Genomic DNA, 121896 nt, shown 5'->3' with positions numbered 1-121896 from the left:
CAATCGGAAGGCAGGAGGAGCCAAGAGCACTAGAAGCGCTGGCAGGGGACCCGGAAGAGGAGGATCAGGGCTGCTCTGTGCAAAACCATTACACAGGACAGGTAAGCATGAACAGGTTTGTTTTTTTGTTAAAAAAGAACCTTTACAATCACTTTAAGACTTTTTAGTGCAATCTATAGACCATCGTACATTCATTATCACAAAGACACTTTTTTCTTAGGAAAAAAGAATTTTATTGCAAAAGCCTTTAAATAAAAAACACATTAAAACAAAATTTACAGACATGTATTACAAATACCCTAATGTGGAACTATGGTCAAAATAAAAAAAATACGTATGATGCAATCTATCACTAGCATTAATACAGCAGTTTTTTTCTTCTTCTTTTTAAAGCCCCTATTAAAAACATAGATGTATTACTGACTGATCCTGGCAATAGATCAGTTATTTTGGAGTTTTCCATTGGCCAAGATGCTCGGCAGCTTTAATGGATATTTTTTATTTTTTTTCCAAAAGAAAAGAAACAGTTGCTGTAACTGTCAGCTGATGTAAGGCTATAATATGTTTTTTTCTCTCGCTTAAAAGGAGAAGTACAGCCATAACTCGTTTGGCTGTACTTCTCCTGCGGATCACAGGAGCGCAGTCCGTTCTGCACACCTGTGACCCGTTATCAGCCGACAGTGAGCTGAGGCCCGCTGTCAGCTGATGTCACAGAGCTGTTTCAGGCTGGGGAAAGATGGCGACCATATGGTTGGGATCCGCCCAGGAGCCTGGACTGGCACCTGGCTCAGCCTCTCAGCAAGCCACTGAGAGCCTGAGCCAGCTGCTCCCACCCTTTCCACAGCGCAGCGCTCCAGTGAGCACGGGGGAGAGGGAGTGGGGCTGCAGTCACCAGCTCTCTGCTCAGGGACCACTGAGAACCAAGCGATCAGTGGTTCTCAGCCTTAGAGCCAGGGACAGCATCAGACGCTGTATCCACCTAGGTATGGTTCTAAGAAAAAAAATACTCATACTTAAAGTCCATTTTAAACTAAATGCATCTAAAACAATCCTGTCCACAGAGCAACAACACTGCTGTGTGATTTATTAGCTGAACAAAGAGCAGTGTCACCCTGTTCAAGGAAGTGTAAAAATAACATGACTACTGCCAGGATCAACAGGTAACAAAACTATGGTGCAGAAGAAAAAATAACTGCTGTGCTAATGTTACTGACAGATTGGATTATATATGTAATTTGTTTTTTTTTGTTTGTTTGTAAAAGACATTAAAAAGTTATTGAAAAAGGCATAAATCTCCAAAAACCTTCCCATTGCTACCCAAGACAATTTGATCATGGGGTTCTGTATAATGTACAAATTGCCAAAATTCGAGCCATTGGTGGCCCTTTTGCATCCATCTAGCTCTAAAAAAGTCAATTTTTTAAGGAGCTGGATGGCCAAAATAGTTGGCTAGCAGCACCTGCATCCAATCAGATGCAGTTACTGTTCAGGCATTTTGACAGCCATAGATGTTGGCTGTCAGAATTCCATAGCCAGCAGGGCAGATGCCTTCATCCATGCTGTTTAGTGTGTATGGAGGAACCTGTTTAATTTTTCATGTTCAGCTCCTGGGCTGACCAAGAGAAACCTATATACATATGGCTAGCCAAGTCTGAAATCCTGAGCATTGGCTCAGTGAGCCTTAATTTTGTTTATCTCTTGAACCTGAATGCAATTGAACACTCCCATTACTCAGAAAGCTGGCATAACTGTTGAACAACAAGATCAATGGTGCTCACCCACTTTCTTGGTGAGGACGAAAAGCCCCTTTTATTGAGACATAAACTCTAAAGTATTCTTGGAAAGCGAAGACCACAGAGACAAGAACAACTATAAGGGACAAGACACAACTATGGGGATCGAGTTACCTAGGGCCATCACACTACCACTTTCATTCTTCTTTTACCAGTTCAAGTGAACACTTGAATGGTTGGCAACATTCACTTTTATAAAATATGGTGGATAAAGGCATTAGGGTACAACCCCTCCATGACTGAGGCATTTTAGTCCCTGCAAGACCAGAGACAGTTTTTGGAGAAGAATTTAACTGAGGCCATCTTAGTATACAGTAGACATGAACATGCACACTTTACCAGTACACAATCCTGCAGATTAAAGTGCAATGCAAAACAGCCCACAAATTTCTACATTCTGGTGTGAAAATGTACTACAGATATAGGGTTGGGTCATCTTTAGCTGGTCTTGAAGCAAGTAAAGTGTCACCCCACCTTAAAATTATAGTCTTGAAGGAGTTTTTGATCTGATCCCACCAACCTTGGACTTATGAGTTGTCCTGTCCACCCTATATGCTTCTACTCATTCTTTTAAATAAAATACAACACAAAATAAATAGAACATGTAAAAGGGGGAGTGGGAACCATTGGCATTCACAGTAGGTAGCAGGAAACTCAAGTGTAGATATCAGGATTCCCCAAGATGAATAAAGGACTATTAGGTAGTTTTACAATAAAGCATCTAGAATGAGGGATGTGGACTAACCCCTCATGGGGGCAGTTCATTGCATCTAAAAGCCAACGCTTACTTTTAAAGCAGAACTACAGGCAAGCAATAAGTACACAAATTACATGGATCCTTCTAAAAATACTTTGCAATTATTTTCAGTCATGTGATCCACACACCGCTGCCACCCTGCACAGAGGGCAACACTATTATTTACAGTTACACCCGCTCATTGTTATACGAACAGTAATTAAAACACATTTTTTTAATGACTACATAACTGGACTGGGTGTCCTTTTCATCTTTGTCTTGAGTTCTGCTTTAAGAAGCCTTGGCATGTGAGATTCTCTAGACATATAAACATAAACAGTTGGAAGTAGCTGCATTCTTTCAACCACTTTGGTTACCTAGTTCCTGAGATTTGCACAGCTCCGAAAAGTATAATACATAATCAGCAAAGTAAGAAATTTAATCTAGCTTATTAAACATATAAACATTACAATTTAATGTAAAAAAATACATCTATGCACAACAAATATTTTTACTAGATATAAAATCAAAGAATGTTCTGAGATATGCATCTAAAATGCACAGAATTTGAACTTCAATTATATTGCCAAGAGGAGACAATTAAGGCTGGGTTCACACCATTGCGAATTGGATGCGGTAAAGCCGCATCCGTTTCGCAATAGCGGGAGATTTTGACCGGCTCTCTTTGGAGCCTGTTCACATATCTCCGCAGTGGGTCTCCATTAGTTCCCCAGTTATATCAGGGTCCCCATTAGAGTCCCCATCAGTGTCCTGCATTACATTATGGGTGGAGGGTTCAAGCATTTCTAAAGCCTCAAATTCTGTATATAGTTTTTATAGTAATAGTTTATTTGTAGATATCACTGTAAAAAGTAATTTCTTACAACATTATATTTTGGATCTGTATTCTATTCCTTTTACTGTCCTGTCTACCCTTTCCTGTTCTGTCTAACCTCATTCCTTTCCTATTCCGTCAATCCCTCATCCATTTTCTTTTCTGTCTCTCCCAATCCATGCCCTATATTGCCTGTCTCCTTTCCAGTTCTGAACCATCTATTCCCATTTTTATTCTTCTTTGTCCCTCTCAATTCTGTCCTTTCTTGCTTCTCCCTTTCCTATTTTATTTTGCCCACCCTATTCTACTCCCAAACCATCCCTCTTCTATTCCTATTCGATCCTAATTTGCTTCTTTGAGTTTCTGGTCTAATGTGCCCTTTTATATAGCTTATTGGGTCCATTATCATTCCATTCTATTAAAATTTCCATTTCCATTCCATCCTAATTTTCAGTGATAATGTATGTCACTATGCCCATGGTAACCCATTGGTCCTCATCTCCATCCAGTCTTGTTGTTTCTACCTTGTTAAGGGTCATTGCCATCCTTTCCCATATATCTTCATTTATGTTGTCCCTTTCTAGCCATCCCATCCCATTTTTATTCTATCCCATCTTTCCAAATTCACTACCTACTTTTATCAATTCCCTCATTATCTGCTCTGTCTCCTTTCTTAATCTTTCTGTCTCTGTTCCAGCTCATTCCTTATTATTTTTAGATGTGCAACAAAATGTTTTAAATGTCCCCAAAAGTATTTTGCTCTATCTATCCATTCTGGCCAACTGTCCACCTTTCCCGTGTATCCGTGGTTCTGTCTTGCATACAGCATCTTTATCATTAATGCCTATCTCTGGTTTTATCTTAAAGTTTACACATCTTTTCACATTGATCATATTTACTATGTGCTGTAGATCTATGCCTACTTTGCCAATCTGTCCTGCAATATTGTGCATTTTAGTGTTTTTCTATAGTATCTAGCTCTAATAAAAATAATGCATTATTCCCAAACTATAGTAGCATTACCAATTTAACAATATTAAATCCTCAGGACAGTAACGTACTGTAGATATAATTAAGTGTAACACCATACCAAACAAACACACACAGAAATCTGTACAAAATATAAAGAATAAGATCTATTAAAATGTATCGTCCAGGTATAATAATATCCAGATGGCAACATTCAAATGAAATGAATAGGACGCAGGAGCCCCTCATATATACAAGCTTCACACCCAGATTGTTCATACATGATCGTGTTCCATGCATGTGTTTTTTGATTAGGCCTGGTCCTTTTTTAGAAATAACTGTGCTGGTAAGTATGCAGAAGGATCTGCGTCGGACATCGGTATTCGGCCAGGCTATACATTCAAAATGTCTGTGCTGAGAGTACAACTTAAAATGGGTAACTAACAAGCTTAGACTTAAACTTTTTCCTGAAGTGGAACTTCTGACCTGTTAGGCTTTTTTGGTGTTCGTTTCATAAGGTCATAAAACCCTTTTTTTCCATTTTGAAGAAAACGGTAGATCATGAGGATTACTACGGCTACTACCGCAAGCGCTATTACAACGCCAAGAAGAGCTATCATAAGTGTAGTGTTACCTGTAGAAAAAATGCAAAAAAAAAGCAAATTAGTTTCACACTTCTTACATAAACTCACCTGAACGCATTTTTCATTTTCCATTATTGCTAAGTTTCTAATGAAAGTTTGTTACCATAATCTCATTATAGTTTTTAAGGGAATTACATGTAAAGCCAGGTGCCGGACTACAGAAGCATGGAGAAGGAGACTTGAAGGAGACTCTTTACAGTCAGTTTGCGTTCACTTTCTGCTGTTATGCTGAATGTTGTTGGACTAGGGGGGACTATAGCCAGAAAAGTCTATAGATTCTTATGCAGAACGCTGAGGATGATAGGAATTAAAGAAAAAGTTTACCTTTGGGAACATGTTACATGTTTCACCTGTTTTTAGGGTGGAACATGCAACATGTTCCCACTACTGCAGCCTCTCCTGGACCTCCCACCTCTAGTGACAGCGAGCCGGGGATCTTCTCCCCAAACTTGCTGTCACAGTTTAAGAAAAAAACACTGGCATGCGGGTCTCGCCCCCCCCAGCCACGTCATTCAAAGAGTTCTGTGAATGGGAGAACTACAAGTACTTACAATAGTGATACAAAAAGGAAACTGCGCTGGCCCAAAAATAAATATGTGTAAACAATATAACGAGTAGCAGCTAACACACAGACAAACCAAGTCACAACAGATATATATAAAATAAGTGCAGCGCTAAACCATAACCAAAAAGCATGTGAATACCAAAAAATAACACAAGTGAAACTGTGCGTAAAATAATAACTGGCAATAAGGTGAATCAACACATATAATATAGTAACTAATAATGAAGTGGATCAACACAGAAACCACTGAAGTAAGCATAAATGTCTATAATGTCATATGCTAAACTCTGTAACCAATGAAGTCAATGAATAGAGATGAAAGCAGTCTTCTCAGACAGTGGGAGTGCTTAAACACAGGATGTTGACTTCTGAAACTGAACTGCATGCCCCAGTTGAAGGCTTTTTAGTCGAAACGCGTAGGGCGTTTGCTTCCCATGTTGCCATTATTTTATCTAGTGATCACTTTTTTATCTTGTAAGGTTTTTTAACCAATAAAATCCTTTACTTTTTGACCTACGCCATGTGGAGCCCCTTTTTTTCTTTTTTTCTCCATGATTCCATCTATTGTTCGATTTCCTCTGACCTCTTGAACCCGCCTGGAGCTGGAGAGTGTGTGAGTGAGGGGACAGTCGCCATCTGTGACGATCCTGGCTATCGGTGACCGTGACCCAAGGGACAACCCTGCCTATCCGAGATCGGGACCGAAGGGATAACAACTTGTTGGATTCCACGGGAGGCTACCTCCACAGGCTCTGACAGACGTACTGCTATATGGCAGATATGTCCCACAACATCCGGTAAGAGTGTCCAACCTTAGATGTTTATGACGCATTACCTGTGGTTGCCGTACAGTTCAGTTTCAAGTCAACATCCTGTGTTTAAGCACTCCCACTGTCTGAGAAGACTGCTTTCATCTTTATTCATGGACTCTGGTTACAGAGTTTAGCATATGACATTATAGACATTTATGCTTACTTCAGTGGTTTCTGTGTTGATTCACTTCATTATTAGTTACTATAGTATATGTGTTGATTCACCTTATTGCCAGTTATTATACTACGCACAGTTTCACTTGTGTTATTTTTTGGTATTCACATGCTTTTTGGTTATGGTTTAGCGCTGCACTTATTTTATATATACAAGTACTTACAGCCTTTGCGGCTGACAGCTTGTAATTCTAATGCCACGTACACACGAGCGGACTTTACGGCAGACTTTGCCCAGCGGACTTTTCGACAGACTTTATGACGGACTTTCCGAATGAACAGACTTGCCTACACACAATCCACCAAAGTCCGTCGAATTCGTACGTGATGACGTACGACCGGACTAAAACAAGGAAGTTCATAGCCAGTAGCCAATAGCTGCCCTAGCGTGGCTTTTTGTCCGTCGAACTAGCATACAGACGAGCGGACTTTTCGACCGGACTCGAGTTCGATGGATAGATTTAAAACATGTTTCAAATCTAAGTCCGTCCAACTTTTGAGAAAACAAAGTCCGCTGGAGCCCACACACGATCGAATTGTCCGACGAAATCCCGTCCGCCGGGCAAAGTGTTCTCTAGGTAGTTCATGGTTTCTCCCTGTCATTGTGTAACTGCCTGCCAGTATGAGGTACGAGCAGACAGCTTACACTGACAGTCTGAAGGAGTCCTGCATGGCACCCCCCTCCCCCCACCCCTGTGACAGCAGGCCAGGGATCTTCTCCCTGCACCAGCTGTCACTATTTGAAAAAAATGCGGCATGTCCACAAGGCTGTGTCATTCATTTACAAAGTTCTGTGACTAAATGAACTACAAGTACTTACAGCCTTTGCGGCTGATAGCTTGTAGTTCTCAATGAACTACCAGGGTGCTGTTGAGCGCTCTAGGTAGTTCATTCATTCTTCCTGTCATTGTTTAACTGCTTGCCCATACAAGGTACAAGCAGAAAAGCTTACACTGACAGTCTGCAGGAGTCCTGCATTGCACCTAAGGTGCAATGCCTGTGTCCCTCCCCTACATGGCTTCTCGCAAACGGAACTTCTTATGGCTTTCTTTCAACAATGGCTTTCTTCTTGCCACTCTTCCATAAAGGCCAGATTTGTGGAGTGCACGACTAATAGTTGTCCTGTGGACAGATTCTCCCACATGAGCTGTGGATCTCTGAAGGTCCTCCAGAGTTACCATGGGCCTCTTGCCTGCTTCTTTGATTAATCCTCTCCTACCTGGTCTGTCAGTTTAGGTGGACGGCCATGTCTTGGAAGGATTGCAGTTGTGCCATACTCTTTCCATTTTCGGATGATGGATTGAACAGTGCTCCAAGAGATGTTCAAAGCTTAGGATATTTTTTTATAACCTAACCCTGCTTTAAACTTCTCCACAACTTTATCCCTGACCTGTCTGGTGTGTTCCTTGGCCTTCATGATTCTGTTTGTTCACTAAGGTCTCTTACAAATCTCTGAGGGCTTCACAGAACAGCTGTATTTATACTGAGATTAAATTACACACAGGTGGACTCTATTCACTAATTAGGTGACTTCTGAAGGCAATTGGCTCCACTAGATTTTAGTTAGGGGCTGAATACAAATGCACTCCACACTTTTCACATACCGGTATTTATTTGTAAAAAAAATTCCTTCCACTTCACAATTATGTGCCACTTTGTGTTGGTCTATCACTTAAGATCCCATTAACCACTTCAATACCAGGCACTTAGACACCTTCCCGCCCAGACCAATTTTCAGCTTTCAGTGCTGTCGCAATTTGAATGATGATTGCGCGGTCATGCTACACTGTACCCAAACAAATTTTTTATAATTTTGTTCCCACAAATAGAGCTTTCTTTTGGTGGTATTTGATCACCTCTGCGGTTTTTATTTTTTGCGCAACAAATAAAAAAAGACCGAAAATTTTGAAAAAAAACAAGTTTTTCTTTGTTTCTGTTAAAACTTTTTTGTAAATAAGTACGTTTTCTTCTTCAATGACGGGCACTGATATGGCTGCACTGACGGGCACTGATACGGCGGCACTGATGGGCACCGATGAGGTGGCACCAATGAGGTGGCACTCATGAGGTGGCACTGACGGGCACTGATGATGGGCACTGATAGGCGGCACTGATGGGCACTGATGGGCACTGATAGGTGGCACTGGTATGCGGCACTGATGGGCACTCATAGGTGGCACAGATGGGCACTTATAGGTGGCACTGATGGGCACTCATAGGTGGCATTGATGGGCACTCATAGGTGGCATTGATGGTTACTTATGGGTGGCACTGATAGTTGGCACAGATGGGCATGGATGGGCACTGATAGATGGGCACGGATGGGCACTGACAGGTGGCATGAATGGACACTGATGGGTGGCACTGATGGCACTGCTTGTTTGCAGTGATGCCCCTAAGGGTGGCATTGCTGGGCATCACTGCAACATAATGGTGCCAATCAGTGCCCATTTGTGGGCACTGATTGGCACAGATTTGGCACACTGGGCACAAGTGGATGGCCATGGGGTACATACCTGGCCATCCACATGTTGCCCCTTCCCTGGTGGTCCTAGTGGCGATCCCTGGTGGTCCAGTGTGGTGATCTGCGGGGGGGCTGCGCTGATAAACAATCAGCGCAGACCCCCCCTGCCAGGAGAGCCGCCGATCGGCTCTCCTCTACTCGCGTCTATCAGATGCGAGTGAGGAAGAGCCGATCAACTGCTCTTCCTATTGACAGCATGATCAGCCGTGATTGGACACGGCTGATCACGTGGTAAAGAGCCTCCGCCGGAGGCTCTTTACCAAGATCAGTGTAGCGGTGTGTCAGACTGACACACCGCTCCACAGATCGCCGCGATGCGCGCCCCCGGGGGCGCGCTGCGGCATGTTATCCTGCTGGACGTCATATGACGTCCAGTCAGGATAACAGAACCACTTCCCGGACGTCAATCCGCTATAGGGCGGGCGGGAAGTGGTTAAAATACATTTAACGTTTTTGGTTGTAACATGACAAAATGTGGAAAATTTCAAACTGTCAAAATACGTTTTTAAGGCATTGTACATAACAATGAACATTTTGAATTGCACAATTTTGTTCCCCTTTTTTTTGGGAGGGGGGGAGGTTTGGGTTTTTAATAATTGGCAAATTATGATTTTATTAGTTAGATACTGGGTTTTTGTATGTTCTAGCTTATAGGTGTTCAATAAAGTTATTTTTTTTTAACCGATTCAGCCCCGGAAGATTTGACCCCCTTTCTGACCAGAGCACTTTTTGCGATTTGTCACTGCGTTGCTTTAACTGACAAATGCGTGGTCGTGTGACATTACACCCAAACAAAATTGCCGTCCTTTATGTCCCACAAATAGAGCTTTGTTGGTATTTGATCACCTCTGCGGTTTTTATTTTTTGCGCTATAAACAGAAAAAGAGCAACAATTTTGAAAAAAAAGCAAAAAAAAAAAAAAAAATTCTTCATCGGTTTAGGCCAATATGTATTCCTCTATATATTTTTGTTAAAAAAAAATCACAATAAGTGTATCTTGCCTGGTTTGCGCAAAAGTTATAGCGTCTACAAAATAAGGGATATATTTATGGCCTTTTTATTATTATTTTATTTTTTACTACTAATGGCGGCGATCAGAAAAATATATATAAAAAACACATTTTTCCCTCAGTTTAGACAGATAAAAATCGCAATAAGCGTATATTGATTGGCTTGCGCAAAAGTTATAGCGTCTACAAAATATGGGATAGTTTTATGGCATTTTTATTATTATTTTTTTTTTTTATTATTAATGGCGGCCATCTGCAATTTTTATTGTGACTGCTACATTATGGCGGACACATCGGACACTTTTGACACTATTTTGGGACCATTGTCATTTATACAGCGATCAGTGCTATAAAAATGCACTGATTACTGTGTAAATGACACTGGCAAGAAAGGGGTTAAAAACTAGGGGGCGATCAAGGGGTTAAGTGTGTCCTAGGGAGTGATTCTAACTGTGGGGGGGGGCTGCTACTCACATGACAGCGATCACTGCTCCCGATGACAGGGAACAGTAGATCTCTGTCATTTCACTAGGCAGAACGGGGAAATGCCTTGTTTACAAAGGCATCACCCCGTTCTGACCTTCTGTAACATGATCGCCGGGAGACCGGTGGACATCGAGTCCGTGGGTCCCGCGTGCACGGTCACGCGCACGCCTGCTAGCCCCGCCAATTAAAGGGAATGTACAGGTACACTCATTTGCCCACCGCTGCCATTGTGCCGACGTATATCGGCGTGCAGCGGCCGGCAAGTGGTTAATTGTTATCTCTCTCTCTCTCTCTCACACAAGCTTATACCACAAGGAATATTTTACATTTCTATCTAGAAATGAAAAGGGCCACCTTTGGCTCTGGAAATATGAAAAGAGCTGCAGTAGTCTCACTTACTGTATATTGTGTTATTCATAATGTAGAACTTATTTGTAAAAAGTACCCCAGTATTTGATACAGATGGATTTGATAGGTACAATAATCCTCATAAAGAATTATGACATCAGTGTTTCTGCAATACAGTATCAGAGTTCACCAAAGGAAGGTCCTGCATGTAAAACATGTAACCACAGGACGTGTTTTTTTTTTTAAATCATGGGGGTTGGTTAGGAAGGATAGTAGATTTCCTTTTTTAAATGAAATTAATATCTCCTGGCATTACTTACTAGTACTTTTAACTTCTAAATCCCATGGTGTGGATGAATGACCATGTTCGTTCTTGACGTTACAGGTGTACGTTCCGGTATGGTAAGATGATGCTTCTTTGATGGTGATCGATCTGTTTTCTTGGGAGAATTCCACCTGAGCATGGGGTGGGATTTCCCAGCTGTATGTAGGAGAAGGCAGAGCATCTGAATCACAAGTCAAATTGACAGAATCTCCAGTACTAACTGATGATTGTGTTGAGATGTTCACTGTTGGGCACTCTGGGGGGTCTGAAAAACAAAAGATCCTCATGTATAATCTATGTTTATTGGGTTTTCAAGTTATGTACAAAGTTATACAATGTCAAATTTTGGAGGTCCTTACATAAGGAAAAGTGCTGTACAGTATTTTATATAAACAGTACATGACACCATATTACAGCCATTCTCAACCAGGGTTCTTGATTGACCATCCATCTGATGGTGCCCATATAGTTCCAGGCCAACACCAATTGGCAGAGGCAGCAGCATGACACTAATGATCTTTTTAGCTATCTGTGAGAGTAGCGTTCTGACGACCACTGTAAGGGGCACATTCTTCCCACCAATGTACCGTATATACTCGAGTATAAGTCGATCCGAGTATAAGTCGAGGCCCTAATTTACCACAAAAAAATGGGAAAAACTTATTGACCCGAGTATAAGACGAGGGTGAGAAATGCACAGCTACTGTAAGTGGAAAAGAGGGTCAGCAATGCCCATTTGCAGCCATAGGTCCCCCAAACTTCAAACTCGGTAGTTAAGGGTTCCTGGATGCCCCCTAGCTGCAGCCAAAATTTGGGGTCTCTGAACCCAAAGGGTCCCGAAATTACATCGCTGCAGGTGGACACAGTTGACCGAATTTGGGGCCCCGTATCTCAGGGCTAGGAACCCCAAATTTGGTGTGCAAACAAAATGAAACTAGTGCCATAAAATATCCAAAGCTGGCGTTTCTAGCACCAAGTGACCCCGAGATACAGGCCCCCAAAAAACAGTTCAGAAAATGTCAAGCACTTTTCTGCAGCAGAGAATGACATTTTCTAAACCGGCTTTGGGGCCCCGTATCTCAGGGCCACTTAGTACTAGGAACCCCAGCTTTGGATTTGTTATGGTACCAGTTCCACTGGGTTTGCACACCAAATGTGGGGTTCCTAGCACCAAGTGGCCCTGAAATATGGGGCCCCAATTCGGTTGAGAAAATGTCAAGCACTTTTCTGCAGCAGAGAATGACATTTTCCAAACCGATTTTGGGGCCCCGTATCTCGGGGCCACTTAGTGCTAGGAACCCCAGCTTTGGATATGTTGTGGTACCACTGGGTTTGCACACCAAATTTGGGGTTCCTAGCACAAAGTGGCCCTGAGATACTGGGCCCCAAAGTCGGTTCGGAAAATTAATTTTTTTGCTGCAGAAAAGTGCTTGACTCGAGTATAAGTCGAGGGGAGCACTTTCAGCACAAAAAAATGTGCTGAAAAACTCGACTTATACTCGAGTATATACGGTAATGGTAATTCTTCCCACTGAACCAATGTATTGGTTTTCCCGAGGGTACTCTTAGACTTTAAATTATTCTAAAGTGGTTGTAAACCCTTACATATACCCAGTGGAGGAACTATCCTCAGGATACACATAGCTGAAACAAATCCTCCTACATAATAAGTTGTATCTGTTTATCTGAAGTCTTCTCCTCTCTACATCCATTCAAAGTGCTGAAATATAAAGCTTGTCTGAGAGTTCAGAAAAAAGGGGGCGGAGAGCTGAAATTACACTAGGCAGCAGACAAAAGTGACACTCGATTTACTAAAACTGGAGTGTGCAAAATCTGGTGCAGCTGTGCATGGTTGTCAATCAACTTAAAACTTCAGTTTATTCAGTTAAGCTTTGACAATAAAACCTGGAAGCTGATTGGTTTCTACGTGAAATATATCTACGCCTTCACTGAAGCTGTCAGTAGGGCTGCAACTAACGATTATTTTCATAATCGATTAGTTGGACGATTGTTTGTTTTGATTAATCGATTAATCCGTTAATAACCTTAAAAAAAAAAAGTGTTGTGTATAATTTAGTTACAGACAGAAGAGATATACTGTATATAATATTAGAGGTTGAATCTGGTAAATATCTTCAGACTCAGATCAAATGTTTTTATTTAAAGAAAAAAAAAGTTAAAGACTGTTTTGCAGAATTTTAAGTAGAACTGAAATATATTTTATGCTGGCCATAGAAAAAACAATGTCTTCCTTAAAAAATTTTAAGAACGTTCGTTAGATTTTCTAATCATTTGTGGGGTCAAATCGACATTAGTTTTCAGCCACAGTAATGGGAACATTTTGAAATAGAAAGCTTCTTGGTCAAAGGAATTTTTAGACAGTGTACGTGGTTTTCGTTCAGAAATGACATTCATTTTAAAACAGAATGTTAAAAGCAAGTAAAAATTTCGAACAAGATTCTTTCATTCAGCGAATGTACAAAGATTTTTTGTATGAACATTCTCGTCTGAAAATTGATCCGTGTGGCCAGCATAAGGCTCAGTTCACACCTATGCTGTTTGCTTATGATACGTTTCTGCACTGCTTTTTGCTGTGTGTTTTTGATTTTTGCACACGTGATTTTGCTGCAAATTGCGTTTTTGCGTTTTTTAGGCTTTTTTTTTGGCCAACTTGTTGTTGGGCAGATTAAAAAACACAAATTGCTGCAAAAATGCACTACATGCTTTTCTGCAGCTTCTCCACTGAAGTATATTGAACCAGAAAAGCACTCTTTTGCGTTAAAAAAAGTCCTGGACCCTTTTCCAAATACACAGCAGCTGAAAAAAGCATAGATGTGAACGTGTCCCATAGGAAACCATGTTGAATGAACTGTAGTGTGTTTCTGCAAAAAGCACCAAAAAATGCATAGATGTGAACTGGGTCTAAGATGTTTAGTAACAGCAGCATGCTTTTATTTCTATCACCCGTCATAATGTACATTACTTATATCATATATATAATAATAATAACAATAAATACACCCAGAAGTAGGATATATGGGCATTATAAATAGGAGTCAGACATGAAGCTATATGAAAGGTGGAAGGGAGATATAAATCTTTTATATTAAAGTAGTACTAAAAGCTAAAACTTTATTTTTTTCATGGATATAATTATTTTAAATATAATACACAATATTGGTAAAAGTTTACTTTAAATGTATGGACAGTATACTGAGCTGTATGTGTGCTGCACTGTAATACCTGATATGTAAACAAATAATGCATTCTGCATGCAGGCCAACTAATCAACTGGCCGATTAATCGATTATGAAAATAGTAATCGATGAATTTCATAATCGATTAATCAATTAGTTGTTTTTGGCCCTAGCTGTCAGTAGTCCCACTTCTTCCTAGAGGTGCTAGCTTGGCTCACCAGCTGTACTGTGAACACAATCATCAAATGGAAAGGCTGCACATTCTTTAGGTTTATTAAATAATCACAGGGTAGTATACTCTGGTGAGAAGTGTGGAGTGCATGGCGGTGGCTGGTATGCACAGGAGAGGAGTGTGGAGTGTATGGAGGTGGGTAGTATGTGCAGTCAGTAGGGCAGTGGATGGTGCAGTAGTTTATTTTATTTTTATTTATTTATTTTTTACAAATTCATTTAAAAAAAAAAAAAATTTACAATTAAATTTTTTTTCTTTTTTTCACAATGCTTCTTTGAGGGGAAGGGGGTTGGGGTAGTGGGTTTTGTTGGTAGGGCAATGTACAGCATCAGTAGTTTATTGATTAAATTTTTTTAAATAAATAATTTTTTTCCACACACGATTTTTTTTTTTTGGGGGGGGGGGTTAGGGCCTTTTTTTTTTTTTTTTTTTTTTACTTATATCATCTTTCTTGCAATTTAATTTTAATTTTTTAAATTGGACAGAGCCAGTGATCAGTGACTCTGCTCATTCAGAAAAGGAAGGGGCCAGTAAATGACATCCTGACAGATCCCCCGCAGCAGCAGGAGAGGAGGACACAGGAGGGCCAAAGGAGGACACGGGGGGCCGGATGAGGACACAGGGGGGGCCAGATGAGGACACAGGGGGGCCTGAGGAGGATACAGGAGGGCCAAAGGAGGACACGTGGGGGCCGGATGAGGACACAGGAGGGCCTAAGGAGGACACAGGAGGGCCAGAGGAGCACACAGGGGGACAGTGGGGGATGATCGGTGTGGCGGTGGGGGCAGTTACAAGCACTGATCTCCCTGTATAGCTTTCAATGAAGCTGCTGAAAGCCACTGGGAGGAGAGGAGGAGAAGCAGCTGTCAGCTGCTTCATTGAAAGCCATACAGGGAGATCGGTGCTTGTAACTGCCGCACCGATCATCCCGACTGTCAACCAGGGAAGGATTATCCATGGGTGCAGTGTGGGTCAAAGTGGGCCCTCCTCACCTCGGGGTCTGTGTGGAGTGAACAGCCTGCACCCATGGATGATTCGCCACTGGTTCATACTCATGTCACCCGTATAACCAGCCTGAGCTATCCCGCCAGAAAGCTGTAAATGTACTTGGCCAATCATAATCATAAATAATCAAAAGGAGTGTGTATACATGCGGCTGCAGGGCGGGAAAAACCTGCCCACCTATGTTTGGCTAAGTACATTGACAGCTTCTTATTGGCGTAGCTTAGTTAGGTTTGGACTAGGATGTGAACATGCCTGAGCTCATCCCTAGTGCAGACTTGGCAGCCATTGCTAGTCCTGGGTTTCTTGGAAGCTATGGCAGCAATCGGCCTTAGAAAAAAATAAATAAAATAAGGAAAACAGTCAATCGACTGCCAATTCGAAATCTGTCATTAAATCATTATACTTATAAGGCAACTTCAGGTATGACCACAGTAACTTAAAGAATACAATCTTAAATTCATTGTTTGATAGCATATACATACATTGCACTGTAACTTCCACAGATTTATTCACGGTCCCTATAAAATTTGATGCTTGGCATGTATAGATTCCAGACATATTTCTTTCTGCAGAGAAGGTTGTTGTGGTTTGCAGAGGCAAGTTTGCAAGATCCAAGGTACACTTTTCTTCAGGAGTTGGGTTCCCTTCAGACCTACAGCCAAACATCCTTTCCTTTCCCTCTACCCAAACGATAGAGTCCGGACAGGAACTCTCACTGAACTCTGGTGGATCTGTGACAAGAGAAAACCAAGAAGACCCATTATATTTCAGCATGTCCATATACGTAGAACACTATATGGCCAAAAGAATGTGCACAACTGACCTCCACCCCTTATTTTCTTTCCAACTACAACAGCCAACACTCTTTGGTAGGCTTTCTATAAGATTTTGGAGTGTTCCTCTGGGAATTTTTGCCAGAATGGACATAAATTGTGAGATTAGGTACTGACGTTGGACAAAAAGACCTGGCTCACAAGCTTTCCGATTCATTTTATAGTTGTTCAACACAGTTGAAGTCAAGGCTCTGTGAAGGCCATTCAAGTTTTTCCACACAAAACCCATCAAACCACGTTTTTATGGAACTGGCTTTGTGCACAGGGCGCAATCTATGCAGCAGCAGAAAAGCGCCTAAGTGTCTAAAATGTGCTGTGATGTTAACAGTACCACTCACTGGAAACACCTGAACCCATAAATTTGTCCACATGGTTGGGGCCATGAAGTTGGTGTGATGGTTAGGTGTCCACAAACTTTTGGCCATATAGCATATGATAAAGTTTAATCTCAAGATCCAATAGTTTCTGTTGCATAATTCCATACAATATCATGTTTTCATTTTATACTGAACCATGATTTATACTTGTGACATTACAAAATCTGAGACAATCTGACAAGGACCCGACCCCCTGTTCATTTTAAATGGCCCCTCAATACACATCCACATTACACCTACGTTGCAAGGCACCACAGTCCACCACAACATGTGATGTGCATTGCGATGCTTTGAATTTTTTCATGCATTGAAATGTATTGTAGTCCATTCAACTTACATGGGCTCTCCAACGCAGAGTTGCAGCAGGATGCCTCTATGCACCAAAACATGCACTTTGTGGTGTGGTGCAATGTGGCTGTGATAGGAAGCTTTAAGGAATGTGCAATACTCAGGAGTCTGTTCAAGGTCCCTTGTTCTGTGCAGAAGCTTCTGCAAGCAGAATGAATGGGGCATAGAAATGCTTGGGATTATGCACTTCAACGATCTAGAGCAGTGCTCTTCAAACTGCCCATATGCAGCCCTTTGCTCCCCTTTATCTGGCTCTCGGAGTATTTTTCTTCCCAATGATACAAGACACTATTCCTCCCCCTGACACCAACAATGGGGCATAATTCCTGTTACTGACAACAACGGGGCATTATCTCTTCCATTGACACCAACGATGGAGCACTACTCCACCCTCTGACACCAATGATGAAGCACTATTCCTTCCACTGACACCAATGATGGGATACTATTCTTCCCTCTGATACCTATGATGGGTCACTATTTCCTCCCACTGAAACCAATGATGGGGCATTATTCCTCGCACAGATACCATTGATGGATCACGATTCCTCTCACTGATACCATTGATGGATCACTATTCCTCCCATTGTCACCAATGATGGGGCATTATTCCTCTCACTGATAACATTGATGGATAACTATTCCTCTCACCGATACCATTGATGGATCACTATTCCTCTCACTGGCACCAATAATGGGGCATTATTCCTCTCACTGATACCAATGATGGGCACTATTCCTCTCACTAATACCAATGATGGGGCACAATTCCTTTTCTCTGATACCAATCATGGGGCAGTATTTCTCCCCATGAACACCAATGATGCATTATTTACTCCCACTGACACCAGATCAATTACGACTCCCAATAGTCACAGTCCGGCCCCCCTAAAGTCTAAAGGACAGGAAACTGGCCCTTTGTTTAGAACGTTTGGAAATCCCTAGTCTAGAGCAGTTCCCTGTCTCTGGGGCAAGATGCGCTGGAGATTAGGGATCTTTATATACTCTCCAATCCCAAATGCAGCATACAAGAGCGACATCAAAGGTGTATACAGCAGCACACGTAGCAGTAATCTGGTTGAAGGAGATCAACAGTTTAATAGATAATGACCTAGAGGGAAACTATAGTGTTTTTTGCCATGATTTAGTTTTCCTAAACTAATATTTGATATTATATTTATTATGTCTAAAATGTCTATTTTACAAACAAACATTTACTACATGGTGCTCCTATACTTAGTTCATGTTGGGCTAGTTAATAAGAAAACCCAATACTAGCTCTGCACTTATAGCTGCTGCTAAAAATCTGATCCGGCCCATATGAGATGGAGGGGGGCTCTGTTTCTCCCCTTTGATCCATTTAACTCTATGTATATAACATGATATCCTGCTCTGCAGGTCTGTATTCCCAGACTTCACTTCCTTTGTCCCCTTTATTGATCAGCTGGTCCCTCCAAGGAAGCGTCAAAAAGAAATAATTCTCTTTAAAGGTCCAACCCTGTAAACAGTGAAATAGGGACAATATAGTAAAAAAAACTATTCAAGGAAACCTGCTGTGATAGAAATATGAAGGCTGCCATTGCCGATGTCTTCTGAAAATGCTTGTTTGCTGGCTGTCATTCTGATTAAATGGTTTCAAAAGGTTCCCGGAAACTGATTTGCAACAAGTATGTAGAATGAATGTTCTACAAGTTAATTTCTCACACAGTATTAAGGAGGGATTACAGGTGGTCCAGGTTGGATTCATGTAAATATATATGTATATATATATATATATATATATATATATATATATATATATATATATATATATATATATATATATATTTATATATATATATATATATATATATATATATATTTTATTTATTTTTTTGACAATTTGGACATATTCACTTGGGGGTGTACTCACTTTTGTTGCCAACGGTTTAGACATTAATGGCTGTGTGTTGAGTTATTTTGAGGGGACAGAAAATTTACACTGTTATACAAGCTGTACACTCACTACTTTACATTGTAGCAAAGTGTCATTTCTTCAGTGTTGTCACAAGAAAAGATAATAAAATATTTACAAAAATACTGTATACAGTATTACACTATTGGAGTTCTCTATTTGCATGGTCTATCTTCTGGTTACGATTGGTTTGCACATCCCACTGTGAGTTTGACCACATTGGAGGACCCATCCTACCACCAGAGCGTCCCTGAGGCTTCCTGGTTTATTATACCCTGCAGAGGTTGTTCTGCCTGCCTGTCTGTCTGATCATTCTAGCAATAGGTGGTCCCTACCATCTGGTAAGCGTCCCTGGTCACAGGGTGTGGGGAGCCACAGAAGGCTGGTGGTGGAATCCCTGTCTAATCAGTTTTGTTTTGGATTTCTACATACAGTATTTACCACGAAGATTAATTTCTTGCACAATTTTTGAACTGTCTTCTTTTTTCTCATCACTTGAAAAATACAAGGACATTATTTATGAACAGAGTGTTTAATGTCACATTAAGGATTTTAGAAGATATGTAAAGTCTCTTTTTTTTTTTTTTAAACAAGCATGTTATACTTGCCTCCTCTGTGCAGTTGGTTTTGCATAGAGTGGCCCCGATCCTCCTCTTCTGGGGTCCCTCAGCGGCACTCCTGGCTCCTCTTCTTCTCGAGTGCCACGTTGGAAAGCCGCTCTCCCTCAGGGCACTCGTGCGGACACGCTCCCGTGTCCTGCTGCTGTGTCTATTGGCACAGACAGCAGGACTCAGCCCCGCCCCCCCGCTTCCACGTCATTGGATTTGATTGACAGCAACAGGAGCCGATGGTTGCGCAACCATCGATCTATCCAATCAGGACCCAAGACACGGACTGAAGCTGGTGTGCTCGTCCCTGCTGCTGGAAAGACCGGGTTCAGGTAAGTAAAAGGGGGGCTCTGGAGGGATGCTGCATAACAGGAGGTTTTTCACCTTGAAAAACCTTGGGGGTTTACAACCCCTTTAAGTTTCTTTCTTTTTTCATTTTTGAGATTAGCGCAACTTTTAGTTTAATTTTAAATATATATATAGCATACCTGCGGGATCCCTTTAGAAGCTTGAAATCACTGTAGTAGAGACCGCTACTCAAGTGATCTCCATCAGCTTCCAATTCAAGTGCCAAGTGTTGCGACTTGAATACAGTGGTTTAGCTGCTTGTAAAAAACGCCATACCTGGAATTCTTCCTCAAAGCAGATCTTCATTCTCCCCCCCCCATTTATCTCACTCCCGCTTACCTTGTTTCCAGTCCTGCACAGTAAAGGTACTCACCCGTCCAGCGGATCCAGTGTTAGCCTGCTCAGATCCACTTCTCTTCTGCCCTCGATCAGTCCCATGCTACCATCTTCTTTGGTGAAGTCAACAGGAAGCTGCTGGCTCTTCCGGCTCTCTGATGACATGCCGCTAGGCCCTGCCCCCTCCTCTCTTCTCAACGAAAATGTAAGCCTCCTGGGATATGTGACTTATAGGGATGAGCTTCGAGTTCAAGTCGAACTCATGTTCGACTCGAACATCGGCTGTTCGCATGTTCGCCGAACAGCGAACAATTTGGGGTGTACGCGGCAAATTCGAATGCCGTGGAACACCCTTTAAAAGTCTATGGGAGAAATCAAAAGTGCTAATTTTAAAGGCTTATATGCAAGTTATTGTTATAAAAAGTGTTTGGGGACCTGGGTCTTGCCCCAGGGGACATGGATCAATGAAAAAAAAAGTTTTAAAAACGGACGTTTTTTCAGGAGCAGTGATTTTAATAATGCTTAAAGTCAAACAATAAAAGTGTAATATCCCTTTAAATTTCATATCTGGAGGGTGTCTATAGTATGCCTGTAAAGGGGCGCATGTTTCCCGTGTTTAGAACAGTCTGACAGCAAAATGACATTTCAAAGGAAAAAAAGTCATTTAAATCTACTCGTACTAAACGACAATACACATAAAAGTTCATTGATAAAAACGGCATGGGAATTCCCCACAGGGGTACCCCGAACCAAAATTTAAAAAAAAAAGACGTGGGGGGCCCCCTAACTTCCATACCAGGCCCTTCAGGTCTGGTATGGATTTTAAGGGGAACCCCACCCCAAAATTTTTTTAAAAATCGGCGTGGGGTCCCCCTAAAGATCCATACCAGACCCTTATCCGAGCACGCAACCTGGCAGGCCACAGGAAAAGAGGGGGGGACGAGAGAGCGCCCCCCCGAACCGTACCAGGCCACATGCCCCCCAAAACACCTTGTCCCCATGTTGATGAGGACAAGGGCCTCATCCCCACAACCCTGGCCGGTGGTTGTGGGGGTCTGCGGGCGGGGGGCTTATCGGAATCTGGAAGCCCCCTTTAACAAGGGGACCCCCAGATCCCGGCCCCCCCTGTGTGAAATGGTAAGGGGATACAAAAGTACCCCTACCATTTCACTAAAAAAGTGTCAAAAACGTTAAAAATGACAAGAGTTTTTGACAATTCCTTTATTTAAATGCTTCCTCTTTCTTCTATCTTCCTTCATCTTCATCTTCTTCTTCTTCTGGTTCTTCTGGCTCTTCTGGTTCTTCCTCCGGTGTTCTCGTCCAGCATCTCCTCCGCAGCGTTTTCTATCTTCTTCACCTCGGGCCGCTCCGCACCCATGGCATGGGGGGAGGCTCCCGCTCTTCTCTTCATCTTCTTCTCTTCTTCATCTTCTTCTTATGGGCACACTTATGCCGTATGGCATGAATATTGAACTAGATGTAAACTGCTTTATAAATGACCACTAATCCTCCAATATCTATAAAATAAGTATTTACTTCTTGGAACTTTACTGTCTGGTGTGAAGAGCCTCTTAGAGTTACGTGTTTAATTAACAGTTTTTATCGTGAATGAATATTGCTTGTCCCACCACCTAGTTGCTGTCCTTGTTGTTTAATTAATAGTTTTGATTGTGAGTGTTTTTAGCATGATCAACAAACAAAGCCCGATTAAGAGGCCCTTGTCCGATATAGTTACAGCATCATGAATAGTTCAGTTTTAGGAATTTTAAGGCCTCATGCACACGGACATTTTTACAGCTGCTTTTTTTAGCTTTTTTTCAGCTTAAAAAGGCCTGTCTGTGTTAGTCTATGGCTTCATGCCCACCTAGGCATTTTTGAGCTGCAAATGGCATAGGCGTTTTTAAGCTGTAAAAAAAAAACCAGGACCAGTGGATTCTGAGAGACGTTTTTCAGCTGTTAAAATGCTCTAATGCTGATAAACGCTCAAAAACGTAATCTGCCAACGTTTTTTAACGTTTTTGATCCATTGAAAAAAAAAATTTTGAAAAAAAAAAAAAAAAACGCTAAAAAACGCTAACACGGAAAAACGCTCAAAAAACGCTAAAAAGTGCTATTGCAAAAACGTTGAAAAAAGTAAAAAAAAAATCACTGCAAAGATACTGGCGTTTTCATAATGTTATTTTAACAGCCTGTGTGCATGAGGCCTAATGGTAGCCGTTTTAAAGATGTTTCGGATTATATTATATCTACAGTGGTGTACATTGTGCAGTTGGCAGAGGTGCAACCCAACCCAAGCTCATTTTATATTACATACACTCTGGATCTCAGCATGTTGCTGAAGTGGTATTCCTTTTAAAGTTTTATAACATATAAATTAAATGTAAGTGTTGTGGTGGATTGCGCTTCTGTGCGATGAGGAGTTCGAGACACACTGACCTTACATCGCACACACATTGAGGGATAGTATTGACTTATAATTTATAATTAGCCGACAATTTAGCCTACACCGCATATACATCCTGCGATAATACAGAACTGTAACGAGCTCTATTTAAACTAGCCCTACATCGCACACACATTCAGTGATAACATTGCCTTATAATTTATAATATTGGCCGTTGATTCAGCCTACACCACATATACATCCAGCAATAATATAGAACTGTAACGAGCTCTATTTAAACTGACCGTATGTCTAACCATTGATTGCACATCCACTGGCTATTCAATTTAATATGGAAACAACGAATCCAAATAAGCCATTTACTCACTTACAAAATAAGTGCTTTTAATCTAGAATTACCGTATATACTCGAGTATAAGTCGTTCCGAGTATAAGTCGGGGCCCTGATTTACCACAAAAAAAATGGGAAAAACTTATTGACCCGAGTATAAGACGAGGGTGAGAAATGCACAGCTACTGTAAGTGGAAAAGAGGGTCAACAATGCCCATTTGCAGTCTCACTGTGCCCATTTGCATGCCTCACTGTGCCCATTTGCAGCCATAGGTCCCCCGAACTTCAAACTCGGTAGTTAAGTGTTCCTGGATGCCCCCTAGCTGCATTCAAAATTTGGGGTCTCTGAACCTAAAGTGTCCTGAAATGACATTGCTGCAGATGGACACAGTTGACCGACTTTGGGGCCCCGTATCTCGGGGCCACTTAGTGCTAAGAACCCCAAATTTGGTGTGCAAACCCAGTGGAACTAGCACCATAAAATATCCAAAGCTGGGATTTCTAGCACCAAGTGGCCTCCGAACCTATTTTGGGGCCCCGTATCTCGGGATATGTTATATGTTATAGTACCAGGTCCACTGGGTTTGCACACCAAATTTGGGCTTCCTAGCACCAAGTGGCCCTGAGATACGGGGCCCCAAAGTCGGTTCAGAAAATGTCAAGCACTTTTCTGCAGCAGAGAATGACATTTTCCGAACCGATTTTGGGGCCCCGTATCTCAGGGCCACTTGGTGCTAGGAACTCCACTGGGTTTGCACACCAAATTTGGGGTTCCTAGCACCAAGTGGCCCTGAGATACGGGGCCCCAAAGTCGGTTCGGAAAATGAATTTTTTTGCTGCAGAAAAGTGCTTGACTCGAGTATAAGTCGAGGGGGGCACTTTCAGCACAAAAAAAAGTGCTGAAAAACTCGACTTATACTCCAGTATATACGGTATATATATTTATATGATCACCACCAATTGATTTAATTTACATACGATAGAGTTGGTTGAACAGATTCACGTCCGTTTGGTTTATTATTATTTGTTTTAATTTAGTTTTTATATATGTATATGTATATTATGCCATATTATGAATTATATTGTGCTATATTATGAATTTTATATATTTACATAGTTATATCATATTACGTTACTTAATCGGTGTATAGATCAGATTACTTGAAAGTTTAAAGTCTTCTGGGGGTTACTACTGCTACTGATGTCTTTTTAGTAATTGTATTTAGAGTCTTTACCAAGCTGTGATACGCTCATGATTGCACTTGTATTATTCGGCTATGGATGACAAATTATCCAATTATTATATATATATTCAGCATCAAACAGTCCCCATATTAGAGGTGCAATCAACATAGTATCTGTCTCGCAGCCATACTACCTTGTAGGAGACGGGTTTGCGGTCATGAACCAATTCGGCTATCGTCACATGTATGGGTCACAAACCAAGATAGCAATCACTATACTGACAGAGACGGCTTATCGGTAATAATGAATCGGAAACAATTAAAAAACATGCCTTTGCACTGTCATGTTTGATTAATAAGGACTTTTACCATTAAGGGAAACGCCGCACCTTATAATGTAAGATACATACCGATGTGACTTCAGAGTGTTGTTTTATATACCTGCGGGAGTGGGGCTTGACGACTATTATCAAGTGAGAATCATGAGTGCATAATGAGTTAAACTGATTCAATAATGACTTAAGTGCTAACTTGAGTGTTAAGATATATAAAGAGTGAAGTCGTGTCGTATAGCCACACCCTCAGATGATGTCCTTTGATGACGAAACGCGTCAGAGCGTGGCTATACGACTTCCTAAGCAATTTGTAAATGTGAATCTGGCGTGCTGTTTGAATAGCGCGCGGTCCAATCATTTTGATCCTTGCGGTGTTCCCAGTGATAGCGGCTGTGAAACACATGCTGTATTTTCTTTTTGATTCTATGTAAGTGTACTTGCTACAGGGGGGAAGGTTTTTAATTAATAAAACATTATTTTATCAACGGTATCACACTATGGAGCCCTCTTTTGTTTTTTGCATATGAATGAGTGACTCCGAGAGAAAGACCGTTTTACATCAGCTGATGAATACTAATGAGAGCCCGTCTGAGATGACAACTATCATCTTATCCCGATTACATGCTGTTCGATCCACCATTGTCTGGTAAGGTTTGAATCTTTAAGAGTATGTACCAGTAACCCATCGGTGACACATCCATAGATTACAACCGAGAGTGTGAAAGACGATTTTTTCAGTATAATTACACCTATAGGATATTTTGGAAGTTCTGTCTAGTAGATGGACATTAACTGATTGTCTTTGACCATCCATTTAAAGGACACTAATAGCGCTGCTGACACGTTGTTTAATGTGAGGTTGTTTTATAAGAAAGAAGAAGCATTTAAATAAAGGAATTGTCAAAAACTGTCTCTTGTCATTTTTAACATTTTTGACAGTTTTTTAGTGAAATGGTAGGGTACTCCCTTACCATTTCACATGGGGGGGGCGGGATCTGGTGGTCCCTTTGTTAAAGGGGGCTTCCAGATTCCGATAAGCCCCCCGCCCGCAGACCCCCACAACCACCGGCCAGGGTTGTGGGGATGAGGCCCTTGTCCTCATCAACATGGGGACAAGGTGTTTTGGGGGGCTACCCCAAAGCACCCTCCCAATGTTGAGGGCATGTGGCCTGGTACGGTTCAGGAGGGGGGCGCTCTCTCGTCCCCCCTCTTTTCCTGCGGCCTGCCAGGTTGCGTGCTCGGATAAGGGTCTGGTATGGATTTTTGGGGGGACCCCACGCCGTTTTTTTTTTTTAATTTTGGCGCGGGGTTCCCCTTAAAATCCATACCAGACCTGAAGGGCCTGGTATGGAATTTAGGGGGACCCCCACGTCATTTTTTTTTTTTTATTTTGGTTCGGGGTTCCCCTGTGGGGAATTCCCATGCCGTTTTCATCAATGAACTTTTATGTGTATTGTCGGACCGGCAATGCAATAGCCGCGAGTAGTTTAAAATGACTTTTTTTCCTTTGAAATGTCATTTTGCTGTCAGACTGTTCTAAACACAGAAAACATGCGCCCCTTTACAGGCATACTATAGACACCCCCAGGTACGAAATTTAAAGGGATATTACACTTTTATTGTTTGACTTTAAGCATTATTAAAATCACTGCTCCTGAAAAAACTGCCGTTTTTAAAACTTTTTTTTGCATTGATCCATGTCCCCTTGGGCAGGACCCAGGTCCCCAAACACTTTTTATGACAATAACTTGCATATAAGCCTTTAAAATTAGCACTTTTGATTATTCATGTTCGTGTCCCATAGACTTTAACGGTGTTCGCGTGTTCAAACGAACTTTTTTCCTGTTTGCATGTTCTGGTGCGAACCGAACAGGGGGGTGTTCGGCTCATTCCTAGTGACTTACATATCCCAGGAGGCAGAGTGGGCAAAGTGCAAGTCAATCGCCTAGGTGAATGACGTGCATGGGGGGGGGGGGGGGGAGGAAAAAAGGAAAAAAAAAAAAGTCTGATTTGTGCAACGGAGGGGAGGAGGGGCGGCGGATGCGAGGCAACATGTATGAGACAGCCAGGCAACTAGGAATATCTGAGGGAGGTCAGAAATGGGAGTCTCTATAAATATATTTTTTTCTTGGGTTTCCAATAGGTAATTGCAATAATAATAATAAATAGCGGTAATACCATTATTAAAACGACATAAAATCCTATAGAATGGATGTCCTTTCAGGACTTTACTTTTTCAGGCATTAATCTTAAGAAACGTTGATGAAATACTGGTAGTGTTTTATGCATTGCAAAACCTGTTTAAGTCACAAGACACTTACAGTGCACAGTGAGGGTCTCTTCTTTTGTAAGTATCTCTTCATTATTGTCCCGAATTATTATTTTACAGGTAAGAGTGAGATTTGGTTTTCTTCTTGTTATGATGATATTTTCAGCCAGGTCCGGGGATTCCTTCCTCTTCACTTCTCCTCCATCCACACTTATGGACAGATCAAAGTACTCTGCATTACCCTGAATTAATTTACAGTCAGCGGTCACCGTGTCACCCAGGTTTGCAACCTTACTGGACACTGTGAAGTTCACCATAGGAGGTTCTGCAAAAAAAAAAAAAATCAATGAAGGGGTGGGTGAGGGCAGCACTGGGTACATCGGAGCTAAATATCAATTTTGAGATATTAACATTTCAAGTCTCATTTTTTTTTATCTTTGCTAATTCCACCCAGATTGCACACATTTAGGCTAAACCATGGTCACATTGTTTTTGTCAAAAAAACAAAAGGGAATAAAAAAAGTTCTACATGTAAAACAGATCAGCTTGGTATAGATAATATTATGAATGTGTTTTTATTTCCACTAGGCGTCCGCGCTATAGCCGAAAGACGGCTACAGCGCGGACTTCAATTGCCGGGAGGGCGTCCCTGGACGTCCTCCTGTTTACTTCCGCATTGCGCGCTCCCGCGAGCGCGCATCGCGGAAGTTTTGTGCTGGCCGTGTCCCTCGGACACAGCCAGTCACAGATCGCCGTAAACGGCCAATGACAGCGGCCGTTTACAGTGCGATCGGCGGTGCCAACGAGAGATGATCTCATATGTAAACATATGAGATCATCTCTCATCGCCGGCTCTCCCTCCTCACACAGAGACAGCGTGTGAGGAGGGAGAGCGGAACCGCTGCGGCGGTGAGTGTAAAAGAGAAAAAAAAAAGTGTCCCGCTGTTAACGGTCCCTGTCATCTGCCCCTGCCATGTGATCTGCCCTGCTATCTGCCCCTGCCATGTGATCTGCCCTGCTATCTGCCCCTGCCATGTGATCTGCCATCTGCCCTGCCATCTGCCCCTGCCATGTGATCTGCCATCTGCCCTGCTATCTGCCCCTGCCATGTGATCTGCCCTGCTATCTGCCCTGCTATCTGCCCCTGCCATGTGATCTGCCCTGCCATCTGCCCCTGCCATCTGCCCCTGCCATCTGCCCCTGCCATCTGCCCCGCCATCTGTCCCGCCATCTGCCCCGCCATCTGCCCCGCCATCTGTCCCACCATCTGTCCCGCCATCTGCCCCGCCATCTGTCCCGCCATCTGCCCCGCCATCTGCCCCGCCATCTGTCCCACCATCTGTCCCGCCATCTGCCCCGCCATCTGTCCCGCCATCTGCCCTGCCATCTGTCCCGCCATCTGCCCTGCCATCTGTCCCGCCATCTGCCCTGCCATCTGTCCCTGCCATCTGCCCCGCCATCTGCCCTGCCATCTGCCCTGCCAACTGTCCCCAGTGCCATCTGTCCCCACTGCCACGTATAAGTGCCATCTGTCATCAGTGCCACCTGTCATTAGTGCCACCTGTCATTAGTGCCACCTGTCATCAGTGCCACCTGTCATCAGTGCCACGTATCAGTGCCACCTGTCATCAGTGCCACGTATCAGTGCCATCTGTCATCAGTGCCACGTATTAGTGCCATCTGTCATCAGGGCCACGTATTAGTGCCATCTGTCATCAGTGCCATGTATTAGTGCCATCTTTCATCAGTGCCACGTGTCATCAGTGCCACATAGTGTGCCATTTGTCATCAGCGCCACATGTCATCAGTGCCACATATTAGTGCCATCTGTCATCAGTGTCACGTGTCATCAGTGCCATGTATTAGTGCCATCTGTCAGTGCCACGTATTAGTGCCATCTGTCAGTGCCACGTATTAGTGCCATCTGTCATCAGTGCCACATATTAGTGCCATCTGTCATTAGTGCCACCTGTCATCAGTGCCATGTATTAGTGCCATCTGTCATCAGTGCCACATCAGTGTCAGTGCCACGTATCAGTGCCATCTGTCATCAGTGCCACATCAGTGCCACGTATCAGTGCCATTTGTCATCAGTGCCACGTCAGTGTCACGTGTCATTGTCCTGGTTCTCCAGGGCCTTCAAAAGTGTAATAGGTAGTCAACAAGTTAGATGTGTAATTTATGCTCCTAGAACACTTGATGGTGCTCCATGCATGTTGGGCCTGTCTATGTGGCCAGGCTGCGAAAAAGTCCCACACATGTGGTATCGTAATACTCAGGAGGAGTAGCAGAATGTATTTTGGGGCGTCATTTGTGGTATATACATGGCATGTGAGAGAAATAACCTATTATAATGACAATTTTGTGGGGGAAAAAAATAAAAATAAATAAATCTTCATTTTGCAAAGAATTGTGGGAAAAAATTACAACATCAAAAACCTCACCATGCATCTTACTAAATACCTTAGAATGTCTACTTTCAAAAAAGGGGTCATTTGGGGGGTATTTGTACTGTCCTGACTTGTTCGGGTCACAAGAAATGAGATAGGCCGTCAGTACATCAGATGTGATCAATTTTTTATGATTTGCACCATAACTTGTAGACTCTATAACTTTCACAAAGACCAAATAATATCCACTAATTTGGGTTATTTTTACCAAAGATATGTAGCAGTATAAATTGTGGCCAAAATGTATGAAGCAAAATTACTAATTTGCAAAATTTTATCACAGAAACTAAGAAAAATGCGTTTTTTTTCAAAATTTGCGGTCTTTTTTCATTTATAGCGCAAAAAATAAAAAACCCAGAGGTGATCAAATACCACCAAAAGAAAGCTCTATTTGTATGAAAAAAAGGACAAAAAATTCATTTGGGTACAGTATTGCATGACTGAGTAATTGTCATTCAAAGTGTGAGAGCGCTGAAAGCTGAAAATTGGTCTGGTCACGAGGGGGGTTTAAGTGCCCAGTTGTCAGGTGGTTAAAGGGAAAGTACAGTTTTTGATAGCGTTATTGCAGTGTGTTACTTTAAGGCCCCATTCATGCAGATGTGTTGTGCATTATGTTTTGGCAGAGCACCACAATGCACATTAACATGCTACCGTGTATTACTGTGCAATGTACATCTATCCAAGGTACATTGGGGTGCCATTCAGCATGAGTGAATAGGACCACATTGCACCAAGGCACTTAATGTGCATTGCTGTGCTTTACCCAATGACACAGTGTGAACAGGCATTTGTTGTCATATCAGCTACTCACTTCTATTGGCCAAACTTCTGGTTGGGAAAAGCGGAGAGCACGCACTGCAGACGTCACATAATGGTCATGTGACCAGTACATGGTCCCTCATCCTTAGTGAGAAAGAAGGGAATAACCCTATGGTGGGACTTTATAAGCACTACCAAAAAAATGTATATAAATAAATATAGAAAATTTTTATTCAAAAAAAAAAAAAAAAAAAAATCACAAAACATGAAATATACATGAACTATTGGAACACAGTTACACTTAAATGTGGATATGTTAAAAACCGTCAATGAAAGATCATGTAGTTTCCCTGAACCAGACGCGTTTCGGAAAATCTTTCCTTCATCAGGGTTCACAGAGAAAAATGTTTTTTTCATCCTTCGTGAAAGCACAGCACTTCTCTCCCAGGCCCACGCACATCAGAAGTACATATTCCCTCATTTCCAATGAAAAAACAGCGCATGAGTGCCGTGTCCGAGGCTGCAGAGCACGCTCTGTAGACATCACATAATGGACTTATCCCTAGTGCCATAATAATACAGCACATGCAAGGCTGAAGCACGAACATAAGAGTGGCTACGGCTGGGCTCCACTTAAATTTTAAGTACAGTTGTACCTTAGATTAAGAGCATAATTAGTTCCAGAAGAATGCTTGTAATCCAAAGCACTCGTATATCAAAGTTTCCATTTGACGCAATGGAAACTCAGATAATGCGTTCCACAGTCACTGCTGGTGTATGCAGCACTGCATGTGGCCAGAGGTGCTGGGGTGTCGGAGGCGGTCAGAAATGGAGTGATTCCGAGTGTCTCCGAATGTCTGAGCATCACCGGCACCCCCGCAGCTCTGGCCACATGTGGTACTGCGCACCCCAGAGGTTTGAATCCTGCTTGTCTTGCAAGACAACGCTCGCAAACCAAGTCAGGATTCAAAAAATAAATAAATAGCTCGTATTGCGAAACGCTCGTAAACCGCGTTACTCGTAGGTTTCATTGTATACAGAAGTAGCACTGCAGAAACTCCCTGCTTTCAGGCTGTCTTTGCCAGATTGAAACGGCAGATGGAGGTGTCAAACAGCTGTCCTGCTCTGACATATTTATTTGTTGAACTATTGGTATTCGTAAGCAACAGACTTTTTACAGAGAACCCAGGTAAGGGGTAAGGGGACCCAGGAAAACATGTGTAAAAAGGGTCAAGAGCTCCGCCTGCTGACCAAAAATAAAAATACATCATATTATAAAATATTTCACAGTAGCCTAAAAAAATACAAAATGGCACCATGATTGTATAATTGGTGTGGATAGAAGACTAGAAGGGTAGGTTGTCCTGCACTTTCCTCAAATCTCCTTCTGTACCTGTAATACTTATCAGCGGTCCAGGTCTCAGTCCTATACAATGCTTTGTAAGCACACTGAGGGGCTGGAAGGTAGGGTGTCATGATGGACGTAGAGGAGGATTAAAACAAAACTCTGGGATAGTGTAAAAATTACCTTTGCCACCCCCCCCCTTCAAGGGTTAAATTTTTGTTTTTGTCTATGGGATTGTGTTTGGAGATAAGTTGTATGTAATGATGCTTGAAAGCCTGTGACCCGAGGAGTGGCATAGGCAACCAGCTTTGGGGGAGAAGGACGGCGGGGGTGGATTTGCAGCTATGGAGAAGCCTGCAGAACAGTGGAATAAAGTAACGCTTACTCCTATCCCCTAGACCAGGGGTCTCAAACTGGCGGCCCTTCAGCTGTTGCGGAGCTACAAGTCCCATCATGCCTCTGCCTGTGGGAGTCATGCTTGTAACTGTCAGCCTTGCAATGCCTCATGGGACTTGTAGTTCTGTAACAGCTGGAGGGCCGCCAGTTTGAGACCCCTGCCCTAGACTAAGGGACAGTTGACATCAAAGAAACGCATTCCAGATGCCTTTTTGCTTATAGGTCACATGAAAAAAACTCACTCCAGATGCGTTTCTGCATGCACATTTTTGATGCGCTTTCATTGCGTTGCAGTGCAATTTTCCCCTTGTTTTTTCTTTTTCTTTCCTGGGTTAATTTTTTTTAAAGAATGTGCTCCAGTGTGTTTTGCCACATACCAGTACAGTTCTGTACAGAAAAAAAATGCATACTGTTCAACTTTTTTTTTTTTTTCTGCACTGGAACTAACTGCACTGGTGTGAACTATGCCACTGGAACCCATATGATCTACGGCCCATGCATTTTTGATGCAGAAAAAAATTGCACTGGACCTAAAGACTAGACAAGGATTCATTGTTTGTGGTGTGTGTGTGGGAGTGGGTCAGTATAGGTGTATGTGTGGGTGGGAGTGGGTCGGTATGGGTGGGAGTGGGTCGGTATAATTTATTTCTGCTACCCAGAGTAAGGCTTCAAGTAACATGATGGAAGTAGAACACATTCACAATTAAAAAATAAAAATTTAGCTTTTTTTAAAGAAGAAAAAAAGTGGACAGCGTGTATACTATAGTGAGGAACATGTACTTACCATAAATATATATGTGCTTATTGCTCTTCTTGGAGGCACTGAACACTTGAGATACACAGACCAAATTATGCCGAGCCTCCGGTAGTACATTGGTATCCAGATTGAATGAAACAAACACGTTGCCAGTGACACTGGTATTAGGATAACCCTCAAAAGACAACACTGTAGTGATATTATGTGGAGGGAATGCACGGGGGATCTCACAGCTGATTGAAGTCTCTGTCCCTTTTTCCACCCACGTCTCGGCTGTAATGTGGGGATCCTCAGGCAGAGCTGTCATCAGAAATAACACAGAATTATATTACTGATGCCTTTCACATAAATGGGTTTAACCAAACTAAAAAAAGTGCAGCGCTACCCTATATTCTCAAATCAAATGTAGTGCTAACAAAACCCACTATGAATTACAACATAAAAGGGCTTATTGAGTAATGTAAAGAAAAGAGGCATGAGAGTGTGCAAAGAGCAGCAATCCACAGTAACCAATCAACACTCATTCATATTATTCATATTAAGAAATGATTATAGTAAGCTCCTTTGCACACAATCCAACAGCAGCTAACATTTCAAACCCAATACCTAAAGCCTCACAAACTACCCACCTGTATCCACCAGCTCATAACATCATTATGAATGACAATACCTATAATCTGGACAATCTCTCATACTGTTCTGTCCCACTTACCGTATATACTTGAGTATAAACCGACCCGAATATAAGCCGAGGCACCTAATTTTACCACAAAAAAACTGGGAAAACGTATTGACTTGAGTATAAGCCTAGGGTGAGAAATGCGCAGCTATTGTAAGTGGAAAAGAGGGTCAACAATGCCCCTTTGCAGCCTCACTGTGCCCATTTGCAGCCATAGGTCCCCAAACTTCAAACTCGGTAGTTAAGGGTTAAGATGCCCCCTAGCTGCAGCCAAAATTTGGGGCCTCTGGACCCAAAGTGTCCCGAAATGACATTGCTGCAGATGGACACAGTTGACCTACTTTGGGGCCCCGTATCTTGGGGCCACTTACAGCTAGGAACCCCAAATTTAGTGTTCTAACCCAGTGGAACTAGCACTACAACGGAAAATGTCAAGCACTTTTCTGCAGCATGGAATAACATTTTCCAAACCGACTTTGGGGCCCCATATCTGGGGGCCACTTGGTGCTAGGATTTCCAGCTTTGGATATGTTGTAGTGCTAGTTCCACTGGATTTGTATACCAAATGTGGGGTTCCTAGCACCAAGTGGCCCTGAGATACGGGGCCCCAAATTCAGTTTAGAAAATGTCATTCTCTGCTGCAGAAAAGTGCTTGACTCGAGTATAAGCCGACGGGGGCATTTTTAGCACAGAAAAATGTGCTGAAAAACTCGGCTTTTACTCGAGTATATATGGTATATGTATTTTTTTGTGTTGTGTTGAACTGGATCAGGTTCTTATTGTTCTGTAGTCTGCTGACATCTAGTGGAGATTTAAAGACACTGCAACTTGTTTACTTAGGTGATTTGGTATCTCTCCCTGTCCTTCCCTCCTCTTTAGCTCTAGCTAGTTAAGGCTAATTTCACACTGGGGCGGGGGTGCGTTAGCGTTAAAGCGCCGCTAGTCCTAGCGGCTCCTTACCATCGTTTTAGGTGCGCTTTTCAGCCACTAGCGGGAACTGAGCGATCAGTTGTGTTTGATCGCTCAGTTCTCAGTCTTAGAGCTGGTGGGGGACAGATACAGCATCAGACCAATGCTGCATCCACCTAGATAAAAATGATAAAAAAAATAAAAAGCCATACTTCTCTTAACTCTTCAATAAGACACTGAAGCTAAATCCAATACAACTTTTCTTTAGCTAATTGTAGTACAAAGGATTTGTTTCAAGTCTTTTGAAGTAGAAGACCATGGGGTTGACTTACTAAAGGCAAATTCACTTTGCAATACAAGTGCACTGCAAATGCACTTGGAAGTGTAGTCGCTCTAGATCCGAGGGGGACATGCAAGGAAAACAACCTAAACAGCATTTTTGCTTGTACATGACTGGATGATAAAATCAGCAGAGCTTCCCCTCATTTCAGATCTTCCCCTCAGATCTAAAGCGACTGCACTTCCAAGTGCATTGCAGTGCACTTGTAGTGCAAAGTGGATTTGCCTTTAGTAAATCAACCCCAATGACTTTCTTAAGCCCCATCTTTGCGCAGTACTAACACTGACTAAGGGAACATGGAGGAAATAGGGGGGGGATCTAGTTAGGACTTACACCCCTTTCACACTGAGGCGCTTTTCAGACATTTTAGCGCTAAAAATAGCGCCTGTAAAGCACCTGAAAAGTGCCTCTCATGCCTCCCAGGTGCGCTTGTGGGGCGGAAAAAAAAGATCCTGCAAGCAGCATGTTTGGGGGCGCTCTATACACCGCTCCCAAAACGCCCTGCCCATTGAAATAAATGGGTAGTGCCGCAACACGAGCGCTTTTAACCCTTTCTTTGGCCGCTAGCGGGGATTAAAAGCGGCTGAAAAGCGCCGCCAAAACATCGGTAAAGTGCCGCTAAAACTAGCGGCGCTTTACCGTCAATAGACCCCCGATCCAGTGTGCGAGTAGCCTTAAAAGCGCCTGTGTTGTGGTGCTGCCGAAGGGTCTTGCAGGCGCTTCGGCAGAGCTATCCATTCCCGTCACCTTTCTGTGATCTCCCGTCCCTCTGGGAGTCCTGATCCATGAGTCGGGACTTCCGCCAGCTGATCATAAAGCCGAGCAAAGACCGAATGGCTTTGTCTGACTCTATTATATAGTAACCCGGAAGCAATGACCTGACATCACTTCCGGTTTACCAGGATGTAAACGGTGCCATTTTTAAAAATGAAAAGCATTTGATCACACAAATCTTGGTGTGATCAAATGCTTTTAAGAGCAGAGGAGGGATTTGGGGTCTTATAGACCGCAGATCTCTCCATAAAGAGGACCTGTCACATGCCTATTGATTACTGTCATAAGTGATGTTTACATTAGTTGTGACAGTGATAAAACTGATAAAAAAAAAAAAAAATTTAAAGCGGCAGTGTAAAAATAATAAAACATTTTTTAAAGTACCTGTCCACCCCGTGCTCACACACAAAGCTGAATGCACGAGCTGGTTCTGCACTCACACAAACAACGATCGTCCCACACATGTGAGGTATTACCGTGAATGTCAGATCGTGGGCGGTAATTCTAGCACCAGACCTCCTCTGTAAATCTAAAGTAATAGCCTGAAAAGGCTTTTAAAGCGTGGCCTATGGATGGTAAAATTATCATAGTTTATTGCTGTTGCACGGGCCCAGTTTTAAACGTAACATGTTTGGTATCTATTTACTCGGCGTAACTTCATCTTTTATATTTTACCAAAAAAATTGCGTTTTGCATTTTTCTTTGCATTAAAATTCCAAAAAGTTTTTTTTTTTTTTTTTAACTGCATTTGAAAAACCGCTGCACAAATACCCTGTGACATAAAAAATTCCAAAACCCATCAATTTATTCTCTAGGGCCTCTGCCAGTGGCGTAGCGTGGGGGGTGCAGGGGGTGCCGTGGCCCCGGGCGCGACATTTAGGGGGGCGCCAGTATGTGTCACTGGCTGCCTCCTCCTAATTTCTAATCCCTGTGTCCCCGGGCTCCGGCCGCCATGTTAAGTGTCCGGCGCCCTGTGATTGGGCGTATGGGGGTCATGTGAGGCGTAGGGCTGGCCTGTCCTCGATCGCTCCTGAAGTCCCGCCTCCGCACATGACCCCCCATACACCCAATCACAGGGCACTGGACACTGAACATGGCAGCAGGCAGAGCGCAGGGGAGAGAAGAATGTGAGCCACCGCTGTCTTCTCCTCCTGATCCGGATCGATGCAGGCCAGGATAAGAAGGTTAGTGAGACTCCCTTGTGAGAGTCATGTTACTGGCCTGGGGAGCGGGGGCGGGGGGGGGGGGGGGTTGCGAGAGAGAGAGACTGTAGGCAGTGTAGTATAGTGGTCATTATAGTGTAGTTTAGTATGGAGGTCAGTGTAGTGTAGTGGTCAGTATGGGGGGCAGTGTAGTGGACAGTGTAGTGTAGTATAGTGGACAGTATAGTGGTTAGTGTAGTATAGTTTAGTGGTTAGCATAGTGGTCAGTATAGTGTAGTGGTCAGTGTAGTGTAGTATAGTGGACAGTGTAGTATGGTGGTCAGTGTAGTGGACAGTATAGTGGTTAGTGTAGTATAGTGGTTAGCATAGTGGTCAGTATAGTGTAGTTTAGTATGGAGGTCAGTGTAGTGTAGTATAGTGGTTAGTATGGTGGTTAGTGTAGTGGACAGTATAGCGTAGTGGACAGTGTAGTATGGTGGTCAGTGTAGCGTAGTATAGTGGTCAGTATAGTATAGTGGTCAGTGTAGTGTAGTATGGTGGTCAGTATAGTGGTCAGTGTAGTGTAGTATAGTGGTCAGTATAGTGGTTAGTGTAGTATAGTATAGTGGTCAGTATAGTATAGTGGTCAGTATAGTGTAGTTTAGTATGGAGGTCAGTGTAGTGTAGTGGACAGTATAGTATAGTGGACAGTGTAGTATGGTGGTCAGTATAGTGTAGTATGGTGGTCAGTGTAATGTAGTATAGTGGACAGTGTAGTGTAGTGGTCAGTGTAGTATGGTGGTCAGTATAGTGTAGTATAGTGGACAGTGTAATGTAGTATAGTGGACAGTGTAGTATGGTGGTCAGTATAGTGTAGTATAGTGGACAGTGTAATGTAGTATAGTGGACAGTGTAGTATGGTGGTCAGTATAATGTAATATTGTGGACAGTGTAGTATGGTGGACAGTGTAGTGTAGTGGTCAGTGTAGTATAACAGACAGTGTAGTATAGTGGCCAGTATAGTGGTTAATGAAGTATAGCATAGTGGTTAGTATAGTGTAGTTTAGTATGGAGGTCAGTGTAGTGTAGTATAGTGGACAGTGTAGTATGGTGGTCAGTATAGTGTAGTATAGTGGACAGTGTAGTATAGTGGACAGTGTAGTATGGTGGTCAGTATAGTGGACAGTGTAGTATAGTGGACAGTGTAGTATAGTGGTCAGTATAGTGTAGTATAGTGGTCATTGTAGTGTAGTATAGTTGTCAGTGTAGTATGGTGGTCAGTATAGCGGACAGTGTAGTATGGTGGTCAGTATAGTGTAGTATAGTGGTCAGTGTAGTGTAGTATAGTGGACAGTGTAGTATGGTGGTCAGTATAGTGGTCAGTATAGTGTAGTATAGTGGTCAGTGTAGTATAGTGGTCAGTGTAGTGTAGTATAGTGGACAGTGTAGTATGGTGGTCAGTATCGTGTAGTATAGTGGTCAGTGTAGTATAGTGGTCAGTATAGTGTAGTATAGTGGTCAGTATAGTATGGTGGTCAGTATAGTGTAGTATAGTGGACAGTGTAGTATGGTGGTCAGTATAGTGTAGTATAGTGGTCAGTGTAGTGTAGTATAGTGGTCAGTGTAGTATAGTGGACAGTGTAGTGTAGTATAGTGGACAGTGTAGTATGGTGGTCAGTATAGTGTAGTATAGTGGACAGTGTAGTGTAGTATAGTGGACAGTGTAGTCAGTATAGTGTAGTATAGTGGTCAGTATAGTGTAGTATAGTGGACAGGGTAGTGTAGTATAGTGGACAGTGTAGTATGGTGGTCAGTATAATGGTCAGTGTAGTATAGTGGATGGTGTAGTGGTCAGTGTAGTGGACAGTATAGTGGTCAGTGTAATATAGTGGACAGTATAGTATAGTGGTCAGTATAGTGGTCATGTAGTATAGTGGACAGTATAGTATAGTGGTCAGTGTAGTGGACAATGTAGTGTATTGGACAGTGTAGTTCTCAGTGTAGTGGTCAGTATAGGAATCAGGTAGGTCAGTACTATTGTATTTGAAGGGACTCAGGGATAGCTAAAAGTCCGCAGGTCAGGGGGCGCAAATTACTTGCCTTGCCCCGGGTGCTGACAACCCACGCTACGCCACTGGCCTCTGCTATTGGGGGTTCTAACAAATTTTCTTTCCAAAAAAAAAAAAAGGCCTGGGGGTCACAGTGGATAATGGCCGCATACAAAAAAAAGTTGGAAGATAATGCCAAAAAGGTGAATTGGTATGGAAAGTGGAAATACGACTGGTTTAACATCATCCCTCAATCTGTCCACTCTACCTCTATTCATTGCAGCGTACATTTTTACAGGTACTCTTTAAAATGTCTAAGGAGTTGTTTTTAAAAACATTTTTATGATTGAAAAAGCAGCCATTTATAGGCAGAGCAAAGAGATTTCAGAAAACCATTATAGAGTGTGTACATTTAATAGATGATCTGACTTACCATATGTCCTGACAGTGACAGGAGATGTCCGCACAGTGTTATTGGAGACGTTTGTAAGATTTAATGTGACTTGGCAGGCAAAGTCCTGCAGGTTGTCTCTACGAGTTGCTTTAAACTTAAATGTTTCCGTCAAGTCTTGTGGGCCTATTCTGGTGTCCTTTTCATATGTTCTCCTGAAAAATGTTTCTCCTCCTCTGGTCACTGATAAAACGACATATTGGACAGGACCCACATTATACACTGAGCACGTGACTTCATGTTCTTTGTCCTCCTCCAGTTCCTCCTTCAGGTCTATGTCCAATTTAGATGGTAGAACTGAAATTACACAAAAGTCAAGTCACTCCACTGTGTCCATCCAGAGAGATATTATTATTGAAAGTGGAATAGGCTAATATGTAGTATGGAATTGTATACAGCCTGAAAAGGGATCAAAGCTTGCATCATTAGGGGTTGTATAGGTAGCCCGCTGAGTGTATCACTCTGCCCCGCCCAACCCCCCCCCCCCCCGGCGCACCACGTCATTGATTTGATTGACAGCAGCGGGAGCCAATGGCTGCACTGCTATCAATCATCCAATGAAGAGCCCACAGGAGCTGGGGGAAAGCAATGCGGGATCGCGCCCACGGAGATTCGGGGCTCAGGTAAGTAAAACGGGACCGGAGAGTCCAAGGTGTTTTTTCACCTTAATGCATAGGATGCATTAAGGTGAAAAAACACAAAGCTTTACAACCCCTTTAAGTTTACCAATAAAGAGTATCACTGAAAGAAGCACATCACATGGTGACATCACACTCTCCACCTAGTCCAATCAGAGAAAACTTTGAATTCATTTAGAAAATGCAAAGCATTCTCTTAATGGTGCCCGTGCCAGGCAGCTATCTTCCTGTGATCAGAATTATTACATTCTTCTGAACACAGGAGGTTGGCCGCTTGGCAGGGGCAGCTGCTCAGAGGGGAACCAAGGGGGGCAAATAGAGATCACTGTAATAGCGGAGTCTACTTCAGAGATTTCCGGCTTTCCAGGGGCATTAGCCAGGTATGGTATATACAGTATATAGTTACATCGGTCCATGTAACTATGTAAAAATAAACCGTACCTGGAAATCTTCTTTAACCACTTCAGCTCCGGATGGTTTAACCCCCTTCATGGCCAGGCCATTTTTTGCGATACGACACTGCGCTACATTAACTGACAATTGCACGGTCGTGCGACACTGTACCCAAATAAAATTTATGTCACTTTTTTTCCCACAAATAGAGCTTTCTTTTGGTGGTATTTGATCACCTTTGATCTACCTCCTTTTTTTAATTTTTGCACTATAAACCAAAAAAGACCGACAATTTTGAAAAAGAAAAAACAATATTTTTTACTTTCTGTTATAAAACATATCCAATAATAAAATGTAAAAAAAAAAAAAAAAAAAAATTTCTTTTTTAATTTAGGCCAATATGTATTCTGCTACATATTTTTGGTAAAAAAAAATAAAAATCACAATAGGGGTATATTGATTGGTTTGATCAAAAGTTATAGCGTCCAAAAACTATGGGATGTATTTATGGGGTTTTTTATTTATTTATTTTTTTACTAGTAATGGTGGCAATCAGCGACTTATAGCGGGACTTTGGTATTGCCACGGACAAATCGGACACCTAACTTACACTTTTTACACTTTTTTGGGAACCAGTGACACCAAGACAGTGATCAGTGCTAAAAATATGCACTGTCACTGTACTGACACTGGCTGGGAAGGGGTTAAATGTATGGCCAACATGTCTTACTGTGTGAGGAGTTTTCACTATGTAATGTGCTGTTTTTTACTTCTTGCTTTGCAGGAAGCAAAAAAAAAAAAAAAACAACAGCACGTTGCTGCTGTCAGAAGAAAGCCCTGTGTTTGTTTACCTACGAATCGCGGGTGCCAGCAACCAATCAGTGGCCAGCACCCACTGATTGGTTTGTGCTGCAGCCAATCGCAGCACAGCAGGAACACAAGGGCGCACTCCCTAGCACAGCGCCCGGACCCTTTTTTGTCCTCACCAAAATCGGATTGTACGGACAGGTTGCGATTTAGATGCAGTGCTGAATCCGCAACTAATTCACACCTTATCTAGTGTGAACCTAGACTTAAAGGTAAATGTCACAACAGATTTATACTGTATTTAATTGTATATAGTTATATGCATTTAAGGGTACTTTCGCACTGCCCTTTAGCAAAAATCACAGTAAAAATGCATATGCATTTTTGCCGCGATTTTGCTGTGTTTTAGATGTGTTTGCTGTGCGTTTCTGGTGCGTTTTTGGGTTGCCTGCACCTGTGAAAAATGGACATGTGACTCAAAAACGCACAAAAAGTGCAAAATCGCAGTGCGCTTTTACCGCAATTTCACTGTGATTTTGACGCAATTTCCATTAATTTTAATGGGAAGCTGTTCTTTGGGTGTGGTTTCAAAGCCGCACCAAAGATGCAGCATGTGAGACTTTTCAAAATGCACTGCACCGGGGTGGTGTGAAAAGTCCCATAGGATTTAAAGGGAAACATTTTTCTTGTAAGGAAAAAAAAACGGAGGAAAAAACGTAATAACGTAATCAGTGTGAAAGGGCCCTAAAGCTTAAAGTGGAAGTCCACCCTAATGCCCCGTACACACGATCGGACTTTCAGACAACAAAACCGTGGAATTTTGTTCGAAGGTTGATGGCTCCAACTTGTCTTGCATACACACGGTCACACAAATGTTGTTGGAAATTCCGAACGTCAAGAACACGGTGACGTACAAGACGTACGACGAGCCGAGAAAAAGGAAGTTCAATAGCCAGTGCGGCTCTGCTGCTTGATTCTGGGTATGCGTGAACTTTTGTGCGTCGGACTTGTGTACACACAATCGGAAATTATGACAACAAAGTTTTGTTGGTGGAAAATTTGAGAACCTGCTAGCCAACATTTGTTGGCGGAAAGTCCGCCAACAAATGTTTGATGGAGCATACACACAGTCAGACTTTCAGCCAACAAGCTCACATCCAACCTTTGTTGTTGGAAAATCCGATCGTGTGTACGTGGCATAACACTTAAATTCTCCCTGCAATCATTATGTGAGCTAAGTTCAGCCTTATATCTCAAAATGAAAAAAATCCCAGTTTTTCTACCTTTATTTTGCAGTATCCAGTGCTGTCACATGACTTCAATTCTACTTCCTTTTGAGTCTAAAAGCAGCCAGTGGGTGTGGTTACTGAAAGCTAGTGACACCACTTCCTGGGAGGGGCACTGTTCCTGTGTAGCCAGTGGGTGTATACAGGATGGGAGGAGCTGATCATAGGGCATTCATATTGTATGCGATTTTATACAACACATTGGTTTGTCTTATGCACATGTTGTGCATCCTTTCATTCATGTGGTCTTTTGTATTTGTATTTTAATCCATTACATTAAAGAATTAATTTTATATAACCTTTGAGTTGGTGGTCCATTCAAAGTCCCAATTAGGGGGCATCTACTTCTATTTCTATTAAAAGGGATGGGACCACCATACTGTATATGAGATGATGGGAGCCTCTGTCCTGTTTCTGATCATAGGTTCCCGCCCAGTGTTCTCTCATCAGTAAGGATGCATTGTACATCCTAATTCATGAGAAAATGAAGAGATAAAAAAAAGCCCCATCCACACATAACACAGGGAGGGTGGGAGGTGCAGGGCGCATATACAGTATAGCCATAGGTATGTGTAGCCTATTGCATAAGGGTGTGCACCCAAAAATGTATTAAAACATGTACAGTGTTAGTAGGGCAGTGGATGGCGTCAGTAGAGCAGTGGATTTTTTAGTAGGTCAGAAGTTGGTGTCAGTAGTTTTTTATTAATTATTATTTTTTATTATTATTTATTATTATTATTTTTTAGCTGCATTGGGGGGCTTTGGTGAAATATCAGCAGGGAAAACTGCGTGGCACCGGTAGATTAGGGTATGCCCAGGCACACCTGGCTCACCCCCTGCGCACGCCTATGAGTATAGCTGTGCTGGGCTTTGAATGAAGACTACCACAGGAGAAGGGAGCTGAACACGGCGGGGGGGGGGCTGGAACTGTCATTGTAGCTGGAAGTGCTCTGGGGTCTCAGCTCACAGTCTACAATGATCACTATACACTAAGGGAACAGTACAGGCAGCCACACTAAGGCTCCGTTTCTACTAGTGCGACTTGTCATGCAACTTTTGACACATAAAGTTGCATGACAAGTCACAGCCCATTTATTTCAACGGCACCCATTCCCATCTATGCGACTTTGATGCAACTTTTGAAGCTTATTTGATCCAGAGAGTGTAAAGTTGGATCAAATCTGCACTCTAAATCGCGCAACTTTGGGGTCGCAGTAGTGGAAACTTGATTTGTCATGTGACTGTGTCCAAAGTCAAATTACAAGTCACGGCCTATTGATTTTAATGGTACCCGTTCCCATCTTTGCGACTTTGAAAATCAGCGACTTTGAAAAGGTACCTGCACTACTTTAATGCTACTTTTGATGCAACTTTGATCCAGAGAGTGTAAAGTTGGATCAAAGCTGCACTCAAAGTCGCATCAAAGTCACACTCCAAAGTCGCGCTCTAGTGCGACTCCAAAGCTGTGCGATTTAGAGTGTGACTTTGAGTGCAGCTTTGATCAAACTCTGGATCAGTCGCATCAAAGTAGTGCTGGCACCTTTTCAAAGTTGCTGATTTTCAAAGTCGCATAGATGAGAACGTTTGCCATTGAAGTCAATGGGCTGCGACTTGCAATGTGACTTTATGTGTCCAAAGTCGCATGACAAGTCGCCCTAGTAGAAACGGAGCCTTAAACTCATTACTCACATGTAATGAGCAATAGAAATCGATCTGCCTCCGCTGTTTACAGCAGCTGGGTCTCTCTCTCTCTCTCTCTGCCAGAAAATTTATAATATCAAAAATAATGATATTTAATATACTATTGATAGAAATCATTTTTGACTGGACTTCCACTTTAAGCCCTCACGCACACAGGCTGTTTAAAAAACGTTATGAAAACGCCAGTATCTTTGCAGTGATTTTTTTTAACTTTTTTCAGCGTTTTTGCAATAGCGGTTTTTAGCGTTTTTCCGCGTTAGCGTTTTTGAGCGTTTTTTTTTTTTTTCAAATTTTTTTTAAATTTTTTTCAATGGATCAAAAACGCTAAAAAACGTTGGTGAATGATGTTTTTGAGCGTTTTTGAGCGTTACCAAATAGATTTTCTTTTTTAGTTAGTGAATATATAAAAGGTTTTATTTTTATGTATTTTTTTGCAGATTGATATGTGAGTTTTGGTATGTTCGGTGGAACTTTTTTCCTATATATGAACTGAAGCATGTTAAACGACATGATAGCATCTACAGTGTAAGAAGAACGTACTATAAGGTATCACTCTAGCCTCGTCTTTGTCGTCATCGGTTGCCAGACATAGTATAGGTGAGTCTTCCCACTCACTAACTCTGACTTCAACCCATGTGAAGTTGCTTGTCCTGTCTCTAGAGACTCTTATTTTAGTCAGTCTGGTTTCCCAAGACAGGCTTGTACAGTTGCTGGTGCAATTCAGGAAAGCTGTTTGTCCAAATGGTACAAAATCTTTCTCCTTTTCGATATGCACTGTACAGGAGTTCCCTGGAAAAAGAAAAGAAACATGGAAAAGGATGAAATAGAACAGAACAATGTAACATCCTACAATGTTATCATAACCTGACCACCCAACTCTTCTTTACTACTACTTCTCATCTTCAGTTATCATAATTCCTTTCCACATACATCTACCCCTCACTGCCCTTAGTGTAATCACTGCCGAGGGGTCTGAATGGTTCACTTAGCATTAAAGCGTATGTACCCCCTAAATCTATTTTTCATGTAATATCATCCTACAATGTTATAAGAACCTGACCAACCCATGCTTGTCCAGCTCATTTACTGTTTCTAATCCATAGTTACAGTGCCTTGCAAAAGTATTCACCCCCCGTGGCTTTTTACCTATTTTGTTACATTACAGCCTTTAGTTCAATGTTTTTTTAATCTGAATTATATTTGATGGATCAGAACACAATAGTCTAAGTTGGTGAAGTAAAATTAGAAAAATATATATGCATAAAACTAATTTTCAGAAATTAAAAACTGATAATTGCAGGGCCGTCTTTAACCACTTGCTGTGCGCCCGCCGTCATATGACAGTGGGACGGTGCAGCTGTTGTTCTGGGCTGCCGTCATATGACGGCGCAGCCTTCCAAGCAGCCCAGGGGGCGCGCGCCCGCCGCATCGCTCCGGTCCCGGTGCGCGTGCCCGGCGGCCGCGATGCCCGCCGGGCACCCGCGATTGCCCGGTAACCGAGCAGGACCGTGGATCTGTGTGTGTAAACACACAGATCCACATCCTGTCAGATGGGAGGAGACCGATGGTGTGTTCCTTGTACAGAGGAACACTGATCGGTCTCCTCCCCTTGTGAGTCCCCTCCCCCCCACAGTTAGAATCACTCCCTAGCAACATATTTAACCCCTACAGCGCCCCCTCCTGGTTAACCCCTTCATTGCCAGTCACATTTATACAGTAATCAATGCATTTTTATAACACGGATCGCTGTATAAATGTGAATGGTCCCAAAAATGTGGCAAAATTGTCCGATGTGTCCGCCGCAATATCGCAGTCACAATAAAAATCGCAGATCGCCGCCATTACTAGTAAAAAAAAAAATAATAAAAATGCTATAAATCTATCCCCTTATTTTGTAGACGCTATAACTTTTGCGCAAACCAATAAATATATGCTTATTGCGATATTTTTTACCAAAAATATGTAGAAGAATACGTATCGGCCTAAACTGAGGAAAAAATTTGTTTAAAAAAAAAAAAATTTGGATATTTTCTATAGCAAAAAGTAAAAAATATTGTGTTTTTTTTCAAACTTGTCACTCTTGTTTTGTTTATAGCACAAGAAATAAAAACCGCAGGGGTGATCAAATACCACCAAAAGAAAGCTCTATTAGTGGGGAAAAAATGATAAAAATTTCATTTGGGTACAGTGTTACATGACTGCGCAATTTTTATTCAAAATGCAACAGCGCTGAATGCTGAAAATTGGCTTGGGCAGGAAGGGGGTGAAAATGGCCTGTATGGAAGTGGTTAATATTAATATTGATTGGGCCCTGGGCAACCATTTTCTTGCGGCCCCCAACCACTCTTAGACATATAACAAATAGCAGTAAGACTCAAAATCATTTTACTGCAGCAGATCAGGCAGAAATTGCAATTGGTTGCCAGAGCATACAGCATATTATTACCGATCACTGACTGGTTGTTAGAGGTTACAACACATAATTTCTGCTTCCTCATTCATTGCTAGAGGTTACTGCACATCATTACTGCTCACTGAGAGACGTACTACAGGAGAAAACCAGAGGCTGCAAATCTAATACAGGAGATAACCAGAGGCTGCAAATCTAATACAGAAGATGACCAGAGACTGCAAATCTAGCACAGAAGATGACCAGAGACCATAAATCTAGTACAGAAGATGACCAGAGACTACAAATCTAGTACAGGAGATAACTAGAGACTGCAAATCTAATACAGGAGATAACCAGAGACTGCGAATCTAATATAGGAGATGACCAGAGACTACAAATCTAGTACAGAAGATGACCAGAGACTACAAATCTAATACAGGAGATAACCAGAGGCTGCAAATCTAATACAGAAGATGACCAGAGACTGCAAATCTAGCACAGAAGATGACCAGAGACCATAAATCTAGTACAGAAGATGACCAGAGACCATAAATCTAGTACAGAAGATGACCAGAGACTGCAAATCTAATACAGGAGATAACCAGAGACTGCGAATCTAATATAGGAGATGACCAGAGACTACAAATCTAGTACAGAAGATGACCAGAGACTACAAATCTAGTACAGGAGATAACCAGAGACTGCAAATCTAGTACAGGAGATAACCAGATACTGCGGATCTAATACAGGAGATGACCAGAGACTGCAAATCTAGCACAGGAGATGACCAGAGACTGCGGATCTAGTACAGGAGATAACCAGAGACTACAAATCTGATGAGCAGAGACTGCAAATCGAATACAGGAGATGACCAGAAACTGCAAATCTGATGACCAGAGACTGCAAATCTAGTACAGGAGATAAACGGAGACTGCAAATCTGATGACCAGAGACTGCAAATCTAGTACAGGAGATGACCAGAGACTGCAAATCTAGTACAGGAGATAACCAGAGACTGCAAATCTAGTACAGGAGATAACCAGAGACTGCGGATCTAATACAGGAGATGACCAGAGACTGCAAATCTAGCACAGGAGATGACCAGAGACTGCGGATCTAGTACAGGAGATAACCAGAGACTGCAAATCTAGTATAGGAGATGACCAGAGACTGCAAATCTAGTACAGGAGATGACCAGAGACTACAAATCTAGCACAGGAGATGACCAGAGACTGCAAATCTAGCACAGGAGATGACCAGAGACTGCAAATCTAGCACAGGAGATGACCAGAGACTGCAAATCTAGCACAGGAGATGACCAGAGACTGCGGATCTAATACAGGAGATGACCAGAGACTGCGGATATAATACAGAAGATGACCAGAGACTGCGGATCTATTACAGGAGATAACCAGAGACTGCAAATCTAGTACAGGAGATGACCAGAGACTACGGATCTATTACAGGAGATAACCAGAGACTGCGGATCTATTACAGGAGATAACCAGAGACTACAAATCTAGTACAGGAGATGACCAGAGACTGCGGATCTCATACAGGAGATGACCAAAGACTACAAATCTAGTACAGGAGATGACAAGAGACTGCGGATCTAATACAGGAGATGACCAGAGACTGCGGATCTTTCACAGGAGATAACCAGAGACTGCGGATCTAATACAGGAGATAACCAGAGCCTGCAGATCTAATACAGGAGATAACCAGAGCCTGTAAATCTAATACAGGAGATAACCAGAGACTGCGGATCTAATACAGGAGATAACCAGAGACTACGGATCTAATACAGGAGATAGCCAGAGCCTGCAAATCTAATACAGGAGATAACCAGAGACTGCAGATCTAATACAGGAGATAACCAGAGACTGCGGATCTAATACAGGAGATAACCAGAGACTGCGGATCTAATACAGAAGATAACCAGAGACTGCGGATATAATACAGGAGATAACCAGAGACCAGAGTACAGGAGGTGATCAACTAAGTAACCATTTTAAAATTTTACCTATCAGCAGTTTACAGCTATACTGTTCATAAACAGGTCAGGGCTATGATAACAGTCATCATGCAGTCTATGGGGAGAAGGACCTACCTAGCCAGCCAGGCTCACCACCCTCTTTCATTGATTCAGGGACAGTGCTCTCAGAGGTGCAGGGCCTTCAGGTCCAGGTGCGGGGCCCTCAGAGGTCCAGGTTCAGGGCCTTCAGGGGTCCAGGTGCAGAGCCCTCAGACATGAAGGTGCGGGGCCCTCAGACATCAAGGTGCAGGGCCCTCAGGGGTCCGGAGGCAGGGCTTGCAAAGGTCTGGGGGCGTGTTTCGAAGTGGTCCGGAGGCGGGGCTCTCAACGCTCCTACTCTGATCTCAGCTCCGAGCATACAGGCTGCATGGGGCAGGGTCAGGGCTGCAGTGGAGCTCCTGGCCCCACCCCCGCCCTGCTGGCCAGGGAATACAGCGATGTTCTTTCGTGCTCGGTGGGGTTTAAGGGGACCCCAATTTGCGGGCAGCGTGGCCTCAAGGGGCAGCTACTTTGGCGGGCCCCCCCGACCATGACAGGGCCCAGAGCAGCTGCACCTTTTGCCCTGTGCTAAAGATGGCTCTGGATAATTGGCACGTGCGTATGTATTCACCCCCTTTGTTATGAAGCCCATAAAAAGCTCTGGTGCAACCAATTACCTTCATAAGTCACATAATTAGTGAAATGATGTCCACCTGTGTGCAATCTAAGTGTCACATGATCACTAACCAAACACTGCCATGAAGACCAAGGAACTCTCCAAACAAGTAAGGGACAATGTTGTTGAGAAGTACAAGTCAGGGTTAGGTTATAAAAAATATCCAAATCTTTGATGATACCTAGGAGCACCATCAAATCTATCATAACCAAATAGAAAGAACATGGCACAACAGCAAACCTGCCAAGAGACGACCGGACACCAAAACTCATGGACCGGGCAAGGAGAGCATTAATCAGAGAGGCAGCACAGAGACCTAAGGTAATCATGGAGAGATTGGAGTATCTGTACATAGGACGACAATAAGCCGTACCCTCCATAGAGTTGAGCTTTATGGCAGAGTGGCCAGAAGAAAGCCATTACTTTCAGCAAAAAACAAAATGGCACGTTTGAGTTTGCAAAAAAGGCATGTGGGAGACTCCCAAAATGTATGGAGGAAAGTGCTCTGGTCTGATGAGACTAAAATTGAACTTTTTGGCCATCAAAGAAAACACTGTGTCTGGCGCAAACCCAACACATTACATCACCCAAAGAACACCATCCCCACAGTGAAACATGGTGGTGGCAGCATCATGCTGTGGGGATGTTTTTCAGCAGTCGGGACTGGGAAACTGGTCAGGGTTGAGGGAAAGATGAATGGTGCTAAATACAAGGATATTCTTGAGCAAAACCTGTACCACTCTGTGTGTGATTTGAGGCTAGGATGGAAGTTCACCTTCCAGCAGGACAATGACCCCAAACACACTGCTAAAGCAACACTTGAGTGGTTAAGGGGAAACATGTAAATTTGTTGGAATGGCCTAGTCAAAGCCCAGACCTCAATCCAATAGAAAATCTGTGGTCAGACTTAAAGATTGCTGTTCACAAGCGCAAACCATCCAACTTGAAGGAGCTGAAGAAGTTTTGCAAGGAGGAATGGGCAAAAATCCTAGTGGTAAGATGTGGCAAGCTCATAGAGACTTAGGGCTCTTTCACATGGGGGATCCGTATGTCCGTTTTTCATCCTTCCGTTTTCGGATGAAAAACGGACATACATGTATCCCTATGGAGCGTCGGATGTCAGCGGTGACATGTCCGCTGACATCCGACGCCGCTCCGATCCGAAAAGTGTAACGGAGGAAAAACCTACTTTTCCATCCGTTTTCGGATCGGATGACGACGGACACTACGGTCCGTCATCATCCGATCCCCCATAGGGGAGAGCGGCGCTCTGACAGGTCCGTAGCTGCACAGCGTGCAGCGATGGATCTGTCATCTTTCTGCTCAGCGGGGATCGGCGGAGCGATCCCCGCTGAGCCAGCGGGTGTTCACGGGGCGGATCATCACTGATCCGCCCCGTGTGAAAGAGCCCTTATCCAAAGCCACTTGGAGCTGAGATAGCCGCAAAAGGTGGCTCTACAAAAAAAAAAAATGCACATTGACTTTTTCTGTTATTTTGTCCTATTTGGGGTTTGCTTCACAAAAAAAAAAAAAAATCTTCAAAGTTGTGGGCATGTTCTGTAAATTAAATGATGCAAATCCTCAAACAATCCATGTTAATTCCAGGTTGTGAGGCACCAAAACACGAAAAATGCCAAGGGGGATGAATTCTTTTGCAAGGCACTGTATCACAATATCTTTCTATCTACATCTACCACCACCACTCTGCCCTTATTGTAATCAATGCGGGGTCCTGCTGGGTTACCCAGTTCATCTGTGTAAATATACAAAACTTTTTATGGATATTTAGATGTAGCACCCTCTAGTGGGATAGAAGTAGAATAGGGTTTGTTAGGGAGTGGAAGAGAGGAGGAGCTGCCTGGGGTATTCATGAGGGTCCTGACCAATCCCCAACAGATGGGTGGCAGGGGGCAGGACCCCTCAATTACTCAGGGTCAGCCCAGCTGGCAGACGTGGAGTTTGGGTGGAAGCTGGAGATGGAGTGTTAGGCTGTCGGTGGCACTTGAGGGTGTCCCCTAGTCTTGGGGGGTGACCTCAGGCCTGGGCTTGGGTGCGGAAGGGACCCTCTTCACGACACACAGAGGTGTTCTGACCGAGAGGCAAGGGGGCAATATGGAGGTCAGCAGAACACTGCCAGACAAATATCCAGGGAGGAATACAGTCAGGAGGGCTAGTGAGTTTTGCAGTCAGAGGACTGAGAGGCATGCCTGAGAGGACTGGGTGCAAGCAATCTGAGATGGATGCAGGAGGGCTAGTGAAAGGGGCAGCTGCAGCCAGGTGGGCTGGCAGTGACTGAAGAGGTGGTGCTGGGATCAGCAGCCACAGAGGACAGCTGGGCACTAGGACTTTCTTTTCTGCTACACTACCAAAGAGGCCTGTGGTCCCTGCCTGCAAAGGGCATTTCCTACTGGCCTGATTGCTCTTGTCAGACCATCCATACAGTGCCAGCTGGTCCTGGGAGTTGTTGTTCTACAAGCAAGATTGTGCTGGAGGTAGAAGGAGAAGTGTATAAATGGACTGCATATAGATTTGTCCCTGAAGAATTATTTTGCTGATCAAGTGGGCATCTTATAATTATTATTACTATTATTATTATTATTATACAGGATTTATATAGCACCAACAGTTTGGGACAGACAGTACAGGTACAATACAATTCAATACAGGAGGGATCAGAGGGCCCTGCTCGTTAGAGCTTACAATCTAGAAGATACCCTCAACACTATCCATGTTCAATACCCCTAATAAAATACAAAAACAAAGCTGCAAGAATTGATTCTTGTCTGTGTGCCTGGCTTCATTCACCAGTGGCTCCTGCGGGGGAAGCGCTGCATAGAAATAAACACTTCTTTCTCATGTATCACTTTCCACATTCCATCTAGATCAGTCATCTCCAAACTACGGTCCACAGTGATGTGGCCCTTTGCTAGCCTTCATCTGGCCCTTTTGGGGCCCCATTCCTTCCACTGACACCAATGACTAGGCACTATTACACCCACTGACACACTGATGGGGCACTATTCCTACAACCAACATCAATGATGGGGTACTTTTCCTACAACCAACATCAATAATGGGGCACAATTCCTACAGCCGACACCAATGATGGAACACTATTCCTACAACCAACATCAATGATGGGGCACGTTTCCTACAACCAGCATCAATGATGGGGCACTTTTTCTTTCAACCAACATCAATGATGGGGCACTATTCCTACAAGCAACATCAATGATTGGGCACTATTGCTACAACCAACATCAATGATGGGGCACTATTGTTACAACCAACATCAATGATTGGGCATTTTCTGCTAAAATCAACATCAATGATGAAGCAATATTTCTACAACCAACATCAGTGATGGGACACTATTCCTCCTACTAACTATAAGTGCTGTGGAATTTTTTTTTTTTATCTCCTAGTGACCACCAAGCCTGAGGCATTGTTTACTCCCACTGATGTTGGTGCTTTTTTTACTCCCATTGGCTATAATCCACCTCCCTAACATCTGAAGGACAGTGAACTGGCCCTTTCTTTAGAAAATTTGGAGACCCCTGATCTAGATTTACTATCTAGATCAGGGATTTTAAACCGGGGTGCCGTAAAGAGTCCCTGTAGGGGTTCCGCGGCAAAATGACACAAAGTTCAGTACAGTCCAACTTTGAAAGGGTTACTGTGTTAAGTTCTGTGTACAGAGAGGAGGGAGAACACACCCCGTTCCTCCTTCAGGCTCTCTCCCCGTTCCTCCTCCAGGCTCTCTCCTCCTCTATGACGTTACCCACCTGCATCCTACCAACCAATGACATCACTGGTTGCTAAGGCCAGGTTGGGCACAACTTTCAGTTTTGCCAGCAAAAGTACAGATAACAGCATAGAGGAGGCATGGGATGTGTTCTCCCTCCTCTCTGTACACAGAACTTAACATGGTAACACTCTCATGGTTGGACTGTACGGGGCTGTGTGTCATTTTGGTGCAACAAGGGTAAAGAGAGGGGATTTAGGAAGGGGGGTATGTGGCTAGCAGGGGGATTTGTGTCAGGAAGGGGGTGTTTGTGTCAGGAAGGGGGATTTGTGGCAGGAGGGGGTGTTTGTGTCAGGAAGGGGGATTTGTGGCAGGAGGGGGTGTTTGTGTCAGGAAGGGGGATTTGTGGCAGGAGGGGGTGTTTGTGTCAGGAAGGGGGATTTGTGGCAGGAGGGGTGTTTGTGTCAGGAAGGGGGATTTGTGGCAGGAGGGGGTGTTTGTGTCAGGAAGGGGGATTTTGGAGGGGGTGATTTGTTCTAGACGGGGATTTTTTTTTTTTTTTTTAATGGGGGGGGGGGGGGGGGTTGTTGTACTAGCAGGGGCAGGGGGTGGGGGGATTTTGACCACTTAACACTTACAAACTACATTTTAGGGCTTTTTCACACCAGGTGGAATGCGGTAAAACGTGCAAAATCACGTATTTTCCCGCACCACACAAAAATGCATTGCCTTTTGCAGTTGTACACAGGTGCCCACTTAAACATATGGTACCGCAGTACCATGTATTTTGGTGGGGCTCAATTTAAAAATTGAGGGTGTGTCCTATGCCTGCGTACTTTTGCTGATCGGTGTCCCTCATTCCCATCTCAATAAGTTGAGAGGTATGCCAATGGCAGCTGTCATTGTCAACTTGCAACCCTCTTTCCCCACCGAACCATACCAGGTCACATACCATCAAAATCAGGAGTGTACCTTGCAGGGAAGAGAGTGGGATACAAAGATATTAATTAATGCTAATTTGGCGAGAAGGAGGAACAGCCCCAGGAGCCAATCAGGCACTGTTCCTATGCAGTTTTGTTACAGGAAACATGCTAACAGGAGGAGAAAGCAGACAGATGAGCTCTTCAGTTGGGTTATGCATCTTCACCGTTTGATCGCAGGCTGGGGGCAGGGAGGTGACCAGGCTATATTGCTTAACTGTAGTGGAGAAGAAGTCAGGTTGTTAAGTGGGCTGTGCTGTCTGGCAGGGCTTTGAAAATCTCAGAACTGGCTGGACAGATAGACACATCATTTGACAGACAAAACAGCATTTGAATCAACTTTTTACGGTTTATATATAAGTATTTGTCTGGAGTTCAAAGTGCCCATCCTTCATGGTTCTCACAGATTCTACAGTCAGGTAGATGCCAATTGCAACAAAAGCCATGTTATCTTTCTCATAAAAGTCAACCCACACACCATGTTCATACACGCTACAGGTCTGACCTCACCACTTCACAGGAAAGCTAAACATCTGGCTGCTCATGATAATGAAAATTAGTAATGCAACATGAAAACCAAAAGAGAATTGGTTTTAGAAGTTGAATTAGAGAATTCGTTTTATAAATTGATGGTATATGGAGAGGTAGCTGCCAGAGCCCAGTCTCAAATGGGACCTTTGTGACACTGGTAGTAACGCCACTGGTGTCAGTAGTTTTTCTTTAATTTTTTTTTAATTTTTTTACCATTTTATTTAAAAAAAAAATGTTTATTTTTTTATTTTTTACATATTTTTAAGATCCCCATTGGGGGGTTTTGGTGAAATATTAGGGGTCTAAACAGACCCCTGATGTCTCACTTTTGAGACAGAGAAAGGGACTGAGGACTGATTCCTATCACAGCATTCAGGCGCTGGATGGAATACATGGCCATGCAGAGGATCGTTTCTTGTAATTGCCCCCTCGCCGCCGCCGCACTAATCACCCCTGCCTCTGCACTATCCTCTCCTCTCCCACTGGCTGCTGCAGACACACAGGGAGATCTTCAGGATGGAGAGTGGGGAAGGGGCCAGTAAATATGTAGTTTACCAGCCCCTTCCTTTTTCTAATGAACACAGTGCATGATCGATACTGATCACTCACTGTGTTCATTCATAGCTGAAGCATAGTAAACGGTTTACTATGCTTCCGTTTATAAATTACCTGGAACGCTGTGCAGAGCTCTTCCTGTTCATTCATTCTGTGAAGCTGTGGCTGCAGAAAGGAACTAGGGAATGTGTTTCCACAGTCCATAACTCTGTCTCAAAAATGAGACCCCTTATATTTTACCAAAGCCCCCCCCCCCCAAAAAAAAAAAACATTGTGAAAAAAACATGTAAAAAAAAAAGCAACAAATAATAAAAAAAAATTCAAAATAATTCAATTTTTTTTTAAAAATGAAGGGCTCGTCCACACAGGGTTTGTGTGTGTATATACACACTGTGTGTTTTTTATATATATATATATATATAGATATAGATATATAGATATATATATCTATATATGTAGATATATCTATATATGTATAGATATAGATATCTATAGATCTATCTATCTATATACACACACACACACACACACACACGTGTTTTAGCTTTGGGGTGCACACATCTATTCTACAACGTAATCTAATACAGCTCAGCAGAGGGAGACACAGGACGTCAAATAAAGCTTGTGTCATGACTTTACAATAATTCATACTATGAACTCAACTTTTTTTAGTTCAACCATTTCAGTTCTCTTAGTCGTACCTCCCAACTTTCTAATATGTGAAAGAAGGGCAACTTTCATCCAAAGTTTGCAGATGCAGGAAATGCCCCCAACTGACTTAATAGAAAGGGGGTTATTTACGAAAGGCAAATCCACTTTGCACTAAAAGTGCACTTGGAAGTGCAGCGCTGTAGATCCAAGGGGGACATGCAAGGAAAATAAAAAACAGCATTTTAGCTTGTACATGATTGGATGATAAAATCAGCAGAGCTTCCCCTCAGATCTAAAGCAACTGCACTTTTAAGTGCACTTGCAGTGCAAAGTGGATTTGCCTTTTGTAAATAACCCCCACAATGACAAGCTCTTTAACCACTTAAGCCCCGGACCATTTTGCTGGCCAAAGACCAGAGCACTTTTTGCGATTCGGCACTGCGTCGTTTTAACTGACAATTGCGCGGTCGTGCGACGTTGCTCCCAAACAAAATTCACGTCTTTATTTTCCCACAAATATAGCTTTCTTTTGGTGGTATTTGATCACCTCTGCGGTTTTTATTTTTTGCGCTATAAACAAAAAAATAGCGACAATTTTGAAAAAAACGCATAATTTTTTGCTTTTTGCTATAATAAATATCCCCCCAAAATATATAAAAAAAAACTTTTTTTTTTCCTCAGTTTAGGCCGATACGTATTCTTCCACATATTTTTGGTAAAAAAAACCCCAAAAAACGCAATAAGCGTTTATTGATTGGTTTGCGCAAAAGTTATAGCGTCTAAAAACAGGGGATAGTTTTATTAATATTTTTTTTTTTTTACTAGTAATGGCGGTGATCAGCGATTTTTATCGTGACTGCGACATTATGGCGGACACGTCGGACAATTTTGGCGCAATTTTGGGACCATTCACATCTATACAGAGATCAGTGCAATTAAAATGCCATTGATTACTGTGTAAATGTGACTGGCAATGAAGGGGTTAACACTAGGTGGCGCTGTAGGGGTTAAGTGTGTCCTAGGGAGTGATTCTAACTGTAGGAGGGATGGGCTAGCTGTGACGCATCACTGATCATAGCTCCTGATCACAGGGAGCAGAGATCAGTGACACTGTCACTAGGCAGAACGGGGAGATGCTTGTTTACATCAGCATCTCCCCGTTCTTCCTCACCGTGAGACGATCGCGGGTATCCCCGTGGACATCGAGTCCGCAGGACCTGAGACCCAACTCACGGAGCTCCCAGCGTACGCCCATTTGCCCAGCCGTGCCATTCTGCCGACATACATCGGCGTGCGCCGGTTGGGAACCGGTTAAAAAAACACTTTAGTCTCCTGTGGCATCATCCATTTCCAGCCCCATATACCACATATAAGTCCCAGGTCAGTTACCACCATAACTAGGACCATATCTGTAGATAATGATACAGACTGTTGTGATTCATAGTCTTGACATAAACCATGTGATGCATTTCTGTTCTGTTAGCATTTCAAATAAAGTCAAAAAGGAAATCATATGAGCAAAATTCCCACGTGGTAATTCCTATTTGTGGTATAAAGAGGAAGCGCGTAGGTCATGCGCACCCATCTAGCAATATGTTACGTTTATAGAAATTTGGTGTCATGCTGCCCTAGTTTCATTCGTATATACTGTAACTATATAGAGCCTCCTATAATGATGTAAGTCCTGCCCCACGCACATCTACGCCATCCTTGCAAAACATTCTGTCAAATTGAAGAATACGCGTTTTAACCCTTTCGGGTTTTCTTTTCTGCATGTGCTAAAATACACATTGCAAAAAAAAAATAAAAAATTAGAACACACTTAAATACTTTTTAAAATACTTTCATCAGAGTATAAATATGACGTCCTCCAAAGATCGCCATCGCCTGTGTCAGTGGCTGCATCCACCGACACAGGCGATGGCTAATCACTGTACCAGCCTGCTGCCAGTACTATGGGACCGCTGTAACCAATCACAGCAGGTCACATGACAGTTGTAAATAAATGGATGGCTTCCTTTCAAGCCATCCATTGTGAAGGCACCTCTGCCTCTGTGCTCAAATGTACGTGTATGGCGCACATGGTTACATAAACAATTGGGCGATTCATATTAGGTAATGCTGCACACTATAGTGAGAGGAATACTTCAATAATAACAACAATGGCACAACAATAATTTCTCACCATTTCGCTACCACATGCAGTTTTAAAGTAGAACTATAAGCAAAACTTTTTTTTTCCCCATTTTGGATAGAGTAAGGGGGGGTTGTAACCACTGTCAGATTTTTTTCCCATCTGTGTCACATTGGGGAGATGTCCCTTCACTTCCTGTCCCATAGCCAAACAGGAAGTGATAGGAAATCCCTGCAAATTAACCACTTGCCGACCTCCCACAGTACATTTACTGTGGGTGGGCTGCATGTACAGGCAAAGTGACGTACATAATTTTGCCTGTACAGACACAGAGGGAGCTGCGGACCACAACACCCCCCCGCCCCCCCCACACCCCCCGCGCAACCTCTGTGTCAACAAGACACCGCAAAATGCTGTAGTGAGCTTGCAAGTGTGCCCCATAGCAAGCAGCTTGCTATTGGAGCACACAGAGAAGAGAAGAAGCATGGAGCGCCGGTGAGGGACCCCAGAAGAGGAGGATCCAGGCTGCTCTGTGCAAAAACCATTGCACGGGGCAGGTAAGTATAACATGTTTGTTGTTTTAATTTAAAAAATAAGTTATAGACTTTACGATCACTTTAAGGTACTTAATGCGTATGTCCAAACCTTTTTTCTTTTTTTGAAAAGAGTGTAGAAGTGTTAGAACCCCTGTGAGATTTTTACTGCTAGCTGGGGCTTTTGAGAGATTAATGCTCACTTCCTAACTGGCTGATGATGTTTTACCAGACAGGAAATGAGGCGAGCAAGGCTCTCTGATTCCTCCTGTATTGAATCGTATTGTAACTGTACTGTCTGCCCTCATGTTGTAAAGCGCTGCGCAAACTGTTGGCGCTCAATAAATCCTGTATAATAAATAATAATGACTCTCCAACAGCAACACAGACACAAATAAGGGTGCGCTGCCTTAAAGTGATCGTAAAGTTACATTTTTAAAATAACAAACATCTGCATTCTTACCTGCTCTGTGCAATGAAATCGCACAGAGCAGCCCCAAAACTCCTTTTGTTTGGTCCCCCTGCCGGCGCTCTTGGCCCCTCCTCCATGTCCAGTGCCCTCATGGGAAGTCGCTCCTGCCCGATAGAACACCTTTGGGATGAATGGGGACTGAGAGCCAGGCCTTCTCGTCCAACATCAGTGCCTGAGCTCACAAATGTGCTTCTGAAAGAATGGTCAAACATTCCCATAGACACACTCCTAAACCTTGTGGACAACCTTCCCAGAAGAGTTGAAGCTGTTATATCTGCAAAGGGTGGGCCAACTCAATATTGAACCCTATGTACTAAGACTGGGATGTCATTAAAGTTCATGTAAAGTCAGGTGTCCTAATACTTTTGGTAATATAGTCTAGATCAGGCCTTGCTGCAGCCTCTCACCTTGCAACTTGCTTCAAAGTAACAATACTTCTAATCTGATCACCTGGAGAGAGGAGACAAGGGAAATGCTTTCTCCTGCCTGCAGTAGACTAATGGCATCATCTCAGCGTAGTCAAATTTACTGAACCGATGCTCAAGGACTGTTTTTACATGTCTTATGCCCCGTACACACGGTCGGACATTGATCAGACATTCCGACAACAAAATCCTAGGATTTTTTCCGACGGATGTTGGCTCAAACTTGTCTTGCATACACACGGTCACACAAAGTTGTCGGAAAATCCGATCATTCTGAACGCGGTGACGTAAAACACGTACGTCGGGACTATAAACGGGGCAGTGGCCAATAGCTTTCATCTCTTTATTTATTCTGAGCATGCGTGGCACTTTGTCCGTCGGATTTGTGTACACACGATCGGAATTTCCGACAACAGATTTTATATCCTGCTCTCAAACTTTGTGTGTCGGAAAATCCGATGGAAATTGTGTGATGGAGCCTACACACGGTCGGAATTTCCGACAACAAGGTCCTATCACACATTTTCCGTCAGAAAATCCGACCGTGTGTACGGGGCATTAGGACTGTCAATATTCAGCAAAAGGTTCCTGTTTGCTTGCCATACACTGTGTGATTTTCATTCATACCTAAATTGTAAAAAAATCAGAACATTCTTGACCAGTGTAGAACAGATGTCCCCAACCTTAGTCAATGGCTGCCAAGCCATACCCGATACTCCACCCCATCCCCTTCCATTACCTACTAACAAATTTAGACCACACAATGAATGGAGCAACAAATGGCCATAGCAGCGTCTTTATTAACAATTAAAACTTACAATAACATAAAGGTGAAAACATTCCTTAGAACAGAAACAGATAAGTCACTAAGCCTGTTGGTCTTTGAAGGCACCCCAAACTATGTTCCAATTATGCACTGCTGGACCTTTTACCATACTAGGCCTCCAGTTGAATCACACCGGCTCCGAGACAACACACCAACCGCAGTGCAACCAGTACCGTATTCCAGCGAAACCATCATTAACTGGAATACACCAGAGGGACACATCCCACCGATGGGTCCCGAACCCTTCCTTATCCTAAATTTTCTTCCGTCGTCAAAGACCAACAACTGCCCAGCTGGCATGACATCCAGTAATGCCCCCCCCCCCCCGCTCCCGATGAGGAAACTGACCAGAACAGGGTGGGTGCGTGAGAAGCTGCTTCCTTCGTCCATCGAGCTCCACTGGACGCCAGGGCTGAGCCACCCCTCCTTAAGCCGAACTAGACCCCACCCAGCCACAGGATACCCCCCAACCGGGTAAGCCCTTTTACAAAGCAATAAACACCCGACTGTTAACCCCTTCCTGACTTGTCTCCCTTCTTCTTCTTCACACCGTCATGTCTACCCTAGGAAATTTTTTTTCTGCTCCGGGCCTCACTTTTTTGTCATCATTGAGTCAACTCATTTTGTTTGAAAGCCCCTAAAACTTCCTCCAGACTTACTATTTAAATGGAATACCAGGTGTATTCGATCCTTTTTTGTTTCAATATGAATAATTTTTTTCCCCAACAAAAACCACATTCGCAAATAAAATTTCATTAGCTCGAGAAATATTTTCCATACTACTATTTTCGAATTTTCTTGTCAATGTGGTTAAAAAAAAAAAAAACGAATGTTGGTTTGACCCCAGTAATCATTCGAAAAATCGAGCTTGCCAAAAACGATATCGATATATATATATATATATATATATATATTTATATATATGTATATTTTATTTTTTTATTCCTCCAGTATATGGCCAGCTTCAGTCTCAATGTCCATGGTACAGAGGACAAGTAGAAAGCGTCCGCCCTCCCTCATTACTAAGCATGTAGAGAATGCAGAGTGATTATATCCCGGGGTCTGAATAATGTACATGTGTCAGCAGCAGAGATTATCTGGAAGGCGGCTGGCTTATACACAGACTGACATTGTTCATGTTTTCTCATGCACAGTGCCATGTATAAACAGATCATTATGTTCAGTGCTGTGTATACTATTAACCACTGGGGTCCTGTCCTATACAAACAGTCAACAAATGGAATTAAAACTGCCATACAACACTCCTATTTTTTGCTAAAAAAAAAAACAAATACTATTTTTGGATATGTTTGGAGGCGCGCACAAACATTCATTTCACTTCAAACATTTAATAGTTAAAGAATATGTAAGCCCGACATTTTATATTCCTGATGTGTGCCTGCTGTACCATGTACTTGTATGAAAAAGTATCCTTTTCTCTTTGTATTACTTCCTTCGTGCGAAATCCCTAGTGTTCCTGCCAGTCCTTATGCTTTCCTATTAAAAAAACTGACCACACTAGGCATGAGACCACAGTGTTTTCTAGCTGTGCTGGGAACTCAGTGTTCTCTCCTCCAGTGATCAGACTTGTGCTGACACGCCCCCGCCCCCACCTGTACAGCCTTTCACTTGGAAGCTCCGTGTGCTGCTGTTTCTTCTCCCCTAGCTCTTATGCAGCTGAGAACAGAAAGGATGTGATCACTTAGGCTCCATTCACACCTGATCGATTTTCTACTTAAAGCTTGTAGCTCTAAAACACTCAACAAGCCAAATCCTTTTCATTTCAATGGCCCCTGTTCACATCTGAGGGTTCTGTCGCTTGAAGCAAAACTCCTGTTGCTCAAAAAAGTACATGAGCTTCTTTTTGGCAGATTACAAGTGTTTTTGGCCCAATAGACTTCAATAGAAATGCCTGACATCAGACCACAGGACATGGTTCCAGTAATCCATGTCCTTAGTCTGCTTGTCTTCAGCAAACTGTTTGCAGGCATTCTTGTGCATCATCTTTAGAAGAGGATTCCTTCTGGGACTGCTATTTGATGCAGTGTGTGGCGTATGGTCTGAGCACTGACAGGCTGACCCCCCACCCCTTCAACCTTTGCAGCAATGCTGGCAGCACTCATACGTCTATTTCCCAAAGACAATCTCTGGATATGACACTGAGGACGTGCACTCAACTTCTTTGGTGGACCATGGTGAGGCCTGTTCTGAGTGAATCCTGTCCTGTTAAACCACTGTATGGTCTTGGCCACCGTGCTGAAGCTCAGTTTCAGGCTCTTGGCAATCTTCCTATAGCCTAGGCCATCTTTATGTAGAGCAAGAATTCTTTTTTTCAGATCCTCAGAGAGTTCTTTGCCATGAGGTGACATGTTGAACTTCCAGTGACCAGTATGAGAGAGTGAGAGCGATAACACCAAATTTAACACACCTGCTCCCCATTCACACCTGAGACCTTGTAACACTAACGAGTCACATGACACCGGGGAGGGAAAATGTCTAATTGGGCCCAATTTGGACATTTTCACTTAGGGGGTGTACTCACTTTTGTTGCCAGTGGTTTAGACATTAATGGCTGTGTGTTGAGTTATTTTGAGGGGACAGCAAATTTACACTGTTATACAAGCTGTACACTCACTACTTTACATTGTAGCAAAGTGTTATTTCTTCAGTGTTGTCACATGAAAAGATAGAATAAAACTTTTACAAAAAGTTGAGGGGTGTACTCACTTTTGTGAGATACTGTATATATACACTATATTGTCAAAAGTATTGGGACACCTGCCTTTACACGCACATGCACTTTAATGGCATCCCAGTCTTAGTCTGTAGGGTTCAATATTGAGTTGGCCCACCCTTTGCAGCTATAACAGCTTTGACTCTTCTGGGAAGGCTGTCCACAAGGTTTAGGAGTGTGTCTATGGGAATGTTTGACCATTCTTCCAGAAGCGCATTTGTGAGGTCAGGCACTGATGTTGGATGAGAAGGCCTGGCTGCAGTCTCCGCTCTAATTGATCCCAAAGGTGTCCTATCGGGTTGAGGTCAGGACTCTGTGCAGGCCAGTCAAGTTCCTCCACCCCAAACTCGCTCATCCTTGTCTTTGTGGACCTTGCTTTGTGCACTGGTGCGCCGGAGCCATCCCCAAACTGTTCCCACAAAGTTGGGAGCATGAAATTGTACAAAATGTCTTGGTATGCTGACGCCTTAAGATTTCCCTTTACTGGAACTAAGGGGCCAAGCCCAACCCCTGAAAAACAACCCCACATCATAATCCCCCTCCATCAAATGATTTGGACCAGTGCACAAAGCAAGGTCCATAAAGACATGGATGAGCAAGTTTGGGGTGGAGGAACTTGACTGGCCTGCACAGAGTCCTGACCTCAACCCGATAGAACACCTTTGGGATGAATTAGAGCGGAGAGGATTTTAGGATGACTTCAGTAGCAGATTGGGGTGGCAATGAGGTAAACGTCGGAGCAACTTATGGTTAGATTTGTGTGTTAGATTTGTTCATTTTGTGTAGGGCCATTGTTAAGTGTAGCTTTTGTATCAGATTTAATACTGTAAAGCAGAACAGCAAGCTAAGATATTAAATTCTGCATTCATTACATCATCTGTTTGTTTATTTATTTCAGGTACTTATAGAGCGCCGTCAATTTACGCAGCGCTTTACATACACATTGTACATTTCTGTTAAAGCAAGCCTTTTATTTGCGGGTGCTTTCTATTGAGTGTATCAACAACTCACTAATACATAATCCGCAAACAAAAACTCTGCTCCATTCTGTCTCCAGAGACCGTACTATCCCCCCCCCCCCCCCCCCCACTGGGGGCCACCATTTTGCCTTTCACACAGTATAGGGAAGGGTCAATCACAGCCCGCACATCAAAGATACCTCATCCCCTGCCCCTCGAACCCCCCCCCCCACCCCCGCCTGTTTCAGTAAAGTGTAATGATTCATTCGACACATCATTTACTGAGGGGTCAGTGATGGGTTAAAGATAGATGTGAAGAGGGTAACTTTTTACAAAAAGTCAACATGTGTGAATCAGTAACAACATAATCTGATCAGGTTTCATGGGTCAACTTGAGAATGGAAAGGTTTACATGTTTACATAGTTAGTCAGGTTGAAAAAAGACACAAGTCCATCTAGTTCAAACAAAAAAATTTGTACAATCCCATATACACAATCCTTCACCCACAGTTGATCCAGAGGAAGGCAAAAAAAAAACCCCAGCAGAGCATGATCCAATTTGCTACAGCAGGGGAAAAAATTCTAGGCCTTTCTTAAAACAATCTACTGAGCTGGCCAGAACTACCTCTGGAGGGAGTCTATTCAGCATTTTCACAGCTCTTACTGTGAAGAAACCTTTCCGTATTTGGGGATGAAATCTTTTTTCCACTAGATGTAATGAGTGCCCCCTTGTCCTCTGTGATGACCTTAACCACTTGCCGCCCGCCCACCGTCAAATGACGGCTGGGTGGCGCTGCTCTCGTTCTGGGTGGACATCATATGACGGCCCTCCAGAACCACCGCTCTCGAGCGCCCGTGGGGGCAAGCATCGCGGCGATCGGTGGTGTGGTGTGTCAGTCTGACACACTGCTGCACCGATCTCGGTAAAGAGCCTCTGACGGAGGCTCTTTACCACGTGATCAGCTGTGTCCAATCTCGGCTGATCACGCTGTAAACAGGAAGAGCCATTTATCGGCTTTTCCTCACTCACATGTGACAGACTCGAGTAGAGCAGAGCCGATCGGCTGCTCTCCTGACAGGGGGGTTCTGAGCTGAGTGTTTATCAGCGCAGCCCCCCCCCCCTCGGATGCCCACCCAGGACCACCAGGATGCCGCCAGGACCACCAGGGATTGCCACCACACTGGACCACCAGGTATACCACCCTAGACCACCAGGGAAATGCCAATCAGTGCCCAGGCAGCTGCCAATCAGTGCCCATCCCCAATGCCTGCCAGTACCATCAGTGATGCCTATCAATGCCATCTATCAGTACTGCATATCAGTGCCACATATCAGTGCCTATCAGTACCCAGCAGTGCCGCCTATCAGTGCCACCCATAAGGACCCATCAGTGTAGCCTTTCAGTGCCCAGTGTCGCCTATCAGTGCCCATCAGTGTCCACCAGTGCCACCCATGAGTGCCCATCAGTGCTGCATATCAGTGCCACCCATCAGTGCCACCTACCAGTGCCCATCAGTGCCGCCTATCAGTGTCCATCGTCAGTGCCACCTCATTCATGCCACCTTATCAGTGCCCGTCAGTGCCGCCTTATCAGTGCCCATCAGTGAAGAAGAAAACTTACTTTTTTACAAAATTTTATAACAGAAACAAAAGGAAAATTTTTTTTATTTGTTTAGCAAAAAATTAAAAACGCAGAGGTGATCAAATACCACCAAAATAAAGCTCTATTTGTGGGAACAAAATGATAAAAATTGTGTTTGGGTCCAGTGTAGCATGACCGCGCAATCGTCATTTAAGCAGCGACAGCGCTGAAAGCTGAAAATTGGCTTGGGCAGGAAGGGGGTGTAAGTGCCTGGCATTGAAGTAGTCAAAGTGAATAACTCAACACCAAGTTGACTATATGGACCACTTATGTATTTGTACATGTTAATCAATTCCCCCCTTAATCTCCTCTTCTCAAGAGGGAATAGATTCAGTTCCTCCAATCTTTCCTCATAGCCGAGCTCCTCCATGCCTCTTATCAGTTTGGTTGCCCTTCTCTGCACTTTCTCCAGTTCCCCAATTCCTTTTTTTGAGAACTGGTGCCCGAAACTGAACTGCATAATATATTGTTCACGTGGTTTCTTGCCTCTCCTTCTAGTAACTAGTTCTATATTGGTTAAAAAAAAGGTTGAAGCCTGAATACACGTGTACAAACACGCTTAATAAAACACTCCAAAAATGCTCATCAAGCGTGAACCTAGAGTTAGTGAAAGATTTGAAATCCCCTCCCCCGCCACCAAAATCTTCTTTGTCCTTTAGGACCCTCAGGTCACAATCATTCATGTACTGGGCAGCATGCTAACGCTGGGTGGCATAACATAGTGGCAATGCTACATCTAGGTTTGCCTCTAAAAATGACCTCATCCTTACGGAGGTGTCTGTTCTCTTTGTGTTTGTGTGGGACTTGCTTCAATTTCCTTCCACAGCCTGAAAAGTTACTCAAAACTGAGAACAACCTGGCCGTACACCAGAAGAATATTGCTCAATATTTCTAATTTTCAGAATGTTCTTTTGATTTTCTAATCATTAGTGAGGGTCTAAACCACAACCTTTTTTTTCAACTGAAAAACACTGAAGGAGCAGGATGGAAATATTTTTCTTCAATAAAAAGATTTATAAGAAGAGTGTTTACATTTGGGAAATTCCATTCATTCCATAATCAAATGTAAAAAACACACGAATTCTTGAAGTACTTTCGAACAACAAGTCTATGTTGGCATTAACAAATGTACTAATGAGATTTTTTTGGGTGAACATTCATGTGAAAATCTACCATATGACGAGCTCTGTCCACTGTTGAGGGTTCTACATGTTCTGTAAACTCCTATGAAACCTTAACGTCCGAACTAATCAAAAAAAAAAAAAAAAAAAACTATGTATCTACGAATCTATCATCTACCAGCATGGCCGGTAAAAGTGCCAATTAGCAATTGGAAATAGATAAGGTTGGTATTTGGTACTAAGAATGGTGGTATCCCTATCTTAAAGACATACTGTATCAGAGCCTACCTGAATGTATGAGGACAGTCACGTGGAGTAGAGCTAGCAGGATCCAATAGTTTCCCATGGTGAGGTATGATCCAGAAGTTTAGCTCCACACCGTAATGCAGAGGATCCAGTAGAGTCAATAGTTTTCCCTCCAATCCCTTCTGTTTCAAAACTCTGAAATCTTAAAGTTTAAGCACTTCCACTCTGTTTCCTGTAGGCTGGACCTCCCCTTCTCAAGTTCTGCTTGGTCTTAAAGGAGGTTTTTATTTAAACACATATGAAAGGTTCCCTCTTCTCTCTCTGGTTCCTAATGGCTTCTCTCTCGGGTCTGTTCTATGTAATAGATTCCAGCTGTCTGCAGGTCTCTGCTGCTCTCCCCTCCTTTTCTATGTCGGCAGCTGTTGCAGCCCACTCCTCTACTTCTCCCTCTCGGCTCCTTTCTCTTTCTATTATGAGAAGTAGCAGGGGGGTGGAAAGGGGGGATTTCCAAAGCAATGAGGAACCTGGCACAGTCCTAGCATTGCGAGGTCAGATTAATTGGAATTTCCCAAAAATCTTCATCCTCGGCCAGAGCTAGCTGTTGCAAGTATACTAATTAGGGTTCTGACAGTCAGTGCGTAACGCTACACAGGAAAAAGTTGGCTTACATTTGGCACGGTCACAAACAAAAGGGCAAGTTTTGAAGGTATAAACAAAAGTCGGCAGTGCTAATAATAACATGGTGCAAACACACCAATAAAGTGCAAAACAAATATTAAGTGACCAAAAATAGTGTAAGTCCACTTTGAATATGTAGAATGAGAACAACTAGTCCCAATTAGAGGATGCGTACACCACTGTGTAATGAAAAATATCAGAAAACTTTTATGTTCACCACGTGGGCCACCTGTGTGTGACTGTTTTTTTTTGCACCTGCCAGTGCGTTTTCTATTACCAATGATTACAGTTTGGAAGGAATATAATTAAATCGTTATTAAACCCTAAAATGTTAATAGCCATTATAGCAGCTTACCTGAACACTTATCTTGTCTTCTTTTTTAAAAGCTTTCCTTTCTTCTTTTTTAAAAGCTTTCCTTTCTTCTTTTTTAAACCAGTTCAAAGGTCCTCTTTTGGGGTGGCTCCATTGCCCTGCGGGGGTTCTATGGACCCACCCTTATGTGCGCAATACCAGGAGAGAGACCACAAGCTGGTCATACACTTTTATATCCAATCTAATAGATTCCATTATCTATGCAATACAGTGCAGAGGGTAGAACCCCCCCCCCCCCCCCCCCGCTAGGCAACTCTATTCTGGCAGCTATCGGCAGGATAGCCCTGTCAGAATACCCTAACAATGGCTGCATGTGATTAAATGCTGCTGTTGTTCAACCAAACATTTTCTGTTTAACTCCTTTGATTTTTCAAACTAAGGATGTTGGGCTGAATGGCGATGACAGAGCCACCTATTAAGCAAATTTCAGTAGTGTATGGTCAACATAAAGTGGTAGTAAAGTCCCCTTTTTTATTTATAACTACCGGTAAGCCTATAATAAGTCTTACCTATAGGTACAGTAAATATTTACTTTATTGGCAGCCGGTGACACTGATGACATGCCATCGATTGAGAGAACTGTGCCATGGCCGTGACTCCTGCGCGCCTACACAGGAGTGACATCATCACAGCTCTGCCATTCAAACGGCCGGAGCCCACAAACCCAGAACGAAGATCGGGTGAAGATGGAAGCCCTGTCAGCAGTTATGCAATGCAATACTAGCACATTTTGCTCTTAATTTGCAGGGGGAAGATTTTTTTTTCCCGTTAACTTTTATGTCTGAGTATAGATCTATGTTTGTCCCAAGCATGTTTGAAGCCATTTACTGTTGACTGGATCACTACTGCCCCATACACACGGTCGGATTTTCCGACGGAAAATGTGTGATAGGACCTTGTTGTCGGAAATTCCGACCATGTGTAGGCTCCATCACACATTTTCCATCGGATTTTCCGACACACAAAGTTTGAGAGCAGGATATAAAATGTTCCGACAACAAAATCCGTTGTCGGAAATTTCCGATCTTGTGTACACAAATCCGACGCACAAAGTGCCACGCATGCTCAGAATAAATAAAGAGATGAAAGCTATTGGCCACTGCCCCGTTTATAGTCCCGACGTACGTGTTTTACGTCACCGCGTTCAGAACGATCGGATTTTCCAACAACTTTGTGTGACCGTGTGTATGCAAGACAAGTTTGAGCCAACATCCGTCGGAAAAAATCCTAGGATTTTGTTGTCGGAATGTCCGAACAAAGTCCGACCGCGTGTACGGGGCATAACTCAGCTGGAAGCTTATTCCAATCATCAACTACCCTTTCAGTAAAATAATACTTTCTAAGATCAGTTTTGAACTTCCCTCCATGTTGTTTGAGGGTCCCTGTGTTCTTGATTTTGGTTTCATATTGAAAATACTGCCCTCCTGAATCTTATTCACCCCCTTGATGTATTTATAGGTCTCAATCATTTCTCCCTTTTTCCTTCTTTCCTCCAGACTGTACATATTAAGTTCCTGAACTCGTTCTCGATATGTTTTATCCCCCAAACCTTTCACCATTTGTGTTACCCGTGTCTGGACTTATTCTATCTTATCAATATCTTTCTGTGAGTGAGGTCTCCAGAACTGGACACAGTATCCTAAATGAGGTCTCACTAAATATCTATATAGAAGAAATCAGGACCTCCTTCCTTCTGCTGGCGATCCGTATAGTGATGCATCCTAGAGTTCTGTTTGATTTACTCACCGCCTGGTTACACTGTTTGCTCATTTTGCAATCATCTAAAATAAGTACCCCCAAATCTTTTTCCTCTGTAGTGCTGGCAAACACTGTACCCCCAATGTTGTGCTCTCTCAGGGGATTATATTTCCCTAGGTGCATTATTTTACATTTAGAAACATTGAACTGCAGTCTCCACTGCTTTGACCAATCTTCCAGCAATGCCAAATCATGTTCCATATTACAGACACCTCCAGGGATATCAATCCTATTGCACACCTTTGTGTCATCAGCAAAAAGACATACCTTGCCCAACAAACCTTTAGTTATATCACTTACATAGAGGTTAAATAGAACAGGACCTAGTACAGAGCCTTGTGGTACCCCACCAGTTACTGGTCTATGTTCTAGGGCTTCCATTACATCCCTGCTCCTGCTTGTAATAGCAGTTTGAGAATTCCAGTTAATGTCAGGCATGTTAAAGTCACCCATAATCAAAACCTCTCCCTTCATTGCCATGTGAGTTATCTTGTCAATCAACAAGCTATCATAATCTTCAGTCTGTCCTGGTGGTCTGTTTACTATATTAATTCTAAGTGAAAATCCTTCTCTGGTTGGAAGGAAGACCCAGAGGGTTTCGAGAATTGCATTTGTTTTTTTAATTAATGTTAACAACATTATGCTATTTTTGACAAATATGGCAACTCCACACCCCCTCTTCCCTACTGTGTTGTTCCTGTATAGTGTTTACCCTGGTATGTCCCTGGAGTTGCAACAAGGTCCAAGTTGTCCCTAGACATAACAGTTGTCCGATCACAAAGCTTGTTGCCTAAGCTACGAAAATTAGTGCACATGACATAACAAACACTGCTATCTACTGCTTTTTTTTTTAGCACCAGAAACTTCAACAGAAGTGACCACCCCATCAGCCCAGTCCTTATCAACACTAACCCTCACATTTGTTTCAACCCACTGGGGACAGAATTGGTCCTCATCAATTAAACCTCTGACCCATTTCTCAGTTTAAATACATGTCCAAAAAAATCCTAAGTTTCATACTAAGAAGCTCAGTGCTCTTGTGTGAGGGATGCAGGCCATTTCTTTTGTACAGCAGACCACCTGCTGTACAACCAAAAGTAACCAAAACCTTCAGCTTTGCACCAGCACTAATCCTTTGACCAAACATTGCCCATTATGCACAGGTAAGACCTCTGAAAATGTAACAGTACACCCTAACTGTTGAAGATCCTAGCCCAAAGTTTGAAAATCCTTTTGTACAGAACGCACATCATTCTGGGACAAATCTTTTGTGCCAAGGTGCAAAACAACATCAACATTGCACTCTTCAATAGCTTTTTTTTTACAATTTTTAAAATGCTTTTATCTCTCCTAACAGTAGCCCCAGGCAAACACCTAACTTCCTTTGACACTTTCACATGATTTCCTTGTAAGGACATTTCTTACAATTGAATCACCACAAGAAGATGACTTCTCTTTTTAGGAGGATTATCCACAACACTCGCCTGGTTTCCAACCTCAGATAAAACAGTTACTCTTGGCATTGCAATTTTTTTTTCTCAGGGTCCTCCTTCCTATTCAGAGAAGGGTTGCCAATCTCACAAGCAGCTATATTTGCAACCTTTGTATCTGCTTCTAGCTCAGAAATAACACTATAGGGGTTATGCAGTGTCACACCAAAAGCTACATGTTTATGGTCCACAGACCTCACTCTTCCTGACCCAACAGTTGTCCACACTGCCCTTCTCCTGCACAGTCTTTGAGAAAAAGGTGGCTTTTTGCAGTGCAGCTCAACAGAACAAATTGGCTTCGACGGCCTCCTGATCTCAGACTGCAGGACACAAACCAAGGAATTTAGACAAGCAATTCCATTTAGAGGCGGCTCTCTAATTAGGCAAATAAGGTGGTCGCCTAAGACCTCACACTCCCAGGAGCCTCGCGGCCACTTAATTTGCCTGATGTGTGTGTGGGAGAATGGGAGGGAATGTCCCTGGTTAGTGTCCTCAAGCTGGCAGGGCGAACGGGCCGGGCGGGTAAAGGGTCACCGCCTTTAGTATACAGCGCTGATTCCTGCAGATGAATTGTAATCTAATGTCATACTGCCCACCGCCATACACTCCGCACATCTCTCATGTCATACTACCCACCGCCATACACTCCGCAACCCTCTCATGTCATACTACCCACTGCCATACACTCTGCACCCCTCTAATGTCATACTACCCACCGCCATACACTCTGCACCCCTCTCATGCCATACTACTCACTTCCATACACTCTGCACCCCTCTCATGTCATACTACTGTGTTGTTCCTGTATAGTGTTTACCCTGGTATGTCCCTGTAGTTGCAACAAGGTCCAAGTTGTCCCTAGACATAAGAGTTGTCCGATCACAAAGCTTGTTGCCTAAGCTATGAGAATTAGTACACATGACATAACAAACACTGCTATCTACTGCTTTATTTTTAGCACCAGAAACTTCAACAGAAGTGACCACCCCATCAGCCCAGTCCTTATCAACACAAACGCTCACATTTGTTTCAACCCACTGGGGACAGAATTGGTCCTCATCAATTTCACCTCTGACCCATTTCTCAGTTTAAATACATGTCCAAAAAAATCCTAAGTTTCATACTAAGAAGCTCAGTGCTCTTGTCTAAGGGATGCAGACCATCTCTTTTGTACAGCAGACCACCTGATAGCATAATGACTAACATAACCAAAACCTTCAGCTTTGCACCAGCACTAATCCTTTGACCAAACATTGTCCATTATGCACAGGTAAGACCTCTGAAAATGTAACAGTACACCCTAACTGTTGAAGATCCTAGCCCAAAGTTTGAAAATCCTTTTGTACAGAACGCAGATCGTTCTGGGACAAATCTTTTGTGCCAAGGTGCAAAACAACATCAACATTGCACTCTTCAATAGCTTTTTTTTATAATTTTTAAAATGCTTTTTATCTCTCCTAACATTAGCCCCAGGCAAACACCTAACTTCCTTTGACATTTCACATGATTTCCTTGTAAGGACATTTCTTACAATTGAATCACCACAAGAAGATGACTTCTCTTTTTAGGAGGATTATCCACAACACTCACCTGGTTTCCAACCTCAGATAAAACAGTTACCTTTGGCATTGCAATTTTTTTTTCTCAGGGTCCTCCTTCCTATTCAGAGAAGGGTTGCCAATCTCACAAGCAGCTATATTTGCAACCTTTGTATCTGCTTCTAGCTCAGAAATAACACTATAGGGGTTATGCAGTGTCACACCAAAAGCTACATGTTTATGGTCCACAGGACTCACTCTTCCTGACCCAACAGTTGTCCACACTGCCCTTCTCCTGCACAGTCTTTGAGAAAAAAGGTGGCTTTTTGCAGTGCAGCTCAACAGAACAAATTGGCTTCGACGGCCTCCTGATCTCAGACTGCAGGGCACAAACCAAGGAATTTAGACAAGCAATTCCATTCAGATGCGGCTCTCTAATTAGGCAAATAAGGTGGTCGCCTAAGGCCTCACACTCCCAGGGGCCTCGCGGCCACCTAATTTGCCTGATGTGTGTGTGGGAGAATGGGAGGGAATGTCCCTGGTTAGTGTCCTCAAGCTGGCAGGGCGAACGGGCCGGGCGGGTAAAGGGTCACCGCCTTTAGTATACAGCGCTGATTCCTGCAGATGAATTGTAATCTAATGTCATACTGCCCACCGCCATACACTCCGCACCCCTCTCATGTCATACTACCCACCGCCATACACTCCGCAACCCTCTCATGTCATATTACCCACCGCCATACACTCTGCACCCCTTTAATGTCATACTACCCACCGCCATACACTCTGCACCCCTCTCATGTCATACTACTCACCGCCATACACTCTGCACCCCTCTCAGGTCATACTACCCACCGCCATACACTCTGCACCCCTCTCGTGTCATAATACCCACCGCCATACACTCTGCACCCCTCTCATGTCATACTACCCACTGCCATACACTCAGCACCCCTCTAATGTCATACTACCCACCGCCATACACTCTGCACCCCTCTCAGGTCATACTACCCACCGCCATACACTCTGTACCCCTCTCGTGTCATAATACCCACCGCCATACACTCTGCACCCCTCTCATGTCATACTACCCACTGCCATACACTCCGCACCCCTCTAATGTCATACTACCCACCGCCATCCACTCCGCACCCCTCTCATGTCATACTACCCTCCGTCTTGCACTCTGCACCCCTCTCATGTCATATTACCCACCGCCATACACTCTGCACCCCTCTCATGTACATACTACCCCTCACCATACACCCTGCACCCCTCTCCTACTACTTCTACTTGCCTCCATAGACTCTGCACCCCTCTCATGTACATACTTTCCACCGTCATACCCTCCACTTTCCTCTCCTACTCAGGTTTACCGCCATTGTACAGTACCATCATAATAGCATCATGGGCAAAGTAATGCACTGGGGCCCCTACTAGGTAGATGGTGTCCTGTGCTATACAGAAAAAACAGTGAGTATGGCTAAATTATTCTACATATTGGGCATGGCTTTTTAGTTTGATTAGAAATTTTAGTAGTTTTACGTTTTTTGGTGAGAGTTTTTTGGTTTCTTTGGTGAGATATCAGGGGTCTAAAAGGACCCCTGAAGTCTCACTTTTAAAACAGAGAAAGGTACTGAGGAAACACATTCCCCAGTTCCTTTCTCTGTAGACTCAGCTGCATTGCAGATGAATAAACAGGAGACAGAGGCTCCTGTTCATTCATAAACTAGAGCATAGTAAACATAGTTTACTATGCTTCAGTTATGAATGAACACAGTGAGTGATCTGTATCGATCACTCACTGTGTTATTTTAGAAAAGGTAAAGGCTGGTAAATTACATTTACCAGCCCCTTTTCCCAGCCTCCACCCTGAAGATCCCCTGTGGGGGGGTACACCGTTATTTTTTATTGCTTTACATTATTTTTCCCATTATGGGCGTGAGTGGGGCCTCATGTCGAAGTTTTCCCTAAGGCCTTACAAAGCCTAGAGCCACTTCTGATTCCATAGAAAAGAAATCTGCAAACAAATGGGACAGCATCCCAGCTCCCAAAAAGTGCCACGAAAAACAAATGCCAAACAAAATTCAAACACAGGTACTAACCAAAGCTAGTTGGCTGTCTCCAAACTACTGCTGTTCATAACTATGCACTTTTGTCCTGATGCAGTTCTACAGAGTTGCACCCCTTCTTAAATACAACGCTAATTAGGCACCAATTAGGACAAAAGCTCAGCTCTCTTACATATGCTAATTGATAACACCCAGTACTCAAGACCTCAGCAGCACAATAATATTTAATCCAGTACTTAGTATCACCAATCACAACACACCCAAAATACCAAGGTTAAAAAAGTAAATAATTGAAGAAAAGCAATTATAAATACTTTTAAACAAATTAGAAATAATTTAAACTTACTGTATTCAGCTACTGCTGTTCAAAACTATGCACTTTTGTTCTTCTGCACTTCTGTACTACTGCACTTCGAAAAGTGCAAACTCTACAGAGTACAGAGACTTGTAGTTCTAAAGGAAGGTGCTCAGGGGACACTCTAATGATGTTATCATTGCAACCCCCCACCAGAAGTTCAGGGAAGTGGCTCAGAGAAAGCTCAAGGCTGTAGTAAGTAGAGATGGGCAAGCAGTTTAGGCCAAGCAAAAGTTTGGCCCGAACATTGCCTGTTCGGTGAACTCCTGAATTTGCAGGGAGCTAGGCGGGATGTTTGCCCCACAATGCACAGCACATTCTAAGCCCTGATTGGGAAAAGCTCTGCCCAATCAGGGCACGATAAATATCTGGTTGTTAAGGAGCAGGCCAAGAAGCCAGCCGCAGCATCCTTAACAACAGATGAATTATCAGCTGTCAACAGGCTTTCCCGCTGACAGCTGAATGTAAAAAGTTTAAAAATTGCCGGCAATAGAGAAATGTTTAAAAAAAACGGCGTTGGGGTCCCCTCCAGAATCCATATCAGACACTTTGGGTCTGGTATTGATTTTGAGGGGAACCCCCACGCCAAGAAAAAAAAATGGCATGGGGTCACCCCCAAATTTCATACCAGACCCTTATCTGAACATGCAGCCTGGCAGGCCAGGAAAGGGGGGAAGCGAGTGAGTGCCCCCCCCCACCTGAACCATATGCCCCATGTCCTCAACATGGGGGGGTGCTTTGGGGCAGGATGGGGACAAGATCCTCCTCCCCCCAACCCTCGCTCGTCCCCCCCTTTTCCTGACCTGCCAGGCTGCATGCTCAGATAAGGGTCTGGTATGGACTTTAGGGGGGACCCATGCCATTTTTGTTTTAATTTTGGCATAGGGTTCCCCTTATAACCCATACCAGACCCAAAGGTCCTGGTATGGATTGGGGGGACCCCCACACCGTTTTTTTTTTTTTATTGCCTGCAATCGGATTGTATTGCTGGCAATTTAAATGTCATTTTTTTTCTTTATAAATGTCAGTTTTTCTGCAGCAGGTTCTATACATGGTTCAGTTGCGCCATTTTACAGGCAGGCTAAGGGGACCCCCAGGCACGGTATTTAAAGTGATTTTTCATTTTTATTATTTCACTTTAAGCATCATTAAAATCACTGCTCCTGTAAAAACGATATTTTTAAAAACCTTTTTTCTCTATTGATACATGTCCCCTAGGGCAGTACCTGGGCCCCCATAGCCTTTTTTATGGCCAACAGCTTGCATATAAGCTTTCAAAATTCAAAATTTTGATTTTTCAAGTTCGAGTCCCATAGACTTTAATAGAGTGCGCGGCTCGGTCCCGAACTTTTTTCATGTTCGTGAGTTCTGGTGTGAACCGTACAGGGCCGTGTTTGGCCCAACTCTAGTAGTAAGTAAGGATGGGCCGAACACCCTCCCTGTTCAGTCTGCAGCAGAACTCCCGAACAGAGGAAATGTTCTAACCTGAACGGCGAACCCCATTGAAGTCTATGGGAGCTGGACAGGAAAAATCAAAAGTACCCATTTTGAAGTCTTATATGGAAGTACCGTATTTATCGGTATATTACACCCACAGGCGTATACACGCACCTTAATTTTAGGAGGGAAATTTTAGGAAACAAACTTAAACTTTAAATAGAGAACTTTGAAGCAAAATAAGGGTCAGTGCACATCTGCAGCCTCACCATTTGTTGGGGTGCTGACAAAGCCACCGTTAGCCCGAAATTTCAGCTGTGTATGGCCAGCTTAAATGAGGTCTACTTAAAGCTGTATAAGACTTTGGTATATATTTAAAGCGTATGTGTGGGCTAAATCTCTGCACTGCATGCACATTTCTTCAATATTGTTCTCTTTAACCCCTTGATGCCGGCTGCTTGCATATATGCGGCCGCTCGGCGGGTGGGCCTTAACGTCGAGTGGACCTGTTAAAACAGCTCACCATACTGAGAGAATGCTCCCTGCACGCTCCCAGAACATTAGCCAAGCAGGTACTGGAAAGCTCCTGCTGCATACTTGCGAATGCAATTTTCTTCAAATTCACCGATTTTTTTTTATACTAGTTGTATGTAAAAATACACTTAATTATTTCTGAAGTTATATACAACTGTATTAAAGTGTTTTTTCTGTGTATCTTTGAGAAGCTCAGTTTTAAAACGCCCCCATTCTCCACATGCCATGGACATTTTAGCTGATAAAGGAAATGTTAGGAGACTGGATTGTGTTGCCCGCAGGCACAGATTTAGCGTGCAAATGACATGAATAGACTGACAAGAAGACGTGACCTCTGCTTTCTTTCACTTTCATTTTCCGGGAAGCCAGAAGATTCATAGAAATCGGGAGACTCTGCAGGTCTGACTACACTGACGGAATATAGATTGGTTTACGTAAGAGTTGTCCTAATAGTGTTTAACCACTTGCCTACCGGGGCAATTTTTAGATTTTTTGCACTCATTTATTGCTAGAAATTACTATAAACACCCCAAAAAAGTATATATTTTCTGAAAGCAGAGACCCATGAGAATAACATTATGGTAGTTGCAATTGCTTTATGTTGCATAATATTTGTGCAGTTATTTATCAAACGCACATTTTTAAGGAAAAAATTGAATAAAATTAATATTAATGCAAAAAAAACCCCACAATATCCATTTTTTGGGGTAAAAAACCCCTGTGACCCCTGAAGTGACGTAATACACTTTGCTTCCAAGGTCATTAGTTGCAGGAGGGATTGGGGTATGAATGTCTCTCTGAGTTTCTCCTGCTTTTAACAAGAAAGGTGTTTCCCACTGTCAAGGACTCTCCGGTGGAATGGGAGAGCCAAGAAACCATGGTGGGTGCTGCCAGTGCTGGGATGGGGGTCACCAGGGCTTTTTTTCACCTGCAACTTGGTGGAACTCAGTTCCACCACCTCTGGCTCAGGCCCTCCACTCCCTGCTCACCACTGATACTTGTATTGTAAACACAGAAGTTCAGCTTCTGTGTTTACAAGTGACAGCTTGTCTCCCAACGGCTCCCACCGATCTGATCTCCTGAGCGGCTCCCACTGAGTGCAGGATGGGGACAAGGGAGATGCAGGTGCCTGGGGTGCAGAGCAGATGCCAACACCCCAGCTGAATACGGCAACAAAAGTAAGACATGTGGAAGATGGTGGACCTTTTAAGGAGGGGGGAGAATATGGGGCAGGGGCAGTGGGGGGGTTGCATGCCGAGGTCAGAGCTGAAGAGGAGTGAAAGTGAGTTGTGGATGAGGATGCAGAGGTAAGCAGTTGTGGAAGAAGACTGAACTCTGCACTTTATGTGTAGGGCTCCCCTGAACTCTGCACTATGTATTCAGTGCACCCCTGAACTCTGCACTGTCTGTGTAACCCCCCAGAACCCTGCACAAGGTGTGAGTGTGGAAGAGAGGGGTTTTTTGGAGGGTCGTGGTTGAGTTCCTGCACCTATTTTTCAGAGAAAAAAAGCACTGAGGGTCACCCTTTGAGAGCCCCAAAAAAGTGATCACTTTTATTGGAAAGCCCTTGCCCAGCTTTTAAAGCCAGTACCAAGCTCACAGCTGCAGTAGCAGGTGTAAGCTTAATGTAACCACTTGTCTACCATGCCATTTATAAGTGTACCTTGGCAGACAAGTGGCTAAGTCCATAAAGCTACCCTGTATTTTTTTCATTACAGGAACATTTCTTTGATGCCCTAGCTGGCTGCTGCTCACAACATTCAGCTTATGCTAATGCTGTTTTTAGTGTTTGCATTGATGCGTGTATAACCTACCCAGGGGTGTGGGAAATATTTACAATGGGAACACTCCTACTAAATTCCTGGAGGTAATAAAGAAATAATTTTCTACAAATTCTTTATCTGGCTTCTGGATGCCTGTGAGCAGAATACAGGTTGTCAGTGAATAAAAGGATATACGCTATATTACCAAAAGTACTGGGCCCCCCTTTTTTACACACTTAAACTTTAATGGCATCCCAGTCTTAGTCCGTAGGGTTCAATATTGAGTTGGCCCACCCTTTGCAGCTATAACAGCTTCAACTCTTCTGGGAAGGCTGTCCACAAGGTTTAGGAGTGTGTCTATGGGAATGTTTGACCATTCTTCCAGAAGCGCATTTGTGAGGTCAGGCACTGATGTTGGATGAGAAGGCCTGGCTTGCAGTCTCCCCTCTAATTCATCCCAAAGGTGTTCTATCGGGTTGAGGACTGCAGGCCAGTCAAGTTTCTCCACCCCAAACTCGCTCAACCATGTCTTTATGGATCTTGCTTTGTGCACTGGTGCGCAGTCATGTTGGAACAGGAAGGGGCCATCCCCAAACTGTTCCCACAAAGTTGGGAGTATGAAATTGCCCAAACTGTCTTGGTATGCTGACACCTTAAAGTGATTGTAAAGTCTTGTTTAAAAAAATAAATAAATAAATAACAAACATGTTATACTTCCCTCCTCTGTGCAGTTGGTTTTGCACAGAGCAGCCCGGATTCCTCCTCTTCTTGGGTCCCTCTTTTGTGCTCCTAGTCCCTCTGTTCTATTGAGTGCCCCCATAGTCAGCAGCTTCCTATGAGGGCACTGGAGCTGAGTCACAGCCCCGACCCAGTCCCACCCCCTCTCTCCCCTGACTTACTGACTTTGATTGACAGCCACGGGAGCCAATGGCGCTGCTGCTGTTTCTCAGCCAATCAATAGGAGGGTCCTGGAAGGCTTAGACATATGTGAACATCGCTGGAAAGAGATAGGGCTCAGGTAAGTAATCAGGGCGGTGCTGGGGAGGCTGCTACACACAAAAGGTTTTTATCTTAATGCAAAAAAACCTTCTGCCTTTAAAACTCCTTTAAGAGTTCCCTTCACTGGATCTAAGGGGACAAGCCCAACCTCTGAAAAACAACCCCACACTATAATCTCCCTCCACCAAATGATTTGGACCAGTGCACAAAGCAAGGTCCATAAAGACATAGATGAGTGAGTTTGGGGTGGAGGAACTTGACTGGCCTGCACAGAGTCCTGACCTCAACTTAAAGAACACCTTATGGATGAATTAGAGCAGAGACTACGAGCCAGGACTTCTCATCCACATCAGTGCCTGCCCTCGCAAATTCACTTCTGGAAGAATGGTCAAACATTCTCATAAACCTTGTGGGCAGCCTTCCCAGAAGAGTTGAAGCTGTTATAGCTGCAAAGTGTGGGCCAACTCAATTTTGAACCCTACAGACTAAGACTGGGATGCCATTAAAGTTTATGTGCGTGTAAACGCAGGCGTGCCAATACCTTTGGTAATATATATATATATATATACATACTTCTATATGGCTGTGCAACCCCTTTTAATAACCCTAAGGTCCCTTTCACACTGGGGCGGGGGCGGCGTTGGCGGTAAAATGGCGCTATTTTTAGCGCCGCTTTACCGTCGTTTTGGCAGCGGTATTCGGCCGCTAGCGGGGCGGTTTTAACCCCCGCTAGCGGCTGAAAAAGGGTTAAAACCGCCCGCAAAGCACCGCTATGCTGGCTGTATAGCCACGCTGCCCCATTGACTTCAATGGGCAGGAGCGGTTTAGCAGTAGGACTTTTTTTAGCGTCCTGCCAGCGCACCGCCCCAGTGTGAAAGCCCTCAGGGCTTTCACATTGGAGAGACTGCAGCAGCTGTTTCAGGGCACTTTGCAGGCGCTATTTTTAGCGCTGTAGCGCCTGCAAAGCACCCCAGTGTGAAAGGGGTCTTAGGGAGGGCTAAAGCGACCCTGTTGCTATACTAAGTAACAAATCAAGCCATATCTGTAAAAGAAGTTGTAAATACCTTTGCTGCTGATCACACCACTGAACACTGTTCCGATCCTCAGAAATTTTCATGTAAAAAATGCAGGAAACCAAAACTTTAGGGATAGTTGGTTTGGTTGCAACCATCTAGTGTATTTCTAACATTAGAAGGATGACTGACTGCCAATGTTCTCCTCTCTATAGAAAATAAAGAAGAGAGTAACAGATTTCTATGCATCTGTTGTGACCTTTGAAGATTAATTTCTCCATGATGCCTGTAGCTACAGAGGTGAGGGGTTGTTTTAAAGTGCTTTTACTTCTGGTTCAGAATATGTTAATAATTTGTGTGCATAACCAGGACACAGGCTCACTTTAGGTAAATACTGTATCCCATAATTAGGCTGCTTTTTTTTTTTTGCATTAGAAATTGCTGGGGTCCAAGGGCAGCCAATACTAAAGGATTTATATTGCAGTGCTATAGTATGCCATTACAGAACTTTTTGGGTAAGCACCGCCTGAGAATGCTGGCCAAGTGGGAGGGAGATGTGGGTCCGATTGACGGAGATCAGTGGGAAGAGGTCCTGCAGGCTGTGCCCTCATGCTCGTTGAATGTTTCGCAAAGATTGACCCAATTATATATATTGTTAAGGGTATATTATACCCCCCACAGACTGTATGTTATGAGTCTCTGGCCCACTCCACTGTGTACCAGATGCAAGAGAGACCATGGAGACCTAAACCACCTACTGTGGAGGTGCCCGAAGCTTCACCCCTACTGGAAGGGGGTTGTGGACACCATAAACAGGGTGTTTCAGGTCTCGATGCCCACAAATCCAAAACACTGTTTACTTAATGTATTAGATGAGTCAGAATGGGAGGAGAGTACTAGAGTGGCGGTTACTAGAGCTTTATTCCTGGCACGTAAGCTAATAATGACACACTGGATATCGAGAAGACCCCTCTGCTCTCAAAGAGTGGATTAATGCTGTGGGAGAAATGTTCCGAAAAGAAAAAATAATTTACCAACATAGAGGTTGCTTCCAGAAGTTTGAGAAACTTTGGGGACCGTGGCTGAGTGTCGGTATGTATTTATATGTTTGCCCCAAACTTTTTTCTGGATAAAAAAAAAGAAATTGCTGGGGTCAATGAAGATCTTCCAACAGTCCCATTACATGCCATATTGTTCCAGCTTGCTGAGTAATGCCCTGTACACACGGTCGGACATTGATTCCGACAACAAAATCCATGGATTTTTTCCGACGGATGTTGGCTCAAACTTGTCTTGCATACACACGGTCACACAAAGTTGTCAGAAAATCCGATCGTTCTAAACGCGGTGACGTAAAACACGTCGGGACTAGAAAATAGCTTTCGTCTCTTAATTTATTCTGAGCACGTGTGGCACTTTGTGCGTCGGATTTGTGTACACACGATCGGAATTTTGTTGTCGGAAAATTTTATAGCAAGCTCTCAAACTGTGTGTGTTGGAAATTCCGATGGAAAATGTGTGATGGAGCCCACACACGGTCGGAATTTCCGACAACAAGGTCCTATCACACATTTTCCGTCGGAAAATCCGACCGTGTGTACAGGGCATAAGAAAGGAATGAGATATGTCAGATACTGCCTCTGTTTGTCCAAAAATCTTTGTTTAGATTGGGTGAAAAGGCATGAAGCTTGAACTAAACTATAGCAGGTGTGGGTCAAATGTATTTAACCGGTTCAATACAGGGCATTTTCACCCCCTTCCTTCCCAGGCCAATTTTTAGTTTTCAGCGCTGTCGCACTTTAAACGACAATTGCACGGTTGTGCGCCGTTGTACCCAAAAAAAATTGACGTCCCGACAATTTTGAAAAAAAACACAATATTATTTACTTTTTGCTATAATAAATATCCCAATTTTAAATAAAAAAAAACACATTTTTTCCTCAGTTTCGGCCGATACGTATTCTTCTACATATTTTTGGTAAAAAAAAAATCGCAATAAGCGTATATTGATTGGTTTTGCGCAAAAGTTATAGCGTCTACAAAATACGGGTTAGATTTATGGCATTTAAAAAAAAAAAAAAATTATTTATTTTTTTTACTAATAATAGTGGCGATCACGATTTTTTTTTCGTGGCTGCGACATTATGGCGGACACATCGGACACTTTTTTGGGACCATTCACATTTATACAGCGATCAATGCTATAAAATTGCATTGATTACTTTGTAAATGTGACAGGCAGGGAAGGGGTTAACCACTAGGGGGACACGAGGGGTTAATTATGTTTCCTAGGGAATGATTCTAACTGTAGGGGGCGGGGACGTACAAGGGGAGAAGACCGATCAGCGTTCCTCTGTACTGGGAACACAGATCGCTCTCCTCTCACCTGACAGGACGTGGATCTGTGTGTTTAAACACACAGATCCACGGTCCGGCCCGGTTAACGGGCAATCGCGGGTGCCCGGCGGACATCGCGGCTGCCGGGCACACGCACCGGGTCCCGAGCAACGTGGTGGGCGTGCGTGCGCGCCCCCTAGACGGCAGGGAAGCCCAGGCCATCATATGACGTCCACCCAGGATGGGAGATCCCATCTGTGGACGTCATATTACTATGGCCGGGTAGCGAAGTGGTTAAAGATTGATTTAAATACAATCTTTGTTATAATAATAAACACTTATTACATGACAATGGATTAACAGAGCACTATAGGCTGTCTAAAGAAGCATACTGTGCTGTGCTATCCCCTGATATTAGTTCTAACAATAACTTTAAAGTGCCAACTTTACAATAATGAGAAAAAAAAACATAAAAAAAAACAGTAAAAAAAACGTGATAACCTGACAAATATTATAATATGTTCCAAAACTGTATATAGAGTCTTTTGATTGCTGTGATGATAAAGTCTGTGTTAAGTGTCACATTCCAGACAAAATAAAAATAATAAGCAAACTTATAAGAGTTATATATATGGTGCCACTAACGTGAATCAAAAGGTCTATAGTGCATATAACAGTGACATTCTAATCAAACGCAGATCAGTCCAACATGATCGGTATATAGTCCTTATTAAAGGTATAATGGTGACTTCATAAAAACGTGAAAACAACGTGTTGCAGTGTCCACACTCAGGTTCTCCCCACCCTCAGGCAATGGCCGCTCACCTTAGAGCGTGTGACCTCGCAAGTAAGTTCGGTCAAACGTGCATATGAATCACTTCAGGGATTCTAAGTTAGCTGTATGGATCCAAACTGCTCACTGGTGCTGTGTCCTCATATACAAACAGTAGAAAGAGACACCATAGTGTGATACCGTTTTTACACAATTTTATTGTACAAGCAAAAAGCCCCAGTACAGGGTACTCACATGGGTTAGATGCATTAAGTACACCAATCTGTAATGTGCCTTAATACGCTGGGATTTGGTTGAGGTCGTATGTCAGTTCTCTGTGAAGCAGACCTACTGCTTCCTGCACTGTCCTGTCCCCTCCCCTACACGTGACGATACAAGGGAAATTTGTATCTTCCTCAGGGGGATGCTTCCCAAAAGGTTGTTATAATCCTTGCGATGTACATAGATCACCCAGAGTGGAATGTTTTTTTCTCAACAAAAGTGGAGTTACGCTTTAAACGAATCCAAAATAACAAATCAAAATTTCTGTCACATACCTGAAGGGAGACTGAAATTACGAGGTCAGCCTCTCTTGTATCTCCAACCCAGGTCCCACTGAGAGTGGAACAGAGGGAGCCGAGGGACAGGAGGAACATGAGTGCCTGCAGATGTAGACCTGGAAACTTGTAGCAGAGGATGCGACCTTGGGAAGGCAGGAGAACCATCAGATTAGGAAGGGCAGCCGTGCACCATGGGTCAGCTGAGTTTTAAGAGGCACTCTGCTTGGACTGTGGAACTGGGACATGAGGCGATGTAGAGTTTCTAGCAGGCTTGCATCAGGAAGTCGCAGCTGGTCGCAGGACCGTAGTTGCAGACACTCGGATGGCAGTGTTGAGCCAAGCAGGGAACAGGAGCGAGGTCACTAGGATAGCCGGGTTCGGTAGCAGGTGGGCAGCAAGGTACCAAGGCATTAGGCAGAAGCAAGATCAAATGGTAAGCTGGGATCAGGAACCAGTAATCAGGAGTAAAGCAGAGTCCAGAAGCAGGGTCAAGGAAAGCCAAGTTCAGCAACGGTATCAAGCAGGATAACAGTAGGATTCAGGGTATCAGGGAACAGCTGAAGACCAGTCAGCATTGATCAGGGGTCAGGGCACCCTTTAAATAAGCCATCTGGCACCAACTGGCACTAGGGATGCGCTCCTGCGCGTGCACGCAGTCCGCTGCGCATGCGCATTGGTGCCTATGGGCATTTGCAGTCACCCATGAGCGCGTGCGCATCAGACGTTTTCTAATTGTTTTCTTACAATTTCGGACCGATTCAAATTTGAATAGTTTTCTATTCTAATTCGAATAGTATTCAAATCAAATTCGAATATTTTTCTAATTGAATTTGAATTTCCGAAGAGAATAAAATAGAATAGAAAATAAAGGAATAGATTGGAAAAGAATATAATAGAATATAAAAGAATAGAATATAATAGAGTAAAACAGAACAGAATAGAAAATAAAAGAATAGGGATAGAATAGAAACTAAAAGAATAGAGTAAAACAAAACAAAATTGAATAGAAAATAAAAGAACAGAATAAAATAGAATAGAAAATAAAGGAAAGGAATAGCATAGAATAAAAATAGAATAAAATAGAAAGAACATAACCATGTTCTGAAATTAGAATTTCCATTAGAATCAATTCAAATTTGAATAGAATAGAAAATAATAAGATAGAATAGAAAATTAAATAATAGAAAAGAATAGAATAGAAATAATATAACTATATAACTGTTTTCTGAAATTCAAATTTTGAATAGAAAAGAATAGAATAGAATAGAAAATAAAAGAATAGAATAGAAAAAAAACAATAAATTAGGATGGAATAGAAAGAATATAACCATCTTTCAAAATCTGAATTATGAATAGAATAAATTCGATTTTCAAATTTTATCGTTCTGCACATGTCTAGCTTTGCACATTTTTTTGTTAACCATTGTGGCGCATTGGCAGCCCATGCATAATAAATGGGTTACCCTAATGCTGCACATGTTATTGTGTGTCATAATGCGCGCTATCAGGTACGTATTAACACACCTCAATGGGACTCTTCAATGTGAATGGGCCCTAAATCTATTCTCTTTTCCTACACAATGCTGTGCTCATAGAAAGAACACGATCTACAATACTAATATGGGAAAACTTTATCATACTGGGATGCTGAAATTCATGTATTTTACTATTATTGTCTCCATAGAGAAATTCAACAACGGACACATTGTTGTTTTAGGGGGGTCATTTATATGACGAAAGATTTAATCAGGTGCACAAATTTTTACTACTATATATTTGCACATGTTTTTCATAATGTTCATGCAAATTTATACTGCAAATGTATAGATCTTCTTTAATCACCCCTGCACATGATTGGTGTTTAAACTAAATACAGTTTCACAGGTTTATACTCCAGGGAAAGTAGTTTCCAGTGACATGCATCTGTAGGAATTTACTCCGGAAATATCTATAGCCAAATGTTTCTGAATCATGTCGTTTACAGTGGGAATTCTGAAATGTATCTTTGTTAAAGCTGTTGTTAAGACCAAAAGGGCAATATAAATATTTACCCAGCTAGTGAACCCTGCTCGAAACCAGACATCTGAAACCAAAACTCCAGGAAATGTGCTAAGCGCACTGCTAAAATACAGTTAGTACATGTGAACTGATTTGTCAAAAAATACCATATTTAATCGGCGTATAACACGCACTTTTTTCCCCCTTAAAATCACGGGAAATCGTAGGTGCGTGTTATACACTGATCCCTGCTGTCTCCAAGGGAAGAGGAGCGAGCGCCGCTGAATTACACAGAGCTGCAATCTCCTCTGTACCCGGGGGTCTGTCACTCACAGCCAAGCCTCCTGGCCCCGCATTGGGCCCCTGTTCTGTCTATCATATGAGCAGGGCCAGGAGGCGTGGCTGTGAGTGATGGAGCGCCGGGTACACAGGAGATCGCTGCTCTGTGTAATTCAGCGGCGCTCGCTCCTCTTCCTTCAGAGACAGCAGGGATAATCCAGCAGTGGCAAGGCTGCAATGATGGGAAAGGTGAGGCTGCAGATGGGCACTGAACAGGCTGCATTGTTGGGCAATTTAATGGCTGCAGATGGGCACTGAGTAGGGTGCATTGATGGGCAATTTAGAGGCTGCAGATGGGCACTGAGCAGGGTGCATTGATGAGCTTTGACCCTAATTTTGCTTCAAAGTTCTTTATTTAAAATGTACGTTTTTTTTTCCTTAAACTTCCCTCCTAAAATTGGGGTGCGTGTTATACGCCTGTGCGTGTTATACACCAATAAATACGGTATGTGATTCTGTTTAGCCAGTCTTGCGATTCCCACACCTCTGCCACACTGCATGGACAGTCAGGCGATGCCACGGTTTCATACTTCTAGTAAACTTAGGAGGAGTTCTACCTGTCAAAGGAATTGTACTTCTGTTCATCTAGTTCTGAGATTTACACAAGACTGCCACAAAGCACAGCCAAGCTGGTGACCTGTCTTTTCTCTGTTGCAGTTAGGCAATAAAGCTTGGTCTCCTACCTCCCCTAGCCTACACATGGATACTGAAGGAGCAGCAGCATGTACTTTCTCACCAGACATTCATGCAAAACACCTGATTGGTTATGTGACAGACTCAACCAGGACAGAGGCTTTTGGAGGGGACTGCAGGCTAGCCTCTTGCCTACTGACCATGGACCCTACTAGGGAACACTACTTTTTGGGAGGTGTGTGCCTGGGGGACCATTGGAGTGGTCTTGTTTCGGATTCAAGTCCATGTTTCCCCAAAACACACAGACTCTGGGAACTGGAGGACCCAGGTACATATTTGGGGTCTCTAGGCCTAAACCAGCAATGACTGCTTTAGATTGTGATACTCAGAGCAGATGTTAATATTAACAGCTCAAAGCAACCTGATTCTGGGGCCTCCTAATATAATCTGCTTAAGGTGTTATGGGTTAAGTGTCTTTCTCCCATTGTGTGCATTCCCATTGTTAATTGAGTCACTTATTGTTTCTGTCTGTTGGCTAACTCTTGGAGGATCCTACATGGTGGGATTAGCCTTGTGTCAACTTTACTTCGTTATCTAACCATTGTGTGATATTTTGGGTAAATATTTGGTTTTATTGTTCATGTGGTGACTGACCTACTTTTGAAGTGTATAAAAACCTGTATTTCTGTTCAATAAACAGTCATTCCTTTGGAGTTTACCTCAATATCTTGTCTGTGCATGATGCTTGGAGTAACAGGGCTGGTATTAGCTCTCTGTCTTCTGGAACGCTTTGGAGGCCAGGAGGCAATGTTTGGAGGAAGCACCTAAGCGAGGTGCCAGGCGGTTCTGTCCCAGGCTCCTACTTTTACTCCTTCCTTTCCCAGTCTGAGTTCCTCTGTACAGATGATAGTTAAAGCCAAAGGCTCACACCAGTCAAATTTAGATACTTAAAGCTGAACTCCAGACACATAACCTTTTTTTTCTATTTTTATGATATTCTGCAATAGCCACAAAGGATATAAATCTACTTTGTGATCGCCTTTGTGATCGCTAAACCCAGATATTACCATATAAAAGTAGCAGTGACATCATCACTGTTCTGTACATAATTTGTGCAGAGAGCAGAGCTGTGGGAGGGGCTCAGCAGCTCCACCCACTACAGGCTTCCTGCAGAAAACTACTGAAGGAGGCGGAGACAAGACCAGTCACCCTGCACAAGGAGAGAGAGCAGCAGTAACCAGTCTGTATTACAGGAAGCTCCTGCAAAGAGGCAACGTTTCACTGGTTTTCACTGTTAAAAGTTTAGGTGTTTACCCAGGTAACAAGCAGCAGACATAGGCTAATAAATATATATATATAAATACTAATATGTTGGTCGTGAAATGTGTGGAGCTGAATCACCTATCCCAACCACTATAGGAGTAAAGGATTTTTATGTTAGAGGGGCTTCCCTACAGTTTACTAAAACGTAACTGTAACTGGGAGAAGAGAGTCTCACTACAATTACTATAAACTGGTAGAGGACGCTTGACTATAAATGGTAGCCTGTTGTAGCTATTTTTTATTTTAGCAGGACAGCCCCCATTTTTTAAATTGTCCCATGGATGGTCCTACCAGACAAGCAATAGCATACAAGTTCCTATGGCTAACAGTGCGCCATTATTTTTACTTTCGCAAGAAAGCGTCTTTCTACTTTTTATGGGAATGTCAACAGCTATGTCAATTCCTCCAGTTACAGACTAAAAGTAGTCCTGTGATGATGCTAATTTGTCCAATGGGCACGCTGGTGCCACAAAAAGCTGCAAAGCTAAAATGCTTGACACAAACCAGGTGGTCCTTCATTATAATGTCCTGGCAGGGGGGTTCCTCCAGCCACGGCATTCAGCCCCCTACCTGAACGATAAAAAAATTTAAAAAAATAACCATGCATGACCAGCTTAAATAGGCTTTTTTATAGAGTAAACTTCATGAAGTTGACCTAAAACATAAACAAGTACTTACCTACCTCCATGATGCCTCTCCTTCTTTTGTTCTCTTCCTGGCGCCTTTCTGCTTCTTGTGGATTTGCTCCCGTGCCACCATTTTGAAACTATTTTCCGGGGTCCACTTGCATTATAGACCTTTTGAGCGTGTGCAAGATTAGGTCATTACGTCATGTGGATCATCCCGCACATACGCCAAACAACATTACATTTGTATGTTTTCTTTTTTTTTTTTTTTTTTTTTAAAGCCTTCCCACTAGAACTCGATTTTTTAAAACAGATTAAAGTGGTTGTAAATGATCGCCTTGTAAAACGATCCACTCAGTTTGAAAAATAAATGAAAGGGCAAAACATTTGTGTATAGATTAAAAAAAAATATATAAATACCTTTTTTTACACTTTTTTATATGTGATCACATTCCCTCTGTTCTCAGCTGCATAAGAGCTGGAGGGAGGCGAAGTAGCATTGCACTGAGAGCAGGCTAAGTTCTCCTGCTTAGTGTGGTCAGTTTTTAATAGGAAAGCAGAGGGAATGGCAGGAACATCAGGGATTTCACACAAAGGAAGTAATACAAAGAGAACAAGATATTTCTTCATACAAGTACATGGTACAGCAGACACATATGAGGAATATGAAATGTTGAGGTAACAAACACTTTAATGTATCATTGTATGGTGCATGCGTGAGATGAGCCACATGAAGCCTCTCCTTCATTTTTCGTTCTCTTCATGTTGCCTCTCTGCTTGCTGTGGACTCATTTCCGTGCTGCCATTTTGGAATTATTTTCCAGGGCCCACTTGCAATTTAGACCTTTTGAGAGTGTTCAAGATTAGGCCATGATTTTTTTTTTAAAGCAGATAAATGTAACGTTGTATGGCGCATGCACAAGAGGAGCACATGATGTACTCCAACTCACATACAGTATGTGCAGTACAAAAATACTATAAGATCTCACAGATAAGAGAAAAGATCTCCCTGAAGGTACTGATGCCTTTAGGAAACCAGGAGGTGGACACAAGAAAGGTAAGTAAATAAAAACACTTAACCCCCCCCCCCCAAAAAAAAAAAAACTATTTCACATCAGCTTTCAGAGATGCATGTGAATTGTAGTAAAATAGGGAAAAGGTCCAAAAGGTACATACTTTTTTTATGGGTCTTGGATTTCTCCACTGGGGGAGGTCAAATGGAGTTGGGCTTTAGTTTTTATGTACATCCTAATACCGGCCATAAACGGTCAAATCTCAGCCTGGTTGTATGAGCAGACTGAATGTGCCCAAGTTGATGGATCGATCAACTTGAGTACTACCAGCCTGCCAGATTTTACATGTGATTATTGCTAGCAGTGGTTATAGCCACTAGGCATAACCATTGTCTTCTCCTGGCAAAGATGGCTTTCCCCGCACCCTGCTGGGAGATACACTGTCTGTGTTGATGTAGGAATGGAGCAAATTTCTTTCCTGCAACTGGTGGTTGCAGGAAAGAAGTTTGCTCCGTCTATGGCCTGCCTTATTCACACTAGCAATGCCATGCATGCACTTATAGGATATTTCTAAACACATAAGCATGCAATGATTTTAAATGTGTTTCAAGAAAATAAAATTCTGTGCATCCAAAGGCAGATTAGACGCTCCGAATGTGTGTAAAAGCATGAAAACCCAAGTAAATTTACACACGGGAGAAACTGATCTGGAAAGCATAACGGCTAATTTAATTGACTGATATAGGACTCGTAGGGGTGGATTTACTAAAGGCAAATAGACTGTACAATTTGCAAGTGCAGTTGCACTCCAAAGCTTAGTAAATGAGGGGAAGCTCTGCTGATTTCCATCATCCAATAATGTGCAAGCAAAAATATATATATATTTTTTTTTCTTGCATGTGATTGGGTATTCGTTGCAAAGTGAAGCTTCACCTTTTTTTACTAAATTCTGGAGCAACTGCACTTGTGAACTGGATAGTCTATTTGCCTTTAGTTAATCAACCCCATAGAGTGCCACTTTTGGAGGTGGCGTTTGAATGCAGTAGCACTCTGTGCTATGGGCTGATTAGCTACAGATAAGGGTGTCGGTGTTCTGCCGAGAAAGGGCCCCCCGGCGGATAAGGACCCCACTGTACTGCGCAGACGCAGCGCTTGCGCAGTACGAGCCGCTGAAAATAGCCGAAGCTGAACACCTGTGAGTCAGTGGTACACGGCGCCTACGTGCCAACACTGGTGTAAAAAAACACGTAGTAACAGGGCCCCTCGCGGGCTCACCACGCTTCGGGCACGGCCTCGCTTCACTCGGCATATTTATATTCTAACTCTATGTCCACTTGGATGGTGTGGCTTGAACCTGGACTCAGGGCAGAATGTAGTGCGCAAGCGCAGCACATGCGCAGTACAGGGGGGTCCTTATCTGCCGGGGGAACTTTCTCGGCAAGACACCGGCAGAAACCCCATCCCTGTTTGCATCCAGTGATGGTCAGTGTCTGATGAAGGTTACATGATACATTACATGTATCAATTTCTATTATTACTATATCATATTATCTTGCATTCTAAGTCGGCTTGTGTCTGTTTCAGTATAGAAGCCCCCTTTTCTTTTTTTTTTGAGGGACTAGCTGAAATCAATGGCAATAGGTAATAAAATATATATAAAACACAAAGCGCTGTGATGCTAAATAGCTGATTTAAAACATAAAACCAAGTGAGGCTGCTATCAAAAGAGAGTGTTTTCAGAGTCACTTAAAAAGAATAAATAATGATATTTGAAGCGCTTCACAATGTGCATGAAAATGAATATATAAAAATAAATATAAATACTCAACTAAATCCAGCGGTGAGTAAAAATTCCTAAAAAATCCAGCAATCAAAATAGTGTAAAATTATAAAAAATTAGTGACACCAAATGTGTAAAAAACTTCACATAAAAAATCCACATAAAAATAAATATATAGGGATGTATTCAGAAGGTTCAATTATACAGGTGTAGAATCCTGATTGGTATAGAGCTTTTGATCACTAGCAAAGCTGTTCAAAAACACTTGCTTAATTAAGGTGCTCATTGACCTTTATAGTAACAATATGTTTTTTGCTTCTGTTCACAACCAATGTGAGAATCATAAACAGGTCTCATTAGACAGGCAGATAAGAGAAAAAAACAATCATTGTGCAATAGTTAGAAAACCAAGGTACACAGGCAAACTCACGTTTGCCTTATAATGATAAGGCATATGCAGGTTTTACTATAGCAGTCAGCCGCCTTAGACAGGAGCAGATTCAGTGCAGTACACTGTGTGATACTGCTGATCTGCACAGAGCGTCCTTGGCTCCTCCCACGCGTTACATCACAGTCACGTGACTTTTTCAAGGATAGGTAAAAAAAATTCCCCTCCCTCCTTTCCCTCTTCCCCTCTTTTCCCCTCCCCCCTTCCTAGACCCTTTTTTAGTGTTGGCCATGGCCGACAAGCAATCACCTTTTTTTTACCCCATAGGTATTGGGAAAGCTGCTTCAATTGATGCTCGGAGATGTTTGTTTTTTTTTTTCTCAGTTTTATTTATTTTTTTATTTATTTGTTTATTTTTTTCCCCCCGATTTCTGAACCAGATTTCCCCTACCTAGGTGCTGCGCTACAGCACCAATCGGTTACTAACAAACTGTTGCTAACTACATTTTTTAGGGTTTCCTTTTTTGTTTTTTTGAGTAAAAGCCTGATGTGGCTACTCTCCAAATTTTGGAAGACGCCACCAGATGAGGGCAGGATAGATATCCTTTTGTCATCTTGGGTATTGTTTATTGGTGTTGTATGTGTATATGTTTTTGTTTGGAATGATTGGTTATGCATTGGTTATGCTATTACCAGGTATAGACTCCCTGGATTGGTGCTGCCCCTGAGATGTACATTAGGGTGTACACCTAGATTAAATTTGTTTTCTACTTCTCCTTCTTTCATTTATAATTTGACATATAATGACGACACGTGATGTCTCCGTTTTCAGGATATTATCCTGGAATGTTCAGGGACTTAATTCTAAATTTAAGAGGGCGATACTTTTTAGATACCTTAAATTACATTCTCCACATATGGTGCTTTTACAGGGGACGCATCTCAGGGGCAGCAAGTGTTTGGCACTAAAAAAGCCATGGATTCAGCAAGCCTTTCATTCTTCTTATTCTACATATGCAAGAGGAGTATCGATATTAATCAGTAAATCTCTTCCATATATAATGGAACAGGTCTATACTGATCCCCAAGGCAAATATGTAATAATAGTATTTACGGTGTGGGGTACGCGATATATAGTAGTAGGGGTGTATATTCCCCCTCCTTTTTCTTCGTCCACACTATACTCAATCTTGGAGAAAGTAATTTCATATTATCCGGCAAAACTGTTGTTGATGGGTGATTTCAATGGCCCCTGACCTGGACAGACCTGTTCCCCCAAAACAATTTTCTACAGATTTACTTACCTGGGCTCAAGTAATGGGCGTAACTGAGGTCTGGAGGTGGAAACATCCTGAGACTAGAGCCTACTCTTGTGTTTCTGCCACATATAAAACCTCTTCTCGCATTGACCTCGCCTTTGCTAATCCGACTATGCTGTCTGATGTATTAGATGTATCATATCTACCCAGCGGACTCTCAGATCACTCGCCATTACTTCTTAAAATTCATGCCCCATCCTATAGAACTGCAGCCCTATGGCGCTTGGGGACCCACTGGCTTTCTCATGTAGACCTGACGACCAATATCTCACCTCAATTGGAGGAATATTGGGAGTTTAATGAGGGATCCTCCTCTGTTGCAATGATATGGGACGCCTTCAAGGCCGTTTCCAGGGGACAATATATCTCCTCTATTGCTGGGATTCGTAGGGAACAGGCAGCCGTTGCAACAGCGCTACAGCAAGCTGTGCAACGTCAGTCTGATATTTATATTATTGACCCTACTAATATCCATTTTGACCTCCTGAATGCTGCAAAACGTAAGCTACATCTCCATCTCACTGAGATCACCAGATTAGATCTACATCGGAATAAACAAATGTTCTTTGAACAGAGGGACCGTAATAGTCGTCTTCTAGCGATGTTGGCACAGCTGGATTATCCTCCAACAGTGATTCCCAATGTGGTGTCTGCCTCAGGTGCATCAGTTTCTTTATTACCAGATATATTAGAGGTCTTTTGCCAATATTATAGTTCTCTTTATACCTCTGTGTTGCCTTCTGACTTCCAGCCCAAGGATTTGGCATCCTGGCTAGACCCATTGGCATTAGGCTGGCTTTCAGATAAAGAAAGAGAATCTCTGGTGGGGCCAATAACCCTGGAGGAGGTACTGAGAGCAATCGAATCATTTCCGCAGGGGAAGTCTCCGGGTCCGGATGGCCTCCCCATAGAGTTTTATAAGACACATGGGAATATATTAGCTCCCAAGCTAGCACAACTTTATTCTCAATGCCTGACAGATGGAGCCCTTCCAACTTCTATGAGCCATGCCCATGTTATACTAATTCATAAAGATCTAAAAGATCCCTCATTGTGTACCTCCTATAGGCCAATTGCCCTACTTAATACAGATTTTAAAATTTTGACTAAATTACTTACCATCAGACTACAGCCACTATTACCATCTGTTGTAGATATTGATCAAACTGGCTTCATGGCCAACAGGTCAACCGATGTAAATTTGAGACGTTTGTTTACTAATATACATGCAAAGCATTTGAATTAGGGTACTAGGGTGGTGGCCTCCTTAGATATTGAAAAGGCCTTTGATACTATCGAATGGCCTTTTCTTTGAGAGGTCCTTAGAAGGATGGGGTTCCCCCTGATCTTTATTAAATGGATACAGATAATTTATCAAAACCCCACCTCAGCTATCAAGTTGGGAGGTAGCTTATCACAGTCTTTTTCTCTGTCAAGGGGTACTCGACAGGGCTGCCCCCTCTCTCCAGCCCTTTTCGCCATAGCGATGGAACCGCTGGCGGAGGCTTTCCGTACTTCCCTTCATGTTAAGGGATTGCGTGTTGGCTGGCTGGAGGAAAGGGTCGCCTTGAATGCGGACGACCTACTCCTCTTTCTAATGACGCAGGATCATCACTTAGGGGGGCCCTACAGGTCCTCAATTCTTTCTCCGCAGTCACAGGCCTTAAAGTAAACTGGGAAAAGTCACGTCTATTTCCTATAGACTTTGCGGCTCGTGCTACTGCTGATATGGATACCCCCCTAAGATGGGTGGAGAATTTTAAATATCTAGGGGTGGTGGTTTCCAGACAGGTTTCAGACTATATATCCCTAAATTTAACACCTGTGATCCAGGAGACTCAACAACGGCTGAAGGCATTGGAGTCATTACCCCTTTCATTGTTAGGATGCATACATTTAATAAAAATGAATGTATTACCTAAATTCACATATTTAATTCGACACTCTCTCCAGTGGATACCTAAATATTACTTTGCAAGGCTACATCGTATTTTCTCAGCATTCATATGGAGATCAAAGCCCCCTAGGTATAGCTGGGCAACATTGGTACGCCCGACCTCCCAAGGTGGCCTGGCATGTCCAGATTTCCATAAATATTACTTGGCTTCTCAGCTAGTAACTACGGCCTGGTGGCTAAACCCAGATACCTCAATTTCCGCTACTCAGGTAGAAGCAGCAGTGCTGGGATCCCTAGAGGCGCTCAAATTTTTGATCTTTCGGGGCCCTTGTGCTCCATATTCATTGACACCATCTATGCTTACCACGCTACGTGTATGGGGAGAGGGCCTCAAAATTGAACGATATCCCCTACAGGCAATATCACCTAATGCTCCCCTCTGGTTAAATCCCACTCTGGAGCATTTTTATTCACTACCCGACCCCTATGCTTGGACTAATATTAAGATAAAAACAGTGACACAGATCATTTTGGATAAATCTTTGATTTATTTTTCCCAATTAATCTCTGATTTCAATATCCCTCAACTCTCCTTCAACTCTCCCATGCCTTCAGCTGTCAATTCTCTGGCTCTCCTCTACAACTAGTCCAATCTGCCTTAGAGAAGCTTCTTAGGTTGGATTGCACAAAGAATGCCGCATCTAAATTGTATCTTCACTTAATTTCTCTAAATCAGGGAGAGAGGCAGTTGTTAAGATCAAAATGGTCTAAGGATATCCCTGAACTTAATGAGGACGATTGGGATAATATATGGGACTCTCCCTTCAACTCTCTCGTCTCCTTGAGAGACAGACTTATTCAGTTTAAGATAGTCCACAGGGCATATTACACCCCCCATATATTAAATAAAATTAATTCAGACTCTGCTCCTGGCTGTTGGCGATGTGGGGAGATTCCTGGAGACTTTACCCATATGTTCTGGACTTGTCCAGCTATCGTAAGGTATTGGGAAGAAATACTAGCTTTTATATTCAAAATAACATATATCCCACTGCAACGATCAATGCCAATATGTATTCTAGGTCTGACAGAGCAATTTATTCCTACGACAGCAGGGCGCACTTTGGTGGGGCTGCTTTTGTTCTATGCTCGTAAAGCCATAGCTCTCAGCTGGAAGAAAACCACCCCCCCCCCCCATGGCTGACTTTGTGGAAACAACTCATTAATAATAGCTTACCATTATACAAAGAAAAATATATAAATAGGGGTTGTCTCTTCAAATATGAAAAGGTTTGGTCCAAATGGCTCATAGACCCCTCTACAGCCTCAATAGCCTCCTAGAGGAATATGACTCTTTGCAATCTCTCCATTAGTTATTGGGCTCTAGGTGTACATATGTAACACGGGATGACACCTTTCTCTAAAATTAAACTGGCATAGGAACCAGGTATGACCAATGTATGTATGTATGTATGTGGGGTTTGTTTGTTTTTTTTTGTTTTTTTTGTTTTTATTTTTTATTTTTTTGTGTGTTTTGTTTTCTATGTATATAGTTTCTTTAATTGCTGCAAGTATTCATTTTTGTTTGTTGTCTGTTTTTTTGAAAATTAATAAAAACGTATATTTAAAAAAAAAAAAAGGTTACATGCGAACTGCAGCGGCTCCTTTCTTTGATTTATACAGGCTGCTGGCTACTGGCTGTGGTTGTTCGCACACAGATCACCGCATGAATGAACCCTAAAGTTGGTTTGTACTTCCCCGATAATTTCTCCTTTGTTTAAATAAACCGAATGCAGGGGGCTCATGTGAATGTGGTTTACAGGAGTGAAAACATCTGCATCGGTATCAGTGAATGTCGGTGTAGAAGTGCCTCTTTCCCATGAAGTCATGTGGTTTATTCATACCGGTCTCTTAAGCAACCATATAACAAAACTACTTAGGAGTTTCCCTGCAGCTGGGACTTCCCACAATAGAAAGTGAGATAGCAGTACCAAAGTACTTCTAATGTACATTATAAATATTAGAGGTAACTATTGTTGTTTTCCTTTTCACTTTGCTCTGAAAGACTGGATTTCCACTTGATCCAAAAAACACATTACTCCGCCATTGCTCATATCCTGAAGTCACTGGGGACATTCTAGATTATGTACTGCTAGACAAGCTAAATAGGAATGGAAGAGAACGAAGAGGGATTATCTGCACTTGGAACTTAACGTTTTAGCAGATGAACACTATACCCTTTATACAAGGCATATAACAACAGATAAAAAGAAAGTGCAGCTCCGTACAAAATAACATATAAAAAGCAGTAAACAAATACAGTGTAACAATATAAACTCATGTGAGTCAATAGTGACAAGTGTGCATACAAATCAAATATATCAAATGAAATTAATAAAATTATTATAAAAAGTCCCATGTGAAATTCTGTGCCAGTTGAAAAGGAATCCAAGGACTGCAAATGTGACACCCAGAAAGTAATCACAGTGGGGGCTTACCAGAAGACCAGGGACCCCCCCCTTCCAGTGCACCAGGCTACAACAGACCAATATGCAGTTAGCATGTCAACACAGGGTCACGTGTCTTCCTCAGGGGGATTTCTATTGGAGGGGATGGTATAACTGCTTTATAGTTGTTGGAGACAATGCTATTTTATTGTAGTCCCAGGGAGTTCTCCATTTTGTTGTGGTTCAATTTAGCCTCAGATATAAAGCAGTTGATGAGGTGTCATCTTGGTTCATCTTTCTTAGTTGCTATTTGGAAAGGCTGGAGTAAGAAGCCATTTTATTGCGGATGGTGTCTGGATGGTGGGGCTCACCACTTAAGATATTATATGGACTGCACATACGATCATCTTTGTATCTATTTATTTATACACTGGAACGGCTCATCTCTAAGACCCCCTTCCCACCGAATCCAACTTTAAACCCGTGCAGCTTCACTTGAAATCACATGATTTCAAAGCCGCAGGTCAGTGTGACTTCAGGTGAGACTTGGTGACATCTGTGTGACTTCATGCACAGATGTCTATGCAAGTCGCACCTTAAATCGCCAAAAATAGTGCAGGAACCTTTTTTTCAAATCCCTGAGGCACCGAAAAGTCGGCATCGCACCGATTTGAACAGTTCCATTGCCGACAATAAGATGCGACTTATCAAGCTATTTGGACCTGTCAAATCACATGACAAGTCACACCCATGTGAACTGGGGCTAAGTCGGGGAACTGGTTTAATTCCCACTTGATCGCAGTCCCCGCCTGGCTCCGGGCATTGATTGACGCGTTCACAGTGAAAGGTGTTTCGTGCATCCCTGTGCAGGCCGTCCCATTGATGTCTCTAGTATTGGCTACACGTCATTGCTTTGGACCGGCTTCCTGATAGTGACAATGGCGGTTCATGCCTGTGCAATGTGGGTCAGTACAACTGCCTATAGTTACTGCCTGGGGTGCTCATTACAAGGTGACAACACAGAAGCCCAACTGGAAGATAGGTTGTCACCTTATAACAGGGAATGCCTGAACAAGAACCTTCATAGCAGGATCAGCATGTATTCTTTTAAATGGTAAGTTCACCTTTTCATGAAGAATTAAAGGGTGAGCTAACTCCAAAATTCCTGACCATCACTCCTCACCTCACTGCACATGTTGGCAGTGATGCCCTGGGTTGCTGGTGTAGTGGTTTGTATGCTGTACAATAGGGATGGGCGAACATTAAATTCATAAGTTTGGGCTGAACTTTCGCTGTTCGGACGTTCGGCGAACAGCCGAACAAACGGGTCATTCGACCATTTGTATGCCCCCCCGAACCAACCACAGTGCATCGCAGCGCTGAACAGCGCATTGCAAGCCCTGATTGGCTGAAGCAGTGAAAGCTTCAGCCAGTCAGGACACAGAGTACTTTCAGAGTCATGATTGGACACTGGCATCATGACTTTATCCAATCATGGCTCATTCCCGCCCCACAGTATAAAATTATTCTTTCAATGGGAGCCACTTTCAGTGTGATTTCGGCATGGAGAGAGATAGAACAGGGCTCTGTTCAATGCTATTAGTTAGTTAGTGTGCTATACTGTGTTATTTTGCTTCAATTGTCAGTGTAGAATATTAATTTAGTGTCAGTCTAGGGATAGTGTGAGTGTAGTGAGGAGGACCATCATTCTGCTTTGCATAGTGTATAGCTAGATTAGGGACAGCCCAGTTAGTTTCACTGTAGTGTAGTGAGACCGTGTCATTCATACATACATTAGTGTAGAGTAATGACAGCTCAGATAGTTTCAGTGTAGTGTACTGAGACCGTGTCAGTAATCTTTACATTAGTGTATAGCTAGAGTAGGGACCAGTGGCGATGCGTCCATAAGGGCACACGGGCGCCGCCCCCCTCTCCAGCCACCCCTCTAACACCAATAGATAGATTCATGCATCACATGAATCTATCTATCTATGGCCACCGCTGCCACCCCCTATTCAGGCGCCCGGCCCCTTTTCGGGCGCATGGCGCCTGAATGACAGCGGTGGGGGTGGTTTTGAAGCACCTGATTAGAGCCATAGGCTCTAATAGGTGTCAAAAAAAGGTGACCTGCGAGTGCAATGCTGGGCGCTCGCAGGTCACCCAAGCTGTGTTAGAAAAGCAAATGAATATTCGCTTTACTAACACTAAACCGCCTCTCCGCCAATCAGGTGCTCGGATCTGTTACCCATCACCTGATTAGCTGAAACGACAGGCGCTGTGATTGGACGCCAAGTGCAGACGGCGGGAGGGGGGCATACTGGCAGCATTTGATATGGCACAGTGGGAGCAATTGGTGGGCACAGTGGCAGAAATTGATGGGCACAATGGCTGTGTTTGATGGCACAGTGGCGGGAATTGATGGGCAGAGTGGCTGCGATTGATGGTACAGTGAGGCTGCAATTGATGGGGTTTTTTCAGAATTTTTCAGTTTGTTTGCACCCCCCAAAAATTTTGAGCACCAGCCGCCGCTGGTAGAGACAGTTCAGATAGTGTCAGTGTAGTGACGATTTAACACCGTTTATTTGATTGCGTTACTGCCAGTTTAACACCATTTACATCTGCATGCATTACTGCCAGTTTAACGCCATATAGTTCTGTGTGCGTTACTGCCAGTTTAACGCCATATACTTTTGTGTGCGTTACTGCCAGTTTAACGCCATATAGTTCTGTGTGCGTTACTGCCAGTTTAACGCCATATACTTTTGTGTGTGTTACTGCCAGTTTAACGCCATATAGTTCTGTGTGCGTTACTGCCAGTTTAATGCCATATACTTTTGTGTGCGTTACTGCCAGTTTAACGCCATATAGTTCTGTGTGCGTTACTGCCAGTTTAACGCCATATACTTTTGTGTGCGTTACTGCCAGTTTAACGCCATATAGTTCTGTGTGCGTTACTGCCAGTTTAACGACATTTACTTCTGTGTGCGTTACTGCCAGTTTAACACTATATAGTTCTGTGTGCGTTACTGACTGTTTAACGCCACATAGTTTTGTGCGTTACTGCCAGTTTAACGCCATTTACTTCTGTGTGCATTACTGCCAGTTTAACGCCATATAGCTCTTTGTGCGTTACTGCCAGTTTAACGCCATATAGTTCTGTGTGCGTTACTGCCAGTTTAATGCCATATAGTTTTGTGTGCATTACTGCCAGTTTAACGCCATATAGTTCTGTGCGTCACTGTACATTTGGCGCATTATATTGCAGTATATTATAGTGTATCTGTGGAGTGTGTCTGTATAGTGCGAGTACTCAAATTAAAGTGCACAAAACACCTCTTTACATTGATTAAAGTGCATCTACGTACAGATTTCAACTTCTTCTTTACATTTGCTTATAAGCACCGCCCTCTTCCTCCCAATAATGTCTGGGAGGACAACAAGGAGAGGCAGATGTTCCCTTGGCACTGTAAGGGGGCCAGCAACAAATGTGTCCACAGGCAAAGGTGGATGTGGTGGTCAGTCATCAGGCAGGGCATCATTTCCTCTGTTTAGTGAGTTTGCCCGTGCTATCCAGCCACAACATGCAGAGGAGGTGGTGGACTGGCTTACTAAACCTTCCTCATCCTCCTCATCCTCTGTCACGCAAGCAGAGACAAGTGTGAAGTCCCCTACAGTTGCCAGAGTGGATAAACCTGCCTCCTTGTCCACATCTATTCCTGCCATAGCCCCAACATCAGCCATTGAGTAGTCAGCTGAGTTATTTTGCCACAGCGTCAGCCACTTGCTCCTTGATGATGCCCAGCCATTACTGGATTCAGATGTTGGTGATGAGGTTGAGGATGACAGGAACATGCGCCTAGAGAGAGGGAGGAACACTGGTAGACACTGGCATTTGTGTTCCCCAAGCCGCAGTGTATTGCCAAGTTGTCTCCAGTGATAATGATGAAGATGGAGGAGATGGAGGAGATGGAGGAGATGGAGATGATGATGATGAGGTCACTGATGCGACTTGGGTGCCAGATAGAACAGAGAAGGAAACTGAAGGTGAGGCGGCACAACCCTAATGAGCCCAACATCAAGAAAGAGTAGAGAGCAGCCACCCTATTCCATCACATTCTGCAGCTGTTATCTCCCGGCCCACTCCCCAAAGCTCAGCTGTCTGGGTCTTTTTCAGCACTGATCTGCAGCAGATCGCACTGTTGCTATTTACAAACTGTGTTTCAGGCACATCAAACGTGGCAAAAACACCAAACATTTGGGTACCACATGCTTAACAAGGCATTTAACGTCCAACCACTCAGCCTGTTGGCAAGAGCCCCTTAAAGCTACACAAAAAGGGCACAAATCTGTCCCTCCTCCTCCTCCTTACCCACTTCAGACTGCCTCTGCTATACTGAGTCATTACCTCTCAGCAGCCTTACAGGGATGATGGTATAGCACAGGGTGTCCCAGGTCCTAGCAGCACATCTGCCAGCAGCACACCACCAGCTGTAGACTGTAGCCGGCAAATTTCTCTGCCTCATCTGCTGCAGCGGAAAAAAAAATACAGCCCCTGCCACCCACATGCCCAGCGTCTAAATGCAAGCTTGTCAAAGCTGTTGGCTCTCCAACTTCTGCCTTTCAGCCTGGTGGATTCTGCCCACTTCCGTGAAACGTCACCCCTGATTAGATAGCTACAAAATCTTGTTTCATACCATTCTATAACAAAAAAAAGACTGTGTGCAGCCAAGGCAATAGATATCTTTCCAATCTTTAATATTACATGCCAGGGCATTGCCTGAGAAGCAACAGCTGTGGCCTGCCACTCCTATTTTTAATCTATTTTCTCATACAGGCTAAATTATTCATATTTTAAATTATGTTATGAAAGCACTGGCATAGAAAACAGAGCTTGTTGTGGTTAGTGCATTGTGGTATAATGTGAATTATTTACTACTTGTACAAAATTATTTAAGGCAAACATTTATTTCCATTGATTAACATTTTTTACAATATAATGAAAATGGATGGCCCTGCCAAATGTTGTGGAAGGGGGTTTCTTCTGGAGTATGTAAGTGACATTCTGTTACTATTGCAAAGCTAGATAAACATGATGGTCTGTTTGTGATAATTGAAATGTGTAGACTAGCAATAAAAATCTTGGCTCATGTGGGTGAAAAAAAATGCAGATCGTCGTGTCTTGGAGAAGTATGCAAGGGAGTAACAGCTCTCCCTTGCTGGAATAAATGACCAACAAATGTTTAGGGCAGCTTCCTAGCTGTGTGGGAATATGTACTAAATAATGAATGGCACCAGGAGCTACTGGGGTGGAGGCTGGACATGAGTCTGGGTTTTAGTGTGAGTGTTTCGGAGCATGGAGTGAGTGTTTGAGACTTGGCACTGGGTGGCTGCTTGTGTTGACTGTTCTGGCTCTGTGTAGATAAGGATTCAGCTCTAGAGGAAAAAAGGATATACGTATGACTTCCTTGGCATCGTCCAAGGTGACAATTTGTAACGTTGTCACTTTCAAGATTTGGGTAATCACTTGCAAGATAAAAGCTTCATCCCACAGTCTTCGGATGTTTTGTTAAGCCCTTGCAAGATGAAAGCTTAATCCCACATGCTCTGGAGGTTTAGGTAGGTCTTTGCAAGAAGCGAGGTTCATCCTGCATCTTCTGGAGGTTTGGGTAGGTCTTTGCTAGAAGCAAGGTTCATCCACATAGTCTAGAAGTTTGGGTAGGTCTTTGCAAGATCTAAAGTTCATCCCACATGTTTTGGAGTTTTGGGTAGGTCTTTGCAAGAAGCAAAGTTCATCCTGCATGTTCTGGAGGTCTGGATAGGTTTTTGCAATATGCAAGGTTCATCCCAAATGCTCTGTTGGTTTGGGTAGGTCTTTTCAAGAAGTAAAGTTCATCCCAAATGTTCTGGAGGTTTTCAAAGGGTAAGTGAGTTCAGATACCTCTGCGAAACCTAATGTCAAACACATTCATTGTTGTGATAGACAATGATTGGACACAACAACTGCCAGCAGCTGTTCTATTGAATAAGTGAGGATTGATAGGCCTTAAGCCGGGTACACACTATATGTTTGGGTTGAATGAAAAAAAATTGTCAGCTCCATTTGGAGCCGCTGTACTAACCATGCGATCTCTGCTGAGCTGTTGTGTTCTGACAGGGAGATGAGTGCTGATTGAGAGTCGTTGGATGCTGCTTTTCCAGGATGCTCGTCCGACAGAAGTCAGCCAAACTGCCGGCTTCTGTCGGACAGATCAACATACACATGGACCGAATGTTTTTTTTTTTTTTTTGTCTCCTAACATTTGGCCATATGTACCCAGCTTTAATCAGGTTTTACAAACATCCAGACCTGAAAGACAAGATCCTCTGTAGCTTCCTGTGAGTTAGGAAGCATCTTTAGGACTGTATTAGAGCCATTTGAACTGTGTTCTGTTAGAAGTCCTAATTTGTGAAGCTCAACCAATGTGGGGCCCCTTCAATATGCTTATTTATCTTTATAGGAGACCCAGATGCTAAAGTCATTGTACTACATTGCCTTTGTTTTCCACCTGTTCTGTCTGATAATGTTCTATGTTACTACAGTTCAGTAAACGTCAGCAAATGAGTGTTATTTTTCCAGTGGATGTGTCCAGCACCACCTGGTTAATCTCTTGCCATTACAGATAAATGTGTTGAAAGATCTTGCGCTCATTGAAAGATCAGTTCCTTTTCTCTACAGAAATGACATAGTCATAGTCATAATCTGGCAAATCAGATTACACAAGGCACATTTCTCTCAACCAATAAAGGCACATTTCTCTCAACCAATAAAAAAGGCCTTCAGAGGAAAGATAAAACCTTATACACTATATTGTCAAAGGTATTGTGAAAGTGACACCTGTCAATACACGCACATGAACTTTAATAGCATCCCAGTCTTAGTCCGTAGGGTTCAATGTTGAGTTGCCCCCTCCCTTGCAGCTATAACAGCTTCAACTCTTCTGGGAAAGCTGTCCACAAGGTTTAGGAGTGTGTCTATGGGAATGTTTGACCATTCTTCCAGAAGCACAATTGTGAGCTCAGGCATGTTGGGAGCAAGAAAATGTCCAAAATGTCTTGGTATGCTAAGAGTTCCCTTCACTGGAACTAAGGGGCCAAGCCCAACCCCTGAAAAACAACCCCACACCATAATCTCCCCTCCACCAAATGATTTGGACCAGTGCACAAAGCAAGGTCCATAAAGACATGGATAAGTGAGTTTGGGGTGGAGAAATTTGACTGGTCTACACAGAGTCCTGACCTCAACCCTGATAGAACACCTTTGAAATTATCCAAAATGTCTTTGTATGCTGACGCCTTAAGAATTGCCTTCACTGGAACTAAGGAGCCAAGCCCAACCCCTGAAAAACAACCACAAACCACACCCCCCTCCTCCACCAAATTATTTAAACCAGTGCACAAACAAGGTCCATAAAGACATGGTGAGCAAGTTTGGGGTGGAGGAACTTGACTGGCCTGCACAGATTCCTGACCTCAATCTGATAGAATATCTTTGGGATGATTTGGAGCGGAGACTGCTAGCCAGGCCTTCTCATCCAACATCAGTGCCTGACCTCACAAATGCGCTTCTGGAAGAATGGTCAAACATTCCCATAGACACACTCCTAAACCTTGTGGACAGCCTTCCCAGAAGAGTTTAAGCTGTTATTGCTGCAAAGGGTGGGCCAACTCAATACTGAACCCTACATATTAGGACTGGAATTCCATTAAAGTTTATGTGCGTGTAAAGGCAGGCGTCCCAATACATTTGGTAATATAGTGTATATTTGTATGATAATTTAAAACAGTTTATTGATTTTAATTATTCATATTTACTCTATTCCAAAGGCTGTATTTTGAACATGTGACCAGCCGCAGAGGACTAGAAGCTCCTCTTGCTTATGTTTCCCTGCCTACAGGCTGGGAAAGATCTTAGTCATGTGACAGCTGTATATCGATTAGGAAAAAGATACTTCAATTTTTTTTTTAACTAAAATGATTACAATGTCATCATCAATATACAGAAATAGAAGGGACAATGTCAATTAAACAGTGTATGTTTCAGGGGCGGCCCGTGCATTTTAGGAGCACGGGCGCCGCTCCCCCTAATCCCTGCCGTCGCCTCCCTATCTATGCTCCCGGCCCCTTTCAGGAAGCTGAACGCTTGGACTCCTATGGCAGCGTGGGAGGGGGTGTTTTTTTTTTTTTAAGCTCTGGCAGCGTGGGAGGGGGGGCTCTCTGCGCCCTGATCCCACCCTGTTGTATGACCATAGCGAATTAATTTTCACTATTTTTACACAACAGTGCCTCCCCGCCAATCAGGAGGCAATTCAGTGAGACCTGTTTCCCGACTGGATGCCCAGCGCTTTGGCGGAAGAGACACACAGGGGAGGAAGCTGGAGGATCGGACTCCTTCGCTGCCACTGCTGACACAGGAGCGGAGGGGACCCAACAGCCTGGTAAGTGCTGGTCCTCCTCTCGCGAGGTTCTGCCGGTGTGCTGCGTGCCCAGCGGAATGGAGGAGGAGATGCACAGGAACCATGCAGGAGCCGTTGCCTGCCCATCCCACAGCTCACTGCCATCACCCATATGGGGTAAGTTCCAGTCTGATGGTGGGCGAGCGGGGGGGGGGGGGGGGTCACAGTCGCTGCATTTTATAGGCACAGAAGCTGCATATGGTGGGCACAGAAGCTGCATATGGTGGGCACAAAAGCTGCATATGATTGGCACAGAAGCTGCACATGGTGGGCACAGAAGCTGCATATGGTGGGCACAGAAGCTGCATATGATGGGCACAGAAGCTGCATATGATGAGCACAGAAGCTGCATATGGTGGGCACAGAGGCTGCATATGATGGACAAAGAGGCTGCATATGATGGACAAAGAGGCTGCATATGATGGGCACAGTGGCTGCGTATGGTGGGCACAAATGCTGCATATGATTGGCACAGAAGCTGCATATGGTGGGCACAGAAGCTGCATATGGTGGGCACAGAAGCTGCATATGGTGGGCACAAATGCTGCATATGATTGGCACAGAAGCTGCATATGGTGGGCACAGAAGCTGCACATGGTGGGCACAAAAGCTGCATATGATGGGCACAGAAGCTGCATATGATGGGCACAGAGGCTGCATATGGTGGGCACAGAGGCTGCATATGATGGACAAAGAGGCTGCATATAATGGACAAAGAGGCTGCATATGATGGACAAAGAGGCTCCATATGATGGGCACAGAGGCTGCATATGATGGGCACAGTGGCTGCGTATGGTGGGCACAGTGGCTGCGTATGGTGGGCACAGTGGTTGCGTATGGTGGGCACAATGGCTGCATTTTGTGGGCACGGTGGCTGCAATTGATGGCACAATGAGGCTGCAATTGATGTTTTTTTTTCAGCGTTCAGAGTTTGTTTGCGCCCCCCCCGCCCCCAAAGATTTTGAGCACCACCGTAAAGCGGAGGACACTTTTGAGCACATAGCACTTTATGTTTTATAAGTATTATTTCTTTATTTTTCTTTATTTTTAACAATTTTTGTTGAAGATTTTGGTTAAATTATAGAACCAAAAATAAGAAAGCAAAGGAAGTTTTATAACAAAAAATGCACATCAAAAAAATATATATTGGTAGCGCGTACAGCATTTCCATACGCAGAGCATTAAAATAGGGTAAAGTAAGACAAAATAAAGTATTGCGAGAAAAGAAAGAGACCTTTCAAAGCCATTCATTGCTTACAATCATTGACTTGCGGGTACCAATTAAACCAATAAGTATTATTTATTGATACACATTTTACTTATATTTGTTCATTTTTATTTATTTATTTATGTGGTGTTAGTTAATCTGAACTATCTCATTATGCTGGTTGTACGTAAAGCGAAGTTTCACCCATTATTTATTGTTGCGATGTATGTTAAAAGCATTGAAAATACCTTATTTCTACTTTTTTCAGCAGCATTTACGGCTGTGGTTGCCTAGGCGAATACGTCACTAGGCGATTCTCAAGGGCTCCTGTGATAGCGGCATCATGTATCCCATCAGTCCCTGCAAATCGCCTAGTGATGAAATCTCACAATATTTCCAGACCATTTCTTAGGCCCCATTTTCTAAGAGGAAGTAGAGCATATCTGCTTGGGACCAGGCATGAGATCGGGAGGTGCATGCTGGGTAGCCAGGTTCCCCCTACAAGATTCTCAGCGCACAAGCCACACCGCAAGTCGGATCATCTTGATCCGACTTCTATTCAAATCAATGGGCTCCCATAGGGAACGCCGGACGAGGCTTAACGCAGCGTTAAATAGCGTTTAACACCTCTGGCGTTTTTACAGCTCTAGCGCTGGAGCCTCAGAACAAACTGGTCTTGGGTTTTTTTTGCAGTTTAAAAACGGCTATGCTATTTACAGCTCAAAAACGCCATGGTGGGCATAAGACCATAGGCTAACATAGAGAGGCGTTATTAAGCTGCAAAAAACGCTCATAAAAGCGCCTGTAAAAACGTCCGTGGGCATGTAGCCTAAATGTTAATGTATATGTTCAGACAAGTACAGAGGAGTCCATTAAAAAAAGTGTTTGGAGGACTGGAACTCTGCTTTAGTGATCTGAAGGCAGGTTTACATTGCTGGTTGCTGTAAGTACAGAGTTCCTGAGGAAAGGGAAAAGTAACAAAAGGCTGGAAGTGGGTGTAGGAATAAAAGAAAATGTATGAGGAAAGATCTCATACAGGAAACTAAGACTGTGACCTTAGAGAAAGGTTGAGGCCTGAAGGCCCTTATAAAAACGGGTTTGTTAGAGTGAGATCACACATACAGGCACCAAGGTTGTCCTATGGTTCATATCTCATCAGAGGATAGGCTACTGTACTTCCTATACTATAACTAGAGGAAGCCAAACCTTCTGATACTTTCCTGTCTTCATGACTTAAGAATCTTTTGTGCTCAGCTTGTACTGGTACCATTGTATATATGTGTTATGTATTTGGGTACATTTATCTATCTAATCTATCTATCTACATAACAGCAAGCCTTGGGGTCCATCGAAAAAACTATTTTTGGGTATTATGCACTATACCCATTCTCATGTACGGATGTTTTTGCTATGTTCAGTTTTCCGAAGACTTCATAATGCTTGGGGTTTCCCACAAAGATGTATTGTTTTGTTTTTGGTTTCTTCTTTACAGCATTTTGTATTCTGCTAAAAAATGTGAATAAAAAAAAAAAACTATTTGTGGTCCCCTCTTTGCTCACAGATGTGTTTAGGAACAGAAGAAAGCAATATATAATTGTAGCGCTTACCACTAAAGGAGCTGCTGCTTCTCAGGTCCCCTGTTCCTGTGCCCACGACTCTGCAAACAGCACCATACCTGCCTGGGTGGGGAATATTTCATTTAGATGTATAGGTAGTACCTTAACCACTTGCAGCTTGTACACGCACTGTAATGTACCTGTACATCACAGCTTGCTGACACTGGAGGAAAAGAGAGATCAGTGTTTCTGCTTAGCAGAAACACAAGATCTCCATTTTCCTCTCTGGCAGAACGGTGATCTGCCTTGTTTACCTAGGCAGACCGCCATTCTGCCTCTCCTCGGAACAATTAGCAGACCCACTGCGAGAGCCGGGCTCCAGTGGCGCACGAGAAACCAGAGCAGAAACAAACAATGATTTACAGGTACGTGAATTTGCGCTAAAGGGCCGCCCTGCCGCAGTATATGTACGTGGGGCGGTCCTTAAGCAGTTAATCTGCCCAACAAATTGGTAAAAAGAAAAAAATAAGCCTAAAAAATGCAAATTGCATAAAAAACACAAGAAAATGCGCAAAAAAAGTGCGTGCAAAAACGCAAAATGCAACACAAAAAGCACTGCAGAAACAGATCAAAAGCAAACTGCATAGGTTGGAACCGAGCCTAAAAAATTTAAGGATTTTAAAAAACAGTTGCATTTTCGGCATGCTGGGAATGCTAACTGTCACATTTGTGTAGCGCTGGTAGATTTGCAATCTACCGCATGTTAGGTAAATTTAGTAAATTGTGCGTTAGTAAGGTTAAAAGTTTGCCTCTGTTCCAGCTTGGCTGACGTTGCGTGTGTTTCCGTGCTGACCGGTGGGTGTCGCTGTTGCCACTGGTCAGGGTTGGAAAGGCAACGTGTTGAAGCGAATGGATGCTCCTCTGTCCCGGAGGCATGCTCAGTGGAGGTGGTCCTCCGAGTTGCATTCTGGGCAAGGGTATTTATGGGACAGACGCCATATTTTGGGGTTCGTTTTACAGCCACCTGCTGGCCCTCCTGGCCGACAGGTATGCATTAAGGAGCTACCTCGTGGTCCTCCGTTCCGGAGGCCCACGATACTGCAGCGCAGGGGTGGGTCCAGAGGCTTGCCTGGAGCCTACCACCGCGGCCGAGGAGTGGTCCTGATCTGTCGGTCTTGTGTGATGAAGCTGGACAACCGAGGAGATCCCAGGGGAGGACCCGTCTTGGAGAGATCACGCGGCGTGCTGGTCTATAGAGGGGCCTGGTGACTCGGTTGGAGGATGTATCCAAAAGTAACTATACAGCATAGTGTTGCCGGCTCGGCTTAAAGGTTCAGGCACTGTGACTGACTTTCACTGCAGAAAATCTGATACATCCTGTGGCAGAGGGTCGTACGGATTTTATTTCCAACCAAGTCTGTGGCAGAGACTTTGATTCGTGCTGCGTGCTGGCTGCTAGACCGGTGAGAGAGGCCTATCCAGACGAGCAAGGAGTGTGTCCCACGAGGGGAGCGCATTTCATATAGTGTTTGAATTCTACCAGGAAATTTTGTCAAGAGAACCCTACCAGAGAATGTTTGAGTTTCTTCTGCAAGTTTCCTTTCTACCTCTTTCCTGCTACTTCCTAAGTCGTTTGTTTGAATAAAGCATTGAAAACGTACTCTAGTGTTGGTGCGTGTATCGTCCAGAAGTAAACTCAACGGAACCCTAGACCCGTAGCCGGTGAAACAGAGGGAAGCAGAGTGGAGGTAACAGACCCGCTTAAACCAGCAACTCCACCGTGAGTTAGTGCTACATTTGCTTGTGCTCTCAACCAAACTGTCAAACCATTAAATGGCTGGTGTCATAACTGGTGACATGTGCAGCATCATGGCAGTTGCAGACCATACAGAGGCCAAGATGGCAGCTTTCTTGGCTGAAAAGGATAGGAGGGTTTGGTTCCGCTTTAAAGGGACAGGCTGCTGTCCCTTTTAAGAACTCATACAAGCACTGAGTTTGTGATACTCCTATGCAACACTGTCCCTCTTTTGTGAAAGTGTAGTGTGGTTTTGGTCAGTGGCCTCTCACCAATACCTGTGTTGGCAGGTGACCTCCCTCTGTTCACTGTGTTAAACACAGCTGGTCAGCATCCTTCCCCCTTGGTCAGTCAGTGGGCTTCACCAACATATGTGGCTCTCCAATGTCCCAGTGCTCACCCAGTGCAATGGTGAGCAATCTGCTAGCAGCCAAAAGTGCATTCAGTCCTCTCAGAACCACCCTCCACATCTCAGTTCAGGAAACCATCAGGGAACCACCTCTTCTTTTGCCCCAGTGCCTTGTGGGATCTGCAGTTTACTCCTTCCAGCTCACCAAGTCAGCTTAGTCTGTCCAAACTACACCTCCCACAATCCTTGCAGTCCACATCTGACGTGCCTTCCTATTGGGTAGACACTGGCTTTACACAGCTCTACAATAAGAGTCTCCTCCTTTAGCTGTGCCTGAAATGTCTCCTATGCTGCCAGACACAATCATTTCCCTGCTAGTGCTGCAGACCAGGGTTGCCAACTATCAGTAAATTTAGACAACATATCAGGGGCTGATATATTGTCATGCTGTGTTGACTTCTAGGCCTCTTGCACACGGTACTGATGTTTGAGAATCAGCATTTCTGGGCATAATTTCAGGCATTTGTTTTGTGAGTATTTATGTGTGTATTTATGCACCTATTTGTGCGTATATGCACATTCACATGCACAATACACTCCTAGGCAAAATTAATATTTGTGCTCATATGCACATATTTGCGTGTGTTTGCGCGCACTGGCGCAAAATACTGACCGGAAACACAGATTTTTCTTATTTTTTTTACTGAATAATACGCAGCACTTGTTTACACGCCTGTGTGTACAGTCACTTTGTAAACTATGGGTTGCATTTTAGATCAGTAAAAAAACGTTCTGAGCTTTTTTAAGCTGCAGTGTGCAAGAGGCCTTTAGGTGTAAACCAGGCAAATTTTTGGTTATTTATTTATTTGTTTATTTAATTTATTTCAGGTACTTATATAGCGCTGTCAATATACGCAGCGCTTTACATATACATTGTACATTCACATCAGTCCCTACCCTCAAGGAGCTTACAATCTAAGGTCCATAACTCACATTCATACATATACTAGGGACAATTTAGACAGGATCCAATCAGCCTACCAGCATATCTTTGGAGTGTGGGAGGAAACCGGAGTACCCGGAGGAAACCTGCGCAGGCACAGGAAGAGGTTATGGGTATTGCCAGTGTTTCCATATTGTGTTTATACTGTTTAAATATTGATGTTCTTAGTTTTTAAAAGGTGTTCTATAAATTTTCAGGTTGTCAGTAAAAAAAATGGCTTTGTCTGTAAAATTTCCATGTTTTGAAAGTAAAAAATGCTGGGGGAGGTTGGCAACACGTCTGCAGGTTGGGCAACATAAAGCACACCACAGAGAAAAGGGGTAGTATACCAGATGCAGATATTGCCTTAGAGTTTGAGAGTGTCCAGGATGGAGAGAATGTGATACTGCACAGGAGGAAGTATGAGAGTGTCCAGGATGGAGAGAATGTGATACTGCACAAGAAGAAGTATGATGCAGTGTACACACGAGCAGACTTTTCGGCAACAAAGGTCCGACGGACTTTCGACGGAGTTACGACGGACTTTCGACAGACTTTCTAACGAACTGACTTGCCTACACGCGATCACACCAAAGTCCGACGGATTCGTACGTGATGACGTATGACCGGACTAAAATAAGGAAGTTGATAGCCAGTAGCCAATAGCTGCCCTAGCGTCGGTTTTTGTCCGTTGGACTAGCATACAGACGAGCGGATTTTTCGACCGGACTCGAGTCCATCGGAAAGAGTTGAAGCATGTTCCGAATCTAAAGTCCGTCAGATTTTCGACAGAAAATGTCTGCTGTAGGTCCGATGGAGCCCACACACGGTGGAATTGTCCGACGGTGCACAGCCATTTTCAAATCTCTCCAGAGATGTTCAATCAGGTTCAAGTCTGGGCTCTGGCTGAGCCACTCAAGGACATTCACGTTGTCCTGTAGCCACTCCTTTGTTATCTTAGCTGTGTGCTTAGGGTCGTTGTTTTGTTGGAAGATGAACCTTTGCCCCAGTCTGAGGTCCAGAGAGCTCTGAAGGAGGTTTTCATGAAGGATGTCTCTGTACATTGCTGCATTCATCTTTCCCTCCACCCTGAATAGCCTCTCAGTTCCTGCCTCTGAAAAACATCCCCACAGCATGATGCTGCCACCACCATGCTTCACTGTAGGGAAGGTATTGGCCAGGCGATGGTGCCTGGTTTCCTCCAGACATGACGCTTGCCATTCAGGCCAAAGTGTTCAATCTTTGTTTCATCAAACCAGAGAATTTTGTTTCCCATGGTCTGAGAGTCCTTCAGGTGTATTTTGGCAAACTCCAGGCGGGCTGTCATGTGACTTTTACTGAGGAATGACTTCCATCTGGCCACTCTACCATTCAGACCTAATTGGTGGAGTACGGCAGAGATGGTTGTTCTTCTGGAAGGTTCTCCTCTCTCCACAGAGAAACGCTGAAGCTCTGTGAGTGACCAACAGGTTCTTGGTCACCCCCTGACTAAGGTCCTGCTCCCCCGATCGCTCAGTTTGGCCAGGCAGCCCGCTCTAGGAAGAGTCCTGATGGTTCCAAACTTCTTCCATTTACGGATGATGAAGGCCACTGTGCTCATTGGGGCCTTCTACGCTGCAGAAATTTTTTGGTACCCTTCCCCAGATCTGTGCTTCGATTCAATCCTGTCTCTGAGGTCTACAGACAATTCCTTGGACTTCATGGCTTGGTTTGTACTCTGACATGCACAGTTAACTGTGGGACCTTATACAGACAGGTGAGTGCCTTTCCAAATCATGCCAAATCAACTGAATTCAGCACAGGTGGACTTCAATCAAGTTGTAGAAACATCTTAACCTCCCTGACGGTATTCCTGAGCCAGACTTGGGATCGCATCGCAGGATCCAGGAAGAGCTTACTTACCTTCTCACCTGGATCCTGCGATGTCTCTCCACAGTGTGAGCAGCTCGTCCTCCGCTCGATTCATCACGGAGCCGATCTCCTTTCCCTGCGAGCGTTGCGACGCACGGGGACGGAGAACGGCGCCAAATTCAAAGTGAAACATACACTATACATACAGTACACTGTTACAGATTACATTACTGTATGAAATTATTTCACCTCCCTTTTGCACTTAGTGGTTTCTCCAGTGCCCTATATGCAGTTTTATATTATAAAAACTGTTCTTTCTGCCTGGAAACTGGAGATTGTCCATAGGACAAGTTTGGAGCAGATTTAAGTGAGTTATTCCTAAGAATTACAGGCCTACAATATAAAACGCCAAATTTCCGTGCAAATAAATTGTACCACTTTCAGCATCAAAAAATATGAAATAATCATTTCATATTTTTAAAAGAAGGTTAAAGGAAGATCAGCGGAAAAAGGATGTGCCATGAGTCATGGCAAAGGCTGTGATTAATTATGTACATGTGATCTTTTTTTTTACTTTATTATTTTTAATACATTTTCAAAGATTTCAAACAAACTTCTTTCACATTGTCATTATGGGGTATTGTTTGTAGAATTTTGAGGAAAATAATGAATTTAAAGCATTTTGGAATAAGGCTGTAACATAAAAATATGTGGAAAAGGTGAAGCATTGTGAATACTTTCCAGATGCACTGTACATATATCACTCTGGATGAAGGGTCACAGAGGGCAGATTTGGAAAGCAGCACTGTTGGTCTGGTGGGGAAGGGGAGTATTACAAGTACTAGCAGATTTAAATACACTAACAGATTGAAGCCAAACTCCAGCTAATACTTTATAATCAGTTACAACAATCTTTTTTTTTTTCTTTTTGAGATAAACTTTTTACATAAAGAAATAAAAGCTGATCATTGTAAACACCCCTGCCAGTGTTAAATGGTCTGTCTCATCTCGGTAACTGCAAAAGAGCTTTTCTGTTGAAAAACAGACTTGCTGGCTGGATCACCAGATGGAAAATAAAAAAGGAAACAAATACAGCTATTACATCGAAAAATTGCAATATAATAAATGTAAGCTTTTGGGCTTAGTACTGCTTTAAAGGGGCTGTAAACCTTTGTGTTTTGTCACCTTAATGCATCCTATGCATTCAAGTGAAAAAACACCTCTCAGTGACTCCCCCCCCCCCCCCCCCAGCCTCCTGCTTTACTTACCTGATCCCTGGAACTTGACCCAGCAGAGACACGCTATCTCTCTGCCTGGGGTTCTCCGCTCAGCCATTGGCTCCTGCTGCTGTCAATCAAATCCAACGACGCAGGCCCCGGGGGGCGGGACCGAGTCTTACATTCAGCGGCTGGGGACTCTGAATGCTGGACTCGGGAGCACGTCCACAAGGTAAACCCCTCGGAAGAGAGCTTCTCCTAGGGGGTTATGTGATGTGGGGAGGAGCCGCGAGAGCCACCAAGGGGGGGACCCCAGAAATCAAGGATCTGGGCCACTACAATCACTTTAAGGCTAGGTTTCCACTAGTGCGTCCCCAAAGTCGCGCGATTTTGCCGCGATTTTTACCGCGATTTTACCGCGACTTTTTACCGCGATTTGAAGCAATGCCTGTATCTATAGACCTCAAGTCGCATCAAAGTGGGACCAAAGTAGTGCAGGGACTACTTTGAAGTCGCTGCGACTTGAAGTCGCACAGATATGAACGGTACTCATTGGAAATCATGGGAAACAATTTGTCATGCGACTTTTCAGTCCCAAGTCGCATGAAAAGTCGCACTAGTGGAAACAGAGCCTAAGGGTTAAAAAATTGTGTAGTGCAGTACTATTTGATAGTTAAATATATAATTTTATACAGATTCTTGAATCTGTACAGAGGAGCACCTGGTACAAAAGTTAATCTAGGACTTTTTGAAACATTAAGGCTGGGTTCACACTGGAGAACACATCGGCTCCTAGCAGGAGTCTGGTGCATCTCCATTCACCGTTTCAGGTCCGATTTCAGCCCGAATTTGTGGCTGAATTCGGACCAGAAAAAGACCAAAAGATGCACAGGATTTCACAATGGAGCCGCTGCGGAGATGTGTGAACCTACTCCATAGAGAGCCCATCACATCCTCTGCTGTGTGAATTGGAGGCTGGGACACCTACATTCAATTCACAATAGTGTGAACCCAGCCTTAAAGTTGTATTTAACTGAAAAGCAAACAGTTATTTTATTTCAGCTTACCAATTCTTGGATGTGATGGCTGCACTTGTTTTCTTTTTTAGGCTTTCTTTCTTCTATATTCATCTGGTAAACCAGTCAGCAAGTTTGTTTTTCACAGCCCCAAATCTCCAGCAGAATGTATCAGTTTACATGGATGAGTCAAACCACTGGCAGGGGTGATTACAATGAACAGGCTTTATTTATTCATGCAAAACCTTTATCCCAAAAGGAAAAAAAGCTGTTTGCTGTAACTGCTTATGAAGTATGAGCTGGAGTTTGGCTTCAGTTTGTTATGCCACGTACACATGACTGGTTTTGCCATCGGAATAAACTCTGAAGGTTTCTCCGACGGAACTCCGACGGAATTCCACTCCAGCAGTCTTGCCTACACACGGTCAAACCAAAGTCCGACCAAAGTCCGACCGTCCAGAACGTGGTGACGTACAACACGTACAACAGGACTAGAAAAAGGAAGTTCAATAGCCAGTAGCCAATAGCTTCCGTCTCGTACTTGCTTCAGAGCATGCGTCGTTTTTGGTCCGTCGGAACAGCATACAGACGAGCGGTTTTCCCGATAGGAATTGGTTCCGTCGGAGATATTTAAGACATATTCCATTTCTAGGTCCGTCAGAATTTTCAAAAAAATAAGTCCGATGAGGCACACACACGATCGGAATAGATGATGAAAAGCTTCCGTCTGACTTTTTCTGTCAGACATTCCGCTCGTGTGTACGCGGCTTTAGTGGTTCTAACTCTGCTAATATATTTTACACAAATGCCCCCCCCCGATTGACAATACTGCCATCTGCTGTGTTTCCTGAGTAGCGGCACTCTAAGGCCCCTTTCACACATGCGGACAGTATGTCCGTATTTCATCCATCCGTTTTCGGATGAAATACGGACATACATGCATCCCTATGGGATAGCGGGTGTCAGCGGATGTACATCCGCTAACACCCGATGTCGTCCGCCTCCGCTCTCGTCCGATTCTGCGGACGGAAGAAAATCCTATTTTTCTATCCGTCTGCAGAGCGGATCGGAGGAACACGGACAGACGGTCCGTGTTCCTCCGATCCCCCATAGGGGAGAGCGGAGATCTGACAGGGCGGTCCCTGCACAGTGTGCGGGTCCCGCCCTGTCATCTGCCTGCTCAGCTGGGGAAAGCGGAGCGATCCCCGCTGAGCAGCGGATAAACACGGGGCGGATCAACACGGATCCGTCCCGTGTGAAAGGGGCCTTATACCGGAGGTGTGTTACTGACCAGATGGAAAAAGCCAGAGAAAAGAAAAATAATGCAGCCACCACATCTAATCTGCAATATAATACATTTTTGTTTTTGGGTTTAATACCACTTTAACATTTAAGAGCATCAAATAGAAAACGACAATGAAATCCAGTTGCAGTGTGTTTCAAAAATTGGTGTATGCTATACTTTGGTGCTTAATGGACTCAAATCCCACCACATCCCACTGAGTCGCATGTGAATGCATATTACAGTGTAGGTATTTGCCAGCCCAGCAAACTCTTCAAGTTTAGGCCAAATGCTTTTTTTATTGAGGCATGATCGTATCACAAACAAGAAAGAGAAGCCCATAGCTGAGAAGGAACGAGTCAGCGGAGGGGGACATGACAGGGTGATAAGGCAAGCCAGCAAGGTCAGGTTAAGGTGTGGCATATAGTTGTAATTAAATGGTTATTTATTGCTTAATATTTGGTGCAAAGGGGGGGAGCCAGTAGTTAATAAAATAAGGAGGAGTGGGTGGGGCTGCAACAGTCTGCTGAACTGGACAAGAGCTTCCCTCCCTCCCGCCCTGCATACAGGTATGGGGTATTGGAGTATACTTAGAATGGTTAGGAAGGGCATTTTGGGATCCTTGGCGGTGGTAGAATGTGATGCATTCTGGTAAAACGGTGGGGAACCATCAGGTATGGTATCCTCGAGTGGAACGGTTCACTGGCTAGTGACCGTGTAGATTAAGGACCCTGGGGGGTGGCTGAGGTCAGCTGGGTTTAGGCCCTGAGTCTTTAGAAATAGCGGCTGGGGTGGGAACTCAGTTAGATGGGCCTCGGACACAAACAAAGAGGGTTGTTTATACACTGGTACCGCCTTGGATCTTCAAATAAAGTTATACATTTTCAGTGAGAATAGTGAAGTTTAGGTGGGTGTTATATTATGCAGTGTTAATCAAAAGTTGGTTATTAATAAAAGGCCATGTTGGCCATTTTAACCCACCTCAGGTGTTGTGTGATTATTTAAGTGGAATGATGGGGTGTTATGGTAAATAGGTAAGTGGTATTTAGCAGGGTAAAGCTCTTAGCTACCCTTGTCAAGTGCAACGTTTTGGAGCCAGCAGGGCCCCTTCGTCAGGCACGTAATGTGTGCTTTGGGTTTAATATCATCATGTGCCAGATGAAGGGGTCCTGCACGGCTCCGAAACGTTGCGCTCTCGTTTGTGATGTGATCATACTTCAATAAAAATGTCTTGGTACATTTTTCCATCCCCCCCTACTTTACAATGATACAAAGTTTGCCAGTACCGTATGCTGAAAAACAGCCCCACACCATGATGTTCCCACCTCCAAACTTCACTGTTGGTAGGGGGTGTTTTTTGCGGTGATGTGCAGTGCCATTTGACCTCCAAACATGGTATGTATTCTGGCATCCAAAGATTTCAATTTTGGTCTCATCTGACCAGACTATATTCTCCCAGTATTTCATAGGCTTGTCTAAATGTTGTGCAGCAAACTTTAAACAAGCTTCAACATGACTGTTCTTTAGTCTTGCATGGTGAGCGTGCATACAGGCCATGGCGGTTAAGTGCATTATTTATTGTTTTCTTTTAAACAAATGTACTTGCTAATTCCAGGTCTTTCTGAAGCTCTTCACAAGTGGTCCTTGGCTCTTCTCATAATTCTTTTCACTTCTCTGTCAGAAAACTTGCGAGGAGCACCTGATTGTGGTCAGTTTATGGTAAAATGATGTTCTTTCCACTTCCGGATTATGGCCACAACAGTGCTCAGTGGAACATTCAGAAGTTCAGAAATTCTTCTCTGTAACCAATGCCATCAGTATGTTTTGCAACAATAAGGCTGCGAAGGTCTTGAGAGAGCTCTTCACTTTTACCCATCATGAGATGTTTCTTGTGTGACTCCTTTTTATAGGCAATCAGTTGAGACTGAACCAGCTCATATTAATTTGCACTGACAAGGGGCAGAATTGCTTTCTAATTACTGATAGATTTCAGCTGGTGTCCTGGCTTTCCATACCTTTTCGCACCTCCCTTTCTTCATGTGTTCAATACTTTTTCCCTGTCATTCCATTTTATTACACATAACTTACCGTATTTATCGGCATATAACACGCACTTTTTTCCCCTGAAAATCAGGGGAAAATCGTGGGTGCGTGTTATAGGCCGATCCCGTCACTGTTTGTTCGGATCGGAGCGATCGCGGCTTTTGCTGCGATCGCCGCTGACATACACAGCCGTGTGTAAATTCAAATATGGCGCCGAGACAGCAGTGACTCGGCGGAGCAGAGATACACATACCCGAGAGTCCTCGGCTTTTCTCGGCGCCGCTCACAGTCCCGCCCAGTCCCGCCATTGGACCTGTGTTATGTCCATCATAGGGCGGGACTGGGCGGGACTGTGAGCGGCGCCAAAAAAAGCCGAGGACTCTCGGGTATGTGTATCTCCGCTCCGCCGAGTCACTGCAGTCTCGGCGCCATATTTGAATTTACACACGGCTGTGTATGTCGGCAGGGATCGCGGCGGGCACTGGGACAAGGCTGCACTGGGGCAAGGCTGCACTGGGGCAAAGCTGCACTGACATGGCTGCACTGACAAGGCTGCACTGGGGCAAAGCTGCACTGAAAAGGCTGCACTGGGGCAAAGCTGCACTGACAAGGCTGCAATGGACACTGGGGCAAGGCTGCACTGACACTGACAAGGCTGCAGATGGACACCGATAACGCTGCATTGATGGACATTTTAATGTAAGTTTTTCTTCCTTAAACTTTACTCCTAAAAGTTTTTTTCCTTAAAATTCCCTCCTAAACTTGGGGTGCGTGTTATACGCCTGTGCGTGTTATACGCCGATAAATATGGTAATTTCTGAATGTATTTGTTTTGGATTCTTATTATGTATGGATTGCATCAGTTGTTACATGTGGTAAAAATGTCATGTCAATAGCGCCTTTAGGAATACTGTGTGTGTGTGTGTATATATATATATATATATATATATATATATATATATATATATATATATATATATATATATATGTGTATATATCTCACAAAAGTGAGTACACCCCTCACATTTTTGTAAATATTTTATTAAATCTTTTCAAAGTAGTGAGTGTACAGCTTGTATAACAGTGTAAATTTGCTATCCCCTCAAAATAACTCAACACACAGACATTAATTTCTAAACCGCTGGCAACAAAAGTGAGAACTAAGTAAAAATGTCCAAATCTGGCCCAATTAGCGATTATCCCTCCCCGGTGTCATGTGACTCGTTAGTGTTACAAGGTCTCATGTGTGAATGAGGAGCAGATGTGTTAAATTTGGTGTTATCGCTCTCACTCTCTCATACTGGTCACTGGTAGTTCAACATGGCACCTCATGGCAAAGAACTCTCTGAGGATCTGAAAAAAAGAATTGTTGCTCTACATAAAGATGACCTAGGCTATAAGAAGATTGCCTGAAACTGAGCTGCAGCACGGTGGTCAAGACCATACAGCGGTTTAACAGGACAGGTTTCACTCAGAACAGGCCTCGCCATGGTCTACCGAAGAAGTTGAGTGCACGTGCTCAGCATCATCTCCAGAGGTTGTCTTTGGGAAATAGACGTATGAGTGCTGCCAGCATTGCTGCAGAGGTTGAAGGGGTGGGAGGGGGTCAGCCTGTCAGTGCTCAGACTATACGTCGCATGGCATTGATCTGCATGGCTGTTGTCCTAGAAGGAAGCCTCTTCTAAAGATGATGCACAAGAAAGCCTGCAAACAGTTTGCTGAAGACAGGCAGACAAAGGACATGGATTACTTTTACTAAGGCAGTGCTGGAAAATAATGGTGGCCACACAAAATATTGACACTTTGGGCCCAATTTGGACATTTTCACTTAGGGGTGTACTCACTTTTGTTGCTAGCGGTTTAGACATTAATGGCTGGGTGTTGAGTTATTTTGAGAGGACAGCAAATCTACACTGTTATACAAGCTGTACACTCACTACTTTACATTGTAGCAAAGTGTCGTTTCTTCAGTGTTGTCACATGAAAAGATATATTAAAATATTTACAAAAATGTGAGGGGTGTACTCACTTTTGTGACATACTGTATACCTAGAAAAATGATGATGTGTTCAATACTTATTTTACCCGCTGTATACTTCCAATATGTTTAGTTTTGAGGTGTTTTATACACACAGTATAAAAAATTAAGGCACCGATGCATATCCTGCCC

General features: G+C 43.3%; 1 protein-coding gene across 1 annotated transcript; it reads right to left on the bottom strand.

Moving 5' to 3' along the window:
• Positions 1-209: 209 nt before the first annotated feature.
• Positions 210-67112, bottom strand: LOC141133279 (intercellular adhesion molecule 1-like). The gene is made up of 8 exons (XM_073622553.1): positions 66537-67112; positions 44398-44646; positions 39015-39329; positions 32717-32989; positions 27035-27307; positions 16138-16386; positions 11217-11486; positions 210-4967 (listed from the first exon to the last, which is right to left on the bottom strand). The coding sequence occupies exons 1-8, from the start codon at positions 66592-66594 to the stop codon at positions 4789-4791; spliced, it is 1866 nt and encodes a 621-aa protein (XP_073478654.1). The 5' UTR covers positions 66595-67112; the 3' UTR covers positions 210-4788.
• Between the last annotated feature and the right edge of the window lie 54784 nt (positions 67113-121896).

Source organism: Aquarana catesbeiana, linkage group LG03 (assembly GCF_042186555.1).
Source record: "Aquarana catesbeiana isolate 2022-GZ linkage group LG03, ASM4218655v1, whole genome shotgun sequence".
NCBI classification, from domain to species: Eukaryota; Metazoa; Chordata; class Amphibia; order Anura; family Ranidae; genus Aquarana; species Aquarana catesbeiana.
This window is presented reverse-complemented; position numbering and strand designations above follow the sequence as displayed.

What these genes read in the sequence shown, in the direction of transcription:
- LOC141133279 (XM_073622553.1), bottom strand. Translation starts at nt 66,594, where the DNA reads ATGGGAAACTATTGGATCCTGCTAGCTCTACTCCACGTGACTGTCCTC. An exon ending in TGTCACTGTCAGGACATATG is followed by an intron (nt 32,990 to 39,014) that starts GTAAGTCAGATC and finishes TTCTGATGACAG; the next exon opens with CTCTGCCTGAGGATCCCCAC. An exon ending in AGAGACCCTCACTGTGCACT is followed by an intron (nt 16,387 to 27,034) that starts GTAAGTGTCTTG and finishes CTCTTGTCACAG; the next exon opens with ATCCACCAGAGTTCAGTGAG.